The sequence below is a fragment of the Momordica charantia genome (genome assembly GCF_013281855.1).
Source record: "Momordica charantia cultivar OHB3-1 chromosome 7 unlocalized genomic scaffold, Mcharantia_2.0 BLBB01000007.1, whole genome shotgun sequence".
In the NCBI taxonomy this organism is placed as follows: Eukaryota; Viridiplantae; Streptophyta; class Magnoliopsida; order Cucurbitales; family Cucurbitaceae; genus Momordica; species Momordica charantia.
In genome coordinates this window covers 3056576-3200754 of record NW_028275165.1, presented here as the reverse complement: position 1 = coordinate 3200754, position 144179 = coordinate 3056576, and the positions used below count along the sequence as shown (strand labels likewise).

General features: G+C 36.1%; 7 protein-coding genes and 3 pseudogenes across 7 annotated transcripts; 8 read left to right on the top strand and 2 right to left on the bottom strand.

The window, feature by feature from the left end:
* Positions 1–4630: 4630 nt before the first annotated feature.
* Positions 4631–5509, top strand: LOC148210007 (uncharacterized). Its single transcript, XM_088126606.1, has one exon. The coding sequence runs from the start codon at positions 4631–4633 to the stop codon at positions 5507–5509; it is 879 nt and encodes a 292-aa protein (XP_087982732.1).
* Positions 5510–31119: 25610 nt separating this feature from the next.
* Positions 31120–32093, top strand: LOC111023553 (ribosome-inactivating protein beta-momorcharin). The gene has a single exon (NM_001419610.1). The coding sequence runs from the start codon at positions 31134–31136 to the stop codon at positions 31992–31994; it is 861 nt and encodes a 286-aa protein (NP_001406539.1). The 5' UTR covers positions 31120–31133; the 3' UTR covers positions 31995–32093.
* A 3829-nt stretch (positions 32094–35922) lies between these two features.
* On the top strand, positions 35923–36636 carry LOC148210006 (uncharacterized). The gene is made up of 2 exons (XM_088126605.1): positions 35923–36201; positions 36322–36636. The coding sequence occupies exons 1-2, from the start codon at positions 35923–35925 to the stop codon at positions 36634–36636; spliced, it is 594 nt and encodes a 197-aa protein (XP_087982731.1).
* Positions 36637–57268: 20632 nt separating this feature from the next.
* Positions 57269–64861, bottom strand: LOC148210005 (replication protein A 70 kDa DNA-binding subunit B-like). Its single transcript, XM_088126604.1, has 7 exons — positions 64727–64861; positions 64480–64638; positions 58328–58589; positions 58125–58227; positions 57905–58029; positions 57740–57821; positions 57269–57659 (listed from the first exon to the last, which is right to left on the bottom strand). Exons 1-7 carry the CDS (start codon positions 64859–64861, stop codon positions 57269–57271), a joined length of 1257 nt encoding a protein of 418 aa, XP_087982730.1.
* A 2544-nt stretch (positions 64862–67405) lies between these two features.
* Positions 67406–68470, top strand: LOC111023563 (ribosome-inactivating protein alpha-trichosanthin pseudogene; annotated as a pseudogene).
* A 17470-nt stretch (positions 68471–85940) lies between these two features.
* LOC111023557 (type I ribosome-inactivating protein trichoanguina-like) lies at positions 85941–91189 on the top strand (annotated as a pseudogene).
* Positions 91190–92218: 1029 nt separating this feature from the next.
* LOC148210004 (uncharacterized) lies at positions 92219–92560 on the bottom strand. Its single transcript, XM_088126603.1, has one exon. It carries the CDS (start codon positions 92558–92560, stop codon positions 92219–92221), a length of 342 nt encoding a protein of 113 aa, XP_087982729.1.
* A 9763-nt stretch (positions 92561–102323) lies between these two features.
* Positions 102324–103442, top strand: LOC148210003 (uncharacterized). The gene is made up of 2 exons (XM_088126602.1): positions 102324–102404; positions 103077–103442. The coding sequence occupies exons 1-2, from the start codon at positions 102324–102326 to the stop codon at positions 103440–103442; spliced, it is 447 nt and encodes a 148-aa protein (XP_087982728.1).
* A 1624-nt stretch (positions 103443–105066) lies between these two features.
* On the top strand, positions 105067–106134 carry LOC148210002 (uncharacterized). The gene has a single exon (XM_088126601.1). The coding sequence runs from the start codon at positions 105067–105069 to the stop codon at positions 106132–106134; it is 1068 nt and encodes a 355-aa protein (XP_087982727.1).
* A 6773-nt stretch (positions 106135–112907) lies between these two features.
* Positions 112908–114631, top strand: LOC111023552 (seed lectin-like; annotated as a pseudogene).
* The last annotated feature ends 29548 nt before the right edge of the window (positions 114632–144179 follow it).

The following is a 144179-nucleotide window of genomic DNA, read 5'->3' as shown; positions in this document are numbered from 1 at the left end:
AACCATAACCCTTCTATCTCATCCTCAATCTTGATTTTCATTCCAGCAAGCTGATTAATAATACCTTGAATGTATTCAAGGGATCTGACATAAGTGTTCTATCTTGATACTTCAAAGCCATCATTTGCTTTATCATAAACATTTTATTATTACTAGTTTCCGAGACATATAACAACTCAAACTTGTTCCGCATAGTTAGTGCATGTGTTTCTTCTCCAATATGATTTAAATCTACCCAATGTCTAATAAAGCCACAAGCTTTTCTATGACATATTTCGCATTCTAAATCAGTTTTATCTTCAGGCTTCTCAAGTGAAAAAACACGATGATAAAAATCATTCACATATAAAACATCTTCCATCTTCCTTTTCTAAACTTGATAATTTAAGCCATTCAAGGTCACCATTCTACTTGTATTAGTTTCATTGTTCAACACAAGGCCTAATTAATTTTTAACTTGGCTCTGATACCACTTTGTTAAGATAAACACTTAATTTTATAGACCAATTATCCCCTATTGTGTGAACCTAATAGGAAATAGCAAGTTACAATAATAATTCAAACAAGCATGGGACAGAAGCAATTTTAACGTGGTAAAACACCCTCAATGTGAGGAGTAAAAAACCATGGACCAAAGTCAAAATCTCCATTATAATCAATAATGGGCTACACCAAGTTCTGCCTAGCAACATCTATAGGCATACAATAATAATATCTCGAGATATTAAATCTCGGCAAACAAGGGAATAAACTAGAGAAGAAAATTAGAAAGATCTCACTCGAAAATGGCACCAACTACCCACTGTAGCTGACTGTAGGCAGCTCCAAAAGAAATCTCCACCGATCAGATTGAAGACCCACGTGTTGTGAACACGCTGTCAAAATTTCACCTCGATCGGACCACCGATCGACCTCTGATCGTGCAAAAAATCGTTTTGTACGGAAGCTGCTTTTCTCTGATTTTCCTTCTCGCTCTGCATGCAGCTTTTCCCATCTCTCTCCTTATGTTGACATAGGTGGCTGCAATATAAAACAAACAAAAAAAAAATTATTAAAAAAATCCTCAAAGTAATGGCGCATTTGGACCTAAAATTGTTGGGCTTTCACAGATGTGAAAATACCCAACAGAATCATCTAACCACAACACCGTCGACACGACAAATCAGTCGACAAGCCCGCTTTGACTCCCCCAGGATCGCAGAATACTAGGGGAGCACGGGAAATTGTTAACCCCCTTCATCCGGTCGTCCACCACGGTAAACGAAAGGTGGGACACCCTCATCATAGGTCGTTGTTGCACACATGACCTCCTACATGGAAAAATTAATCGAAGTCGTCCTGGGCGACCGAACTCCTGGGACCCTTCCTTCTCACGATGGGAGGGTGATCGATGGGGAAGTGACCGAAGGGGAGTTCTAGGCCCCGTCGAGGGGGGACTCACCAATGTGGACCCCCTGGCAACACTAGGACTCTCTGAAGGATCAAAAGACCTTCGCGATAAGCTCAACAACAGTTGCTCTAGGCGTAAACCGACCAGCTCCAACGTGGAATCTCAAACTAGCACCGAGACGTCTAGTAGGCCGAGTGGGTCCCAAGTTGGGATTGGTTCGGAGGAGCTAGATCAGATAAAAGAGAAGATCTTCAATCGGGTAAGGATCGAACTCGTAACCAGAGGCAATGGGCCCACCCCCAATAAGAACCCTAAAAAATCGCTCAAAAACCGTTCACAGCCAATATCCTAGCTATGGAACTCCCAAAGGGATTCAAGGGCCTTTGCATCGATAAACATGACGGGTCGCTGACGTCGTGGACCATACACGTCATACCATATGCTATGCGACTTGCCGGGTACAATGACGCGAACAGTGTCGAGGCTTCCAAAACCTTCCTCTGTATTCGGTTATAAGCTACCAAGATCTGGCTTGAAAGTTCGTTGACCAGTTCCACTACTCCTGTATCAACCGACGAACAGAGGCCCACCACCCGTCCGTCAAGCAGAAGCCCGACGAACACCTAAAGGCATACGTGGCTTGCTTCACCACTAAGCGACTGATGTACCTAACTGTAACAAAAGCATAGCCCTTTGGATGCTTTCATAGGGGATCAAAGAAAGGAAGCTTGTCCGCTCACTCTAGGGATACCCGACCAAGTCTATGGTCGAACTCACAGCTCGAATCAACCGGCATATAGTGGGAGAAGATGCAAAGTTTACAGGAAAGGGGGAAAGGAGAGAGAATAGCTCATTCACCCCCAAAATATTGTTAAAATAATATATTTTATCCACTCAATAAAGTCCAGTAAGCAACTTAACTTCTGCGTCATCTTACCTATAGTCAATTAACAGTCAAATGAGTTAAGAGACCATTTAGAATATTTTCTCAAACCTCAAGGACTAAGAGTGTTTCTTTTGAAACTTTATGGACCAAATAGGCACCGACCTCAAACCTCAGGACCAAAAGTATAAGCGCACACTGTCACACGTAATAAATTGAAACATTTCCATGAGTGCTTCTTTTCTTTCCGAAATAACTTGTGAAGTGTTTGAATCAGGAATCGATTTTATTGAACTAAAAGCAATAATGTTGGGGTTGAAATAAGTTTTACTTGAAATTTAAAGAATCCAACCTTTCTACTTCTACCTAGCATAAAATAATGAACATATTACGAACGGACTCACTGTGCAACTTGTCCAACTTCTATCCCAACTTTAATTCTAAGTGGTTTGGAGATTAGGCTAGTTGTTTTATATTTCTATTAATAACAAGAATTTACTTTACTAACCTGAAGTTAATGGGTAAAGATCCCATGTCTAGGTTTTTAGTTTTATGTTCTTTATTTTGAAAGTAACTCTCCTATTTTAAATTGATTAAAAAATGTTTAACCTAACCTTTTCAAAATGTTATGCAATGGAAACCGAAAGTCGAGGTACAGGTGAAGATCAGAAGGAAGCCGCTGGGCCGCGATGGGCTTGGTCCCGACCCGGGGTTCGGTCCCGACCCTCCAGCGGCCCTTTGTCTTCGATCCACGGTTTCGCCCAGGCTCGCCAACGAAATTAGGGTTAGCTACCTATGGAATGTTCTGGAACAACCTGACGACTATAAGTAGCGATCTAGCCTTAGAGGTAAGGGCATCTAAAATTAGCTACATTTCACATTATTCTCCTGCTAACTTAAGCATCGGAGCCCGTGTGACTAGAGTCGCACTGGTTTAGCTCAATCTGGTTTTGCAGGTACTAGTCCCGGATCAACAAGTTTGGTAGGTGCGAGGAGGTGAACCGGAGGACCGAAATCCACGCATCAACAATTGGCGCCGTCTGTGGGAACGACTTAAAGCATCCAGTTGAGCAACATGACACCAGAAAGGAGTCGACGACGCTCTGATGATAACTGCTCTGCCAAGAGGAGGCTGAACTTAGGCGACCCCAGGTTGGAGACCCGAGGATGGGACCAGCCAGCCAAACCAAGAGCGTCAAGAGGGGTTGCCTAAGGCGCAGGCATTAACGACCCCTGAGCCATTCCAAAAGCAGTTCGCGGTCTTGGAAGACAAGGTAGAGGGCATGCTTCAACGCATGACTCAAGTCCTTCGACAATTCGAGCGACAGGAATCCGATGAAGTGCCTCTTGTCAGAGACCCGAAAAAGGGGAAGGGCCCAGCGGAAAGCGATACCGAGGAGTCAACGAACAGTGCAGGGAGCAAGTTGCGGATAGGTGGAAATACCAGGCGACGAACCCGAATTTTGGACCCCCGACAGACGAAAAAGCAACATAAATCCTCGACACCAAATGGGGGCAAGAGCGACCATGATGACAGAAACTCTGAACCGATAAGTCTCGACAAAGGCAAACTGGTAGATCGGCCAGAGTCCTCGGAGAAGCGACATAGCCACAAGGAGAATGGATTTGACCTCGAAGAACTAATGGATCAAGCCGACTCACCATTCACGGAGGAAATCATGAGAGAAAAGGTCCCTCCAAAATTCAAGCTACCCACGGTGAAGCAATTCGACGGGACGACCGACCCAGTGGACCATCTAGATGCTTATCGGGAATGAATAGATATCTACGGAGTGTCGGAAGCGGTCAGGTGCCGGGTATTCTCGACTACTTTAAACGGGTCGGCCAGAATATGGTTCCGACAATTAAAATGAGGGTTGATCTCGAGTTTCAAGAGCTTGGCCAGAGCATTCGTGACCCAATTTGTAGGGGGGCGATGTCGGAGCCGACCCGTGGCTTATCTCTTAACCATTAAACAGAGGACGACAGAGAGTCTACGCGACTATGTAGCCCGGTTCAACGAGGAGAAGCTGTAGGTAGAAGGCCTTACAGACGCTGTATCTCTGCTGGCCTTCATGTCCGGCGTCGGGGATGAACATTTGTCATTCTAGTTCGGAAAGAGAACACCAAACACCTTCTCGGAGGCGCTGAGCCGAGCTCAGAGGTACATGAGCGCTGGTGAGTTCTTTTACTAAAAAAGGGAACCTGACGGAAAGCGAACCGACCCAAAGAGGGAGAGGTCGGGAGATAAACCGCAGGGGTCGAGATGGGAGAAGAGGGATCGGAGTAGCCAGAAAGATCCACCCCGAAAATTTGAAAAGTATACCCCGACCATCGTTCCAATCAAGCAAGTGCTGATGGAGATCAAAGACCGGAGGTTGCTTAAATGGCCGGAGAGGATGAAGGCCCCGTCAGCTAAGCGCAGCAAAGGCAAGTATTGTCTTTTCCACAGGTATCACGGCCATGCAACTCAGGATTGTTTTGATCTCAAGGAAGAGGTGGAAGGACTAATCCGAAGGGGCTACCTTAAGGAGTATGTAGAGGAACCTAAAGCGACCCAGAACGGCGAAAGCGACAAGTCTCCCGCAAGAGAGATTCGAACTATAATGGGGGGCCCCATAGAAAGAGAATCCGGGAGAAAAAGGAAAGCAGATGTGCGTGAAGCTAGGACGAGTCGCGAGCAAAATGAGGTCTACCACGCGTATACTACAAACCGGCCGGTGACAATTGAATTTTCGGAGGACGAAGCAACTCACCTCCTTCACCCTCATAACGATGCAGTTGTTATCACGTTGAAGATAGCAAATGTTAAAGTACATCGAGTCTTGGTGGATGGGGGCAGCTCGGCGGATATCATCTCCTGGACAGCCTATAAAGCTATGGATCTAGGAGAAAAGGTGCTCAAGAGTAGTTCAGCACCACTGATAGGATTTGGGGGACAACGGGTCATCCCCGAAGGGAGGATAGAGTTGCCAGTAACATTCGGAAGTGGGCCGAAGAGTGTCACCAAGATGGTGGACTTTTTGGTCGTTAACTACACATCCTCCTACAACGCAATACTGGGAAGACCGACGATGCATATGCTCAGAGCAATAGCATCCACATATCACCAATCCATGAAGTTCCCAACACCGGGTGGGGTAGGAGAGATTAAAGGAGAACAACGAGTGTCACGAGAATGCTACTATACCTCAATGAGGGACAACGACAGAACTTCTACTAAGGGGGGCTGTTGACTTTTTATTTCTTCCTTCAAATATGGTTGTTTTCTACTTTTAACAAGATTTCTAATTATAATTTCTTTTGTTCAATAAAGTGCCCATTTATTTGATTCTCTGTCAATTGTATCTCTTAAATCCAAAACGAGATACCAAGAGACTTCTTGATAAAATACTTTGCCTCGTCTACAAGCGTACTCTCAAAAGATATCGACAATACAATTGAGAGTAGGGGGCAACAGGTACAAACTACGGCTACTCAACGACGTAAGCTTGGTAAATCCAATCTTACACGATGACGGTAAAACCAGCTATACGGAGCAGGCCGAGCAGGGCTCGAGGCCGACCACTGCTCGAGTCCGACCACTGTTGGCGTCGACCAAGTGCGAACGGGCACAGATCTACATTAGTCGGCGGTTTTACGAGATAGCCTATGTTTGGGTGACGGTAAAACCAGCTATACGGAGCAGGCCGAGCAGGGCTCGGGGTCGACCACCGCTCGGGTCCGACCACTGTTGGCGTCGACCAAGTGCGAACGGGCACAGATCTACATTAGTCGGCGGTTTTACGAGATAGCCTATGTTTGTTAATAGGTCTTATTTTCGACTAAACACGGCTCGTGGACCGACCACTGCTCGGGTCCGACCATCACTCGACGCCGATCATGTGCGACGAAGCATGAATCTACTTTAATCAACACGTTTGGAAAGAACAATTAAACAATCTCAACACGACCAAACCAGAAGCGGGTCAATTGGCCTAGCACGGTTAAAACATGAGATGGAGTAAAAATACAAAAACAACAGCGGGTGTAAAACCATTGGCTATGACCAACGAGTTAAAAACCTACGAAAAAGAAAGCAACAAAACTCCATCAGGGTTAGAGCCGTAAGCCAGTAAGTGACTGGTAAGAGGGTTAATTGATGATTCCAAAGAAAAGAATACAAGCAACATAGTGACAAAGCACATAAAAGTCAACCGTAAGAACTACTCGCTCAAGCTACCCTATTACTCGTCGTCGTCGTCATCCATGTCGTCAGGAGCATCACGCTCGGCCCTAAAACGCTCCGGGAGAAAGGAAAAGTCAATGTCAGGGTGTTGAGTAGAAACCTGACGGAGAGACCAGGAAACACCGCACTCCATGGCAGAGTTTTGCAAGTCAATATACTCCTGAGTTTTCTTGAATTCCCTGGCCAAGAACTCAAAATTAGAGAGTCGAGCGTTGGACTCGTCAAGTCTCCTCTGCAGGTTAGCTAGCTCGGCTCGAGATTTTCTCTTCTCTGCTTCCAACTTACGTTGGGTACCCTCCAGAAGGCTGGTGGCCTGGTTGAAGGAAGAAATGGCCTGTTCCAGCTCCTCCTGAGTGGCATAGTGGCAGCGGAGGTAGTTAATTTTGTCAGCAACATGACCCGAGAATACCACCAGACGGTTGAAAGTCTGCCAAGGATAAGATTTGACGTTAGGGGAGAATGCTATGACAAATACTGGAGGTTACCAAGCACTCACCTGGTGGAGATCGCTAAGGCAGGTGCTGATGCTGTGCTGAGGATTTGACAGACCAAAGTCTGACCTACTTGATGAGTCGCTGAGGCCTTGCCAGAGACTAAATGCTCTTTCCAGGTAAGCTGTCCCGTCAGCATCAGAATTATATGGGCCAGAGAAAGGGAAAATTGGGACTTGAGAGGAGCTTCCTGGGTGACCTTGAGGGGGAGGACGGGGTAGCTGTCCCATGAAGTCGGGCAAAGCGCCTCGGGGCTGTCGGAGGCATGGAAGATCGAACGTGTTGTGAAGGGAGTCCCTCCTCGGTCAAATCAGTTACCTCGATATCCATAGCCCGACTAGAACCGGCCCTCAAACCCCGGGTATTCCGGCGACGCTCTCTTTCATACAAGGAAGCACTCTGTCTCGACATGTCTACAAACAAAGATAAAGGTAAAAAGCGACGTTCATGCAAAGTGAAGAGAGGATTTCGACGAGGACCTGGAGGGTTACGCGGAAGGGCCAAGCCAAAATCCACTAGGTTTTGCTCCGTAACCAAATCTGGGCCCCAACGCTCGATATCCGGTAGCTGGATAACGGTGTGATAGAAAGTGGTTGCCTCGGCGGTGAGCTCACAGTTGCGGGAAACTACCAACAAAAAGGAATATCAGAATTGACGTTTGCGAAAGTCCCGGCGGAGTTCGGAAGCTACTTACCCAACTCCCTACACTCGGTCGGGACAGGAAAATACAACCCTCTCTCATCACGGGCCAGCCAGTCACCGCCAACAAAGAACCATTCATTCTTCCAATGCTTCACTGAGAAGGGACCCATAACCAGAATTTGGTTCCGGGAACTAACATAAAAATGAAAGTTATCCTCGGGGTTGTGTTTGAGATAATAAAGCGACATAAAATCCGCGGCGGTTAGAGGCTGCTCGCCCCCGAGGTGCGACCACAAAATAAAGCAGCTAATCAAAGTAGACCACCCGTTCGGGACGATTTGGGAAGGAGCTATTTGATTAAAAGCTAAAAAGTTTTGAAGAAAAAGAGGCAATGGTAGGCGAACTCCAAATTGGAACATTGCAACATAAAATACTACTTCACCAGGTTAAGAACCATCAATACTCTCTCTCGAATTCGGAAGACGAAGGCTAACCGAATCCGGGATACGGTATTTCGAACGCAAGCGACGCAGGTCCTTTGCCGTAAGAGTGAAGTTATCCATCCACAATGGACGATAAGACTGGGACTCTGACGAAGGATGCGATGATGACCCATCATCCGAGGAAGTCCACTCGAAATCAAGGCCGGCCATATAAAAACAAAATACGACAAAGAACAGGGCAGAGAAATGAATACCTTGTTGGGAGGTTGGAAAGAATTGATGAGGATGGAGGGGTTTAAATAGCCCTCAACTCATAGCACAGTTCTCGGTCCAGAGGTCTTTACCCAGCGGGCCAAAGGGTGCTCGGCACAAGGCCCAACACTCTTGTGACTACTCGGCTCGGTACCCAACACCCTTGTGACTACTTGGCACGGTACCCAACACACTTGTGACTACTCGACTCGGTACCCAACACTCTTGTGACATCTCGGCTCGGCACCCAACACCTCGAGATCTCAAAGCATGGGTCTACTGTAGATGTGACAGTTGCATGACAGTCTGCATCGAGTCTTGCAAGGAAAAGGAAAATTGACATACACTTTCACTTTCTTGTGTCCCGTGAAGATAAGATCACTCACTGCAACAAGGGTGCCATGACCCCCGCAATGATTCGACAATTCATTCGACTCGGGCCCATATGACAAGATAGATCACTACAAAAGCTATACTCCCAATGAGATCGAAAGCATCACATTGGGAGCAGGGGGCAACTGTTATGCAATGGAAACCGAAAGTCGAGGTACAGGTGAAGATCGGAAGGAAGCCGCTGGGCCGCGATGGCCCATATGACAAGATGGAAACCGCTCGGCCCACGGCCCTCCAGCGGCCCTTCGTCTTCGATCCACGGTTTCGCCCAGGCCCGCCAACGAAATTAGGGTTAGCTACCTATTGAATGTTCTGGAACAACCTGACGACTATAAGTAGCGATCCAACCTTAGAGGTAAGGGCAGCTAAAATTAGCTACATTTCACATTATTCTCCTGCTAACTTAAGCATCGGAGCCCATGTGACTAGAGTCGCACCGGTTTAGCTCAATCTGGTTTTGCAGGTACTAGTCCCGGATCAACAAGTTTGGTAGGTGCGAGGAGGTGAACCGGAGGACCGAAATCCACACATCAACACAGAACAAGGTTAAGACTGAATTAATTTCATAAATGGCCAAATCAAGAATTGAATTTAAAGCATAAATCAAGTTAAGCAACTCTATGTTTTGTGCTTTGCTTCATTGATAATTATGTTTTTTTATATAAAAGCTAAGTGTCCAATGAACGGTTACATTTGAAAAATTAATTTGTTTAATTGATATAGAATGAGACAAATATGAAAAGAAGAAGAAGAAATATTATGGAAACTGAATTAATGAAAGAATAAGAGTTATAGACTTAAATTTAAGACTGAATTTATGGTACTAAAAAGAAAAGAGAGAGAGAAAAAAGACTGAAGTTACGAGAGACTACAATAAAAGTAATGCGAGAAACATAATCTGGGAGTTTTTTTTTTTAGTACAACATGTGGGGTGGGGAATGAAATTCACAACTTCTTGATTGGAGATATATGTCAATTACCGCTGAACTATGTTCACTTTGACGGGAATTTTTGAATTATAGCATTCTAAAGAATAAAAATGATGCTCTTAATGCTTGATCTTTTGTTGAATCCATTGAGTGGTTGAAGCTCGAAGAAATTTCAGCTCATTTTTTAGCCTCTTTGACTGGGGAGACTAGACTAAATGAACCATCTTGGCCAAATACCGAGTCAAACAAAATGAGAGGAATCAGTCAAAATGCGCTTAGAGCTCGCATTCACTTAACTCAAAATTTTGACCTAGCACATTACTAGCCCAAATGTGTTAGAAAACAAAACTTTGTTATACGATCTAAGTTTGAATGTAGACCAAAGAACTATCAAGTTATTTCAAATTACTTGGATCCATGAGACGAGATTCCAAACTTTTTGCAGTAGAATCTACGTGGTTTGAATCCTCCTCAACTATGCAGCTCAGACCAAATAGGTGCAATACTCTCAATGAGATGGGAATAAGAGAGTCTAAAAAAAGCATAGCATGTTGGGTACCATAATCTTGTATTTATAAGTTTATCTTATGGTTTCCATAGGATGAATGTGTTATTATTTGCTCAGCAAGCCACACCACTAATTGGAAGTTTATGAACCCTAATTAAACCATTTATTTTACCCATGAATAAGTACATACAATTTACCAAAAATTGTTACCTATTTAAGGAATTAATTAAATTAATTCCAACAATCTCCCACTTGGATAACAAGATTCCATAAGAAATCCTATTGATTTTAACTTTTAGTGCACAACCAAATACTATTCAAAAAAACAAACTTCCTTTTGATATAATCGGATCCATCTTGTATACCAATGTGGAACCAAGGCGTCTCTTGTCACATGTGGAAGCACAACTCAACCTTCAATGATCATCACACCAATTATACTTGATGACATAGATCAAGTATGGAAGAGCAGCCCGAGAATTACATTTATAGTGATTTATTCATGTCTATTCTCAACTGGTCATAAACATACTTTAAAAAATTCAACACATTAAGTGTGTGTGTGTGTGTATATATATAACATATAAAAGTATGGATGTGGAATAAACTTTTTTTGGATAATTTTATCCTTAGTTTTAAAATTAATATCTAAATTATCCTTATTAAATTATTATTTTGATTTAAAACCCTCCACTTCCCTCCAACTCTTAGGTTGCTTCTTCTCTCTTTCATGCAAGGTATTTTTTTTGTCTTTTTTTTGTCTTTTTAACTACATTCATTGTCCAATATGGAAAGCTTACGAGGGAGTATATTAGATTGAATTGAGAGCAGCTCAAGAAGCAATGTGAGATGATACATAATCAAAGGCCGAAGAAGTGTACTCTATTTCTCTTTCGGAACATGCATTGCTTCATGGAAAAGATGAAGAAAAAAAGCAATGCAAAGATTTAAGAGAATTTTTTCCTTTCTTTTTATTTTTTGTTTTTAATCAATGATTTGAATGAAGAAGAAATAAAAACCTATTGTGAACGTTTTTTTAGAAATTATTGCTCATTCAAACGAACAAAAACAAAAATCTTTTCTTGCATTTTAATAAGCTATGTATGATTCCTCCATAAATAGAAAAAATGTTTCCATTTTCTAGATATGAAATAGAAATGTATTTTGTGTTTATTTCGTATTTTTTCCTTAGACCTATTGACTTAAAGAAATAAGGTTTCATATTTTTTAATGTCATTTGGTCCATCTCAAGTTAGTGTTGTTGGGGGATGTATGCAAACTTTATCTACTCTTTTTCTAACACACTATTTGTAGTGAAAATTTGAAATATATCTTCTATATACTGAAATAAAACTAAAAAGACTACATGCATAGCATATGTTATGCACTAGTATATACATATACATATACATTGTGAGTTCAAATAAATCATCTATCTTTATTTTGCATAAAAAATATAGAACAATAACATAACTGTATGTAAAATTACTCCTACTAATCCAAGGCGTTATTTACTAAAATGGTACCCATGCGGGCTACATGATCATGAAAGACCTTAGATTCTTAGCCTTTGGTAAAATGATCTGCTCCCATGTTATATGTTCTTATGTGTTCTATACCTTTCAAATTATTTTGAACTCTCTCCTAGACAACAAGATACTTTATTATGTCAATATGTTTTGACTTTGTCGCTCCTATTGTGATTAGAATATAGCACTCCTGAATTATTGCAAAGTAAATTCTTAATGGTATTTCAATATTGTCATTATCTTAAGTGTTGTGACAAAATTCCTAAACCATATTCCGTGATTCGGCGTCTCATAGCATGCCACAAACTCTGTTGCCATTGTCGAAGGGGCTACAAGTGATTGCTTGGCACTTTTTCCAAAAAATATCTTCTCTTGTCAACATGTAGATATACCCATACGTGGACCGTTTGTGTTATCTTCATCCAGCAAAATCATAGTTATAGAAAGCAATGATTTCTATATTATCTAACCTCCGATATGTGAACATGTGATATTTAGATCTTCGAAAATATCTCATAACCCTCTTAACTGCTTTCTAGTGTTGCATACCTTGATAACTCAGATATCTGCTCAACGTTCCTACTATAAAAGATATATCAACCTGGGTGCAAACTTGAGCGTACATTAGACTCCCTACAACTGATGAATATAGAATCTTTTGCATCACACTCCTTTCATGATCACTTTTAGGGCTTTAATTTAAATTGAATTTGTCTCCTTTAGCTACGGGTGTGTCCTCTGGTTGACATCCATCATGTCGTACCTACTCAATACTTTATTAATGTAACTCTTTTGTGATAGCCCTAAGAGAAGAAAAAGTGGGCTCGACCTTGCTCGGTCTTTTCCCTTCGTCGTTCTTGGATAGGCTTCACTCGTCTCTAGTTTCTTTGATCGATTTCCATCTCATAACAGTTGCCCCATACTCTCAAGATGGATGGTGAATGACAGTGTCGAGACCTCCATTTTGAGAGTTCTTGTTACCTGGTTGTATCATCTAAGGTTTCCAACACATTGAGCTTCTACTAGAGGGTTTTATTCAATTTTGGATTTTTACCTACCCGACTTTTGCTACTGGTTTTTACATTGAGTTTACCAACTTTATTTTGCCACCGTTGGCTGTTGCCTTATGAACCAGAGGTCTTTTCAGCTTCCACGTTCTTAAGGTATCTGATTATGGTCAAGTCTCTTAAACCTTTCTATAAGTTAGATTTTGGTCTTGGGATCTAACTTTTAGCTAAGCCAGCAATGATATTCTGGGTTTCTAACCTGTTCGGCTTTGACAAATGATTTTATACCCTAGGCTCTTGCTTTATGTTTTGACCATGCTATGCCTTTATTGACTAGATCTTTGCCTGAGGAAGTCGTATTCTACGCTCCCGTTCTCTTGCTGTAGTTGGCTGTCGTCAAGTCTCTTGAGATCTGCTATACGGTTAGTTTTAACCGTTAGATTTTAGCCTTGGGATCTAACTTTTAGCTAGGCCAAAGGTATCATCCTTTGCTTTCTAACCTGTTTGGCTTTCGCCTATGGTTTTTTACCCTGAGTTTAATCAACACCATTGGGTTTCTAACTTATTTTTGCTTTTGCCAAATGGTTTTATACCCTGGGTTTCCTTGATTGGTTTGACTTGCCTACTTTTTGTTTCAACTTTGTTGGGCCTGTACGCATCCCTTTTTCAGCACGTTTGGGATTCTCTTCCCTAGTTTCACTAACTGGCTTCTAGCTTATCGACCTGCTTCTAGGTCTGTCCCAGTTCGAGCTCCTTGACCATTATTACTCACTTGCCTCCCACTTTCACATGATTTGTGAATCAATGGTGGTAGGTTATGCTCCACTTGTGGTTCGCTCGGACTCCGTCGAAAGAGGCAATATCTTCCTTTAGTTTCTTTTAAGATGACATCTCCATCTTTTCAGGCCATCTGGGTAGCTCTTTGTCTTTTATCAAGATCTACTCAAGTGGAATTGTTGTTAGGGTATACCTCTCCAGAGGTTCTCGTTGAAGTAAGCCACATATTTTTTTTAGGTTCTCCGTCAATTTATGCTTTATAATAAGCAAGTTGGCCATAGGTCGACTCTTATTTCTTCCTCCAAACGCTCTAGCCAATTCTTTGAAGAAGAAAATTGATTTCCTCATCAATTGTTGAAACCAGACGCGGGTAGTGCTGGTTATCGTGAATGAACTCATTCTCTGTACGGGTTCAGGTAGCTGGTAGGATCTGTTGAGTCGTCGTACTCTCTGATAGAAGGAAATTTTGAACTTCATAGGGATTATCTCTTCTCCAAGTGGTGTATCTGCCTAGTCTATTATCTTCTCAAGATCACATCTTTTCGTTTTTCGCGAGGCTCTTGTGTTTTCTCTATCTGCTCGTGTCGACTAAATGGCTTTTCATTATCGAGCAAGATTTCTTGAGACCTAGTCAGCTTTCCAGGTAGCTTCTACAGTTGTGTTCTGTTGACTTCAAATGTCATACAGTTATCAAATCTGATTGGCATAAAAGGCCTGGTCGGCAGAGGAGACCTGATTGCAAGAACAGATTTCTGTTATTTTCTTCCAACTTTGATTGCATTTATCTCATATTTTTCTTAAAGTACCATAGTTTGACTTTTATGCAGAAATGTTCTATGTGTGTTCTACTTTAAGAATATGTTGTTCTTTTTGGTAATTAATAATGGGAAAGGGGTAAAAAACGTGGTCAAACAGTACTACTGACACATGTTTCTGCAGTAAAAAGCCAACCCTAACACACCACAAAACTTAGCCATTTGCTTGTCCTCAAGCAAAAACAACAACAAAAAATCTAAAAATATGAATGAGCAACAATCCAAAGGTTCTAAGTAAATGAGTCATATATGTCTCAGGAAAGGCTCCAGAAGCTAAACGTCCTAACTTTAATTTCAAGCCAACTAACCATAAACCATCCGTTGTTTTGAAAATAAAAATGATTATAAATCTCCTTCTTTTCTAAAACACAAAACTCTTTACAAAACCAATGAATATGCACATCTCCATTTTGATTCAAAATTTCTAACATCAAGTGGACTGGCTACTAGCCCCTGAGGTTTTCAACACACTAACATCAGTTTCAAACCACAGCCACTCATAGAAACTTGTTAGGTAGCAACTCGTCATAAAATGATGTCAACAATGGTTTTCACGAAGTCATCTTAATATGTAGGCTAGTACACTCCAAGATGCTATCGCCACCCATTTAAATAAAATTAATATCTACAGTGGGGACTCGCAAAAAAAGTAAGTGCGTTTTCTTGCCGCTCGTGTTTTTTACCATTCTTGTCTTTCTCTCACTTTTATTTTTCCTTTCTTTCCCCCACTCTTATTTTCTCTCAAGACTCTTTTTTGACTTGTTTTTCTTCTTTTGTACTTGTTTTCATACTCTTTCTTTTGAAAATATTTCTTGCATATGACTCTTTTTACCTAAGACTCCTTTTATTGCTTGCATTTTCTTTCTTAACTCTCTTTACAAAACATAAAATGCATTTTCTTTTTAAACAAATAACACAAACTGTCCCCACCAAACTTAAGGGAAACAATGTCCTCACTGGGAAAGAAATTTTGAGAGATGAAAAATTTTGGTACAAAAAGGACAAGGACTTCCAAAGCAAAGAAAAGTTTAAGTTTCAAAATAAAAAGAAGTAGAAAACATTTTTATAACCAAAACAAAAAGACATGGAAAATGACTCATGGCTTGATCATAAAACTAGGAAATCTAACCTATTCATGCGTTTAATAATCCTCATCGACATGATACAAAAACAAAGAACAAAGGAAAGCATTTCATTAAAAGATGAACATGTTGAGAGTTTAGAAAAGATGCATTGAAAACATAAAGACAAGCTAGTAGCTAGAACAAGGTAGCATGCAAGCGTGAACTTTAAACATATGCAAGAACACAACTTATATACCTTCCTAGCAGCACAACATCCCAACAACTAACCTCAAACTAAAACTAAACTAAACAACTTATCATGCAAACTAAAAGAACAAAAACATCCTACACAACCTATACAACCTAACATGTCAACTAATCTAAACAACCTAACATACAAAATCAAGATCCAAATATCAAAGCAAAGAGAGGGAGGTACTCCCCTATTCATCATCGGAAGACTCATCGTCGATGGAATCGGTAGGAAGACAGGAAGAAGATGGTAAGTCGACCACAAGCTCATTGAGGAAATAAGGTGCTTCATCACCGTATATCTTCTTGAGGAACTCACAAGTGGCACATTGAGTAACCAAGAGAAGCTCGTACTTGTGCCTAAGGTCATCATATTACTCCCTAGTCACCACTCCTTGGGTCTCAGGATCCGTGGCTGTAATGGGAGAATCTCCCTCTTGAACAAGCGAATATCCCCGAACTCTCTTTAGGGATGTGACCGACTTCTTGGACGTCACTACTTTTACATCATCGGCCTCTACTCCCACCTGCAAGCATAACTCATTTATTAGTCCAAGAAAAACAGAGTGGCCTACCATTTTCTCCGAGCAACTCCGTATCTCATTCCTTGTGAGTTGCTCAAAATTGAACTCAATTTCATGAGGATGTACACCATCATCGCCCTGTTGCGCTTAATAGAGGAATCATGAGAAGTGGGGATCAACCGGTTCTTCACCACATACGTCCAAACCATCGCTTGCTCATTGATGTCAAGGGGCTTTAAGGAAAGCCTCCACGTAGTTGATACGGTCTAAGTCTTGTGTGGTCGACAAATAAGTGTACGCGTCTCCTCTACTTACTCGTCTCATTACCTATGGCATTAAATATATCCAACAAACCATAGTGTGTGTTAATAATGGAAGGCAAGAATTTTACCACTTTACCACATACACTCACTACATCTCCTCAATTGGGATTAATGGCAGCATAAAACTTTTTTACCAATGCCTCGAATACACGCGTAGTTCAGGCAAACAACGACTCCCAATCATTCTCCACAAGCCTCCTCTTAACATATTCCAGCACGGGCTCTTGTGCTTCATCAAAGTCCCCCTCAAGTAGGATATCATGTGCTGTGAATTTGGGCCTTTGCACCTCAAATCTCACCCTTTTGACTCTTGATGGTGTTTGTTCGGTAAAATCGGGCTCCTCTTCATTGGCCTCCTCAAGTGGTTCTTTTGCTCCTCTAGGCACCCTATCCCTCTTGGCTTTTTTAGATGGACCAGCCTTGGTTTCTTTATGGGCAAATAAACGTGCTACAGCGGCTCGGGTCCTATGCCTAGAAATTGCGCCTGGTGCAATTTCTGCCAATTTATTCTTCTTTTGTGTTTTCTTCACCACTTTAGTCAAGCTCAACTCCTCATCTGAGGTCTTTGTAGTAGCAACAAAAATTGGGTCAGAAACATTCAAACTCGACATAGAAGGGGTCTTACCTTTTGAATAAGAGGAAGATGACTCCTTCATGGTCTCACTAAAGACATCCACAAGACCAAATGTTCCTTCTTGCTCCTGTGCAGGGGCTCCTCATCATCTTGCTGAGATTCGTGCACCGGAGTTCGTACTCTCACTTCATATTGAGAGATATCGTCATTGTCTTCTTCCTCTTCAAACTCATCTCCATCCACTTCTTAGGGTCATTCTCCAAGTTCTTCATTTTCTTCCTCAACCTCTAATCTTTCTTGAGCTGCCCCACTGATTCCATCATCCTCAAGTGGATCATCTCCCGTTGCTTCATTCAATGCCACCAAAATTTCGGCAATTTTCAATGTTGTTCTTTCCTTTTCTAAATCATCAAAAACTAAGGGCTTTTATTAAAGATACGATCTAGAAAAGATGGAGACAAAATATCTCGTAGAGTGGCCGGTGGAGTCTCATCCAAAATTGCGCCAGGCACAATTTGGCACTGAATTTCGACTTTGGCCGAATCTGAATGCTCTAAGGCCTCCTTGTCATGTTCTGAGTCCCCACAAATCGGTTCTTGACCTTCAACATGCACAACAATAGTAGTGAAAAGAGGGGGAGGGATAGACAGTTCTAAAGATTTGGAAACGCGGTTATCATGAGAAGAATTCAACCTACCACATATACTCATACTATTTAACTCAAGTTCAATCTTTTCACTCACTTTCTTCTAGTTTTCCATGAATTCTTGCCATTTTATGTTGTTCCTCAATTTTAGCATAAACTCTCTCATTATCTTTATCCCTCATTTCTTTATTTTTATTGACCATCTCCGCTCTCTCATGAAGTCTAGCAATTTCCTCATCTAAAGCAGCACCTTTTTCCTCTAAAGATTGATTTTTTCGAAGATAGACTTTACGAACTCCCCCTAATTTCTTCTGACTATGACCCTCTTTATTAACCCTAGCATCATGAGATTCCATATTGATCTTTTCATAATTCGTACCACCTATGGATAGATTTCTCCTAGGGTTCATTCTTATAGCTTCCTTATATTTTCTTCTCTGTTCCCTAGCATCAAAAACTAGCTTTTCATGAGAAATCCTAGGAGGTTCAAGAGGAATCATACCCGGTTTAGTCGGTGGAGGCAATAACACTTTCTTCTTCTACTTCTCTTTGTCGTATGGCTTGGAGGAAGATGAACCTTCCATGGTTCTTGATCTTGCTTCACGATCAACAAAGAAAAACCCCTCAATAAACCTTAAGTGTGCCGGAAAAGAGAGAGATGAGAGAGACTTTGAGATTCTTTGAGATTTCTTTAGAGAAGATTTGAAAACAAATGAAGAAATTCTGGTGAAAATCGTGAATAGGGGGAATTTGAAATCCTAGGCCTTTTTGTTTTATGTTTTAAAACATATTAAAAACATAATTGGGTTTAAAATTGGGCCTCTTTTTGATTTAAAAACAAACCAAAGCCCATTTATACATAACCCACGTAATTCCCACGAAAGCCCTAATCCATAACTCAAAAATTGATTTTGTTTTTCCCTCTTAAATTGCGTCTGGCGCAATTTTGACGTGGGTCAAATCTTGATCCTACAAAATTCAAATGCAAAAAAACAAAAAAAAAATGATTAGATTTGGAATCTACACAAAAAAGCCTTAAAGAAAATGTAAAAATTTCGCCAAAAGAATGAAAAAAAATATTTTACATAAAAACGCCCCCAAACTGTTTGAGGGACTGTTTCTATTGTTTTTTCACGGGTCTTTCAGTAATACAGAGGTCAATATACTCACCATAATATGTTCAACTACGAATGGGCCTGACCATCTAGACTTAAGCTTACCTAGAAACAACCTTAATCTATAAATTAAATAGCAAAACTAAGTTTCCAGGTTCTAAATTCTTGTCAATTATCTTTTCATCATGCCACTTTTTGGTTTGTTCGTTATACATCTTGGCATTCTTATAAGAAAAATGACGAAACTCATCCAACTCATGTAACTGGAGCAATCTTGCTTCACCTACAGCAACATAATCAAAATTTTGTTTCTGCATAGCCCAAAATACTCTATGTTCTAGCTCTAGTGGAAGATGATATGCTTTACCAAAAATAATGTGATATGGAGACATGCCTACGAAGTTTTATAAGTAGTTCTATATGCCCACAAAACATCATCAAGTTTAATAGCCCAGTCCTTCCTATTCACATTCACAGACTTCTCTAAAATTGACTTTATTGCCCTATTTGATATCTCCACTAGTCCATTGATTTAAGGGTGATATGCAATAGCAATCTTAAGATGAATGTTATACTTTTTCAATAAATTACTTACTGCTCTATTTAAAAAGTGTGTGCTCTCATCACTAATTAAGCATCTAGGTATACCATATCTAGTGAAAATAACCTTTTGCAAGAAGAGAGAAACTACCTTGGCATCATTAGTAATGGTGGCCAGAGCCTCAACCCATTTCAAGACATAATCAACAGCCAAGATAATATAATTCTTACCGAATGAAGGTGGGAACGGACCCATGAATTCGATGCCCCAAACATCGAAAAGTTCTACTTCCAATATTAGGTTTAAGGGCATCTCATGTTTCCATAACAAGTTACTTGACCTTTGACAGCGGTCACAACCTTGAGCAAATATGTGAGCATCTCGAAATAGGGACGGCCAAAAGAAACCACTTTGGAAAACCTTCGCCGCAGTTTTATGTCCAGCAAAATGTCCACCATATGGTGATTTGTGGCACGCCTCTAGAATCGTCTTTTGTTCTTGCTCAGTGACACACCTACGAAAAATATTGTCAGGTCCAAGTTTAAACAAGAAAGGTTCATCCCATCCATAAAACCTAACATCATAAAAAGAACTTATTTATCTGGTGCTTACTCAAATCGTTAGGAATTATTTTGCTAACCAAATAGTTCGCATAATCAGCATACCAAGGGACTTTAGAAATAGCTAAAAGATACTCATCCACAAAGTGCTCCTTAATATCACAACTATCATGCTGCAAAGAAGATTCTAGCCTAGACAAATGATCTGCTACTTGGTTTTCTGTTCCTTTTCTATCTTTTATCTCTAAGTCAAACTGTTGTAGCAACAAGATCCATCTAATCAACCTAGGCTTAGCTTTAGTCAAGTCAAGTATTTAAGTGCAGAATGATCAGTAAAAACTATCACTTTAGTCCCCATCAAATATGAACGAAACTTATCAAATGCAAAAACGACAACCAAAAGTTCTTTCTCAGTCACAGTATAGTTTAACTTACTACTATTCAAAGTTTTACTTGCATAATAAACAAGATGAAGAACGTTACCTTTTCGTTGAGCCAAAATTGCATCTACAGCAAAATCACTTGCATCACACATTAGTTCAAATGGCAAGTTCCAATATGGTTCAATTATGATAGCTGCTGAGCTAAGTGCATTCTTAAGTGTCTCAAAAGCTTTCAAACAATGTTCATAAAAAACAAAGGGTCGTTCCACTTCCAACAACTGACACAAGGGTTTAGAAATTTTCGCAAAATCTTTTATAAAACAGCGGTAGAAACTCGCATGTTCTAAGAAACTTATAACACATTTTACAGTTGTAGGAGAGGGCAGTTTAGCAATCAAGTCTATCTTAGCCCTATCAACCTCAATTCCTTTTCCTAAAATCTTAAGACCTAGGACTATACCTTCACGTACCATGAAATGACATTTCTCCCAATTAAGAACAAGATTAGTCTCTTCACATCTTTTTAAAACATCGTCTAGATTTTGCAATCAGATTTCAAAAGATTCACCAAACACAGAAAAGTCATTCATAAATATTTTACCATTCTTTTTAGCATGTCAGAAAAAATCGATGTCATGCATCTTTGGAAGGTGTCTGGAGCGTTACAAAGACCGAACGACATCCTCCTTAAATCAAATGTCCCGTAGGGACACGTGAAAGTGGTCTTTTCTCAATCCTCTGAGGCTATAGTAATTTGGTTCGAACCAGAATACCCGTCTAGGAAACAATACCATTCTTTCCCTACAAGACGATCAAACATTTGGTCAATAAAAGGAAGTGGAAAATGGTCTTTTCTAGTCACCTTGTTTAACCGACGGTAGTCCATACACACTCTCCAACCAGTCACCGTTCTCATTGGGATCAACTCTCGTTGTCATCATTTGTAATCACCATCATACCACCCTTCTTGGGAACACATTGGATCGGGCTAACCCAGCTACTATCCGAGATGGCCGGGTAGATCACTCCAGCATCTAACCATTTTTATGATCTCCTTCTTGACCACCTCTTTCATTTTGAGGTTAAGCCTCTTTTGGCACTCGATAGAATTGGTGGCTCCTTATTCTAGGATGATTTTATGCATGTAAAAAGTAGGGGTAATTCATTTTATGTCCGTTATGGTCCATCCAATAGCGCTCTTGTACCTAGACAAAACCTGCAAAAGCAAATATTCATGTTCATTAGACAAATATGAAGAAATGATAACTGGCAAAGTATCGTTTAAAACCAAATAAGCATATTTCAAATGAGAAGGTAGGGGTTTCTTCTCCAGTTTTGGAGGTTCAATGATGGAAGGTTGCATGGCTTTCAAATCCGCTATAGTTGGCTGCAAAAACTCAAAACGCTCAAATTGTGGGAAACTTGAGCCAGGCACAATTTTTGCTTCTTTTTTTGCGGCCTCCAAATATGCTTCTAAGTCTTCCACTATCATTTGCTGGAGTTCCTCCATGATTGCCCCTATTGTAGAGCACTCCTCAACTTCATCCGGTAGACGCATCGCATCAAGGACATTGATGATTACCTGTTCATCATTGACCTTCATCGTGATCTCTCCTTTCCTAACATTGAATACTGTATCTCCAGTTGCTAAAAATGGCCTCCCAAGAATGATCGGCACCTCAAGATCTGCTTCACAATCCAAAATTATGAAAAAGGTGGGAAAATAAACTTATCGACTTTAACAAGCACATCTTTTATTTTCCCTTCCGATTTCTTGATGGACCTATCAGCTTGTTGCAAGTGACAGTAGTGGGACAAGCTTCTCCTATATTTAACTCTTTAAAGACAGAAAGAGGCATAAGATTAATGCTCGCTCCTAAGTCACACAATGTTCTTCCTAGATTCGTACCACTTATCGAGCAAGGGATATGACTAATACACTTAACAGGCAATGGATTCCCTAGAGCATCACTAATACACTTTGTTAAGGCTACCATCTCATGCTCACCTAATTTCTTACGCCTAGATATGATGTCTTTTAAAAACTTGGTGTAGTTAGGCATTTGTTCTAAAGCATCTATGAGAGGTATATTGATATGCAACTATTTTAGAATCTTAAAGAACTTAAAATGACTATCCTGATTCTTTTTAACTAGCCTTTCGGGGAAAGATACATTTGCCTACCTTCTTACCTTTTTCTTCTGAACTTACAGCTTCTACTTTCTCTTCTTGTTGTGGATTGGAGGTGGATGCAGGAACAGGTGAAACTACATCAATTCCTTCGTCTGGGAGTGAGGGTCCATCATAACTTAGTTTGCTTGTCCTGATAACCGCCTTACAGTACTTCTTTCCCTCACGGTCTCGCTTCGGGTTCTCTGTGTCCAGGCAACGTACATTGGGGTCTAGATTTTTGGTCATTTGCTATCTGGCCCACTTATATCTCCAAGTTTCTTATTGCAACATCAGTTCTTATCATGAACTCTTTTGTTGTAGCTTCACTTGTTGTCATGAATTCTTTCATCATGGCCTCAATACTTGTGTTGCTACCACCTTGCTAAGTAGTATTTTGAGCTCTTTGTTAATTGTATTGTTGAGGATGCGACACCGGTTGAGTTGGAAAACCATGAGGAGTGTAATTTTGCTTGGATTGTTGAGTGAGTGCTTGCGCACTGCTACTAGCTACTTCTTGGTTACTCCAAGAAAAGTTTGGATGGTGCCTCCATCTAGAGTTGTAAGTGTTTGAATATGGATTGAAATTCTACTGGACACCTTGACCTACATATAAAATAGACGCTGGATTAGCTGGACAATTCTCATACAAGTGGTTATCACCCAATAAACACAAAGATATATCTGAAATTTGTCAAACAGGAGAGGGTTCAAGCATCGCCGAAGTGGCGGTTTTAGTTTCCTTCTCCATTGTCAGCTGCTTTAACATCTAGTTCATAGTCGCCATTTGGGCTTGCATTGAAGCTACTGTGTCCAACTCAAAGACTCCGGCTGATACTTGCTTCTTTGGCAGCGACCTTCCTACTTCACCTCGGTCATTAATGTCTATCATCTTATTCGAAATGTCAACGATCTCATTTACCGACTTTTCTAACAATGAGCCATTGTCTACGGTGTTCAACATCATCCTTGATGAACGATCCAATCCTCTATAGAATTGTTCAATCTGTACACATGCAGGCAATCCATGGCTCGAGCATCTTCTCAGTAACTTCTTAAAATGCTCCCAAGCTTCTTGAACTACTTCATTCTCCTTTTGTCGAAAAGACACAATGTCTTCTCGAAGGTTTGTGTTCCTAGACAAAGTATGGTACTTCGCCCAAGTGTTGATAGAATTTGGTTCTAATGCATTTAGCCAAGTCCTTGCACCATCCCTGAGAGAAAAAGGAAACATTTTTAATCTTAGTGCATCCTTAAAGACACCAAGAAGTTGAAATGCATTAGCAGTTTCAATAAAAGATTTGAAATGGGAGTAAGGATCTTCGTTAGTCAATCCTCCGAACTGGCCAGTCTGCAACATCTGGAACATGACTGTCTTAAGCTTGAACTGTGTGGCTTGGGGTAAAGGATTATTTATCCTTGAATTTAGGTTGTGGAACACATGAGTTTCATAGTTCCGCATGGCTACATCTCGGTTATCTGCTAGAAGGATCGGATTAGGAATTTCTCCTGCTCGGTCTGTTGCTCCTTTACCTACCATAACTCCGTTCACAGGTGGATTCTATAGAGGTGGAGGATCTTATCGATTTCTGTTCATCTCGATGGTCTCTTCTTCAACTTCAACTTCTTCAACTTCTTTCTCTTTCTTTTCTCAACCTCTGCTCACACCTTATCCTCTTAAGAGTTCTTTTAATCTCTGGATCAAAGGTCAACCAACCAGACCATGTGCTCATACACAACTCTCTCAAAGGTTAGATATAACAATTAAGTCCAATGACAGAGGTATGCAACAATCACACATGAAACAATTCACTTGAAAAGAATATGATTTTCAAAAAAAATAAGTCCCCGGCAACAGCGCCAAAAACTTGTTGAGACTTTCTCTACCTTCAAAAAGATTAGAGACTCGTGCAAGCGCACACAGTTGCAAGTAATACCTGGTAGTAATCTAAGGTCGAATCCTCAACGACTTGTTGCTTTTCAAAACAATTTTAAAGAAGTAAATAGTTGAAATATGCAATTGTGGTTTATGAAGAAAATAATTGTGAAATTTTGTTGTTTGGGGTTTTAACTAACAAGCAATTTAATAAAACTCAACATCTTTGCTTCCTACCTTGGTCTTGATGCAAATCATGGAAAACACACTATGTTAGGGAAATTGTGCCATTGCGCAATTCCTGACTTTTCTTGTGATTGCGCAATTCCTGACTTTTCTTGTGATTTGAGTTCTACTCTTTCACTACCGCTTTTAGTTGCTGCAGAGGCTATGGTAACCTATAATCATATGCCTATGGGTGATTACAATCCTAAAGAATATCTACCAAGTCACTTGCATTATAGGTAAGAGGGCCTATGTCTAGGACCATGTTTTATGCGCTTATGTCTAAGTCACATCCCATATTGGTTTCCTATTATTTTACCTAACTCACATTTCCCAAGGCTGTGCTTTGGTGTATAAATCAAGTTTCCACTGGCCGAATAGAAAAAAGATGTAAAGAGAGTTTTTAGAAACCAACCCAAAAAAGTGTCAGGTGCAATTTAGCCAAAATCTCAAGCATGTTGAAAATCAAATCATTTTGACTAAGACATTCCACAAAGAGGTTGATAAATAATTTAGAACATCATTAAAGGTAATTAAATGCACGAAAACATAAATAAATTATTTTTCATTGAATTTAAATGAATAAGTCGTAAAATGAGTTCTAGTTTGACTCTCTTCTCTCTCGAGCGTGAGGGGAGTTGAAACTCGCTAAAGAACTTTAAAAGAACAGAATGAACAAAGAACGGAAGTAAGAACTTGAATTAAAAGCAATACAAAAGGTAAAAACGTGAAAAACAAAGAAATGAACAACTAGAACGTAAACATAAACCCTAAAAACGTGTTTTACAACTAGAGAGCATCTAAAAGAAAATTAAATGGAGCTTGGAAGGGATGGATTTCTGCTGAAGGGATGACTTCCTTGTAACAACCCGTATTTTCTAATACGGTCATTCTGACAAAATGCGGAAACGTAACTTTCAAGAAACCTTAAGAACTAAAATTATTCAGCGAAAGCGATTTTTTTACAGAATTTTTCTAAACTAACTTAACTAAATAGGAAGATGACTTTCAAACTCATGCCAGTACGTTAAACTTCACCTTCTACCAGAACGATCATTCAATCCTTCATCTGAAAAAAATTTAAGAAAACAAAGATGAGTACAAAAATACTCAATAAGCAATTTCAATATCGAATTTCGAAATTCATTTTTTTTTCAAAACATTCTTAAACAAAAATACGAACAGATGAAAACTTTTAAAGTCCTTTAAAATATTTAATACAATTTTCGAAACTTTCAAAACAAACTAAATTTTCAGAAGCAATGTCTTCAAATAAAGTAAAATTTTCAGTCAATCAAAACAAACTTTCATTCTTTCAAAACAAACTTTCATTTATTCAAAACGAACTTTCATTCGATCAAACTCAAAATCCTTCAAAACAAACTTTCTTCCAATCAAAACTTTCAAAATTCCTTCTAAAACATTTGGTACAACTTTCAAACTTACGAATAACTAAATCATTCAAACATTCAAAACAATCTCACATTCATTCATACTTTCGAAATCAGAGTGGAAGGTTGCATTATTTGGGTAGCCTACAGAACATATGTGGTTACCGTCGGTAACACCAATCAATCAGAAGCTTCTATCAGAGTTGTAAAATTAATATCGACCTGAACAGAGTTGTCGAAATAATATCGACCGGAACAAACAAAACGGTTACTTAAGTGTGAGGTCATATGAGTGAATAACACACACATGAATCTTCATTCCCAAGGAATGCCAAACCACAAAAGTGTTTTCCCACAAATAAGCCAGAATAGAAATTCATCAATTTCAAATTAGGTTACTACCCCAAATAAGCAAAACCTTCCTCAAAACAAAATTATGGCATATCCGGATAGCCCTATCAAATCAATCAAAATATCTTTCAAAAAAAATGCAAAACAAATACTTACTTTCAATATTAAATTAATTCAAAACATTGAACTAATTTAAAACAAACTTTATCAATCCTTTAAAACATGATTTCAAATATTTCACAAATAAACAAAATATCAATTTCAAACCTTTAAATAAATCTAAACAAAACTTTATCAAATCATTTAAGAATACTTCAAATACTTTGCAAATAAACATAATTTCAATTGCCAAATTAGTTTTCAAATCCATAATAAAACTTCAATTTCATATGCAGTAAATCACTTACAATACTTTTCGAAGGGATATGGTAAATCACTTACAACACTTTTCGAAGAGATAGTGTAAATCACTTACAACACTTTTCGAAGGGATAAGATAAATAACTTACCTCTTTCAGAAATCCTACAAATCTTTTTAACTTCCTCTTTGGTAGTTGTCAACTTAGAGGCCTATAAACAACCAATATTCAAAATCAATCCTTAAATCCTATCCAATGATTTAAAATTCAACCAATTACTAACCAAATCTAATATGCCCAATTTTTCTATTCAAAACACTTTTTTTATGAAAATAATTAGGAAAGTATAAATTTGGGGCTACAAACCAGATCTGAAAACTGGGTTAAAAAGCCTCTAAAATCATCAATAACAACCTTTATAATTACAAGAATCAGTATAAATTAATACGGACTAAATTTACAAAAAGTTTCTCAACAAAACAAGTTTAAAAGCCTTATAATCAATTGAAAATTTGGGGATTATAAATCTAGAAAATTTTCTGTTTTATAAAATAAAACTTCCAATTTCCATAAAATAATTAACAATTTACTGATTTTTATAGAAAAATCTGAACAATAAACTATAGTTTATGAGATACAAATAGGTAAACTTTTTATTCAAAAAGAGCCTTCAAATAGGCCAAAACAGTCTCATAAAAAACATTGAAACCAAAAATTATGGAAAATTTTTAGGGTAAAAAGTCGTTAAAATCTTTTATTCTAAAAAACAAAGACCTTAAAACTTTTCCCAATAAACTGAATTAAAGAACTACAAATCAAGAAAACTAAAACTAAAACAATCAGGAAGAAAAAAGCTTATCGATCTTTGAAAGAAAATACCAAAATTATTCTTCTTTTCTTTTCTTTTTCTCTTGGAGAGAAAACTGGGTCTAACAGTTTAAGAAAAATAAAACGTAGGGTTTAAGGGCTTTTATAAGAAACTCTAGTTAATAAAGAAGGATTAACATAAAAAGATGAAGATTTAATAAAACTCTTACTTTTTATTTTTTTTAAATCTAAGAACAAATTATCTTTTAAAAATAATTTCTAAAACAAAAAAGTTTATCTTTGAGAAAATAAAAGAAAACAACTAAAAATAATAATAATTTAAATATATATATTTATATATTTTTTCGGTTGATACATTTATAGCACCATAGGTTGGTTGAAACTCCCCTCCATTCTAGGTGGAATCGGTTAAGATTCATTTAACCACCTCACTTGAACTTGGACTCATGGTTTTAAATATGTAGGAAATATTCTCTTTGCTCTTCATTAAATCAAAACGTGCATTTTGTCATTTTGTTCTCCAAAAATGCGCCGAATGCAATTCTACAAAAACAGATTTCTGTTATTTTCTTCCAACTTTGACCGCATTTATCTCATATTTTTCTTAAAGTATCATAGTTTGACTTTTATGCAGAAATGTTCTATGCGTGTTTTACTTTAAGAAAATGTGATCCTTTTTGGCAAATATAATGGGAAAGGGGTCAAAAACGTGGTCAAACAGGACTACCCACACATGTTTCTGGAGTAAAAAGTCAACCCTAACATCTGTAGATTTACTTAGCTGGATCCAATCCCATAACAACAACTAACTAATTTTGAAACACATGAACAAAAATTAGATACTTCGAGGAAATTTTACATGAAGTTTGATTATTTGATACCGGTAGATATATTAGAATGTAAATGTTGCATTCATTAATTTCTAAATTAATATAGATCACGTAGGTCTAATTTTTTTTTTTTTTTTTTAGAAATCGTAGAAGGTCTAATTTTTTTTCAATCAATTGTTAATCTTTTAGGAATTAAGTAACAATAGTAAATCAGTCTGCATCTCTTTTCAAATTTGAAAAAATAAACATATTGAATTGGAGAAAATAAATCTTTATTTTTTGAGATTTAATAAATGTTTTCTTTTAAGGTGTTTTTTTTTTTTTTTGTTAATGTTCCATAAATTCATGAAATCTATCACCAAATTAATTTCACAAAATTTATATTTCTATTAACTATATTTATTTTTTTTAAATTAAGAAAAACAATATTCTAAAATTCATAGTTTTCATTTTATATATATATATATATATATATATATATATATATATTTCGAGAATTCATAAATACAAAAAAAAAAAACTTCTCCCTAAAAAAAAAAATCATAATTTCGATGAAAAGTAGTTTTGTTTTCCTGGTTTTTTATTTTCTAAGTTTTGTACATACACATAAATTTTCATTAACAGTAATCTCATTAATTCAGGAAAATTTTCATACACTAGTTAAAAATAAATTTCAATAAATCTTAATAGTTTTTTGAAATAGAGATTGAGTAGTTTTCTAATTTTTTCTTTCTTTTTTTTTTTTTAATTCAGTTTCTCAAAAAGATCTAACTAGAGAATTATGTATTCAATATTGTAATATTGAATTCACTTTTTTAATATTACGTTGAGGGGAGAAAATTAAATTTTAAATCAAAAATAAATTTTAATATTTTTAATTACATTTATGCCCCATAATTAGTAAGGCATATTTTACTCTTTAAAATGTAGATGAATAAACATAAAATAAAATTAACTTTTGGTGACCTTTAATTAATTTAATAAATAGGATAATAAAAAAATAAAGTATTATTAAACTGTAATTTTCATAGGATTCATAGCTTATTTAATTGGATGACCACGTTGTGATAGCTTAACAGCTAGTAAAGAACAACTAAGAACCGTCGATCCATTGTACTTCTTAAATTTAATTCATTGGTCCCCAATGCTTTTTATTTATTGTTTATATTTAATTTGTTGTAAATATTCTTGGAATTAAGTTTACTATTCTAGATTTATTTTACATGTTCATGCATTTCACACTCACTTATAAGCCCTCTGCTCGAGCTACTACCATATATGATTAGAATTGAGGCGGTAGTAGTGTAGACATGAGAGAGTTTCAGTCCTCATCCATAAACATGAAAAATTCTCATTCAAATGAATTATTTTGTTATTTCCGCCACATTAGAATTATTTTGAATGCATTATCAATTTAAGAGTTTGAACTACCAACACCATGCTGACTATTGATGCAGTACTTATCAATATTCATAAGGTTCAAGAGGAATAATTCATGTCTAATATAAATATTTATAAAGTCCTTTTATTTTTAAGGTTGGATCTATAGTCCGATCAACTTGGGTCTGTCTGAGTACAGTTATACACAATTCACGTTGACAGAGCTGCCATCAACAAAAAAAGGTTATGATGAAGCTGGTAGGGCTTGCTGGAAGCCATCATTTGATTCCGTTACTACATAATTTAGTAAATCCTATGGAAAGGAATGAAAATTTTTTATTACCATCCCTTCATTCATGTTTTGAAATTATTTTTTATGAACTCAGATTGGAACTATTATGTGTTGAATGCGATTTGGACGGATTTTTCTATAAAGTTTGTTTGGATCCTTTAGAACTCAGAAGATGCATTGCTTCGTAGGTGGAGTACGTGTCCCACGTGGCCAAAATTAGCCGTGAGATTCTTGATACGTGTGCTGCCATCTGCCAACTTGGAAATTACGTGGCTCACCGCTTCAAATTACGACCAAAATTAGCTGCTCTGTTCCTGAACACTGCCTAAGGACCCACGGGGCCCACAAATGACAAACTCTATAGTTTTTTAGATGGGTACAAATTTGAGATATGGTTTTGTAGGTCATCTATATGTACGATCCTAATTCAATGTGTTATTAATCAAGAGGAGTAAGAATAAGGTTAAACATGTCGATGGAAATAGAGATGAAAAGATCTCGATTTACGAAAATATCGATGAAAATGTTGATGTCTTAAATTGTGAAAATTGATGGAACTTGTTTAAATTAATAAATAAAATTTTAATTGTAACTTAATTAAGCTATGATTGATCACTTTTAACGATCATAGGTAAAAAGATTAATAACTTACTCATGGAAATGTCAATGTCAATAAAAATGTTTGAACACAAAGATTGATGAAAATAACTTGAATTAGTATATTGAAATTCAATGTTACATAATTATATTTTATTCACAATTTTTAATCCATTCTAGTCTTTAATTATAATTATATATATGTGTGATAAAATAGTAGTAGAGAATTTGAAATATAAAATTTTATTACAAGTAGGGGTGTTACTGAACACTCTAGATTTTTTTTATAAAAAAAATAAATAAAACAAAGAGTTACCAAAAAAACATGTAAATTTCTTTCTCAAATTTTGAAAATAATGAAGCCGAAGGTGGAATAAGGGGAAAAAAATGAAAAGTATAATTTTAAAAATGGTCATATTTGAAAAACCACTGAATTGTTGCTATATTTCCAACTATGACAAATATTTTTACTATCTATAATTAAAAATATGCAAAGAAACTACGGTGCTATCACCTATAAATACCATGATTGAGATACTCATATTCGAACTCATCAAATTAGAAAAATGATGAAATGCTTACTACTTTCTTTTTTAATTATCGCCATCTTCATTGGTGTTCCTACTGCCAAAGGCGATGTTAACTTCGATTTGTCGACTGCCACTGCAAAAACCTACACAAAATTTATCGAAGATTTCAGGGCGACTCTTCCATTTAGCCATAAAGTGTATGATATACCTCTACTGTATTCCACTATTTCCGACTCCAGACGTTTCATACTCCTCAATCTCACAAGTTATGCATATGAAACCATCTCGGTGGCCATAGATGTGACGAACGTTTATGTTGTGGCCTATCGCACCCGCGATGTATCCTACTTTTTTAAAGAATCTCCTCCTGAAGCTTATAACATCCTATTCAAAGGTACGCGGAAAATTACACTGCCATATACCGGTAATTATGAAAATCTTCAAACTGCTGCACACAAAATAAGAGAGAATATTGATCTTGGACTCCCTGCCTTGAGTAGTGCCATTACCACATTGTTTTATTACAATGCCCAATCTGCTCCTTCTGCATTGCTTGTACTAATCCAGACGACTGCAGAAGCTGCAAGATTTAAGTATATCGAGCGACACGTTGCTAAGTATGTTGCCACTAACTTTAAGCCAAATCTAGCCATCATAAGCTTGGAAAATCAATGGTCTGCTCTCTCCAAACAAATATTTTTGGCGCAGAATCAAGGAGGAAAATTTAGAAATCCTGTCGACCTTATAAAACCTACCGGGGAACGGTTTCAAGTAACCAATGTTGATTCAGATGTTGTAAAAGGTAATATCAAACTCCTGCTGAACTCCAGAGCTAGCACTGCTGATGAAAACTTTATCACAACCATGACTCTACTTGGGGAATCTGTTGTGAATTGAAAGTTTAATAATCCACCCATATCGAAATAAGGCATGTTCATGTCTTTTTTTTTATTTATGAAATAATAAATAAGTGGTGAATCTTGTTATTTGTTCCAATATTTTTTCCTAGGCTTATTTATTTATTATTATTCTTAAATATTTATTTATCGGACGTAATTATAAAAAGAGCGTAAAAATGTTAAAAAGATAAAAGAACCTAACAAGGATTTATAACTGAACAATTGGGTCTGAGATAGAACCTAGAAATATTAATATGGTTTCATATAACTACTGAACAATTGGGTTTGAGATAAAACCTAGGAATATTAATATGGTTTCATATAACTGATTACGATGAAACTCCATGAATATGAAAACCTAATATTATTTAATTTAAATTAAAAAATTTTAAAGTTTTAAGAAAATGACTTGAATTTAGGATTCAACTCTAAAATGTTAAGACAGGTTAGCGTCTTGACCAATTGAACTATATATATTTTATCCACGGTACAGATTATCTCACAATAGCAGCTAGATGTTCCTAATATATTTTTTAATTAAATTATGCAACAGTATAAATTCTCAAATGAAATTAATACCCAATATTATTGTAATTAACCATATTAGTAATCAAGACATTTATACCTTCTAAAGGATTTTAGTTCCATTTTTGTGCAAACAATTGCAAAGTTGAAGCACATGTTATTTTTTCCGGAAATAGAAGATCGTGATGCCACACATTTATAAAAAGTGTCTAGTATAAGTTCATAAACTTTTAATCCATGTGTCCAATAGATCTTTTAACGAATTAGAAGTGTCCATATGGTCCATAAATGCAAGATAGAGGTGAACTCAAATAAGATACCCGCGGTCCTGGAAATGGAATCACTTAATAACTTAAAGTAGAATGACTTACCCTATTAGTTGTTCTCTAGGAGAGAGTCGTTAAACTGTCACAATGTATTCGTGGCACAAAGCTTCAAATTATGTCCAGGAATCATTTGTGTGTAAGAAACGTATTAACACCCTACCAAACTTGAAAAAATTCTAATTTAATAATAATTATTATCCAATTTATTAAATTAGTTAAGGCCCAAAAAATTAATTTTATTTTATATTTAAATGTCTCATATGTTTATTATTCGTGGTTTAAAAAATAAAATATTATGGATGTTACAAATATGATTAAAACAATAATGGAGATTTATTTTTTGTTTCACAAATAATTTTTAAATAATATTGGAAAAATGAATTCAATATTAGAAAATTGAATACTTAATTAAATAGTAAGATCTGAGAGAAATTGAATTTAATAAATAAAAAAATAAAAAAAACACTACTGAATCTCAGTTTTAAAAAAATAGTTAAGATTTGCTTAAATTTATTTTTAACTAGTGTATGTAAATTTTTTTGAATAAATGGAATTGATGTGATAAGAAATTTCGTGTATTTGCGCAGTTTAGAGAACAAAAACAAATGCAAAGAACGCTAGTTTTCATCAAAATTATAAATTTTTATTTTCTTCAACGGGAAGTTTCTTTGTATTTATGAATTCGTCAGGAAGAAAAATTATAAAAAGACTGCTACTCATTTTCATTTTTGTCAAAATAAATACAGTTAATAGAAATAGGAATTTTGGGAAATTAATTTTGGTGATTGGTTTCATGATGGAATACAAACCAACAAAAACTATAAAGAAAACATTTATTAAATTTCGAAAAGTTAAAATTTATTTTCTCAGATTTATGCTTTATTTTATTGTTTGTTTTTCAAATCTCAAGAGAGATCAAATTTATTCAATATTTTTGCTTAATTCATAAAAATAATAATTGATTGAAAAATAAATTAGATATTTCATGTCATCCAATAATTAAATATTAAATGGAACAAACATTTACATTCAAATATTTTAGTATCAAATATCTAAATTTCATGTAAATTTTCTTAAACGTATCTTGTTATAGAGAACAAAAACGACCTGAAACGAGACAAGAGAGCGAAAGTCCGAGATCATCGATGCAGGGGGACCGGCCCATACCGTAAAGGGCCGACCCACTCCAAGAGACGACCCGGTGCAGAGACCATCACAGCGCCTCGGTGCCGACCCCACCTCGGCGCCGAGGCACTGGCCTCTTACCTTGGCCCAAGGCCAAGGTGCAATGCGGTTTCCTCCGCTCAAATCCAATGGCCAGAGGTTAAACACCCATGTTCGGGGTCGAGCCCAACATCGACCCTCTCCTATCGATTGACAATCGTTGGGCCTCGACAATACAAAGTTAGGGCTCGATTAAAAGGTATCGATAGGATCCTTCCAGCAATTATAAATAGTTGTGTTGCCTAACCCTAAGGTAAGGCAGTCTCCATACTAGACTATCTCCCTACCCTTCTTGTTAAGCATCGGAGCCCGTGTGACAAAGGTCACACCAGTTTAGATCGGGTTTGTTTTGCAGGTGTTCGCTCCCTCAATCATCGAGTTGGGTGTGTGAAGGAACGAGAACCGAAAGGTCGCAATCCACGCATCAACAATTGGCGCCGTCTGTGGGGAACGATACATCAAAGCAAGCTTAGTCAAAGCGACATCCCGATCCGAGGTGAGGCTTCGATCCAAGGCGTGTAGAATGGAGCAAGACAACATAAATCCTGGAGATAGCCAGCAGAGTTTCGAAAAGAAGAGACCGAATAGAGCGACCGACCACTCGAGTGGGGCAAGACCAAGCCCTGATCATTGACCTAATCCGACCACTCTTGACAGGGGAGAACCAGCTGAGGAGGTAAAGTCTGGCCCTCTGACAGCCGAAGATCGGCGAGTCAATATTAGAACCAGATTGTGGAATAAGGAAAGAGAAAGCCTTATAAAATTCCTCAGAAGCAACGCCGACGTGTTCGCATGGACACATGAGGACAGGCCAAGAATCGATCGAGGAGTCATGGTACATCGACTGAACGTCGACGAGAGCTGTAAGCCAGTGAAACAGAAGCGTCGCGCGTTCAACCAAGAAAGGAATGAGATTGTAGCCGAGCAGCTGAAAGAGCTACTGAAAGCAGGATTCATTCGGGAAGTACATTATCCCCAGTGGATATCCAACGTGGTGCTGGTAAAAAAGCCAAATGGCAAATGGAGAATGTGCATCAACTTCACAGACCTAAATAAGGCTTGTTCAAAGGATTCTTTTCCCTTGCCTCGAATAGATCAACTAGTTGATGCTACTGCAAGACATGAAAGGTTGAGTTTCATAGACACCTACTCTTGATATAATCAAATCAAGATGAATTTGCTGGATCAGGAGAAGACTTCTTTTGTCACAAGCTGAGGTTTATATCCATACACGGTGATGTCGTTTGGATTGAAAAATACAGGAGCGACCTACCAGCGAATGGTTAATCGAATATTTACAGCCTTAGTCGGTAAAAATATGGAAGTCTACGTAGACGATATGCTGGTAAAGAGTCAAGCAACACAAGGAAGATTTGGCAGAAGCATTCGACCTTTTGTGAAAGTACAAGATGAAGTTGAATCCTACTAAATGCATGTTTGGAGTGACCTCGGGCAAGTTCCTGGGATTTTTAGTACACCAAAGGGGAATCGAGGCCAATCTAGATAAAATCAAAGCTGTTCTGGAGATGAATCCACCTAGAAATCTAAAGCAACTACAAGGACTTAATGGAAGGATAGTAGCACTCAACAGATTCCTTAGCCGATCAACTGACAAGTGCCTCTCCATTCTTCAAAGTCCTAAGGAAGAAAAGGCAATTTGAATGGACAGAAGAGTGTGAGGTTGCCTTTAAGAAGCTAAAGCAATACTTGGTGGCAGCCCCACTCCTCTCAAAGCCGATCGTGGGTGATGAACTCTACTTATACTTAGTTGTATCTGACACTGCAGTGAGTTCCGCGTTGATAAAAGAAGAAGATAGACGACAGACTCCAATCTACTACACAAGTAAAGCAATGGTAGATGCAAAGCTTAGATACCCTCAAATGGAGAAATTGGCGTTAGCGCTGGTCACTTCGGCTCGGAGACTACGTCCATACTTCCAAGCTCATAGAATAACTGTCCTCACCAACTTTCCCTTACGACAGATTTTGCAAAGGCCAAACACTTTTGGGCGACCGGTGAAATGGGCAGTGGAGCTCAGCGAGTACGACATTCATAATAAGCCAAGAACTGCCATAAAAGGGCATGCTGTGGCAGACTTCATAGCAGGATTAACACCAACAGAGCCCCAGGTATATAGTATCGACTCATAATTAGTTGAGGAAGAGCAACCCTGGACACTCTACGTAGATGGGTCCTCAAATTTTCGAGGATGTGGGGCAAGACTTCTACTGATCTCTCCCAATAGATAGAGATTCGAATATGCACTGCGGTTCAGTTTTCATGCATCCAACAATGAAGCGGAGTATGAAGCTCTGTTAGCGGGATTAAAAGTGGCCATGTACATTGGAGTCAGGAATATACTGCTACTCAGTGATTCACAGCTGATTGTAGGTCAGGTGAAAGAGGAATTCCAGGCTAGAGAACCGCGAATGGCGAAATACCTTTCTCTGGTAAAAAACCATATCGGCCAGTTCTCAAAATATGAAATTCGACTGATTTCACGTACTCAAAACGTCAATGCAGATGCGTTAGCTCGATTAGCTGCAGCTTATGAAACCGACTAAGGAAGAATTGTACCGATCGAGATTCTACCCGAGTCAAGTATAAAAGCTCAAGAAGCGATGGACATCGACGAACAAGGGCAACCAGAAGAAAGCTAGATGAGCCCTTTGATCAAGTATTTGAGAGACGGGATTCTGCCTACTGAAAAGATAGAGGCCCAACAACTACAACGACAAGCAGCCAGATATGTGCTTAAAGACGACAATTTGTACAAAATAGGCTACTCATTGCCACTTTTAAAATATCTAATGCCCGATGAAGCACAATCCCTAAGTCACAAAATAGTTCGACAAGGGTACTACTGGCCGACCATGCTAAATGACACGAAGCAATTCACAAAAGAATGCGACAAATGCCAACGGTTTGCAATAGTATCTAGACAATCGTCAGAGCCTCTGATAAGCATAATTAGTCATTGGCCTTTTGATTAGTGGGGAATAGACCTTATAGGACCCTTCCCAGTAGGAAAGGGTCAGACCAAATTTGCAGTAGTGGCAGTCGACTATTTTACTAAATGGGCCAAAGCCAAAGCCCTAGCTACAATCACTGAGAGAAAGGTCACCGACTTTATCTGGAATAGCATAATTTGCCACTTTGGAATACCCTACACCATTATCAGTGATAATGGGAAACAGTTCGATAATGCTGTCTTCCGAGAGTTTTGCAGGGAGTTGGGCATTAAGCACATTTGTTCCTGACCATCGCATCTACAAGCCAATGGGCAGGTTGAAGCAGTCAACGAAATCATCAAAAGAACTATGAAGACGAGATTAGAAAAGCTTAAAGGATTGTGGGCAAAAGAACTTCCCAACGCATTATGGGCCTACAGAACAACACCTTGTACTTCGACAGGAGAAACGCCGTTTTCACTGTCATTTTGCTCTGAAGCGGTAGTGCCAGTAGAGATTGGTCTCCCCTCCCCAAGGGTAGAGCAGTTCAGCCTACTTGACAACAATGAGTCCGTGCAGCTCAACCTCGACCTGTTAGAAGAACATCGAGAAACAGCACAACTATGAACGACTGAATACAAAAATCGAATAGCTCGATACTATAACTCGAAGGTTAAAAAACATGACTTTAAATAAGGTGATCTAGTGTTAAGAAAGATCATGCCTAATACCAAAGATTCAACTAGCGGGGCGTTCTGACCTACATGGGAAAGCCCATACAAAGTCACGAAGGTGGTTCGAACAGACACTTATGCTTTGGAAGACCAGCGGGGGAAGGCCTTACTACACTCATGGCACGCTCAGCACCTCAAAAGATACTACCACTAGTTCGACACATTGGTTCTAGACATTATTTCAGCCAACTGAAGTTATTGTAACTAAATCTTCGACAGAACGATCTTCCTACTAATAAAGTCTCCAATATTTGACATGATACTTGAGTTTTTATGTCCATTCTGAAATAAATTTCTCAAGGAGGGGGCATCATATGTAAATATCTACATATCTACGATATCCACATGTTTACGTCTACATATCTACGACCAATCAAGAAACTCAAAATTGGGACAGACCTAGAAGCAGGCCGATAAGCTAAGGCAGGCGTACGGGCCAAACAGAGTTAAAACAAAAAGCAGGCCAGCCTAATCAATCAATGAAACCCAGGAATGTTGATTAACTTAGGGTAAAAACCGATAAAAGTTAGGGTTCAATAAAAGGTACTGATAGGATCCTTCCAGTAATTATAAATAGTTGTGTTGCCTAACCCTAAGGTAAGGCAGTCTCCATACTAGAAACTGACTATCTCTCTACCCTCATTGCTGACTTAAGCATCGGAGCCCGTGTAATAAAGGTCACACCTGTTTAGATCGGACTTGTTTTGCAGGTGTTTGCTCCCTTAATCATCGAGCTGCATGTGTGAAGGAAAGAGAACCGGAAGGTCGCAATCCACGCATCAACATATCTAATTTGTGAAGTTAAATAACTAAGCATGCAAATTAAATGTAGAGTGAGATTAAAATAATAAGAAAAAGTTTGAACAAAATACTGCAACAAGACATTTCACGAATCTACAAAATTAGTTACATGTAGAAACAAAATCACATACAAATTCCTTCTCCAATATAATAAATGTGCAAGTATAACTTTGCACTAACTGTGGAGAAAATAATGTTTTCTTTAAAAGGAAATTTAGAAAGTACCAAAAAAAATTTGTATCTCTAGACTTTTTCTCCATGTTTTATTGTGTGTGTTCTCCTGTATTCTCTAAACAACACCTTTTCAAAAGATTAGTGGGAGTGAGGGAGAACACGGAAGCTAAAAGAACAAAATGAAAAAGTTTAATTAATAAATTACATAGGTCCACAATTAATCTTCTTAGAGATATGTTGATGAGAATTAAGAAGAAAGCTTGAAAGAAAACTCGAGAAAGAATTTGGAGGAAGATTGAAAGTTGAAGAGAGAATAACTCTGAGAAGTTCCTCCCATAATGGGAAGGGCGGGGAGAGAAAATGAGAGAAAATAGGGAACAGGGATGCATTTAAGCGAGGAAATTTTTTTTTAATTTTGAATTTATTATTTCATTTTTCCAATTATCATTAATCAACCTTTAGTTTTCTATTCTTTTGTTATTTTTATGCAACTTGATTTTTTGTCATGTATAATACATGAAAAATTAAAAAAAAAAATCAGACTAATGGACCCGACCAAATACTATTTTTACAATAGAAAAAAAAAGGAAGGAAAACTAAAAATTATTAAATTAATGGCAAAATATTTATTAGGATGGTGAAGACATACTTAAATAAAAATAAAAAAAAATAAAAAAAATTGGTCAGACATACGAAAGACAAAATTGAAAATCCTAAAAATGGAATAACTCTTTAGTTATCAACAAATAAAATAACTCATGAAATAGTGAACGATATATCTTGTTCAAACGTTTTTTTAATGGATGTTCAAACAAATTATTGATGGGACAAAATTGTTGATTGTTATGGGAAGATAAAAGGAGAATGAACCAAAGCGACAGAAGGGGAGATCAAATCGGAAGATCAGATGCACGAACAAGGTAAGCCCAGACCTAGTGTTGGGAAAAAAAATATAAATCAATCGATCGTCTTATAAGTTCTTCAAACAGGAACTATTTGATTTTCCCCTTCCACGAGCTAAAAGCAGATAAGTAAATAACAATTGTTGTAAAACAAAATATCAGAAATCACTGGTCTCATCTGTCTTTGCCCTGAGGTCGGGCAATCACGTGGTCTTGTCTCCAAGACGCAAGAGACACAGCCACGTGCTCCCACTCAAACTAAGTGGCGATATCTAAAGCTTCATTCTTTGTTCTCAAACACGGATTCTTGAAGAAAGAACTTCATTCTCAAATTCTATTCAAGCCTGCTGCCAGAATTGAAATTTCATTCTTTACCTAACCACCTACTGGGTTCATCTTCTCTGATGCAACTATTCGCTGACGCGATTTCATTAATTCACTCATCCGTCTGACAACTGGGGATAATCACTGACAACCTAAAGAATATATTTGCGTTCTTTGACTTCCCAATTGTTGTTCCTGAATTGATGGCAGATCCTCCTGATCTGTTCTAGTTGTCTTTGTTGCTGGCTTAGTCCTACCTTTTTGGACACCAACTGCAACTTGCATCCATTGTTTCAATGATCCTCTAGCAACACTCAACTGCGACGTGTAAACTGTAGATCTTCTATGGCCAACTGCCACAAACTTGGATCCTTTGGTAAGCTTCCACTTGTTTCCACCGAACTCACTCTGATAACCATCATCGTCTAACTTACCTGTAGATATAAGGTTCATTCTGAAACTGGGTACATACCTGACATCTCGCAGTAATAACTTAGTCCCACTATCGGTCCTCAATCGTATATTTCCAATTCATTTAGTCTTGGAAAGTCTTTCATTCTCCATCCTCACGTGGTCATGATTGCCTCTTCTGAAAGATGTGAATAATCTTCTATTTGAAGATATGTGTACTGAAGCTGCGCTGTCTATTACCCACTCCGATGAATTGTTTCCTGTTTCTGTGTTGCTTTCAACATAGATGAGGGCATCGTCTACAACTGCATTTGACTCTGCCATATACCTTTTCAGATTCTCTTTTAATATTCTACAGTTTTTCTTGATGTGGCATTTTCTGTGGCAATGAAAACATTCAACATCTCTCTTCCAATCCCTCCTACTATGCTTCTACTACCTGTCATCGAACGCAGCCTTTTCTTTACCTTTTTCGACAGCCAATGCTGAGCCTTGTACGGAAGTAGATTCTTTTCCACTCCCCTTTCTGCGAATTTCTTCAGCAATTGCCGCATCACAAATTTCTGAAAATTCAAAAATGTGTCTCCTAACGAATTGGACACTGTTGTCTTCATCGTTTCCCAACTTTCAGGTAAAAATGTTAGCAACTGAATAGCATTCACTTCATCACTAAAAGTAATTTTATCTGATGCCAATTGATTGATTAATTTTGTGACCTCGTTTATGTGGGAATTGATAGAAGTATTCTCTTCCATTTGAATGTTAAAGAATCTCCTTACGAGATATACCTTATTATTAGTTGAGGGTTTCTGGTACGTATTCTCGAGTGCTTTCATCAGATCTATTGTTGTCATTTCGTTTGCTACGAGACTTGTCACATTCATCGAGAAACACAATCTGATAAAGGCAACTGTCTATTCATTCGTCTCCACCCAATCTTCATCTTTCATATCTATTGGTCGTTCCTTTAAAGTTTTATTCAACTTCTTACAAGTCAAGTAATCCTTAATCTGCATCTTCCAATATTCGAAATTGGCCCCATCGAATTTCATGATTCATTCAAAACCTGACTTCTTTGTTGATCCCATGACCCTCTGAACCAAACTCTCTGATACCAATTTTTGGGGAAAAAAAATATAAATCAATTGATCCTCCTGTAAGTTCTTCAAATAGGAACTATTTGATTTTCCTCTTCCACTGGCTAAAAGCAGATAAGTAAGTAACAAATAACAAAGGAATAAAAGATAGGGATATAAAAGCTTAACACCACAGGGATTATACTAGTTCCCCCCTATCAACGTTCAGTCTTCTGCAAAAAAGCAGGTTCAACTATAGTTGGGAATATTGCTTCTAAGTAGCCTAACAACGGTTACCTAGGATTACACAATTGAAAATACCCTCACTAAAACCCACGAGATACAAACTCATTTTTTCACACACTACCTACAACCACTCAAGTCTCTCTTATTTGGATTATGTACAAACGAAACCTTAACAAAAGGGTTCTATTTATAAGAGATCAAATATCTCAATCCTTATAGGAAAACAATATTGTAATCCTTATAAGACAATAATATCCTACTCCTTGTAGGAATTCGTAGTAGTGTTGAAAATCTTTTTCTTCGTAGGACAAGGGTCATCTATTTTGGCTCCATTATCCCAACACCCAGCAACCCGAGTCAATCACAATCAACCCAGTCGACCCAGCTAGGGTTGGCACCGAGACCTTCTCAGTGTTGAGGAGTTCTTGACCACTGGCTTTTGGTTGTCCTTGAGTGTAGAGTTAGTCACAGTTTTATCAAAAGGGAAAGATTCTTCATCAAATATTATATGCCTAGATATGTATACTTTATTTGATATAAGGTCTAAGTATCTATAGCCTTTATGGGCTGGACTATATCCTATAAACACACATGGATAGGTTCTTTTTGAGAACTTATCTTTTGTTCTGCTTTTAAGATAGGGAAAGCATTTACAACCAAAAACTTTGATATTGTTGTAGTTAGTGTGCTTGCCATATAGTTTCATAAAAGGAGAGCACATATTTATAGAAGAAGAAGGCATTCTATTAATCAAGAATACAGCCGTAAGAAAGCTATCGACCCAATATTTTGAAGGTACTTTAGCTTGATAAAGAATAGCTAAACCTGTTTCTACCACATGACGATGTTTTCTCTCCACTACACCATTTTGTTGTGGTGTGTGGACAAGATATTTGATGATGTATCCCAATTTGCTCAAGAAGAAGTTTGAGCTCCTTAGATTGAAACTCTCCTCCTCCGTCGCTTTGGAATACTTTTATTTTTTTGTCAAATTGATTTTCTACAAGGTTCTGAAATTTCACAAAGCAAGCATAAAAGTCCGATTTTTTCTTTAGAGGATATAGTCATGTTTATCTCGAATAATCATCCATGAAGCTAGCATAGTACTTGAACTTTTGACATGACAAAATGGGAGTTGGACCCCACAAATCACAATGTAATTTGTCAAAGGGATTTAAACTAAGCTTTTCATTAGGTAGCTTACAACGTTTGCTCAATTGACAATTTTCACATACACTTTGCTCTTTCTTCCAACTAGACACTTCAATAAGCTCTTTGTTAGCTAGAAGTTTCAAAATTTTATCATTTATGTGACCCATCCTCTTATGCCAAATGTTGTAAGAAGTTTTATTTGAAAAAATAGACGCAGTAAAAGCTTGGAAAGCATGTTCTGGTTATTGATCTTCCAAAGCATAAAGACCTCTTTTATGCCCTTCAGCCAAGAGTCTTCCCTGTTTGGCCTTAACCAAAAAACCCTTAGTATCAAAATCTATAATGCAATTGTTATCTTCTGTTAATTTGCTAACTGAGAATAATTTTTTTTTAATTTTGGGAATATGTTTTTCAACTTTAGATCTCTCATGTGTGTGTGGTGTAGATTGACCCTGTTAGCTTTATGGCTTCAATCAAACCAAATATTTTGATGATCACAAACCAAGTATAAACTAACAATTTGAGTGTTTCAAAGTGTCCATAGCGTAGAGCTCGAAAAGACAAAACCAATGCATATCAAATCACTCAAATCGAAGTTTAAACGAAGAAGTTATGGTCAAAATAAGTTAGGAGAAAAATTATACGTGACACGGACAAGTGAACCGCTTAGAAGTTAACATGTGGCATCAAGAGGACATACTTATGCTGATGTGGCATACAACAATCGAACAAATGAGAAGATGACATGTGGCGCTTTTAATCTCTACAAATCCATTTCCACCAATTTCTCTCAATCACTCTCAATCTCCTCAATCACTCACAATCTCAATGATTTCTCAATCTCCACCAATTTCTTTTAATGACCATAATTATGTTTTCATTTCATTTCCTTACCTCACATCTTAATCTATATCATTCATCCTTTGTTGCCCTAAATCCAATGGCCAAAATTCATCATAGAAACTCTATCTAAAGCCACCAAATTCCATCATTCTATACCCCAACTATCAAAGCAAAATCATTTGTTTTCAAATTCTCCTCTCAACTTTTGCAAAATCTTCATTCTCTCCTACACATAACTTGCTCATTTTTTTGTGAGAGATTCATTAGAGTGTGGTTTTTTAGCCATTACTTTGGTGCAAAATTTGTGTAATCCACTTTTTTTTTTTTTAATTCTTTATTTTTAAATTGGGTTGTGTATTAAGGTGTGGGTACACCTTAGGTTGTGAGAAAAGTAAATTGGTTGGATCCTGAACCAGTAAAAAGGATTTTAGGTTTCTCTTTAGTCTAGGACAAAAAGAGGGTCGATTGGTTTGGTTCTCACCCGTTAAGAGGGTCACTGCAGTAAAATACCCAAGAAGGAGTCTTGGGGAGTGGAGTAGGAATTTCCGAACCACTATAAAAATTCTCAGTGTCACCACTCTCTTCTCTTATCTCTTTTAATTTTAGTATTTATCTACTTTGAATCTTGGTAGATTGCATATAGGTTTACTTAAATATTTTGATCATTATTTCATTTTCTTGTTAATCTTCTTTTATTGATTGCATAATTGTTCGTTACCTTGAATTTATTTTTAATTTTTTAAAAAGTGGTAAGCAACCCTATTCACCCCCCTCTAGTATTATCATTCGATCCTACAGACCCGTGTGTATTATTTTCAAACGATTTCCATCTCCAAAATAAAGTTTCTCATGTCTAGCATATGGTTTGACAGAATAAACATTACCTGGATCGTTTAGTATGTGTGAGGTGGCTCTAGAATCGGCATAAAGATTGTTCACTCTCCTCATTCAAATGCAACGCAGCCAATGCAGTTGGGATTTCTTCGGATTGAAACGAATTGTGAAATCTCTTTCTACATTCTAGTGTTTTGTGATTGAACTGCCCACAGATTTGACAACATACTCTTTGATCTGTACTGAGAGGAACATTGCCATTATTGTTTTTTTGAAGAAAAAATTTGTTACCTTAATGGCTATTATGAGTGTATTGTGATATGTTATGCTGAAAACCTCTTCCCCTAGGATAGAAATTTCTTCCTCTGCCTCTTCCATGTTGAGTAAAGATAGCCAATTTGGGAATCAATTGGCTGCTTTTCTCCTCTTCTTCTTCTATAATAAGTTGTTGATCATTATTTTTGAGGGCTAATACAAATTGATTATATGAGGGGTATGGCGGTTTTGAGAGCATAGCAATTCTTAAATCTTTATATCTAGTGCCTGGTCCTCTTGCCAAGTGCAGTACTTTTGTGAGATCATCAAGACGCTTCTTCGTTACTGCCAATTTGTCACACACAGCTTTGAATTTTTTGATATTATCTTCAAGAGATTGGTTTCCTTTCTTAAGATTAAGAAGAGTTTCCTTGAGATGCAACTCGTTTTCCTTGGTCACTATTAGTGATAACTCTTCAAGAGAGGTCCAAACTTGATATTAGCATTTTATCAATAGATTCAAGCACAGCTAATATATCCTCAGAAATGATGCCTAAAAGCCAAGAAGTTAAAAGACCGTCATTACCGAACCATATTGCTTGCTGATTTTTTGTGGTCGCACCTTTTCCACTATCTTCTGGATCTTCCTCTTCTTCTACAGTAGGCCCGTCATGAGTTAAATGTTGTTCAAGTCCAAGGTTTTTTATGAGAGTCAACACATGTGACTTCCACAACAAATAGTTTGTGAAGTTCAACTTAATTGAAATGAGGCTTGCACATCGATGGAAGAGTTGAATGGTAAGCTGAGTTTTTGACTTTCCCATGGTTGTAGACGAGGAGCCTTCATCTTTGAGCGTTCCTTCCATTGTAATCGTTGATCTCATGGTTTAAGGATGAATAAATCACTATTCAACCCAAAAGCTTAAGCTGACGGATTGGGTAAATTTGAGAATATTACTTGAGAACTGATATATTCATTGATTTTTTACATTATTTAATATACGATTAAGGATAATAATTAATCAATAGAAAATATAAATGAATTATTATTAATATTATTTTAAATAAGAAGGGATGAGGATTCAAGTATACACTATATTTAGAACAGTTTATAATATCTAACTACGCTCGATTAACAAAATTGAAATACGTTATTATTTGTTAAAATTATTGTCATTCATATAAATGTGAAATTCTTCTAAATATCCTAAAAAAAACTATATTTTATTTTTTCCTAATAGTTCGAGTGGTTAGTTATGCCATGTGTACCTGTTTGTATGAGTTGATGGTTTTGAATTCTCATATACTTATTTCCAATGTAATATTATAAACAAATATAATAATGTGACTTTTAATAAACTGCTTGGGAAGCTTCCATATTAATGTAAAAAAGCAAGAAATTGTAGAATGATAATAATAATAATAATAATATAATAAAAGAAAAGTAAAAAAACGTACTTCATATTTTATCAATATATTTTATTGAAAAAAAAATTATAAGTCTAGGATTTTGCGTGCCTAGACTTACTCTTCGCGACAATGCCACAGTTAATTAGGATCTACGTAGATGGATCCACCAAATGAGATGTAAAATTTTTATCCATCCAATTTAAAATCCGTATTATTTTCAAATTTTATCAACTATAGTTTGTCATCTTTAGGCCGTATTTTATACATTTGCATCAAAAGTTCTATTGTCCTCTTGAATTGAGAAGGTAAAAAAAAAATTGTGAAGAGAAGTAAACATAAATTTTAAAAACATAAAAAACTAAAAACTAAAAATTAAATTGTAATATTTTGTTTAATTGTTTCAATAAAATAAAGGTAAAAATGTTAGGATGGTTCCCTAATAATTAATATGTTGATGTTGGTGACTCTAGAAGAATATTAATAGTTCTTCAGTATTTGTGCGGAAGGGAGTCTCACATTTGGCCAACTAAAACTTCAGAAGAAGTTAATGTTAAACTTATTTTTTTGATTAGCATATGTTTTAGAGCTGGCTCTTTGTTTTTTTTTCTTTTTTTATATTACATTATATAATTAATATCTCAATTTATTTTTAATATTGTGAAGGAATTATATTGATTAATAATATTTATTATCTTAGAAATTATAATTTTAAAGGAACGTCCTCTTTATTCCAACGTACCTGTGATATTTGTCCTCTTAAAAAATATAACTTAATTTAAGATAAATAAATTTCATCCAAAATAATGACCGTCCTTTTAAAAAATACTAGTAAAATACACGTGCGTTGCACGTATAATTATGTAGTTTTAATTTATAGTAAATAAACGCACGTATAATTGTGTAGTTTTAATTTATAGTAAATATTGCACATATATATGTCTGTATTGTTTATTTTGAGAGTACTGATTTGGAAAATCGTACAAATAACTCATGTGTGTATTAAGAAAAGTAAAAATAAATAATACAAAAAGAATAAAAACGTAAGATTTTGCATATATCAAAAAAGAATTTCTTTATAAACAATATTCTTCGTACAATTCGAAAGTAAATTATTATCATGACCTATCGATTTGATCCAGATTATTGTTGTCTTCATGGAAATTCCTCTTGATAGTGCAACATAAAGTTGTCCGTGAGAAAACACATGTTGAGAAAGATATATTCCAACATTTGGAATTGTTTGTCCTTGTGCTTTGTTAATTGTCATTGCAAAGCATAGACGGATGGGGAACTGTTTTCTCTTGAACTTAAATGGATATCCCGCATCATTTGGTGGGCTTAATGGTATTCGTGGAAGAAAAACTTGTTTCCCTGCATGAGCTCCCATTGCTATTTCAGCATGTATAATATTTTTGCCAAATGATCGACACACCAATCTTGTCCCATTGCATAATCCATGGGAGGGATCCAAATTGCTCAACAACATAATGAGACAATTTACCTTTAACATAAGTTTATGTGGTGGTATTCCATTTGGTAGTAGGGAATTCAAGAATTCTTCCTGATAGTAAGCATTGGTGTCATCAATTGCCTGGTCAAAGCTCATGAAAGTTGTACTTTCTCCTGGAAAAAGCTTTATGAGTTCTTCATTTAAATTATCTACATGGTCATTTGTTGTTGCCAAAATAGCTCTATGTGGCATGTAATTTGCTGATCCAGCATGAAGTTCTAGATCCGGATATACTTTGCTTATGAATTCCCCTTTCGGATCATTTCCCGAATTTGTAACTACAATTTCTTCAGGCAAGTTAATTATATCATCTTTAATGGTAGGTTCTTTTCCATCCCCAACTCGCAAAATAAAATCTGCAAATATTGTATCATCATATGCTCTCATATTTTTCTTGAGTTGAATTTTGTGCATTTTATCCCAGAGATATGATTTTCTCAAACTAACTGCAACTGTTTGTTGTCTCGTTCCTTTAGGAAGCACCGGGAGCACTTGACGGAAGTCTCCTCCGAAGACGATTACTTTTCCTCCAAACGGGTGAGGAGAATCCATTATATCTCTTAGTGTTCTATCAACTGATTCAATTGTATATTTTTTTGCCATTGGAGCTTCATCCCAAATTATTAGTTTCGCCCTTCAAATTAATTCAGCTCTTGCACTCTGTTTTGATATATTGCACATTGTTGTTTCATTTGCTTCCAAAGGAATGTTGAACCGTGAATGTGTCGTTCTTCCTCGTGGCAATATTGACGCTGCGACTCCAGATGTTGCAGTTGCCAAAACTATCATTCCCTTTGACCTTACTGTAGCTAAAAGTGCTCGGTACAAAAAAGTTTTTCCAGTTCCTCCAGGATCGTCTATAAAGAAGGATGCACATGTATTTGTATCAATTGTTTCAAGGATTAGATTATAAGCAATTCTCTGCTCATTGTTCAACCTTAATGACGCTTGGATATCCTTTTCATCTATTGTAATAGATTCTTCATCTATGATTTCCTTGTTGGAAATGTTTCCATTATCATGAATTTCCTCATCCATCTGAGGTAGGTCAAATTGTCCAACATGTTTTCCCATTGACTCCAAAAAGGAATTCAAGTCTTTAAGGACTAATTGAATTTGTTTGGCCGGCATGTAATTGTCGTTTGCCTTAAAATCTTCAGCCATATGTTTCCAATAAAGATCTCATAATGTTCGAACTTCTATTGGCTCACAATAAACTAATAAAGTAGCAAAAAGCCTTCGAAGTGCATATGGCATTTGAATAATTACAGCTTCATCTAAGCAGGCTTTCAAACTTTGATCATATTCAAGCAAACCTTTTTTTTGTGCTGACTCTTTGAATGTAAGACATTGTTTTCCTTCGACTGTTAGCAAATGTTGAAAAGACATAGGTCCTACAACATGATTTAGTAAAAATCTGAGGTAATATCTTTCTCCTTCAATTGGATTTGCTCCATTAATTCTAGATATAACATATCCTTTTTTTCGAGGCATCCATTCTTTTGCACTTTTATCCCATACATAGTACTCTGGAAAATCTTTGTAAAGCAATTTTCTAACATCTTCATCTGTTCCACACATTTGAAAATATTGTGTCAACATTGTTTTTGAAGCATATTCAAATCCAATGAGCCGTTGTAAATTCTGGTTCTCCCAATATGAAACCAATTGTTGATTTGGAAGATGCAGTTGTAGATTTATAACTGAAGGATACATTTCATTCATCCTAAAGTAAAAAATTCTCCACAACGCTTCTGGTGCTGAAACCCATCTTGCATCTTGGAAGTCTTGTATCTCTTGACAAATTTGTCATCATCATCCTTTGTTATTGCAACTGCTGCTCTGTCATGACCTTTATATATATATATATTTGTAGAGATATTTGACCGCCTTAATTGCTGAACAAATTTCAACATTAAGATGACAATTATATCTTCCAAGAAGATACGGATTATAAGGAGCAACCCAAGCATTATCTAAGATTGCATTCCTAATATTTATCTGTAAATGAAAAAAAATTAAGTATAACTTTATAATATTGTTTTAAAAATTGAATAGATGTTATTAAAAAAAAAATTAATACATTTTGTTAAAAACTTACTTGTGTTCCATCATTTCTTCTTCGATATAATGGATATGTATCTTTTCCTTGCATAGTTTTTGAACTATAAGGTCTGGGATAGTGGAACCTGCATTTCCCATTAACCATACATGGACTACTTTTTTTCAATTCTCCGCACGGTCCATGAAGCATGTGTCTGACTACGTACTCATGCAGAAGAGGTTTTTCATCCTTGTTTGGAATTTCAGCCGAGACGTAGTTATCATACTGATCTGCATTTGTTATTTTGTAGCCACTTTGAAAAATAATTAAAATATGAGCATGTGGCAATCCTCTCTTTTGGAATTCAATGACATAAACATAAGCTGCAACCTTTCCAAAAATTTGTTTTTTGAAAAGCTGATCTTTAAGATCCTGGAGTTTTGCTCTGAAAACTCGAGAAGTGAGATCTGGTCTATCTTGTGGATGTTGTCCCGATAGAAGCTCTTGACGAATTTCTTTTCAATCTGAGTTGCATGTCATTGTAATAAAGAGATCAGGTTTTCCAAATCTTTGAACTAAGGTCATTGCATCTAAGTATCTGCGTCGCATATCTCTTGGACCACCAACAAAAAAACTCGGTAATACTATCCTCTTTCCTATCTTGTCACCTCTTGTTTCTCCCGCATTAACAACATCTACCAACCCTTGGTACAACTCAGATCTTATATGAGATTGTTATGTTCTAAAGAAATTCAGTCTTGTTGTTTCAAGTTTGATGTACATATCAACTGCATATTGTTGGAACAATCTTCCAGCCAAAAGAAGAATTGGTGGGTCGTGTCTTATCTGAAACTTGAAACAATAACTCTCTACAAGAAATTTTTTTCTGTCGTTTCTTCGATATACCTATCAATAAGTTATGTTATAAAATTAAAATATGTAAAGACTTTTGTTTCTTGAAAAAGAAAAAAATGAAAATTTAGTATGTTACCAAAAATATAGAAATCTAGTAATATACCTTGACATTCTCTTTGAATGATTTCTTCTGGTGTTCCAAGAGTTGGGGTATCTTGATTATCAATCATCGCATTTGATCGGAGATTTTCATTTTTGCGAGTGCATCTATCTATTTCTTGGTGCCATCCAGGTTCTCCTCTTGGAAATAACAATGGATATTGTAATGAGTCATAACAACTAAAATAATGTTTTATTCTGTGTCTATTTCCAGAATGTTCATGGACTACAATGTCTCTCTCGAAGGGTACATTGTCTATGTTTCCTTCAATCCATATTGCAGCAACTTGATCTGCTGAGGGTGTGTTATAGACTCGTTGATCAATCTTCACATTACTTGCAATATGTATTTGGATGTCTTCGAATGACCCAATATCCTTCAAGGATCTAAAGATTTGAGTATACGGGTTATTCTGTAAGACAACCATTAACTTTTCTGTAATAGATTCATCGAGAACTCCATTTTGTAGTACCTTGATTCTATTTTAAACTTCGTTTTCAGTATCATAAAAATACAATTGGAAGTATCTCGGACGATCCTCTGGTAGAAGTGATGGAAGATCATGATATATCTGTCCTTGAGCTCTAAAGGTATAAACCATTTCTTGACGACGCCAAGTTTTTGTCCAAATTAACTCCAAAAGAAGTAAAAGAGAAAATACTATTGTATGCTCTTATATTTTTTCTAAACTTGATTCCTTCTTCAAGTTGAGATGTAAACAAATGAAGCAATTCACCAGGATATTTGCTCTGAGAAAGTTTAATTTCTCCATTATAGCAACAAAATGTTGGTGTCTCATATTCAAATCGTTTTGCGTTGCAAAATGCACATAGAGGCATCGACTTGAGTTCATGAATGACAATATCTTCATCATTTGAAATGTCATCTGTTATAAAATATGTATAATTGTTTTTCAATTTTAATAGGCTGTATTTAAAATGATCAATAATGAGTAAATAGATTATGAAAGCATACCGCTCGAAATTTTATGTAGTTCTTGTCAGACGAAGATATTGGAAACCTTATTTTGAACTTGTTTTCTCTCTTGTGCTAGCTTCTTTGCATGAGAAGATTTTTGAATTTTAATTCTTCCATCGATAATTCTGCATACTTTTTTCTCTTCCTCCCATTTTCAGTCATTTTTTCTTTTCCTATAAATACAAATGGTTTGGATAAGCTACTAAATAGATGAGGAATTATTTCACCTATTGATTATTATGACCGTAGTCTAATAAGATCACCGTAGAGCTTATATGCAAATACTTAAATCATTTGGATTAAACAATACTATTTAATTATTTTTTTTAATTTTTTTGTCCGATATTATTTTTTTCAATTAAATGAAATGAAAGTATGTAAATATAATATTTTTATAATATTGTAAATATAAACTCCTTTTAACTTATCTTGTAATTGAAAATATGAATTGTTTTAATTGAAATAATAATATCATTGTATACTCATGAAAATCACATGTATAAGTACTTAGTAGTATACAAATATAGTCGTCTTTTCTTAAAAAAAAAAAAAAACCATGAGAGCTATATAAATATATGATATATATTCTTCATCCACACATACATAAAATAATTGAACAATTAATTATTTTTTAATTTTTAAAATATTGTAATACAGTAATATAAAAATAAAGCAATTTTGAAAATTGTCATATATCGTAATATATGTGTGAGCTTGAAAAATGACATGCAATTTTTTCCATGATCATATAAAACTACAAAAGAAAATAAATTAGAAAATAAATATTGGGAAGAAATTGTAAGCGTTTCATAATATAATTAATAATTAGAAAGAAAATTGTAAAATTTTAATTATCTACCTTTTGCCGTAGAAGTTTCCCCTTGCATGGTGTTCATCAAACCTTTTAGTTGGCATCAAAGTTGTACTACAATAATAAACAATCGAAGTCAAATATCACACTATATTCATTTGGGTTGAATTTTGTTATGCTAAAAATAGTAAATATTATTTTTGTTAAAAAGATAACTTTTTTTTAATCTGTATATATATATATATAGAGCTAATCCACATAAAAATATTAAACAAATTGAATTGTTACCCCGAGTTAGAACACAATGTCACGCCGTCTGGAATATCCAAAACCGCCACATTTTTTGTAGAATATCAATCCTGCAAAGAAATTATAACTCAAATTAGATAAAATTACTTAATTATTCCAAAAAAAATTGAATACTCAAAAGAATTAATATTATAAAAGTTGAAAGTTTAATAATGTGTTCAATTTACCTACACTCTCAAGAACTTCAACTTGTTGCTGGAAAGTAGTTACAAATGTGAGGTTCAAATGAAATCGACATCCACGTTAACCTTAATAAAATGTTATGGTGTAAATATGAGAACCCAACATAAAAATAATATAAAAAAAGCAGCTATAATATAATCGAGATGGTTAATAAAAAAACAATATAAATTCCAAATAATTATTGTTGTTTGATAATTTAGCAACTTTGAAAATTTATACTAAATTCCAAATAATTTTTATTCCAAATATTTTTTTTACTAAATGTGTTTTTTTCTTTTTACTAAATGTTGTTGACATATCTAAAAAAGTCATATTTCAAACCTAAAATTTATGTTTCCACATAAAAAAAATCAAAATCCAAATTACTAAAAAATATTGTGTCCCCGTCACAAGAATTTCGAAATATATATTCTTTTTTAAAAAGTGAAATCCACATTTTACGCATTATATTAATTAAGCTTAACTGAAAGAATATTTATTATTTTAGTTTATTTATTTTAAATTAAAATAGGTAATTTTTTTATCGAAAATTTGAGATAATTAAGAAATACCAATTTTGCAAACCCTAATTACCACATTCTCAATGGTTTAAACAATTTTATAAAATCTATACTTTATTTTGTTTTCAATATATAAGAAGTCAAATCTAAAAAAATATTAATAATAATATAAATTCCAAATAATTATTGTTGTATTGCCATATAAAAGGGACCACAATAAATTGTAACTATTTTTAAATATTTACCATAAAGCGAATTAATTTATTGCTTTAAATAGTTACCCTAGGAATGACTAATTGATTGTTTTTCAAAAATGAAATATTTAAACCTATCATTAATATTGTTACCATTTCTAAAAGGTGAAATTTTCAAAACATTAATGATTGCCATTATTAAAAATGAAGTTTTTTTTTTCTTTTTTACGAAAATATGGTATACTTAAAAAAGACCAATTTTGTAAACTCTAATCGCCACATTGTTAGTGGTTTAAAAAAAATTTGGAATATATTTTCCATATCTAAGAAGTCAAATCTCAAAATAATAATAATAATAATAATAATAATAATAATAACCAATTTCAATTAAATTTAATTCAGTGATTCACATTCATAAAATATGCGATAAATAAGGAATAATATTTTTGTTCATTTCCGTATCACACCCATTTCAGATTTTTTTAAAGTACTTAAAAAAATTTTGTGTCCCCATCCCAAACTCCCATCTTACGCATCAAAGTTAAAAAAAAAAAGTTTTAACATAACATAAAAAATATTTATTATTTTAAGTTTATTTATTTTAAATTAAATTACATCTATAAAAGGGATCACAATAAATTGTAATCATTTTTAAATATTTACCTTTTAAGAGAACTAATTTATTAGTTTAAATAATTACCTTAGGATGACCAATTTATTATATTCTAAAAGATGAATTTTTAAACCTATAATTAATATTGTTACCATATCTAATAGCTGAAATTGTCAAAACATTAATGACTAACCATATTAAAATACGAAGTAATTTTTTTAAAACGAAAATATGGGATAACATTATTAAAATTTGAGATTATTTTTTTTAAAATCTATACTTAATTTTTTTCCATATCTAAGAATCAAATCTCAAATGACAATAATAGTAATAAATTTAAATTAAAATAAAACTAATAACTCACATTATTAAAATTTGCGATAATTAAGGAAAACATGTTTTTGTTAATTTCCATAATACATGCATTCCACCTCTAAACTCTAACCTATAACATTTCAATTTTTTTTATGAGGTTGCACCATATGAATATAAAGAACCACAATGATTTAGAGTTGTAGTTATTCACCATTAGAGAGTCCGTGATATTCGTAGATCATCATTTTTAAAGTTGTGGTATTGTTTCGATACCAGATCTGAGGCTAAAATGAGGTAAAGTTTATTTACATGTCTTTTTTTTGTTTATCAATCTTTTCATTTTATATCTATTTATGTTTTGGTATTTGCTATCATATTATTTCTCATTGCATAAATCTACAACGACTTTGTAAAATTTCAAACCTTTTCTTTTGGGTAAAATAACAAAACAAAAAAAAAACCAAAAGTTAAATATAATATGGATTTACCTTTAATCAGCTTGATCTCGAACTTGTGTCAGATTTGAAACCGGTACTAAAGGAGATGTTGAGGAATAATATGTATTTCCAGAGGTAACGCTTGTGGAAAGAAGTTTTGGTGCAAACAAAGGATCGATGAAAGAACTGTTTGGGCAAAGAAAGGTAATATATAATAATTTTGTTAATATTATACTCACAATATAGATGTTTTAGATAGTTTTAAAAAAATATATAAATATGTAGACGTTTTAGATGAGGAAAGATAAAAAGATAAAATATCAATTTATTATGGCAGTATTAATATTGTTTCATTGAAACCTTTTGTAGTGTAACGAAGTTTTATTAATAGTTTTATGAGTAATTCATTAAATGAGCATGATTTTAAATTTATGTTTTCTTTTGTTTTAATTATAAATTTTGAATGTGCATATCTTTTTTTTTTTTTGAAATAGAATGTGCATATCAATTTCATTATGTCATACTCATAATTTTGTATTGTAACGGTTTTATGAGCGTTATTCCTTGAATGAGCATCATTATTTTTTTATTTTATCAACCTCATATGTTGTATTAAAAAAAATATATATTCTATCTTGTTTTTATTATACATTTTGAATATACATTTTGAATACGCACGAAATAATATTCAATTTCTTTATAAGTTTTTGTATTTTTTGTATTTTATATTTGTTGGGATAAAAAGCATCATTTAGTTTTATTTTTAATTTTTTTTCATTTTGCAAATATCCTCATTTTAATCTATTACGAAAGTATCATTTGTTTTTTTTTTTTTAGAAAAAGTATCATTTGATTTTTACCGTTTAACTTAAACAAATTTTTTTAATTTTATTTTAGGTCTATTTTTAAGAACCTTTAACTCTTCTAATCTTTATTCTTTATTTCCAATAGCTTGAATATGCATTTGATTGTTTTTACAAAAGTATACGATAGTTGAAACTTTCAATTTAAAATTCCTTTAGTAATGAGATTATTTTTACATTTTTCAAAAATGAAGAAAAATCTATATATAAAGATGCAAGCGCCAAATTCAAATCTATAAAGGATCCAATTCGAATAAGTTTCAAATTCAAACATTAAATTTGATCAAAAGTGTATCACGCGAGTTTCTGCTGAGAATATATATTATTTGCAAATCATTATTCATATCCAATTTTTTATTTATACTTCTAGGTGATATATATTATTTTATTTGAAAGAGGTTTCTGTTGACATTTTTTCTGTGGGAAATTGGTTTTTTCATTTTCAAGGATGGAACAAAAAGAAGAAAATGTATAATTGAAAAGTAAATAAAACGATCAAATTAGTTTTGGAAAGAAGATGAATAATATGAGAAAGTTGGACATGGAATGTTCCAAAGGTTATAAGTATTATTAGTTTCTAAATATATAATTTCTTTTATCATCTTTTAGTTTCACGTGAAATTTTGTGCTTATCTAAACATTTTAATATAAATTAATTTTATTTAAATTTAAGAGGTTTATTTCAAATTTAATTTAAAGTAAAATATTAAAATAATACAAATTTAAAATAATTAATTTTTTTTTAAAACAAAAATGATGAATGAGTTGATTTAAACCTATTCGCTAATAATCATGGTTTCAAATAATATTTTTTAAGTTATTTTTTCATATAATGTCTCATTTTATTTTTTAAGTGATTTTTTAACATAATGTATCATTTTCAATTAAATTATTGTCATAAAAGGTAAAAGAAATTGAGAGGATAAAATAAAATGTATAACTGAAAAACAACATTATCATGATAATGGATCGACCACAGTGAACAATAATTTAAAAACAATTGTATCTCTTCTAAAAAGCTTATTTCTCTACTATGTATAACATTTTCATGTTGTACATTGCAAGCTTCATCTTCAACTTTCTTGATCTCATGGGCAATAAAATATCCTCTTTTTCGATCTGCTTCATTTCTTTGATCTAATCTTATGAGGAATTTGTATTTTTTATCTTCAGCGAGTGTCAACCTCGATAAATCTTTGAATGCTTCTTCTTCATCCGCAAATCCAAGTAACAAATGAATATATTTATTTTCATATATAAACAGTATCATAATATAATAAACAAATATATAATTGTAGTTAGAATGTATATTTACCTGTATAATTTCTGTAGCATATCAGAAACGTCACATCCTATTAACATTTTGGTTGCCTCAAAAGCAGTTATGTGTGCATCCATTTCTCCATCAGAAACTAAAAGTTTCAGCATATATTTTCTAATGAATGTTACATTTTTGTTGCAATTGCTACAATAAGCTGTCACATCACTATCATTTGGATACACTCTCTGACAGCATATTTTGCATTTTTCATACCATGGATTTTCTTTATTAGATACATTGATAATACATGCTATGAGCGAACAGTATGTAACATTATCAATTCCTTCAATTAAATTTTGTATACTAACTACTTTAGCTTCTTGCATTCTTCTTGAAGGGTTGATGTTGGCCATCTTTGTATAATCAAGAAGCTTTTCTCTCCTGCATGGTACGTTGCATGTGATTGCTTAATTAAATATGATAAAAAAACATAATTTGATATAAATTATAAATTAACATACCTAGCATCTAGGTCCTCTGCATCCGAAAAGTTTGGATCAATGAGAATAATACTGGTCAAAGTTGTTGACAAACTAACTTCTCCTAAAAATATTAACACAAAAAATGTAACTTTATATTTTTCCTTTCATGATTCACATTTTTCTAAATTTAAAAATAGTGCATACCTTCGTAAATCTCAATTTTAACATTGGTTGCAATGATGGTAGGATTATTTTTAACATTTTCTTCCACTTCTAGACCTTCATTTTCTGCTAAATCACCCCATAATGTCAACTTCATGGTCGCACAACTGTAAAATGAGCAATTGTATAAATATATATTAGGAAAAAATAATGTAAATAATACAAAATGAAATAAAAACTAATTTAACAATATTTATATTACCTCTTATCTATGAGTAAAATATCTCTCTTTGTCATGATTTTATTTGAATTTTTCATCTTGATTTCTACTTTGGATCTTGCTGAAAAAACCATTCCTGTAAAATCTATTCATGGAATAGAATTAAGGTAAACAAATTATAAAGTTGAACAAAAATAAACAAATTTACCCACAAATTTTTATTTCAAAAAAAAAAAATTACGTACCTATTAAATTTCCCACAAGTGATGGAATAGTTGAAAATTCAATAAAATTGAATTTCAACATATGTAAACCAATAAACTCTTCAATTTCTTCGACCTCTAATGATGGAGATAGACTTAGTTCTATCTCACGATTAACATTCGCGTATTTGTTATTCACTGGTTTTACATTTCCATTTTGAATGAAGTATGATTTATTTTTTTCCATACTCTTTCCTATTTTTTCGATGACATCATTAAACATGACCGCTTGTATCTTTGTTCCCTGCAATTATAGAATATGATTAGGAAATAACAAATGACTTTGAAATTTAAAATTAACATATGAAAGTGTCGTAAAATGACTTTGAAAAAAAAAATACCTCTTCATCGACAAAAATAAACTTCAGAATGTTGAGATTCTTATCTTCACAAGATTGAATGTTTCCTTTACGAAGAACATTTACTTTTATTCTCCATGTTTTGTTGAATGGTTTCAACTCTTTGATAAAACAGTATGATGATGATGTGATACACACATTTTTGGAAATTCGTAGATTTCTGAACTTGAAATGACGTTGCTAAATTTTCCCTCTTGTTCTTCTTTAAATATGGAAAGTTCACAAACTTCCATGGGAAGTTGAATCAACTATTACTAATTTTTCCATAGTCAATTTAAGTTCCAAAATCTCTTGAATTTCTTCCAACGGTCTTAAATCTAAATTGTATTAACTTCTATTAAACCGTTCAATATGGAGCCATTCGTGGGCAAAATGGTGGAATATAAAGCAAGCCTTAATCTAAACATTTATTTCCATTTAATCTCACCTGAATTAATAACGAAATAATTATAGCTGCATTTAGATCAATCAAATCTTTTGATAAATAATTATAATTATAATGAATTGAATAATCTATATGTAAAAGGACCAATTTGCCTCAAACTTCATATTCAAAAGTATTAAAAGTGAAGGGTAAAAACGGTAAAAAAGGTTTCTCCGGATCCTGTCTTTTATATATACTATAGATTAAAGTTGTAATGAATTTTATATTACATTAATATGAATTAATTTGTTCTACAAAATAACATATAAAAAATAAAATATTAAATTAAGAAAATAAATCTATTAGATTAAATGGATGTATATATTATAGGTAGCATTTTTTGAACATTATATAAATTTAACACATTCCAAAGAATAAATCTGCAAAACAGATGTGACTATCAAAATATTCTCGGACATCCTTGTAATAACAACATTTGAACAATAATTCTCAATATTTTAGTACAAAAAATTAATAAAAATGTAGGAATCGATTTATTCTTTGCAATTTTATACCACATTTAATTAGGATGGTGTATTATTTGACAATTTATTGAGTTTTTTAAATCTCAGTTAGTTAGGTATATATCCGATTAAAAGATCGTGGTCGATTTGAATCTCTACTTCGCATTATTATTAAAAAAAATATGGAGATGTAGATTTGAACTTTCGACCTCTAGAAAAGAAGTAAAATGTTGATATTAGCAAGGTATTATTAATTATGGTACATTTATATGGTGTTGTGTATTTGTCAATATAGCTAAAGAATGGAGACATTTGACAATGTGACTTGGCCCACAATTTTTTTATTATCTTTTGCATGTTTTGGATTATAAATAAATAGGACCATTTATTTTCTCAAAAAAAGAAAAAAGGACAAATTTATAGAATCTCTCAAAATTAGAATCTTGAAATTTATGAAATCAGGAAAAAAAAAATGAAATTTGTTTAGATTTTGGATTTATTTGAATTTGGTCATAATTTTAGATTGGATTCTTGCAAATTTCAGGCTTGTTGCGCTGGTTTGTTTTCCCACGAAATAAAGTTAATTTAAAATGATATTTTCATGTAAAAATATTATGCGGTTAAAATGATCAAACTTTTCAAGATTTCATTGAATTTTTCAAAGGAAATTAATGATTTAATCATGTCATATTTTAATTTTTAATTAATAATTTTTATTAAAAGGTTGAATCAGTAAATTATTTCTTTCTTCCATGCGAACATCTAAGTAAAGAAATTCAACTATATTCATTTTAAACGTTTAGATAAAATCTTTTAAATAATTTTTCAAATTTCAAATCACAATATTGAATTATTTTGATATAGAATTTTCATGACTTATGGCTCTTATTTAACTATTTTTCCTTCACAATTTCAAGAACACAACTCACAACCTTTTGGATCAGACATATAGACCTTGAAGGTTTGATAACTAATATGTTGAGGTGCCAGAGAAATTGGTATAAACTAACTTTTAACAATTATCAATATTTATAATAAAAACAAGTAATAATTGTGGGATTCATGCCTAACTCTGACTTATTTTAGAATATTCTCAAATTCGTACCGCATTTAATTAGGGACTGTAAGGGCTGTGTTGGAAAACATCATCCCATCTCGACACAATAGTCAATAGAAAATAATTGAAAAATAAAAGAAAATAACAACCATACTGAAATGCGAATTTAATTACCTAACTCCACATCGGAGTATTAATATTCATGGTTCCATCTCAAAACCAATTGGTAATGAGAGGAGTAGTCTATATCTATTTTAAACCTATATTAGGTCCCGTCTGAGAAAAACCACAACCCACATATATATTTTTTTTTAATTATGTAAGGGTGTATTTGGAAGTGATGGTAGAATAGATGATTTTGAAAAAAAAGATTTAAGTACAAATGATATCTTAAAAATTAATACATTTAAAGTGATTTTAGACTTTCGTAGTAATTTAATTTTCATTCCATGCAAATATATTTTTTAAAGATTAAAATTTCAAATTATGAATATTTATTAAAAAATGAATTCATATGAATTAATCAATCAAACAATTTTCCATTCGATAATTGTATATTAACCTATACTGATATTATTTTTCGGTTAAAAATTTGTTGGCTTTATATCCCATATATTTTACGGTGTATTCCATTATTATGAAATAATTTGTATATGTCTGTAAGACCATTATGATGCACATGACATAACTTGTATATACTGGTGATAGAAATATGATGCACATGATTTAATTTATATATACATTTGAGATTAATATAATACACATAGTATAATTTACATATATCCATGAGATTAATATAATTTGCATATGGTATACTTTGTATATACTCTTAGATCAATATGATGTATGTAGTACAATTTGTATTATTTCATGCATGTGGTACAATAGTAATATATCCCACGGTGATATATTACAAATATACTAAAATTAGTGTACATATTATATTATTACATGGGTTGTATGGAAATGATTTTAGAAGGAGTGATTTTAACCAAAGATATTTAATGATAGTTAGATTTTGTATTAGAGCAAAATATGAAAATAAGAATAAACTAACTAATGAGATGTTGCGAATATCCATGTATCTCTTCTATTTATAAAGATTCATTTAAACGATTGTGTCTTGGGAAATAATTCTAACTAATTGAGAATTTTTTATTTCAAATAAATTGCCTATTACCTTCTTACTTTTTACACGGTTTCTCCCAACTGATCATAAGAAGACCCTTCAACCATTTTTTTTTTTTTGTTAAAGTATTTGATGCAAAACTTCAAATAATGGTAATGTAATATTCAGATATGGAGTTATTTGATCTAAGGGAGAGTATATTTGTAATATACTCCATGTCTGAATATTAAGGACATGAGATTAATCGAGACTATTTAGTGTAATCACGAAACCTAACATAGTTACATTATTATTTATTATTTATTTTTAGAGTATTACATTGAAAATAGGTGTTTGTGAATTAAAAAACCAACCACTCACATACAAAGAGATATATTTCAATTGGATGGAGGTATATGCCAATTTTTTCATTTTTCTTTTGTATCTTCCAATTTTTTTTATGGGTATTATATTAAGAGGGTAAAAATAACACAAGAATACCAAATTTAGCAATGTTGATAATGATAATTGAAAAATTGAAATAATAAATTCATAATTCAAAAAAGTTTCCTCACTTAAATATCTCTCCCTCCTCTTTTTTCTCTCATTTTCTCTCCCCACTCTTCTCCTTCTTGAGGAATTTCTCTGTCTCTGTGAACGATGATATTCTTTGAATTCTTTCAATTTTCTCTCTTCAACTCTCAAAATTCTTCAAAATTCTTTCTCAGGTCTCTTCTGCATGAGAATATGTCCAGCAAATAGATGGCGGACCGAGGCAATTAATTAATTTTTTTTCCATTTTGTTTCTTTCTTTCTTACTGATCTCTCGCATTCTCCCTTACCACTAATATTTTGAAATGGGAGTACTCTTCCATGAATACATGGGAGCACACAATAAAACATAGAGAAAAAATTCTAAGACTCACCAATTTTTGTATACTCTTTTAAATTTCTTTTTCAAGAAAAATATTCTCTTCATCAAAATTGAAACAGTTGGTGAACGGTTATTATTCCTCATTTAATCTTTAATCTACCAATCTAGTTGAATTTTATTATCATCTAAAGATTTTAAATTTTCCATATTTTCATTCTCCTTTCAAACTGCTAAAATACTTGTTCTCTTTCAATATTGAATAGGGGATTAATTTTCCACTTTTATTATATAGAGAAATTTTTTTATGTGATTTTGTTGTAAAAAATATTTCTTGCAAAGTTCCAAAATTTCTTATTATTTTATTTAGTTACTACATTTCATCCATGTTTAATTATTCAACTTCATAAATTAGATACATTTAATATTTGATACCAGGTATATTTGAATGTAAATGTTGGTTTGATTTTTAACTTTTAATTACTAGATCACATGGAAGATGTAATTTTTTTTCAATCAATTATTATGTTTTTATGAATTAAGTAAAAATAGTAAATCAACTTCAATGTCTTCTAACATTTTAAAATTAAAAAAAATCATAAATCTGAAAAAAAATATTTATTTTTTCGAGATTTAGTAAATGTTTTCTTTATATTTATATTTTTATTTTTTTGGGTTAAAATTCCATTCAACAAAATTAATTTCACAAAGTTAATATTTCTATTAACTATATTTAATTTAAAAAGTTTTAAAACATTACATTATTTTTTTCAAGAAATCATAAATGCAAAGAAACTTATCGTTTGTTCTCGGGATGATTTTTATTTTCCAATTTTGTAAATACACAAAATTTCTAATGAATTCCTTTCATTCAAGAAAATTCTCATACCAAATCTTAACCGTTGTTAAACAGAGATTGAGTATTTCTTTTTTTATTAAAATTCAATTTCTCCCAAAAATCTGACATAGAGAATTAATTATTTAATTTTGTAATATTGAATTCACTTTTCCAATATTATTTTGAGATGAGGAAAATTATTTTTAAAATCATAAATAAATTTTTATATTTTTAATAATTAGTAATGCATATTTTATTTTTTAAAACGTGGATTAAAAACATATGAGAAATTTAAAAATAAAATAAAATTATTTTTTATGGAACTTAATTAATTTAATAAATTTGATAGTAAAAAATTACTTTGTTAGAATTTTTGTGTCTAGATAACCACGACCATGGTAAACCACGAACTTTTGAGTTTGGCTGTCTTTCAATTAGTAGTTAGAAAATTCTAACTCTTTTTAGAAATTTTTCCATAATTATTATGTTTCTCTTGTTGCTACAAAATAAAATCAACAACACATATGCATAAGATGAAAATATTGGAAGACTTAACACTTTTTATTACTTGATAGAATAACATCCACACACAGAGCATTCACGTAGTTAGGTCACATGAACATGCCTTATTTCCACACAAGGATTAAACTCTCAAACACACAACATATTCTTCAAAAGCATGGAGTTGTAGTAGTTGCTGCTTTAATGTTACATAATAACATAATTATTTCCATGTCCAAGGCTCAGTTGATCTGAATAAATGATATCTTGGTTAAAAGCTAGAACTTGCTATTGGTAATTTAGCAAAAACTGGATGTTGGCAGTTACATCATTTGTTGTTTATTTGAACCCTTTTAGGTTGATTGTCAGTAAGCAAAACTGGATCTTTAAACTGTCCATCATTATTCTCTATTATCTGAATTTGTTTCGAGACAGCACCCTAATTATTTTCTAAACTTAAAAGTGCTTCACTTGATGGGGAGTCTTGCTTAAAACCATTAATTGTTTATTACTTTCTCGATATATTGAAATCTTGCAGCCTCTGCTGCAGCAGCAATACGAGGGCTAGAGTCATAGTAAACCAAGTTGGTAACAACATTGATCATGGTCGGGAGTCCAAGGGGAATACGTTCTCGAATTTTGCTTGCAGTAGTTTCAAGACTGCGTAGTTGCTATAAATAGAAGTGTGACTCTCCACGGAGCATATTTGAATACAAATTTGGAAGCTTCGGCAGCATATTCATTGAAAAAGTAGGATACATGACCGTTGCGATACCCCATAACATAAACGTTTACTACATCTACTGCCAACGTGATGGTTTGATCATCATCATTGTGAAGATGGACTAATGTGTAACCACTTGGACCTCGAATGGTGAGAGGCAATAACCTCATATTGTACACTTTCTTCCGAGATGTAAGATCATTTCTGAAAGTTGTAAGCTCCTATCAAACGGAAGCTAACATCGAATATGGAATACTTAGCAAAGAAAACACTAATAATTTGAGATGTTGGGATAGCATCCAAGTGATCCAAGTTGAAAAGATGAGCAAATTCTCGTGTTTTCTTCGCTAAGTATTTTGGTCATGTTCTTCCTTGTCGTTGTGAGTGATGTTAGCTTTCGTTTTTTGGGTGCTACTACCAAATTCTATAAGAGAATTCATCGCAACTTTCAGAAATGATCTTGGATCTAAGAAGAAAGTGTATAAATATAAGGCTATTGGCCCTCACTATTCGAGGTCCAAGTCCCTTTTGTTCTTTTTTCCTTGATTCTCGTCGATATATCTCTTAGCAGATTGATCTTGCACCAAGGTAATTAAACTTTTTTTGTTTTGTTTCTTTCTCGATCTTTTACTCTCCGACATTCTCGCGCACTCCCACTAATATTTTGAAAAGGGAGTGCTCTTCCAAGAACACTGGAAGCACACAATTAAAACATCGAGAAAAAGCCTTTACTAACCTTCTTTTTTTTTTTTTTTGCTCCTTTAGATTTCCTTTTAAAGAGAATATTTTTTTTGTCCAAAATTACAATCTTCCAGTTGATGCACGGGTAATTCCTCTTGATTTCTTATCTTTAATTTACAAATATATTTGAATTCATCATCTAAAGATTTGAAATTTCCATATTTTCGGATTATCTTCAGCTTTTAGCTTATTGAAGAATCTTTGAAGTCTTTGTTGTGCTTGTGAAGTTCTTCGGCTTTGCAGCTTGTTGAAGTTCTTTGGATTTGCAGTTCTTCGGCCAATTTGATGAAGAATTGGCAGTTTGATGCAGTCTCCAAGTATTGTTGCTTGGGGAGAGAAGACTAAATTCGTGTTCTGAATCTCCAATTCTTCTGGATCTCTCCCATTCCTTCTTTTTCGACCCCTCTATTTATAGAGTCTTGGTGGGTCTTTTATGGGTCATGGGTTTAATGGGCCATGGGCTTGGACCCAGTTTCTTCATGGATTTTGATCTAATTAGTTCATCGGACGACATAAGAGAGATACGTGTCACAATTTGATTTATTGATTTAAAAATTAATGTAGGACACGTGTTTGCTTGTGATTGGTTCTAAATATAATTTTAAATTTGTGGCATGACATTTAATAATTGGCCGAAATTTCTCGGTCAATAAGAGTTTTAACTACCAACACACGATGCCATACTTATCAATATTCGTAGGGTTCAAGAGGAGTAATCTATGTCTATTAATCAGTTTGGATTTCTCTCGGAACAGTTACAAGCAACTCATATTGACACTGATGACATCAACGAAAAAGATTCTGATGAAACCAGTAGGACTAGCTAGAAGCCATCATTTGATTCCGTTCCTACATAATTTAGTAAATACTACGGAAAGAAATGAAAATTTTTTATTACCATCCCTTCATTCATGTTTTGAAATTATTTGTTATGAACGCAGATTGGAACTATTATGTGTTGGATGCGATTTTGGCGGATTTTTCTATAAAGTTTGTTTGGATCCTTTAGAACTCAGAAGATGCTTCGTGGGTGGAGTGCGTGTCCCACGTGGCAAAAATTAGCTGTGAGATTCTTGATACGTGTGCTGCCATCTGCCAACTTGGAAATTACGTGGCTCACCGCTTCAAATTACGACCAAAATTAGCTGCTCTGTTCCTTAACACTGCCTAAGGACTCACTTGGCCCACAAATGACAAACTATATAGTTTTTTAGATGGGTACAAATTTGAGTGATCGCTCGGTTAAACACTTTTTCTGGTGATTTTGAATGGTTAATATTTAAAGTTGAAAGAAAGAATTTGACAAAACTTGAACTCCGGTTTGGATTGAGATATTATAATTCCAGTTTGATATTTGTTTATTTATTATTTTTTTAGTACACAAATTGATAATTTGAAGATTCGAACTCATGACCTCTTACTTAGAGATAAATGTCAATTATTGTTGAACTATGCTTATGTTATCATACTTTGACGTAGATATAACTTTTATGCTAACCAATGGTGTTTATTTTCGAATAATGAGGTGAGACAAATCCCCTCTCAAAGAAGGTATATATATCTTAGACTTTTTTTCTTTATGTACTAATGTTTTCCATTGTTTTTCTTTTATAGCTAATCCTATTGTTTCCATTGTTTTTCTTTTATAACTAATATTATTTTTATTTTTATTTATTTAAAATGTTTTGAGTTAGTTACCTAAGTCTTCTATAGGTTCAAATTTTATGAGAAATTTAGCATGTTTTTTAATTAATTTAAAATGTTTTTAAAATTGTCTTGAGAAAACCCCTCCACATAAGGACTAAAACATAAACAAATATCTTTTCAAATAGCGTTAACACAATAGAAATGGACCACCTTGTCCTTTTGTAACTGTTACGTAATATATTTTATATTTTAAAAAATATATTGGTAAATGGTCCATGGCATAGCTGTCTATAAAAAGCATAACTTTTAGATGTTGGGATATATTGGAATCCAAATGGAAAATATGAGCAAATTCTTAGTGTTTTCTTTGCTAAGCATTCTCGCCACATTCTTCCTTGCTGTTGAAGGCGATGTCAGCTTCCGTTTGTTGGGTGCTACAACCAAATCCTATAAAGATTTCATTGCGAATTTCAGAAATGATCTTGCATCTCATAAGAGAGTGTACAATATAAGACTATTATCTCTTACGGTTCCAGGTCCAAGTCGCTACACACTAGTCCATCTTTACAATTATGACGATCAAACCATCACGTTGGCTGTAGATGTGATAAACGTTTACATTATGGGGTATCGCAACGGTCACGTATCGTACTTTTTTAATGAGCCTGCTGCTGCTGAAGCTTCCAAATTTGTATTCAAAGATGCTCAGCGGAGAGTTACACTTCCATTTACTAGCAACTATGCAGGTCTTGAAACTGCTGCAGGCAAAATTCGAGAACGTATTCCCCTTGGACTTCCGGCCATGAACAATGCCATTACCAACTTGGTTTACTACGACACTAGCCCTCGTAATGCTATTGCAGCAGCATTTCTTGTACTCATTCAGAGTACTGCTGAAGCTGCAAGATTTCAATATATTGAGAAAGTAATTGGCAAGGATGTTGAGAAAGACTTCCTACCAAGTGAAGCACTTTTAAGTTTAGAAAACAATTGGGGTGCTCTCTCCAAACAAATTCAAATAGCGGAGAAGAATAATGGGAAGTTTAAAGATCCTGTTTTGCTTACCGACAATCAAGGTAAAAAGGTTCAAATAAACAACGTTAGTTCAAACGTTGTAACTGCCAACATCCAGTTGCTGCTGAATTACCAACAACAAGTTCTAGCTTTTGACCAAGATATCATGTCTTCCGAGCTGAGGCTTGGACATGGAAGTTATGTTACAATGTAACTTTGAAGTAGCAGCTACTACAACTTCATGCTTGAAGAATATGTTGTCTGTTGAGAGTTTGATCCTCGTGTGAAAATAAGGCATGTTCATATTACCTAACTACGTGAATATTGTGTGTGCCTTTTACTTTATCAAGTAATAAAAAGTTTGGAGTGTTTCAATATTTTCATCTTATGCCTATGTGTGTTGTTGATTTTATTGTTTGGCAACAAGAAAAACATAATAATTATTTAATTAAGTTAAATTACAAAGAAATGTCTTCTTAAGATGCAGATTGGAAGAACAGAAAAAAATCCATGAAAAAGAGTTGGGATTTTCTAACTACTGATTGAAAGACAACAAAATTTAAAAGTTTACGAGACTTATCATGGCTGTTTGATAGTTTCATTAAACAGGTAGCACAAACTTAAATTGACCCATCATATAGAAATAGTAGGATAGTTTTTGGTTGGAAGCATGCTTTGATGAGTATCATTTTCTCTGCCATTTTCTCTTTGTTTTTTTGTTACAAAGTTCATGGTTATCTAGTACCAAATGATGCATACGATGTATTTGATTTAAGTTTTAACTTTAATATATCTACTCGAATCAGTTTGGAATTAAACTATAACCAACCAAAATATAGCTCGATCCTTGATGGTGGAGGATCCTATTCCTTTTTAAAAGTTAAATCTGGTTTAACTATAATATTTGTCTAAGTCAATAAATAAGTAAATAAATATATATTAAGAAATGGAAATATTTAGCAAACATAATTCAAATGTGTTGAAATTTCCGTCAAAATAACTATATTTGAATTATGTTCAAATATTAAAATTATATTAGAAAACTGTACCCTTTTAAATTTGTGCATGTTTATGTCTTATTTCATATACAAATCCATAGTTTGATTTTCAAGGGATGCTTTTTTATTGTCCTGTCATCTCTATTTTTTATTCAACAAATATACATATCGTATCAAATTTTCAACCTTAAAAAAAAATAATAGTGTATTGATTTTTTTTTTCGAAAAATGATAAAAGTGTATTAATGATTTATTTATATGTGAACTTTCTAATGCCAATGTTGGCTTTTCATTGTAAATATGAAAGATTGTAAATAATCCAGCATATTAATTAGAAAAATTGTAAGTAATCATTAATTATGACAGAAGAACACATTTCATTTATTAGAATGTATATGTACTTTAATTTTCAGATAAGACTAAATTTCTTTTGTAAATAATTTCTTGCTCACACTCCCTCCTATTAACTCTTTACCTTCTTTCTCATTAACTGTCTCTTTAGAGACATAATATATACATATACATATATATATAATAGTCATACTCTTTCTGTTAATCCTATGATTTTACATTTATAAATAATTTTTGTAACGTTGGTAGGTCCTACACATTATTTTTAATACAATATTGTTGCGCCTCTGCTTAATAGCAGGAGGGACGAGTGCAAGTGCACACTGTCATAAGTAATAATCTGGAAATATTCCAAGTTCGTCTCCACACGGACTAGTTTTCTTTTAAAATTAATTTCGTAAATTGTTGGAATGAACAATCAGGTTTGTGATAAAAATTGGTGAGATTGGTGAACATGAAAAACACACGAAAATAATAGAATTTTGAAACCAACCCTCATGCTACTGACTAGTTCGAAGAGAAATGAATTACACCTATCAGAATCTCAGACTAAATTTACTCTCTAATTGCAAACTGGTTCAACTCCTATTCCATATCGCTTTTGGTTTGTTTAGAAGATTAGGTCAGTAATTAAAACATGTCTGTAAAATACTAGAAGAATCTAAGTAATTAAAACTCCAACTTACGTTTAATGGGTAAGAGAGCCTATGTCTAGGATCTTGTTTAAGTTCTTATGTCTAAGTAACTTCCCATTTTATCTTGATGAACTCCGTTGACTCTAACCTTTTCAGAATTAAACTCAACTGTTGTAATTTAAACAAGTGGCCAGCAAGTAAAATCAACTAGATTAATTAACTCAATCAAGATAAGCAATTTGAGCGTAAACGCCGTGCTATCTGATAGATGTAATTAAAATGATGGGAACTAAGTCATTCGTAAGAGGGTTGGAAAAGCAAATTAGCTACTCATAAAAACATGAAAAATAGAAATAATAAGAAGTGGATTGAAATAAAATATCATATTAAGTTTAAGAAGTAATTACAATAGCTAAATTAAAATCGAGAACAAAAATCTAAAGAAAATGATAACAACAAAAAGGAATTGCAATAAAAATAATTCAAGGAATGTTGAGCAAAATTAAAGACAAAACAAATTCTAGAAACGTAAATTCTAGAGAGGAAACAAGCTGAAATTTTAAATGTCAAGTGAGCTCCCCCTTTGAAGCTTGATGGAACTTGGTATTTATAAGCTAAACCTTGCAAGTTGGTGGAGAAAATCTTGGGTATTTGAGTGGAGGAGTTACAATGGGGCTTAACAGCACTTGGTTGCACGGATCAAGGGATGGGTTGAGATTTCCTCCAACTGCCCGGTCAACAAACACCCTTATTTGTAGGTGGAGAATAGGCCAGGCGCATTGCTGAAGTTCTGGAGTGTTGGCGATGCGCCAGACGCATCGCTGCTAGCATAGCCTCCGTGTCATCTGCAGTAGGTGCATTGCTGCTTTTTCCTTCCTTTTTCCCTATAAAACATATATATTTCCTCATAATTCCATCTATTTATCCGTAACCAAGTGTACAATTCTTTATTAAGAAATAGTCTCATTTATACCGGATTCAATGCATGAAACATACGTATTTAATTTCAGAAGACACTAAACATGCACAATTTGTAAACACTTTTTCCTAAAATTCAAGACTTATCACACCCCCAAACTTGAAACTTTGCTTGTCCCCAAGCAAGAAAACAACATTTAGCAATCAACAATTTGCATGCAAATTATGTAAATGAACCAGCATTAAGCACGAACCATGTATTTTGCACATATGACGTCTCAGGAGGAACGTCAAAGCTTGACTACCTACTATCTTGCTCAAGCCAAATCATCATAAAACCAACTTCTGTTTTAAAAGATAAAAACAGTTCTCACTTCTCCTTGGTTTTCAACTCAAAACATTTTTCTATCTAGTAGAGACTATGCACACTTCCATTAATGTCAAAATACTTGTTTAGCACAAAAAGACTTGAAGACATAAACATCACTCATGAGATTCTCTAGGTTGGCAACCAATCCGAGCCTGTCGATTAATGAGTTACACAAAGTCAGGCTAGATCAAAGTCACTACCATCATACTACGAGCATCCCATGGATATATATATATTTGTTTTTAGTAACAATAATAATCTGATTAGGTACTCAACTAAATACAAAATCCAGGACCCACGCCCCCAAACTTGAAGGGAACAGTGTCCGCACGGTTAAAAGTGTGAAAATTTTTTATGCTAAAAAGTTTGAACACTAAGGACAAGGATTCTCTTAAAAGATGAAAACGTTCAAAGTTTATGACAAAAAGAGGCAGAACGTGATTTATCAAACAAACAAAGTGGCAAATGAATCATGGCTTGATCAAGGCAGTAGAAAGGAAAGCGAAAACGTGGTCCTATTGGTCATCATAGACATGTGAAAAACACAAGGAAGCATGAAAAATAGTGATTCATTCAAAAATTCACAAACGACAGGTGGATAAAAAAAACACTGTTGGCTTGACATGAGAACACACAAAAAGGACAAGATAGACAGCACGCAGTTCTATTGTTCATGCATGGCCATGCTAACAAAAATACAATCAACCACAACTTGGCAGCATGCTTTCCAAACTAACAAGCTCCTAATGCGTCAAAAAGAAACGACTACTATCGACATCTACTTGCCAGTACGGCGAAGAGAACGAAAACAACAGAAAACAACAAAAGGTTAGAAACTCCCTGATGTACTATCATCCTCCGCAGTAGAATCATCACCATGCGGAGGTGGCTGAGAAGTCGAGGCACCACCCACGTTGATCGGAAACGCCGGGACAGTTGGGTCGTATTGTGCCAAATGAGCAGTTAAGCGCTTTACATGAGTAGTTAAAAGTTCTACTTGAGCGAAAAGGAGTACAACTTCAGATGACGGTGAAGAATTCGGTGAAGAAGTTGGTCCATGTGGAGTCCAGTGAATACTATGCGATGGAGACAATTTCGTTCGGACGTAGGAAAAAGCTCGGATCTTATTGATCGAAGGAATAGGCATGACCCCGACCGGTTTCTCGAACTCTTCAGGAGCGATAGGGACACCTTGCTTGAGGCATAGTTCTGTTATTAAACTTTGGAAAGAACAACTTGCCGGCCGATAGGGTAGCCCGATCAAGTATGCAATCTCGAATTAGCTGACCATAGTTAACTCTTATACCTTGCATCATGCATTATAATAACATGACACGCTTGCTTTGAACGGTAGTATCATGTGTGGTAGGAAGGAGTCGATTCTTTATCACTTGAAGCCAAATCGTTGCTTCCTCTAAAAGATATTTAGGTGCCAACCAATAGGCTCCTTCGTCAGTAACTTCCCAAATGGCACCCGGTTTTGCTACCACCTTCAGGGCATCCTCCAGTTGACTCAATGAAGGCCGGGCAATCAACTGATTTCCTACTTCTCCTCAACTTCTTGTGGTCCCATACACATTATTAATATCTTTCTGGTTAAAGCAAACGAGTTTACCTCGAACTGAAACTCGATAGTTACACTCCGGATGTAGTGCCGCATAAAATTCTTTCACCACTGATGTTGCCAAAACGGTAGGGATAACCAATAACTGTTGCCAAGAACGTCGATTGATCAACTCCTTAATGAATGGAGGTAATGCAGGGTCATTGGTTTGAAAACCACGTTCTTGCCATATTTTACGATGCTCAAACTTAGCCAGATTCCTCTCGTAATCAGCTTTGCTAAGGTTGATAACTCGACGTGGGTGGTCTTGATATAGATGGTGAGCTGGAATGTTCGATCATGGGATTGTCCTCCGTTCCGGGTGATGATTGAACCGCCGACAATCGCGCTAAAGCAGCGCGTGTCCTAGGCCGAACGGGTAATTCTAAATTGATAGCCTTTGCCGACCTTGTCCTTACAGATGTTATTGTTCCCTCCGATTCCTCCACTAATTGCACATCACTATCCTTTATCAACGCTGTCAGTGTCTATGCCTTGGCTTGGAGATTCAACCGAAATACTCCCCCCAACTTCATATTCGTCTCTACTCACAAACTCATTAGAATTAAAAAGTGCATCATTCAAGGAACTAGGACTCAATGGCGCTGTAGGACAATCTTTCTCTAATGTGCGAAACTGACCATCTGATGTGCCAGCTGCATCCTCTGGACCAACAGAGGCATTTGTTGTGGCCAACACATTGTCTTGCTTCGTCCCAATCACATTACCAACAACAACATTGTCGCCCTAAAACATACCTTCAACGAAATCAGTAGGTAAATGCGTAAATTTTACCTTCTTGGCGTGTCCCGCTGCTAATTTAGTTCGAGCAAGTGTTCGGGTCCACTGTGGTAGTTGCATAGGAGAATCATGAGTCGAATCATTCTCATCCTCTTCGTCGGAACTTAAAATCAGTATCTTCCGGTTTGAATCCCTCCTTAATTTTTTTTGTTTGGACTCAGGACACCATGGATTTCGAAGCGCCCCCACACTTGGAGAAATAGTACAGAGGGGTTTTTTTAGGGCTCGACGTCGGTCTTCAGAAATTGGAACAACCTCTTCAAAGGGTTCGGGTTTGGGCGTAATAAAACTTACCCTTGGACTAGAAGTGAGTCGCCGACGCCCACGGTGGTCAGTAGAGGTACGCTTGCGGCGAGGGATTTCGACAGGTGGCCACGGGCTGTCTTCATCGAACAATTGAAAACGCCGACGACCTACTAGAGAAGACGATGACAATAAAATGGAGCTTCGGGAGTGCAACGACGAAGTTCCCATGGTAGCTTCTAGGTCTGCGAAAAAGATGATGAGAAAAACAGGGGGGTCTGTGAAGAAGAAGATGAGAAAAACCCAAAACAACCTTTTCATTCTTATTTTTCCAAAACTGATATATATACATATATATATATATATATTATTTATTTATTTTGTTTTAAAATAAATGTAATTTAAACAAAGTCTTTAGAAATTACAAAACTCAAAATTTTCTTTGTTTTTTTTTTGTTTTTTTTAAATAAAAGGAAACTTCAAAACTAAAAATATAAAATAATTCACATGGAGTTCCCCTCCCATCAAGTTCAAAAAATGAAATGAGAGACCGATTAAATCATTCATGTATTTAAAAAGAAAATAGAGGTTTTACCTCTATCATATTGATTTCCAAAATAAGGCTTAACTCTTTGACCGTTAACTTTAAAAATATTACCCGAATTGTCTTCTAAGTCGATAGCCCCATGAGGATATACCTTCGTGATTTTGAATGGGCCGGACCATCGGGACTTTAACTTACCGGGAAACAGTCGGAGTCGAGAGTTAAATAATAGAACCTTCTCACCTACTTGGAGGTGCTTGCGTCTTATTCGCCGATCATGCCACTATTTTGTTTTTTCCTTATACATTTTGGCATTTTCGTACGAGAACTGCCTAAATTTTTCAAGTTCATTTAGCTGCAATTTTCTTTCTTCACCTGCAGTAATAAGATCAAAATTTAGTCTTTTAGTAGCCCAATACACTACAACAATTGTCATCTTCAATGTCAGTTAGTCATTTATAAACAATATCGGTTGACTAAATGATGTCGGTTTTATAGTGAGGCGCCTTATTTTCCGGAAATGTCATATTTGATGTCAGTTAAGAACCGACATGAAAACGTACCAATTAATGTCGGTTAGAAAACGTCATGGTAATATAAGAGAAATAGGCGCGCACGTTTCGTTTTAAAATAACGTAATTTGGGAATTAAAAAACAACGTCGTTTGCATTTTAAATTAAAACTGACATTAAATACATTATACAATGTCGGTGAAAACTGACATTAAAAGCCCAAAATTAATGTCGGTTAGAAAACGTCATGGTAATAAAAGAAAATATGCGCCCACGTTTCGTTTTAAAATAAATAAATTTGGGAATTGAAAAACGACGTCGTTTGAAATTTAAATTAAAACTGACATTAAATACATTATACAATGTCGGTTTAAAACCGACATTGAAAGCAAAATATTTGAACATTCACAAAACGACGTCGTTTTGAACCCTTGTTTTAAAACATTAGGGTTTTTAACCCTCCAGCCGTAACCTTCTCCTCCAGCTGTAAGTCTTCTCCGTTCGTCCAACCCTCATCTGTTGATTTTCGTTTTCGTCGACGTCTAGTGCTCTCAGCCGTAAGTTCTCTGCTTTCGTCCACCTTTTTGTTTGTCGATAATTTTTAATTTTGTTTAATCGAAAATACTTTCTTTAATCGAGACCCAACATAGTTGTCCCCTTCACCGACCCCAATGAGTTTTTTGTCGTTATACGAATTTGTCCTTCCACGTGCTTTTGCAGCATTTGAGCCGTAAGTTAAAGTCTACGAAGGCGCCCCACATTACGCAAAGGTTGTTGCCGAGGTTAGTACTGTTTGTCAACCTTATTTTATACGTTTACCATCTATTTTAGTTCTATTTTACTGATTTTTTGGTTGTACTTGTGACTGTAGATGTGGATTGAGTTATATATTGTTGAGAAATTTTTGTTATTTTTAATTTTACGGTTATTTTAACATTAATGTTAGGTACTTTGAATGTTATTTTAGTTATTTTAATTCTTGTTTATTGCTGCGTGTATCTTCAAATTTTGTCCCCTAATCTTTTAATAATTTATAAGTTCATAATTTTAGACAGTGAGTATGTTGGAATGCAAGGAATTCAGAAAAGAAAGAGAATGAACATTGAACACAGTAGAGGCAATAAGAACAAGGGCATTACAATTGCACTGTTGAGAAATCTTAGGATTTGGGAGTTTGAATTAATGAATTAGGTACGGCTACGGGTAGAGGCAATGAAAGCTCAATGGGTGGGAATGGCTGGTAAATTGGTAGATTCTTCCCCATTGGTCTCATTCCGGTGAATTAAGCTTATAATTTTTTTTTGGGTATTTTTGTGTGAGCCACTCTTTCTGCTTCTTCCTTTGCATCTGTCCAAAACTGATCAATTCCACGTCTCTAGCTATAATGGCCTTTTGAATAAAATAGAATAAAAGATTTGGCACAATGTAGTGAGTTCAAATATGGATGACGAAAAATATATGGATGATTACACTTTTAGTTTTAAATTGTATCCTTATATTATTTGACTGCGAATGTAATCTTGTGCATCTTGGCTAATGTCTCTGAATTAACTGGAAGTATATTTTTGTATCTTCTACAGGTTTTTATATTGAAATGTTACAAGTTTCACGATTCTTGTATATTTTACAATATGCTTTAAATGACCCTTTGTTCCTTTAACGCAAAGGAAATTCTCATTAAAAAAAGAAAAGTAGAGACCAAAAGTTAAAAAAAAATAGAGAGAAAGAGAGATGCTCAGTTTGATTAAGAGGTGTTTAAAATAACGCTTTATTTATTCTATTAACAACACCATGTTATTAAGTTCTGAAATTCAATATAGTGAGTACTGGGTGGTGCTATTCCATAATCTTTTGATCTCATTTAGGTTGTTATTATTCTTCAATTTCCAATGTCACAAATATAATTTAGCCATATGTCTTAATATTTACCCATATGTTGGCATGTAGTTAATTTTAAATGATGTTGATGATCTTTTACTTCCTTATGATAGCTAGGTTTATTATAGGCTTATGTACTATAAACTGTTGCTTATGTTGGGTTTATTATTGTTTGATATAGTGTTTTTTCGTTTGTTCTTTATAGATAATTTTTAGCTAAGTTTATTATAGGCTTATGTACTATAAACTGTTGCTTATGTTTATGTTTATTTTTGTTTGATATAGTTTTTTTTTTCCTTTCTTCTTTGTAGATAATTCTTTTAGTTAAGTTATTATATATGGATAAGTCATGGATGAAAAGAGATAGAATGTCAATGGAATATAACTTAGGTGTTGAGAAGTTCATTGAAAATGGACTACGACATTCAAAAGGGTCAAACTGCATATAGTGTCCTTGTTTGAACTTTGCAAATGCAGTTCTACAAGAGTTGAACATAGTTAGAGAACACTTATTTATTTATGGTATTGATTAAGAGTTATAAGATATGGATTTGGCATGGTGAGCAACTACTTAAGGATGAAAGTGGTACTAGTAAGGGAAAAGAAGATTATGATGATGATGACATAAAGAATACAACTAATATGTTTGAAGCTGTACAAAACTATTTTTCAAATAAGTTTGAAAACTTTGAACAACTATTAAGTGCGACATGTTTAAGATAGTGGACCCATCTGAAGTTGTGAAAGAAAGTTATTCCTCACCAGACGAACGTGCAAAAAAGTTGGCTAACATTTCCGCTTTAGGACAAACAAACCAAAAAATAATGATACCTTACAATAGCGGGTAAGAAACAATGTTTTTTAAAACATGTGGTTATCATAATTTAGTTATTTTATATTTGTTTCGCTGATGTTAACTTTTTTTCTTATAAGAATCATTGGGCATTATGTGTTGTTGATGTGCATAATAATATGATTTATGCTTTAGACTCTTTGCAACCCTGCTATTAAGGAAGACATTAAATATGTTGTGAATAGGTAAGTATTATCTATATTTTTAGTTTGATACATTAATGTGTAGGATTGATGACTTTTTTTTTTTTTTTAAATATATTTAGGGCTTGAGAAAAAATCCTACTTAGCTTCTTCTACGGGTAAGTATAACTATATTACTTTATGTTATTATTTTTTAATAAGTTCTAAAACTTAGCATTTTTATATATGTATAGTGCCCACGTCAATTAGGATCGGTTGAGTGTGGATGTTATGTCATGAGGAAAATTTGACAGATAATGCGTAATCGAGACACTCCAATACCTAATCTTGTATGTCTTTCATGCACACTCAAAACACAACTCTACTTTTCATATTCGAATTATATACTTATATTATTTATACTTTGTTACATGTAGTTCAATTCAAAAAAGCCGTATACTCAAGCCGAACTTGATGAGGTACAGGATGAACGGATCAGACGCTTAGTTTGGGTTAGATAGTAAATATAGTTTTATCGTTTTAGCCTTTTAATATGTAAAACTTTGAACCATTGGTTGTATTTGTGAGCTACTCAACATTTTGCTTAGTTTGTTCATTTAACACTTCTAAATATTGCTTACTTAATGAATTAGATATTATAGAAGGATTACCGTGTGTTGTAGTTGCTGAATTTCTGAATTCTATTGAAGATGTGTATTAGAATTTCAATTGATTGTATTGGTGGTATGCTGATGATTGTGTTTGTGATGTGCTGATATAGATCTTTTAATTATTAATTTATTTTGTACGATTGTTTGGCTAGAAATATTTTGATACAGGTCTTTTAGGTATTATGGTATGTGGAATATTTTATTCATATTTTTGTTTCAGGTTTTGTAAAAAACAATGTCAGCTTAGAACTGACATTGTAGCCAACTGACATTGTAATTATGAACGAAAACAATGTCAGTTATAGAGGAACGATGTCGGATCTATCAATGTCGGTAATTAACTGACATTATATGGACAATCAATGTCGATCTGGAACTGACATTACAGACCAACCGACATCGTAGGCTATAATGACACCACGGTTAATGTCGGTTGGGAACCGACATTGAAATAACGGACATCGAACATATACAATGTCGGTTTTATTGATGTTAGTTGGCAACCGACATTGTTTGAGAAATGACATTGTACGATACGATAACACCCGGGTTAATGTCGGTTTGAAAACCGACATCTAATATGTATGATGTCAGTTGACAACTGACATTACAGACCAATTTTGTAGTAGTGATATGCTCTATATTCTAATTCTAAAGGGAGATGACATCCCTTACCAAATACCATTCGAAAAGGAGACATACCGAGAGGAGTCTTGAACGCAGTTCTATATGCCCATAATGAATCATCTAATTTAATTGCCCAATCTTTTCTATTTGTATTGACCGTTTTTTCTAAAATAGTTCTTATTTCCCTATTAAATACTTCGGCCATACCATTGGTTTGTGGGTGATAAGCCGTAGCAGTTTTATGTTGAACATTATATTTTGCTAATACTTTACTCACTGCTCTATTAACAAAATGTGTTCCTTCATCACTAATTAAGCATCGTGGAGTGCCATAATGAGTAAAAATATTTTTTTGCAAAAATTGAATAACAATTCTAGCATCATTTACTGATGTTGCTATGGCTTCTATCCATTTAGACACATAATCAACTGCCAACAGGATATACATTTTACCAAATGATCGTGGGAAAGGTCCCATAAAGTCAATGCCGCAAACACAAAAAATTTCTACTTCTAAAATTGGATTAAGAGGCATTTCATTTTTTTGAGATATGTTACCTACCCTTTGACACTTATCACATACCTGGGCGAATTGTTGGGCATCTCAAAATAATGTGGGCCAAAAAAAACCACTTTGTAATACCTTAGCGGTCGTTTTTCGTCTAGCATAATGCCCACCGTACGGGGACGTGTGACATGCATTCAAAATTTCTGTTTGTTCCTCCTCAGCTATACATTTGCGCAAAATATTATCAGGACCCAATTTATATAAATAAGGCTCATCCCACCTATAGTGTTTAGCATCATGCAAAATTTTTTTTACCTTCTGTGAGTTGAACTCATAAGGCAAGATACCACTTACCACGAAGTTTGCGTAGTCTACATACCATGGAACATTATTAATTTGAAGGACTTGTTCATCAGCAGAATGTTCCTTGATTTCTGAGGGTTCGTTCTGATTAGTGGACTCTAATCGAGACAAGTGGTCTGCCACCTGGTTTTCTGTTCCTTTCCTGTCTCGAATCTCCAAGTCAAATTCTTGAAGGAGTAGAATCCATCTAATTAGCCTTGGCTTCGCATCTCTTTTTGCAAACAAATATTTCAGGTCAGAATGATCAGTAAACACAATAACTTTCGAGCCTATTAAATATGATCTGAACTTATCAAAAGCAAAAACAACAGCTAATAGTTCTTTTTCAGTGGTGGTGTAATTAAGCTGAGTTGCAGTCAAGGTTTTACTGGCATAGTAAACTGGATGTAAAATTTTATTTCTCCGTTGTCCTAGCATGACTCCTACACCATAATCGCTTGCATCACACATTACCTCAAATGGCAAACTCCAGTCAGGTTCTATTATGATAGGTGCTGAACTTAATGCTTTTCTAAGAGTATTAAATGAGTTCATGCATTCTTCATCAAATTTAAATGGCCTATCAATTTCTAACAATCGACATAAGGGTTTTGAAATCTTTGCAAAATCTTTGATGAAACGTTGATAAAAGCCAGCATGTCCAAGAAAACTACGAATACCTTTAACAGATGAAGGTGGGGGCAGTTTTGAAATTATCTCGATCTTTGCCCGATCTACTTCCATACCTTTGTTGGAAATCTTATGTCCCAAAACAATACCTTCTCTTACCATAAAATAACATTTTTCCCAATTTAAGACAAGGTTTGTTTTCTCACATCTGTCTAAAACTTTTTCAAGATTTTCTAAACAATTTTCAAATGAATCCCCAAAAACTGAAAAATCATCTATAAAAATTTCAATCACATTTTCAATCATGTCAGAAAAAATTGCCATCATACACCGTTGAAAAGTAGCTGGTGCATTACACAAACCAAATGGCATTCTTCGAAATGCAAATGTTCCGTATGGGCATGTGAATGTTGTTTTATCCTGGTTTTCTGGTGATATTGTGATCTGGTTATATCCGGAGTACCCATCGAGAAAGCAGTAGAATTCTTTGCCTGCAAGACGATCAAGTATTTGGTCAATAAATTGTAAGGGGAAATGATCTTTTTTCGTTACCTTGTTAAGTTTGCGGTAGTCCATGCAAACTCTCCATCCAGTTACAGTACGCGATGGGATTAATTCATTTGCTTCATTTGAGATGACCGTCATGCCACCCTTTTTTGGCACACATTGAACTGGGCTAACCCAGCTACTATCTGCTATTGGGTAGATTACTCCTGCATCAAGCCATTTGAGAATTTCTTTCTTCACAACCTCCTTCATCTTGGGGTTCAATCTCCTTTGATGTTCAATTGAGTTGCTTACTCCTTCCTCTAAATGTATTTTATGCATACAAAACGATGAGCTGATTCCCTTGATGTCTGCTATGGTCCATCCAATAGCTTTCTTGTAACTTGATAACACCTGTAATAACAAAGTTTCATGCTCGTTAGATAATGATGAAGATATAATAACCGGTAAAGTTTCATTTTCTCCTAAATATGCATATTTTAAGTGATCAGGTAGAGGTTTTTGCTCCAGTTGTGGAGGCTCAATGATCGAAGGTTGCATGGTCCTGGTTCCTTCATTAGTCAATGTTCCCGTCTCAGGTTTCTCTATTGGCCATGTTGAGGTAGCTATGTTTCCTACCTCCTATGCTTCTTGTAACTCTTTCTCCAAACCTGCAATCATCAGATCATAATATTCTTCTATAGAAACAGGGTTAGCTGTATTGATGGCCGAGCATTCTTCTACTTCATCTGGTAGCCGCATGGCATCCAGAACATTGAATGTTACTTGCTCGTCATTGACTTTCATTGTAATCTCGCCTTTCCTTACGTTGAATATTGTATCTCCTGTTGCGAAAAAGGGTCACCCAAGTATTATTGGCACTTCCAAGTCTGCTTCACAATCTAAAATAATGAAATCTGCAGGAAAGATGAACTTGTCAACTTTTACTAGGACATTCTCTATTTTTCCCTCTGGTTTTCTAATGGACATATCCGCAAATTTGAGGGTTACAGTTGTTGGGCGAGCTTCTCCTATGTTAAGTTTCCTAAAAACGGATAAGGGCATTAAATTTATACTCGCTCCGAGGTCGCATAGTGCTCTCCCTAAGTCTTTCCCTCCTATTGAACATGGGATAGTGAAATTTCCAGGATCTTTATATTTAACCGGTAGTGGATTCCCTAAGGCATCACTACTACATTTAGTTAACGCCACTGTTTCGTGTTCTTCTAGTTTCTTTCTCCTAGAGATAATATCTTTCAGAAATTTTGCATAATTAGGCATTTGTTCAAGAGCATCGACTAGAGGGATATTAATATGTAGTTGTTTCAAGATATCGAAAAATTTCTGAAAATTACTATCCTGAGTTTTCTTTATTAAACGCTGGGGAAAAGGAGGAGGTGGTCTAGCAGTACTTACCTGTGGAGCAACCGGTAAACTTACCTCTGGTTTTACCATTTTGTCAGGTACGACCTATGTGTCTTTCTCTCTTGAAGGGCTAGGGGAAGATTCATCTAGCATTCGAGGTCCTTCGTATGTTAGTCCACTCCTTGTTGCAATGGAGTTGCAATGCTCTTTTCCTATTCTTCTTGGCTCTTATGTATTACTCGGTAATCAACCCTGGGGTGTTGTCCTTACCTCATTCGCAAGTTGTCCCAATTGCATCTCTAAATTTCTTACCGTAACGTCATTTCTGCCCATGTAATCCTTCACATCCTTCATGTCCTTCATGGTAGCATCAGTCCTAGTCATTAATTCCTTCATTGTGGCATCGTTCTTGGTTATGAATTCCTTCATTAAAAATCTCCATGTTACTCAAGTTTTGTTGTGCCGGCTGCACATAATTTTTCTGTTGGTTGTATTGATGTGGATTTGGTGGAAAAGCCAGTGAATTTGGAAATCCAGGTGGGGTATAAGCTTGCTTGTACTGTTGATTTTGTCCCGTACCACTGGAACTTCCTTGTCCACTCCATGAGAAATTAGGATGCTGCTTCCATCCCGGATTGTATGTGTTCGAATAAGGATTGAATTTTTGTTGATTCATTTGACCTACATAATACATAGAAGAAGGGTTAGAAGGGCAATTTTCAGATGGATGTAGATCTCCATAATAATAACAAGTAGATTCAGCTATTTGGTAAACAGGAGAAGAATTGATTGTTGCTGGGGCTGATGCGGTAGCCGCATTGTTTTTTTCCATGTTCTTCAACATTTGAGTGATGGTGTCAATTTGTTTTTGCATAGACGTCATATTATCTAAGGCTAGCACGCCTGCTGGATCTGCTCGTTTTGATTGGGTCCTTGATTTCTCCGAGCACCATTGATCATTGTGTCCAGATAGCTGGTCCAGAATCTCCACTATCTCGTTGAAAGATTTTTATGTAATTTCCCATTTGCGGCCCCATTAAGCATCATCTTAGTCGGTATATCGCAACCTCTAAAGCTGGTTCAATTTGTACGCACGATGGGATTCCAAGATTTGGACAATTCCTTATTAGATCTTTGAAACGTTCTCAAGCAACGTTTACCGCCTCATTCTCCTTTTTTCTGAATGAGATAATCTCTTCCCGAACATCTGCATTCCTTGTCGGTGGGAAGTACTTAACAAGAAATTTATCCACCATATCACTCCATGTGGTAATGGTGTTTGACGGGAAGGCGTTCAGCCATGTTGTTGCTTGGCCTGAAAGAGAAAAAGGGAATAATGTGAGTCTTAATGCATCATCAGAGATTCCAGGTAATCTAAAAGTGTTAGCAACTTTAATAAAAGATTTAAGGTGAGAGCGTGGATCTTCATGTTCAAGCCCCCCAAACTGGCCAATAGTGTTTAACATTTGAAGCATCATTGGCTTAAATTCAAATTGGGCATCTGCTGGAAGTGGATTCATAACGCTAGAGTTCAGGTCCTCTAATATTGTGGCTGCATAATCTCGCATTGCACGGTCTCTTTGGTCAACCACATGAATTGGGTTCGGCACTACATTTTCTGCCATTTTGTTGAAGTGCTCACGTTCTTTCTCTTTTTGGAATTTTGCTCGCTGTTTTTTTCAGTCTCTATTCACGTCTTAACCTCTTGCAGGTTTTCTCGATCTCTGGATCGTAAGGTAACAAATATGAATTTGTGCTCATACACTGATACTCACTTTTGAGGTTGGATAAGGGAATATTTTCAGAACAGAAACAGTGGAGTGATTGCACACAAAAAAAACAATTCACAAAGAATAAATTAAAATGAAAATAAAGTCCCCGGCAACGGCGCCAAAAACTTGTTGCTCCTCTGCTTAATAGCAAGAGGGGCGAGTGCAAGTGCACACTGTCACAAGTAATAATCTGGAAATATTCCAAGTTTGTCTCCACAGAGACTAGTTTTCTTTTAAAATTAATTTCGCAAATTGTTGGAATGAGCAATCAGGTTTGTGATAAAAATTGGTGAGATTGGTGAACACAAAAAACACACGAAAATAATAGAATTTTGAAACCAACCCTCATGCTACTGACTAGTTCGAAGAGAAGTGAATTACACCTATCAGAATCTCAGACTAAATTTACTTTCTAATTGCAAACTGGTTCAACTCCTATTCCATATCGCTTTTGGTTTGTTTAGAAGATTAGGTCAGTAATTAAAACATGTCTGTAAAATACTAGAAGAATTTAAGTAATTAAAACTCCAACTTACGTTTAATGGGTAAGAGAGCCTATGTCTAGGATCTTGTTTAAGTTCTTATGTCTGAGTAACTTCCCATTTTATCTTGATGAACTCCGTTGACTCTAACCTTTTCAGAATTAAACTCAACTGTTGTAATTTAAACAAGTGGCCAGCAAGTAAAATCAACTAGATTAATTAACTCAATCAAAATAAGCAATTTGAGCGTAAACGTCGTGCTATCTGATAGATGTAATTAAAATGATGGGAACTAAGTCATTCGTAAGAGGGCTAGAAAAGCAAATTAGCTACTCATAAAAACATGAAAAATAGAAATAATAAGAAGTGGATTGAAATAAAATATCATATTAAGTTTAAGAAGTAATTACAATAGCTAAATTAAAATCGACAACCAAAATCTAAAGAAAATGATAGCAACAAAAAGGAATTGCAATAAAAATAATTCAAGGAAAGTTGAGCAAAATTAAAGACAAAACAAATTCTAGAAACGTAAATTCTAGAGAGGAAACAAGCTGGAATTTTAAATGTCAAGTGAGCTCCCCCTTTGAAGCTTGATGGAACTTGGTATTTATAAGCTAAACCTTGCAAGTTGGTGGAGAAATCTTGGGTATTTGAGTGCAGGAGCTACAATGGGGCTTAACAGGTGGAGAATGCGCCAGGCGCATTGCTGAAGTTCTGGAGTGTTGGCGATGCGCCAGACGCATCGCTGCTAGCATAGCCTCTGTGTCATCTGCAGTAGGTGCATTGCTGCTTTTTACTTCCTTTTTCCCTATAAAACATATATATTTCCTCATAATTCCATCTATTTATCCGCAACCAAGTGTACAAATCTTTATTAAGAAATAGTCCCATTTATACCAGATTCAATGCATGAAACATACGTATTTAATTTCAGAAGACACTAAACATGCACAATTTGTAAACACTTTTTCCTAAAATTCAAGATTTATCAAATATTGACATGACAAACAATAAAGGGAAATAGTATCCATACTATCGTAGTATCAAAAAATTTTCCGTGTTGTGTATCATCTCCTCTATATAAAGGAGAAGATAGGATGCTAAAGTAGCACACAATAACCAAAAGGGAAGAGATGATGAAATCCATAGCACTTTCTCTTTTCATTCTCGCAATCTTTCTTGGCCCTCTTACTGCCAAGGGTGATGTTAGCTTTGATTTGTCCACAACTACCAAAAACTCGTATACATCTTTTATCAGAGACTTGAGGAATGCTCTTCCAACCAGATGGACGGTGTGCAATATATGTGTACCACCTTCTACCGTGTCGAGGTTAGAATGGTTCAGACTCTTCAATATCACCAATTATAACTACGAAACCATCACGGTGGCGGTAAATGTAACAAATGTTTATATCGCGGCGTATAGCACTGGTGCTATATCCTACTTTTTTTTAAGACACTTCTGCTGAAGCTCTCAGGCTCCTATTCAAAGATACTAAAAAGGTAACACTTCCATATTCGTGTAATTATGATAGGCTTCAGAATGTTGTAGGCAAAAATCGAGATTTTATCGAGCTTGGAGTCCCTAATTTAAGCAATGCCATTACAAACTTGTTGTACAACACCAACTACAAACTTACTGCAGCCGCACTACTCGTACTCATTCAGTCGACTGCGGAAGCTGCAAGATTTAAATATATTGAGCAAGAAGTTTCTCGACATGTTAACAACAATTTTTAAGTTTGGAAAACAATTTGAGTGCTCTGTCCAAACAAATCCAGATAGCAATTAGTAAAGGAAATGGACAATTTGACAAAGTTGTTGAGCTTGTAAACATGGATGGCAAACGAGTTAGTGTAACCAATACTTCTGCTGCAGTTGTAAAAAGCAATATTAGAAAACTGAATACTAATTCTCCCGGTCGTATCTTTTGGGAGAAATTGCATTTCATTAAAAAAAACAACACTACTCTGTCGTTTAAAAATTTTTTGCTGATATTTATTTTTAACCAATGTATGGAAATTTTCTTGAATTAATGGAGCTTTGTTATTGAGAAATTTCGCGTCTTAATAAAATTTAGAAAATAAAAACCAAGAAAACACTACTTTTCATTAAAATTATGAATTTCTTTTCTTGAATAAGAAGTTTATTTATATTTACGAATTCTTAAATAAAATAATAAGTAAACAAATAATAACACTACTCATTTTCGAATTTGATTTTTTTTTAATTTTTTAAAATTAAATATATTTAATAGAAATATGAATTTTGTGAAATTAATTTTGGTGATGGGATTTTGTGAATTTATGAAATGTTAAAAAAAAAACCATAAAGAAAACATTTACTCAATCTTGAAAAATAAATAAGTTGATTTACTAATTTTAATTAATTACAACAAACATATTTCATTGAAAAAAAAAATAGTAATTCAAAATTAAATGAAACCAACTTTTAAATTGAAATATATATCTACTGGTATCAAATATCCAAATTTCATGTGAAATTTCCTAGATGTTTGTAGGTTTATAATTAAGCATGCAAATTAAATACAGAATGAGATCAAATATAATAATTATAAAATAATAAGAGAAAGTTGAAACAAAACACTGCAATAAGATATTTCAAATATTTGTGAAATTAGTTTCATCTAAATATACAACAAAATGATCACATTGTATATAATAAATAAGGAAAATTGATATTTTCTATACGATATTAATTCAAAGCAAGCATTTATACCATTTGAAATGAGAATGAAAATATGGAAAATTTCAGATCTTTGGAGTTGAACTAGATTTTTAGATTAAAGATGAGGGAGAAAGAGACGGGAAAATTGTAACTTTTTAGAAAATAATATTTTCTTTAAAAGAAATCTAAAAGAGTAAAGAAAAAAAATTGTGAATCTAAGGATTTTTTTCTCCATGTTTTTTTTGTGTGCTCTCCTGGAAGAAGACTAGTGGGGTGAGGGAGAGTCCGGGAGAGAATTCACCATCAACGACTGAGAAACCGACCGAGAGATATGTGGATGAGAATCAAGAAGAATTTGGAGGAAAGTTGAGAGTTAGAGAGAGGATAACAAATCCTTACCAGAGGACGGAGAAATTCCTCCCCCACTCCGAAGAGTTGGGAGAGAAAATGAGAAGAAAGGGGAACTGAGAGAGATTTAAGCGGGGATATTTTTTTGAATTTTGAATTTATTATTTCAATTTTTAAATTATCATTCACCAACAAATAAGTTTTGTATTATTTTGTTATTTGATTCTTTGATTGTTGTCAGTATAATACCTGTAAAAAGAAAAGCAAGAGATACAAAAGAAAAATTAAAAAAATAAGAATAATAGACAACACCAAATATGATATTTACCGTAGGAGAAACAAAGAAAACTAAAACATTATTTAATTAATGGTCATAAATATTTTTTAGGATCGCCAAAACGTACTTGAATAAAAAAAACTATAAATCTTAGACATGAGATGATACTTATAATTATAGAATAAAATAGTCTCTACTGTCAACAAATAAAACTAACCCGTAAAAATAGTGAACCATATATCTTGTTTAAACAAGTTTTTTGTTTTTCTCTAAATGGATGTTTAAACAATTTCTTGATTGGAAAAAAATTGTTAACTAGTACATATATCAATTTAATTAATCAATTGTCTTCCATTAACTTAATATAACAATTGATTTATTAAGGATAAAAGTTAATTAATAAAAAGATAAACAAATAATTATTATTTATTTTGTTTTGTTTGAACAACTTCGAGGATTCAAGTGTATAATATCTAACTGTGACAAAAAATGGAAATAAAAATTATAGCCATCCATATAAATGTGAAATTCTTCCAAATATCCAATAAAAAAAATCGTATTATTTTTTCCTCAAAGTTAGAGGAGTGGTTATGCCATGCGTATCTCTTTATATGAGGGGTTGGTTTTCAATTCTCAATAACTTATTTCAAATGTAAAACTATAAAAATAAATAATAATCTTTGATCAAGAATTGACCAAGTCTCCAAGCTTCGGATCGGCAAAGACGAACTAGACAACGAGCTCCGAATGCCATGAAGATGACTTACAAAACAGAGTAGAATCTCCAATACTAAAATCAGCAAGCGTTCAAGTCAACCCGAGAGAGAGAATTGGTTTGATCGCGTACCTTAGAATGGAGCGAAATGGTTCTATTTATAGGCAAATAACCCGAAAAGGGCTCAACGACACTTTAAGGTTGTCGTAAAGTGCGGCGTGCTGTCGTGGAAGTTGTTTGGGAATGGGCTCAGCCAAAATAGTCCAAGTCGTATATTTGGTCAGCTTGGGATAAAGATTCATGACCGAGGTGAATGTCCTTGCGCTAATGACATGTGTATGGCCGAAGATCCAACCATAGCAGGCCACGTGTTGGTCGAGAATTCGCCACTAACATTGGCCCCCACTGTGCTGAGGCGGCACGTCGGTTTATCTCAGTGTTACCCTAGCGATAGATAACCCACGAACCATCCGAGCAGATCAGACGGAATACGAAGGGTTGAGCTAACGCGTGGTGACGTCACGTACAACTGTCTTTCGGCGGGAGAGAATTTAAGCCCTTGATTTCAAAATGAATGGATGGTTGAAATGAAGTCCCTATTTTCTATAAATAGAGAATTCATTTCTTTATTTGTCTTCACTCGAATTCTTCAAATTCTCTCAGATTCTCTGATTTTAGAATTACTTCAGCTCAGTCAACTTCATATGTCAGTTCTCTTGTTTAGTTTTCATGAGTGAGTCTTTGGAATCGAGTAGAATCATCTTTAGGGCATGTAGAGGTCAGGTCGAAGATAGCGTAGGACCTTCGATAGAACAACTGCTTAGGGTAGGGCCGAACCAAAGTATGGGTGAAAACTTAGGTGCTTCCACATCAGGCCGAGCTGAACTAGGCTTTGAACTTCCTCCCACTATTTGCTCTGTGGCTGACCTGTCCAAACTTAGGATAGCCTACAGAATTCTTGACAGAATTCAAATGAGACTACCTCAGGTGGATGAGAGACTGGCTAACCCTCCTCCCGGATGGGTCGGCTTATATCCTCAGATGTTTGACCGGAGGGTTAGGCTACCTTTACACCCTTTCGTACAGAGGTTTCTTTCAGCCACCAACTTGGCCCCAGCTCAGCTAGCACCGAACGGGTGGGCCACTCTGCTCGGCTTGTGGTTCACTTGGTGAAGCTTTAGCGTTGGGAACGAGAGCTTATTCCTAGATGTAGGACAATTCTTCGACACCCACATCATCAAACCCTACAACGAGCATTCGGGTCGGTATTATATATCGGTTCGAAATAACTTCTGCAAGATTGTGGACTCGCCTTCAGCCAATAAGCACTGGGTGATAAATGGTTCCTAGTTTCAGGCGAATGGCTCGTCACGAGGAACGAACAACCATTTTGCCAAGTACTTAGTTAGTTTGGAGAGTTAGGTACGTATGTCGGGTTAGTCCGTGTAAGGAGCTCGGTTTATGCATCATTCATTTTGATTTGTCTTTTATCTGTTTTGACTTAACGCTTGTCTTATGCAGTTGTACCTCAACCTGCACCTCAGATTAAGGAACACTCAGAAGAGATCTGAAGCTGAATCATCTGCGACAAGATCTGGTATGAGGGTCTTCTCGACGATGTGAATCTTCATCAGCACAAATTGTCTCAACTTGAACCGAACAAAGCCCATCGCCTTGAAATCATGGTGTCCAAGCTATACAATTCAATGAATCGGAAGCGGTCCACAAATTGACCTGCAGTTGGCGACGCTCCTTAGAAACGAGGGAGGTCGGATGGGGCTGTAAGAGCTTCTGAAGGATCTTCTCGAGCTGTCCGGGCCGATCCTATACAGACTATCTTGCCTTTTAAATCGTTTGGGTGGAAAAGCCAATCCTCCGATCCGAAGGGGAAGCATTCCTTCGAGGCTTTATCTTGTTCTCCTCTAAAACCCATCAGCATTCATTCTGAGAAGGAGATCAGAACTCAGAGCTTCCCGATGATGGATTTTCCCTACCCTTTCAAGGGTAGTTTTGTTGGGGAGAGTGTGCGTAAGGCTGTCCTGACGGCCTACAAGGCTAGCTCGGCTCGGATGCTGGAGGCGAGCCAGTCTTCTTACTTGGAGAAGCCGAGCGATTATGTGTAGGGTTTGGTTGACAACCTTGCTCGGCTCCATTTCACAGTCTGCCATACTACGGCCATTGTCAGCCAAGAGCTGACTGCTAGGAAAGGCAGCTTCACCCAGGAGCGCGAGGCTGCCAAAGAGGCCGAGGACCTTAAAGCTAAGTTGGTTAAGGTCTACAAGGAGATGGACGAGTTGAACAAGATTGTCACTTCACAGGAGAACCATCTGAGTCAAGCTCCGGTCGATATCTGAACTATGGAGGCTCGGGCCAAGACCACTGAGGAGTTCCTGAACAGGGAGAGGGCCGAGCGCGCGTCTGAGAAAGTTGACTTCGAGGCGAAGTTGAAGAACTTCGACTTCCTAGAGTCAGCCATGAAGAAGCTCCCTAACTTCGACGACTTGGTTCACGACATAGCTGACAAGGGCTTCGACATTGCGATAGCTGAAGTGAAGAAGATTGCCCTCACACTTGACTTCGCCCCTACCTACGCAGCCTTCAAGGCAGCTATGGAAGAGGATGAAGAAAGGGAGGCTGAGGCTGTGGACTCTGCCGCCCAATTAAACGAAGGAGACGCCAATGTCTGAGCCGATGCGCCTTTCATTATTCCTGCTGTTTGTCCTTTCTCCAGTTTTTTACATTTTTCAATTCCTGCTTTATAATAGGTCAGAACGTATGTGCTTCGACTCGACTTGTAAAGAGCACTTAATGAAGAAGACTTGACTAATTCTTGGCTATTTTTGTCTGCTCATTATTCATGCTGACCTATTAAATAATTAGTGCGTGTAAGAAGTCCTTGATAACGCGAATAAGTTATGAGGTGGGCCGGATCCAAGCTGAGCAATGAATCTAACTCACTTTGAGCTCTGATATCATGCTTCGGGCCTATTTAAGTTTAGCTCGGCTATTCGAGGTAGACTTGGATTTAACGAATGTGTTTATTATCAATGCGTACAACCTAGTCAACTTTAGATTGCTTTACATTTATTGATAATAAACGTGTAAATGGTCAGCATTCCAAGGATGAGGTAGTTTGTTGCCGTTCAGGTCGGCAATGGTGTATGTTTCAGACCGAACTATCTCGCAAATTCTATACGGGCCTTCCCAGTTCGACTCGAGCGCTCCGACATAAGTCAGCACTTTCTTCAGGACGCTTCCGGTTTGAACACTCGAGGCTTCACCCTTGCGTTATAATACCGTGCCATCCGGTTCTGGTACTCATCTCGACGAAGTTGTGACTGGGCACACTTTTCCTCAAGGAGGTCGAGGTTGAGCAAAAACGCCTAATCATTAGCTTGCTGATCGAAGTGTTCAACTCTGAAGGTTGGTAAACCCACCTCCACTGTTACAACCGCTGCCGAGCCGAACGCAAGGCTGAAGAGGGTTTCACCTGTTGTTCCGTGTGCCGTGGTTCGGTAGGACCAGAACACTTCTAGAAGGTCTTCGGCCCAGCAGCTATTTAGAGCCTCCAGTTTTGTCTTCAGGCCGCGTTTGACAATCTTGTTGATAGCTTCAACTTGTCCGTTGGCTTGAGGATGACTTGGAGACGAGCTGAAATGCTTGATGCCAAGCTTTTCGCAGAATTTGTTGAACTGGGCGTTGTCGAACTGCTTCCCATTCTCCATTATTAGGGCATAGGGGATGCCGAATCGACAAACTATATTCTTCCAGACAAAGCTTGTGACATTCTACTCGGTAATTTTTGTTAATGGTAAGACCTTGATCCATTTGGTGAAATAATCTGTCGCGACTATCGCGTGGGTGACCTGACTTTTCCCAGTAAGAAGTGTACCGATTAGGTTAAGGCCCAACTAAGCGAAGGGCCACGGGCTGGAAATGGGCGTGAGGAGCTCCGGTTGTCGATACGGGATGGTGGTGAAGCGCTGACACTTGTCACATTTCTTCACGAACTGCTTAGCGTCATGGTTCAGGCTCAGCCAGTAGTAGATCTGCCTGATTATTTTGAAAGTCATGGCCGAGCACTGGAATGGTTGTCGTAGACATCTTTATGAACCTCTCTCATGACATAGTTGGCTTCGTCCCGGTCGAGGCATCTCAAGAGTGGTAAAGAGAAGCCTCTCTTATACAGCTTGCCTTGTTGGATGACATAGTGCGCAGCTCGGCGCGCCAGCTTCCGGGCTTCGGCACGGTCATCAGGAACCTTCCCACTCAGGTGGTCCTTGATGAGGTCCATCCATGTTGAGGAAGTTGGCTGAACATCCATCACTTCGGCTCGGTCGATGGATGGCTCGTTCAATACCTGGACTAGTACTGCGCGAGGTAGCTCAGTCTCGTAAGCCAAAGCAAGCCTAGCAAGGGCGGCATTTTAATTTTCTGACCTTGGTACTTGGCGAATCACATACTCCTTGAACTGGCTCAGAAGTTCTCTCGTGTTACTGAGGTAGCGCTCCATGCGACTATCCTTTTGCCTTATATTCCTCATTGATCTGGTTCATGATGAGCTGCGAGTCGCTAAGGATGAGCAGATGGTTCACTCCTATCCCTCTCGCAACTTTGAGCCCTACAATGTGTCCTTTATACGCAGCTTTGTTATTTGAGGCTCTGAAGTTCAACCTCAGTGCATATTTGAATCTGAGGTCGTTTGGGCCTAGGAGAAGCATGTCGGCCCCACAACCTTGGTCGTTGGAGGATCCATCAACATACAGCGTCCACTGCGCTCGGTCGTCGGTCCGAGGCTGAAATGGGGTCAGCTCGGCAATGCAATCAGCTGCTGCCTGGCTCTTCATTGCTGTTCGCAGTTCGAACCTAATGTCGTACTCGCTGAGCTCCAAGGCCCACTTCATGAGCCTTCCTGAGGTCTTAGGCTTATGAAAGATCTGCCTCAGGAGGAAATTGCTGAGCACTGTAACGTTGTGCGCCTGGAAATAACGGCGCAGCTACCGAGCCGATGTCACCAAAGCTAAGGCTGGCTGTTCGATGCACGGATACTTCGTCTCGGCGTCGGTAAGGGATTTGCTGGTGTAATATACCGGATGCTGCTGGCCCCCTTCCTCCTTAATGAGTACCAAGCTGACGAACTTCTCAAACACTGCTAGGTACATGAACAATCTGTCGCCTGGCAGTGGCTTAGCAAGTAGGGGAGCTGAGCTGAGATACCGTTTGAGCTGATCAAATGCTTCTTGACACTTTTGGTCCACTCAAACTTCTCATTTTTCCTCAAAACTTTGAAGAACGGGAGACACTTGTTCGTTGATCTAGAGACGAAGCGGTTCAATGCAGCCACCTTCCCGTTGAGGCACTGAAGCTGCTTCAAGTTCTTGAGAGGTTCCATCTCGAGCACGACTCAAATCTTGTTTGGATTTGCTTCAATCCCCTGCTGATTCACCATAAAGCCGAGGAATTTACCCGAGACCACGCCAAAGGTGCATTTTTTGGAGTTCAACTTCATGTTATAGCGACGGAGGACTTCAAATTTTTCAGTCAGGTCGGCTATGTGTGAGCTGACCTGCTTGCTCTTCACCAGCATATCATCGACATACACCTTCCTGCTTCTGCATATCTGCTTGGCGAACATCATGTCACCATCCGCTGATACGTGGCCTCGACGTTCTTCAGGCCAAACGACTTGACCTTGAAGCAGTAGAGCCTTTGGTCGGTCACGAATGAGGTGTGCTCTTAGTCAGGTACATGCATCTTGATTTGGTTGCAGTGCGTATGCGTCCATGAATGTTAATAGTTCATGTCTGGCGGTGGCATCGACGAACTAATCTATTTGAGGTAGAGGAAAGCTATCATTCGGACAGGCTTTGTTCAGGCTAGTGAAGTTGATGCAGGCGCGCCATTTACCGTTAGCTTTTTTAACTAGTCAACATTAGAGAGCCACGTGGGGTAGTGAACTTCTTTTATAAAATCAGCTCATAAGAGCTTATCAACTTCCCTACTTATTATAAGGCTGCGCCCAGCGTCGACATGCCGACGCTTTTGCTTTACAGGTCTAAAAGAGGGATCTACATTTAACCTATGCACCATGATGCTCGGGTCGATCCCTGACATGTCTTCATACGACCATACAAAGACGTCGGTGTTTGCTCGCAGGAAGTTGATCAACTAAGTTCTGGTCTCTGCCCCCAGCTTGGTGCGGATGCTGACATGGCTATCAGAGCTGAGTAACGGCAGAAACTCTAACTCCTCGACTGGCGTTCCGCGGGTCGGCTCATCCAGAGGCAGGGCCTCAGTTGTGATAACTGCGCAAGTAGCAGAACTCTTTAAGGTTGCAGCATAACACTCCCTTGACATTTTCTGCTTGCCTACGAATGGTTGCTCCCTTGATATTTTCTACCCCCTTGATACTTGTCGAACCGAGGTCCTTTCTCGAACTCGGTTCGGCTGTCTTCGCGGCGGTCGATCTTGTCCTCGCCTTGCCGACTTGAACCTCGGTCATCATCCCTCTGCTTCTAGGACTTGTCGTCTCGGTTGTGATAACGTTTCCCACCATTGGCCTTCCACAATTCCAGGCCATCAATATACCTCCGAGCTCGAATGAGGAGCTCATTCAGGGAAGTAGCTAGATTAATCCCGACCTCGACCACCAAGTTCCTATCATTCAGCCCGGTGGTGAAATAGATGATCACCATCTAGTCAGTGCAGTTGACGACCTTAACGTGCTCGTCCATGAACCGAGTAATGTAATCAGTCAAGGACTCTCGGTCCTGCTGTTTGACTGTGTCGAGGTGGGAAGCAGGTAGCTTCATCAACTGACGAGCTGAGAATTGATTAATAAACATCTCGCGCAGCTGCTGATCGACTTTGGCTTCAACTGCCCGTACCAAAGCCAAGCTGATCCCTTTAGAGCAATCTGAAAGGCGCGACACTTGATCGCATCGCTGACCGCTAAGAAATCCATCTTTCCTTCGTATATCTAAATGTACGAGACAGGGTCGCCCGACCCATTGTACGAAGTCATCGTTGAGGCCTTGAACTTGTGTGGGATAAGCTCGTTGAGGATCTCCTGAGAGAATGGTGGCTCCTCCCGCTCGACGAAATCCACCTGGTTTGGTGACTTGTACTGCTTTTTGAGATCCTCGATCTCCTTATGTATCTCTTCCTTCAACTGGTCCATCTCGGACCTGATGCTGAAGAATGCCCGAGCCGAGGCGCGGTGGTCATCCACCTCTTCGATCCTCGTCCTGATACTGTTTATGAGATCAGTCGGGGCATTTCGCCTCTGCTGGAGGGTTTCTCTATCAGACTGACGCACACGAAGCACACCACGAAGATCGTGAGTACCCGTAGAAGCCTCCAGCACGCTTGGCAGTCTGACCAGAGATCCTCTCCTCTCGGGGTGGTGCCGGTAAGTTCAGTTGTCATGGCGGATATGCTCGCAGTGAGTAGGTGCCTGCCACACAGGGGAGAAAGTATCTCCACACTCCGCTGCAGGCCCAAAGGTGGGGTCCTGATACGGATGCCTTCGGCAGGTCAGAGTAGTGGATCAACTTGGGCCTGAAGAGTCTGGATGACTGGTGCCTTCCCTTTCTTCGGGACCCAACGAATCGTAGGGGTAGAGTCCCCCTCGCCCTTTTCCATTAGTTATCGCCAATCGGGCTTTCCCCTCAGCAATATCGGCGATGGCATTGGTGACGTGGTCGGATCGAGCAGTGGGTCGATATTATTGCCCGAGTGGGTCCGAGTATGTCCCTAGTCCCGGACCAGGTCTGCCTGTCGTCGGATGGAGTTGGAGCGGTGGGAACTGATCTTCGCCTAGGGCTTGAACCTATGGGTTTAGGTTCGGCTGGAGGTCCACCTGGGAGGCCTCAGCTCGGCCACCACCTCCCTGGGCCCCAGCTGGGACCTATTCACTGGAGTACGATTTCCCCCCTCTTGGAGCGCTGGAAGCCAGTCTTGGGAAGTCCCGATGACCTGAGAGTAGGTGCACCGGGTATAGGTCCGACGAGGGAGCTCACGATTACCGCCAGGTGCGGGAATGTGAGAGAGCTGAGAGTGAGTTGGGCCTGCCATTGCTTAATTCGCTTGTTGGTAGGTAATGACTTGAAAAATCAGTCGTTCCCACAGACGGCGCCAAATGTTTGATCAAGAATTGACCAAGTCTCCAAACATCAGATCGGCAAGGACGAGCTAGACAACGAGCTCCGGATGCCATGTAGAGTACTTGAAAAATATAGTAGAAACTCTGATGCTAAAGTTAGCAAGCGTTCAAGTCAACCAGAGAGAGAGAATTGGTTTGATCGAGTACCTTAGAATGGAGTGGAATGGTTTTATTTATAGGCAAAGAACCCGACAAGATCCCCGACAAGGCCTCAACGGCTCTTTAAGGTTGCCGTGAAGTGCGGCATGCTGTGGTGGAAGTTGTCTGGTAATGGGCTGAGCCGAAGTAGTCCAAGGCATACATTTGGTCGGCTCGGATGCAGCATGCTAGGCTCAGCATAAAGGTTCATGACCGAGGTGAATGTTATTTGCGCTAATGACACGTGTATGGCTGAAGATCCAACCATAGCAAGCCACGTGTTGGTTGAGAATTCGCCACTAACAAATAATGTGACTTTTAATGAATTGGTTAGAAGCGATGGGAAGCTTGGGTATAAAAGTTAAACATTAAAAAGAAAAAAAAATACCAATTCCTTGTAATTTGATCGATATATTTTGTTTGGGAGAGGAAATTGTTGTACCACGTGAAGGACTTGATTTACCCGAAGAAGAATTATTCGGATTGGCAGCTCCACCTTGAACCTGCCGAGGTGGAAGACTTAGCCGCTTTCCTAATTTCTACACTTGTGGGATGGCTCGATCTACTCGGGTTCGATCTGAGCAACCGTTGAAGGTTTGACCTGCGACTCGACAAGAATAATCGCCGGTCGTGAAGTCTATAGGATCCCGTGCCTATAAATAGAGGGTCACATTTTTATCTCAGGTATCGAATTTCTTTTCGAACTTGTTATTAAGCTCAAACTACTTACTGACTTGAACGTTGGAGATTTTGCCCTCTTGTGCAGGTTAGTCCAAAGTAGTCTGAGTCTACTAGCATCCGAGTTCGACCTTGACTAGGTCAAACCTTGTGCAAATTCTTGCATAAATATATTTTATTAAAAAAAAATAGTTGATAAGTGTAGGATTGTACCTAATTGGACTTACTCTTCTCTCCACTCTCCCATAACTCTATGAGATCCACTTCTAACAAAGCTTGAATAAACCCTAAAGAAATGCAACATTTAATTAGGATATAAATAGATAGACCTATGAAATCAGATATCAAAATTTAGCCGTGTTAGAGGTAGATTTCAGCATACACGTGGTAGATAACGAGTGGATGCAAATATGACACGAGGCTCATACATGCCATAAAAAATCGCCTAAGTGTATACATCTCGGCTCATCTGTTTAACTGAGCCGAATCCTTTCGGTGGCCGAACCGAACAAGCTTGTTCGCGACTGCGTTCCCATGGTCGAGCCAATTGACTTACCTCAGCTCGATCACACCTCCGACAAACTCCACTACAACACGCCACATTTTATGGTAACCTTAACGAGCCGTTGAGGCCTTGTCAGGAATACTGTCGGGGTCTTCGCCTATAAATAGAACCATTTCGTTCATTTTGACGTACGCGAACTTTTCGATTCTTTCTCGATTTAGTTCGGACTTTCATTGACTTTGGCATCAGAGTGCTTACTCTATTTTGCAAGTCCGACTATCATAGCTCACGGTTCAGCTCATCCGGTTTGAGCCGACGTTCGCGGAGTTGAACAATTTCTTGATTCAACAAGCCCATCCAATTTGGAATCCAGAAAGACTTTCTGGATTCTATCTCGGGCCTCGTCCTGGTCCATTTCGAACCGGGATGAGTCCCGAGATGGATTCCAGAAAGTCCATCCTTCTGGAATGGACTTTCAGGGTTTCATCCCGGTCCTAAATCCACCGGCTTAAAGCCGAGATGGAACCCTGAAAGTCAAAAATTAAAACAAAACAATGGAGGCAACAATAAATCAAACTTCATAATAACCTTGGCTACTTCAGATAGAGTCGAAGGTTGAAATCATTCACACCCACGCAAAGAACGAAGAAAAAAAAGGTAGAAAATCATTCACAATAAGATCGCGAGTTCGAAAGAAAAATTACCTCAATTAGGGAAGGGGGAAAGCTCTGATAGAGACGAAGTGAGGGAGACGAAGAAGAAACGACGGAGATGAACTTTCTGGTTGTGAGGGAGAGACCGGGATGAAGACTGGGATGGACAACGAGATAGTGAATGAGATAGGGGAAGGACCGAGATAGGGAGGGAAAGGAGGGGAGGGCTGGGTTTGATTTCTTTTTTTAAATTGAGGGTAACTTGATAATTTTACAAAGCAAAATAAGGGGAGGGGTCAGAAATCTGAGGTGGAGGGGTCATAAATAGGTAAAAATCAAAAGGGGGTCAAAAGTCCAAAATGATTATTGAAAGAGGTCAAAAATCCCAATTTCCCTTGGCACAACTTATTAATTAGTGTATATTTATGTTTTTTTGTTGTGCATGTGTCAAAAGAGTGGTGACACTTGACAAGGTGATTTGGCCCACCATTCTTTTGCTTTCTTTTGCATGTTTCTTTTTTTAAACATTTTTTGTTTGCATGCTTGAGATTATAAAAAAAATTGGACAAATTTGTAGAAGGTTACAAAATTGGGAACTTGAAAACTAATTTCAAAATTTTGGATTTAGTTGAAGTTGCTCATAATTTTGAATTGGATTAATTTTAATGCAATGCATTGCACATGTCAAATTTCACTCACGTGACTCCACAAACCAACGCCACTTCTTACGCGTTCATTTTTATGGATCTGGTACTTCAATATTTTGAGTGGTTACAAAATTTGAGGATTTTAAAATCAATGTGTTTCAAATCGTGTTTTCATGCCATAAAAAAAATTATTTTTTTGGCTAAAATTATTGAATTGGGTAAAATTTCATAGAAGGTAAAAATAAATAAATTACTTATTTAACCTTCTCATATTTTAATTTTAATTAATAAATTTTGATTAAAAATATAATTCAATAAACTGTTAATTTTATCTTCTTTCGGACACAACTCTAAATAATGAAATTTAATTATAATCATCTCAATCTAATCCTCATTTCAATCAAGATTTTCATATTCAAAATCATAATATTTAAAACCATTTATTCAACTTTCTTGATACAAATGGTTCATGTTCTCATCTCTACATCATCCAAACTCATATTTAATTAATTTCCCTTCGCAATCTCAAGAACAATATGTATGTTGAAGATTTGAACTAACGATGTCAGTATACTCACATAACTAATAGTTGAGCTGTTAGAAATTGGTAGAAACTACATTTGAATGATGATAAAAATAAGTAATAAGGGTTGGATTCATACCTAATCACATCCTTAATGTTGGATATCACTAAGAATAGTAGAGTTACAGAAATATTTCAATGAAAATGGTAAGCTTTAGCACATTGCCTGGCCGCACTGTGTACGAGTCAATATAGCTTAAAAAGGATGACTCTTGGCAAGCATTCGACCGTAATTTTGTTTCCATGTTTGAGTTTATCGATAGGACAATCTATGTCTGGAATCTTACAAAATTTGGTTGGATTATTTGAATTTGTCTGTTTATTTGCGTCCTCCAATGTAACGCTGCTAATCTTATGTGTATCATACAGTGGACTGAAGAAGCCAACAATCTCCTGACTTGGTTCATTTCATCTTTTTCTTTCCACTCAATTTACATAAGAGTCAAATCCATAGAATTCAACCAAAATATAGTTACGGTAATGAATTTTTTAGAATATTTACATAATTACGAATCTAAAATTCTAATAGAGAAAACATAACCTTACTAATTGAATATCAATAAATAAATAAAGTAATGGTGTGTTCAACCATCACCTTGTTTCCTTCAAATTCAAGGATAATCTGTTTGGGGTAAACGTACCCTGGATACGTGGAGGACGCTCATTGGTGTTCAGGAAATAAAAGAAGTATCCTAGGTCCACCTCGAACCTGCCGAGGAGACTGGGTATGCCCACCGACAAGGCTAAGTGTAAAAAGCCTTGGTTCGACCTGGATGTATCCAACTTCACCTCGAACTTAATATTGAATCCGACTAGAACTGACTTGAGCGTTAGAGAGTTTTCCCTCTTGTACAGGTTCACTCTTGAGTTCAGGTCAAGCCGGAAGTCGGGTTCGAGCTTGGTTCGTAAAATAGCGTTGTGCAATTCCTTGCATAAACATTTGGCGTCGCCTGTGGGAAAGGACAATCTAAGTCATCCCGATCTAAAAAGCGTGAACAAAGATGGTTCAACTAGCAAACTCAACCAACACAGCAGACCGAAGAGCTCTGACTGCCAACGATGGTCACCAGAGAGAAGTTGGGGCAGAAGTGGCAGAGGGCCAGATTCATGAAGGCCTTGGGACCGAGCCGCTCAGTAGGTCGGCACGCATCACCACGCCCGTTCTGCCACCGGTACATCAAAAACCGTCTAAGGCCAATCGCGGTGGAGGTGGTGCCTCAAGAAGAACCACTCGAGGAGCAGCCCCAGCACCTACTAGGAAGAACTTTGATGCACTCCAGAAAGAAATGGAGGCAATGCGCACCCAGATGCGCACCATGGAAGAGATGTACAACGAAATGGTGCAAGCTGCGGGTGCCGGGTCTCGATCTGAAGACCGAGCGGCGTGCAACGAGGTGCGGGAACAAGGAGGTCTTCACCTCGACCCAGTCAATGAAGAGCACCCTGGAGGAGATGAAGATGAGGAGTACACTCGTCAGAGAGGCCATCTCAACAGAAAGAGAAGCTCGTCCCTCCGAAAAGGACGATCTCCAGCCTGCTCGCACAAGAACTCCAACCAGCAGGCCGAATCTTCGTATAACCCAGTAGTTCCTGAGGGAGTGATTACAAGGGAAGAGTTCGACCAGCTTAAAAGCAAATTTGACGCTCAGGTTGAAGCCTTAAAGGCAAGATGCGAGGTCAAAGGGAGTGCATTTGATGATGGCGACTTGGGAGAGTCACCATTCACCTCGGATATCTTGGAGGCTCCCATCCCTCCAAAGTTCAAAACTCCCACTATGAAACCGTATGATGGGTTTAAGGACCCAAAAGACTATGTTGAGGTTTTCGAAGGCCTCATGGATTTTCAAGCGGCAACGGACGCCATTAAATGCCGTGCTTTCCAGATCGCGCTTACTGGCAGCATGCATTTGTGGTACAGAAGATTGCCGGCTAGGTCGATCTCGAACTACTCACAATTGAGGAAGGAGTTTATTAGTCAATTCTCTTCTCGGCACTATAACAGAAAAACAGCGACTCACCTCGCCACCATCAGATAGAAGGAGGGTGAGACGCTAAGGGAGTACGTCACAAGGTTCCAGGAGGAGCAGCTGAAGGTCGCGCACTGCTCTGATGACTCGGCCATGTGTTACTTTCTCACTGGCTTGGCCGATGAGACTCTTACGGTAGAACTTGGAGAGGAGGCTCCAGCCACTTTTGCCGAGGTCCTGCAAAAGGCGAAGAAAGTTTATTGATGGGCAAGAGCTCCTCCAGACCAAGACCGACCGACCAGAAAAGAAGATCGACCAGAGGAGGTCCGGCCAGGACAAGAGTAAGACTGATTCCAAGTCCAAAGACAAGGGACCATCCTCCTCCAACAGCCGAACTGATTATCGCAGGTCGGATAGCGGTCTCAACCGAAGCCAACCTTACGAGCGATATACTCCTGCCATCATCCCCATCTCTGAAATACTTACAAAAATTGAAGAGACAGGGATGGAGAAGCTCCTCAAGTGACCGGAGAAGCTCCGAGGAGACCCGGAAAAGCGCAACAAAGATAAGTATTGCCGTTTTCATCTTGATCACGGCCATAACACATCGAGTTGCTGGGAACTCAAGCGCCAGATTGAAGACCTCATCAAGATGGCTACTTCAAAAAATTTGTTGGTAAATCGAGGTCTAACTCTATAGAAAAGAAAAAAGGGAGGAAGCGTTCGAGGACGCCACCTCGCCGAGATGACCGACCTGCGGTCATCAACACCATTTTCGGAGGCCCAAGTGGGGGCCAGTCTAGAAATAAAAGGAAGGAATTAGCTCGCGAAGCCAGACGCTAGGTGTGCATCATTTGGGAGCAGCAACCGACTTGCTCTGTTAACTTTGATGACTCCGATCTGAAGGGGGTTCATTTGCCCCATAATGATGCACTTGTGATCGCACCTCTCATCGATCACGTCTTGGTTCGGAGAGTATTGGTAGATGGTGGTGTATCTGCCAATATTCTGTCTCTCACAACGTATCTTGCCTTGGGATGGACCATGGCACAATTGAAGAAGAGTCCAACACCTTTGGTTGGATTTCCGGGGGAATCAGTCTCCCCAGAAGGGTATTTTGACTTGGCGGTTACGATTGGGCAGGACAGTACACAAGTCACGCAGATGGCCGAGTTCGTCGTGATCGACGGAAGGTCGGCCTACAATGCCATCTTTGGAAGACCTGTCATCCACTCATTTCGGGCTATTCCCTCAACACTTCACAAGCTTTGAAGTACTCAACTCCCAATGGGGTAGGCATAGTCCGAGGAGAACAAAGGATGTCAAGGGAGTGCTATGCCTCGACACTTAAAAGGGTCATCGGTATGCGCCCTCAAGAAACAAGCCGAACGAGTTGGAGAGCAAAGCTTAGAAGCTGACCTACCCAAGGGAGGAAGAAGGGAGTTCTCTGCACCAACGGAGGAGCTCAAGTTTGTTCCTTTACTTAGTCCTGAGAAGCAAGTAAGCATAGGAACAAAGATGGGGGCCACTGAGAAGGAAGAACTGATCAACTTCCTCAGGTTCAACTCGGATGTTTTTGTATGGTCCCACGAGGACATGTCTGGCATAGACCCAAGGATTATGGTGCATCACCTGAACATAGATCCATTATTCTGACATGTAAAGCAAAAGAGAAGACCTGTAAATAAGGAGAGGAGTGATGTAATTGTTGAGGAAGTAAACAAACTTTTAAAAGCTGAATATATAAGATAAATTTTGTATCCCGAGTGGCTTTCTAATGTGGTATTCGTCAAAAAAAGCTAACGGGAAGTGGAGAATGTGCGTAGATTTTACAAACTTAAATAGGGCATGCCCAAAAGATTGTTTTCCACTGCCAAGGATGGACCAGCTCGTAGACACAACAACCGGGCACGAGCTGCTTACCTTCATAGATGCTTACTCCGGATACAACCAAATTAAAATGCATGTGCCAGATTAAGATCATACCGCGTTCATAACAGACCAAGGTCTGTACTGCTATAAGGTTATGCCTTTCGGCCTAAAAAATGCGGTGCGACCTATCAAAGAATGGTGAACAAGATGTTCGCCAAGCAGATCGGTCGGAACATGGAAGTGTATGTGGACGACATGCTTGTCAAGAGCAAGCAATCAAAGTCGCATCTTTCCGATCTGACCGAAGCCTTCGAAGTACTGCGAAAGTATCAAATGAAGCTTAATCCAGCCAAGTGTGCCTTTGGAGTCTCCTCGGGTAAGTTTTTAGGCTTCATGGCAAATAATCGTGGGATCGAAGCTAAGCCAGAGAAGATAAAGGTCGTGCTCGAGATGGAAGCACCCAAAACACTTAAGCAGCTCTAATGCCTCAATAAAAAGATTGCAGCTCTGAATAGATTCGTCTCGAGGTCAACAGATAAGTGCCTTCCTTTCTTCAAAGTCCTAAGAAAGAAGAGACCATTTGAATGGACGACTGAGTGCGAGCAAGCCTTGGGTCAATTGAAGACTTACCTCTGCTCGACACCACTGCTCGGCACCACTGCTCGCCAAGCCTCTACCAGGAGACAAGCTTCACTTGTATTTGGCGGTATCAGATAGTGCCGTCAGCTCGGCCCTATTTAAGCAGGAGGGAGTACGCCAAAGTCTAGTTTACTACACGAGTAAGGCCATGACCGAGGCCGAGACCAGGTATCCACAAATGGAAAAGCTGGCCCTTGCTTTGGTCACCTCAGCCCGAAGACTTAGGCCGTATTTCCAAGCACACACCATTGTGGTGCTTACCAACTTGCCCCTGAACAACATCTTCCACAAGCCAGAAACATCAGGACGCCTGATGAAATGGGCATTAGAGCTGAGCGAGTATGAAATCTAGTTCGAGGCCAGAATTGCACTAAAGGGGCAAGCAATGGCAGACTTCATCGCGGAGCTCAGTCCACCGGCTCTTTCCGCCGAGTCCGATCTCCCTTGGACGATCTACATTGACGGATCTTCCAGCGAGCGGGGATGTGGAGCGAGAATCCTCTTGCTCGCACCAGGTGGCATGCGGTTCGAATATGCCCTACGATTCAACTTTCGCACTTCGAATAATGAGGCCGAGTATGAAGCGCTTCTGGCAGGGCTCCGCATTGCTAAAGGACTGGGGGCCACCCACATTAAGGTCTTCAGCGACTCCCAGTTAGTGGTAAATCAAATCAAGGAGAAGTATCAAACAAAAGACCCCCGGATGGAAAAATATTTAAGTAAAGTCAGATTGCACCTTGCCCAGTTCGAGACTTACGAGGTGAATCAAATTCCAAGATCGGAGAATTCAAACGCAGATGCCTTAGCCAAATTGGCATCGGCATACGAGACCGATCTAGCAAGATCGGTCCCGGTCGAAATCTTGGATAATCCTTCAATTTTGGGGCCGGACATGATGGACATAGACACACCAGCCCACTCATGGATGGATCCAATTGTGGAGTTTATTAAAGGAAACCCACTGCAAGACTCAAAAGAACACAAGAGGATGGCACGAAGAGCAGCCCGGTTTATACTTCGTGGTGGAGCATTGTACCAACGAGGATTCTCCCTGCCTCTCCTTAAGTGTGTAACTCCTGAAGATGTGAATTACATCCTCAGAGAAATTCACGAAGGAGTATGCGGCAACCATTCAGGAGCTAGGTCGTTATCGGCCAAGGTGGTCCGACAAAGGTATTATTGGCCCACTGTGGATCAGGATGCCAAGCAGTTTGTGAAAACTTGCGACAACTGCCAGCGCTTTGCGAACATCATCCATCAACCTCCTGAATTGCTCACCCCCATCTCGGCCCCATGGCCATCCGCGCAATGGGGAGTGGACATAATAGGTCTGTTTCCCCTGGGCAAAGGGCAAACCAAGTTCGCAGTTGTCGTTGTGGACTACTTCACCAAGTGGGCCGAGGTCGAGGCGCTCACCCATATCATAGAGTCCAGGGTCACGTCGTTCATATGAACGAGCATCGTATGTCGCTTTGGAATACCAAACTCCATCGTGACGAACAATAGGAAGCAGTTTGATAACGCAAAGTTCAAGGACTTTTGCAGGAAACTGAACATAAGCCATCTCAGTTCGTCCCCTGACCATCCAAAGGCTAATGGGCAAGTCGAGACAATAAACAAGATCATCAAACGTGAACTTAAACTGAGGTTGGATTCAAGGAAAGGAAGATGGACCGAGGAGCTACCCGAAGTGCTGTGGTCATATCAGACTACCCAAAAAGAATCAACCGGTGAAACTCCGTTTTCACTGGCCTTTGGTTCTGAAGCTGTTGTTCCAGTTGAGATCGGCATGCCAACGAACAGGGTGGAACAGTACAAACCAGTAAAGAATGAGGAAGAGCTGCTCCTCAATCTCGATTTATTAGAAGAAAAGAGGGAAATGGCTCAGCTGCGCTTGGCAGAGTACCAAAACAGAATGGCCAGACATTACAACGCCCGAGTTCGACCTCGAAGTTTTCAAGTCGGACATTTGGTCTTAAGGAAGATTCAGAGACACGTGGACACCCTCGACCCAAGTTGGGAGGGACCGTTCGAAGTTAAAGGAATAGTCCGACCTGGGACGTACATGCTGGCCGATCTGGAAGGAAATGTGCTTGCGTATCCATGGAACGCAGAGCACTTAAAACGCTATTACCCTTGAAATGTCAAAATGGTCCTCAAATGGACTTGTAAAAATTTTCAAGGGGATGGAATTTTAATAAACAGATGATTTATTTAATTTCATGACTCCAAGTTCGACGAGAAAGTAAATGAGGGCCAAGGACTCCCATAGGACTTAAACCTGGCAAAGTAATTACTCGGCAAATTTTATGAAATTCAATCCCCTAAGCCTACGAGTTCGAGGTGCGATGTCAAAATTATTTATGAACTTAAAAATTCAAATCCTTTGAACATTTTAAGTTAAAGGTGCGATGTGGAAAGTTCAGTTGTTCTATATTACCCTGTGAACTTCCGAGTTCGAGGAGAAATGCTGAATTTAAGAAAGGAAACTCCCAAATTCAAACCTTAAGGAAGAGGTGCGATGTGACAAAGATTCTTCCAAATTCAATCCTTTAAACTTATGAGTTAGAGGTGCGAGATGAAATTGTTTATATGTGATCAATTCTAACAAAGTTTAGAAGCTTAAGGAAAAAGTAAGAAAAAAGCATAACACAATGTACAGAGCTGGAGAAGTGAAGATTTCATTAAAGGACAGAGCCAAGGCTTGTGTACCTTGTAGCTCTGCCCAAAAACTTGTACAAATGGTAAAATAAAAAGTAAAGGCTCAGAAGCTCAGCCACTCCCGAGGTGAGAAGACAATTCACGTTGGGAGCCTAGAAGGTTGACCTCCTGGGATCCGCCCTGTTGAGAAGAGACTTCTTCCTGGGTAGTGCCGACCTCATTGGGCTTCTGACTAGGGGCATCCTCTTCTTCAAGGTCGGAGTAGTCAGAGTCTAGTTCTCTGACGTACTTTTCCACCAGGGATGCAGGGCCTAGAGTGCTGTTAGGCCCAGAAGCCCACTTCTCAGCATACCTCTTTTTCAGATCGCCGAGGTCGATCTAGAGGTGGGGCATGTCAGCAGCAATGACTTTCATCAAAAATTTGAAGCCTGCATCGCTGAAGTCCTTGGAAAACCCATCAAATTCAGGATGCTGCCTGAATGCCGCTTCCAAGAGAGTACCATTGGTAAGGCGTTCCTTCTCCTTCTTGAGCTCGGTGGTAAAGCGCCCTATCAAAGCATCCTTCCCCTCAAGGACTTGAGCCAGGTCGTCCTTTTCCTTCAAGAGCTGGACCTTTTCCTTCTCCAACCCCTTGGTGATGGCGTGAGCAGCTCGGAGGTGGGCCTTGTGCTTTTCTTCTTTTTCTTTAGCAACAGAGCCTTGGCCTCCACCTCAGCCTTCAAAATCTCCACTTCAGAACGAGCCTTCAGTAGCTCGCCCTTCATTGTGGTGGCAGCTTCCAGGGCAGCAGAGGAATTCTCCTTCTCTCTCGCAGCCAAGATTTCTCTTCCGTTCAGCTCGACCTTCATAACAACGGCTGAGTGAATGGAAGCAATGAACGCCTGCAAAAAAAATGCAAGAGTTAGACCGAGCTACAAGTTGGGAAAATAAAAGTAGTGAAGGAAGCAGGCCTTACCTTAGCAGTGTGGTCAATGGTCCTTTGCAGCACGGACCCAGGATCGCTCACAAACTTGGATGCCCTACGAAGGCAGCAATCCAAGCATGATGTCGAGATGCGGGACACCTGGTCTTTCACCCCGGAGCTCGACGGTTCAACCCGGAACCGCATTGGCACGTCGGACGTCCCCCCCATCCTAGCTTTGGGGTCGTCCACCAAATCAGCATGGCTAGTGGGCAGGGCCCCACGAGATCCGACCTCCGAGGAGGTGGTGGTCTTCTTCTTCATCCTTCTCGTCTTCAAAGGAGACTCTCCCCTCACCTCGTTCTGGGGAGATACGTCCAGCGTCTCGGACTCATTCCTTGGGCGCTTTCCCTGGAATGCTCCCCAACTAAGTCCAGCTCGATCACTGGAGTGGGATCTTCAGAAGACGGCCCAGCGTTGTCTCGAGCCGTAGGTCGAGCCACAACAGGAGTTGTTGGCTCCGCACTTTGAACGGTCTTAAGGGCGTGAGCACGACCCTTGGACTTACGCTTCACACTACCTGCGAAACCGCACACCATTGCTGCAAAGTAAATAAGCAAAAGGTCAGAGATTGAAGTTAAAAGAATGAAATGGAAATCAAGGTCGAGCACGATTTACCGAGTTCAGAGTTTGGCCTTGAAGCTTCGACCGGACGCACCAAGGGGTTGTAGTCTAACAACCCGGTGTCAAGAAGCAGCTTGTCGGTCACCAGGGCTCCGATCTTTCTGCCCTTTGGAAAGTGATCCTTGTAATACTTCAGAGTATCAAAAGATGCTTGAGTAAGCTCGGGAATTGGTCTGATCGATACTGCACGAGACAAAGAAGAGTTCGAGTTAGATATGAGAGGCAAGAGAGTTGAAGGACTTAAAGCTATAAAGAGAAAACACAAACGACTTCATACCTAAATTCTCAAACCTAACGGGAATTTCAAATAATGGACGACCAGACTCATCCTTTGCCAGCCATTCTCCAGAGGCAAAGAACCACTTCCCCACCCATCCTTTGATGGAGGTCGACCCCTTAACTATTCCACCTGCACCTTTCCTTGTGCACATATAATACCGACCTGGCTTCTTAGCTATTCTCTTGGCTTCGAAGCACCCAAGAAGCTGCTCAACGTTCAGCAGCTCGGCCTCGTCCTCGTCCAGAGCACGTAACCAGAAGAGGATGGCCAAGGCAAAACTGACACCCCATCCATTGGGGGCCACTTGAGCATGACCCAGTCCAGTTCGGTTTACGAACTCCTGGGTAAAAGGGTGAAGGGGAAGCTTGAGGCCGTACTCAAACATTTTTAAATAGAGAGTGACCCATCCCTTTGGAGGACTGTCAGCTCTTTCCCCTTCCTCCAGAATTCTAAGGAGGATGTGGTCTGGAATTTTAAACCCCCTACGGAGGGGTCCGAGATAGTGCTCGGGCATTTTTAAAGGGTATTCCAAACCCTGGCCCGAGGTGGAAGTGTCGCTATCCTCCCCATCATCAGAAAACCTAAAATTTTCTATCTCTTCTAGCTCAGACTCTAACCTAAGGCTAAGTCCTCCCCAGAGTCACTTGGTTTGGGAAGCGAACTGCTTATAGTCCAACTTGCGCTACCTAAACTATCACTACTAGAGGGGGAAAACATGAAGACCACCATATTCAAAATAAAGATTAAAACAAGGAGACTGACGGACCTACGGAGGATTTGAGCTAGTTTCAGATCGAACTCCAAAAATTCAGGGAACGTAAGGTTTGACCTGAAGTGTCGGAACTATTTATAGCTAATCGGAAAAACCTCTACGCCGTACACATGTAATGAACGAACGGCTAGGATTATCTCGAAATTCGTAACGATGGAATACTTAAATGCTCCGACAGCCTGGCAGATCGAAACATCTTCCACAACGGTTATATTTTCTCTATGAACTAGAAGTCACCACGTGTCCTAAATTGAATCGGGTAACTTCTCTGCCAGATTGAGATCGAACCTGATCGAGAGGGGGCCAATGTTTGGGAGTAAACATACCCTGGATAGGTGGAGGACGCTCATTGGTGTTCAGGAAATAAAAGAAGTATCCTAAGTCCACCTCAAACCTGCCGAGGAGACTGGGTATGCCGACCGACAAGGCTAAGTGTAAAAAGCCTCGGTTCGACCTGGATGGGTTCAATCTGTTCAAACCCGACAGGTTCGACATAAAAAAAACAAAAGTAACCGTCGGTCGTGAGTACTGTCGCACCCACCACCTATAAATAGAGGGCATCATTTCACACTCAGGTATCGAACTTCACCTCGAACTTAATATTGAATCCGACTAGAACTGACTTGAGCATTAGAGAGTTTGCCCTCTTGTGCAGGTTCACTCTTGAGTTCAGGTCAAGCCGGAAGCCGGGTTCGAGCTTGGTTCGTAAAACAGCGTTGTGCAATTCCTTGCATAAACACAGTACTACAACCTATAGAACATATCATGTTCAAGTAAGGTGGTAAGATAATGGTATGTTAATCAAATAAAATATGAAAATAAGAAAAAAAAACAAAGAATGAGATGTTTCAAATATCCCGATAGAACTCGTCTATTTATAAAGATTAATTTATCCGCTGAACAATTGTCCCTACTAAAGAAGTTCCTAACTAATTGAGAAATTCTCTTGGAAAGAAAATTATATATAAAAGAAATTCTAATCCATTAGGAAACTTTTACCATGGTTTTTAGAGCTTGATTATATATTTTTATTTTAAAAATAGCCTAAAAAAATCTATAATTATGGATCTGGAGCCAAAGTATAATATCAGATGTCCAGTTTTCTTTAATTTTGTGAGCTGTGAACTTTCTCTAAAATTATGATTTTAAAGTGCTCTTTTCCATATCTTCAACTAATCACAAAATATTAAATTATAATCAAATTCAAATCTTTAAACATAATTTAATAATAAAATGCAATGAAATATTCGAATTAGAGGTGTATTTTGAATCTTATTCATGTCTCTCCCTTGTTGGGTTTGTAAGGAGAATGCAAACAATATCCGACATTGACTAGTAAAGGAAATAATCATGGGTATATAAGAGATGACAATTATCTCTATTGCTATGAGATTTTTTGGGTGCAATCAAAAGTAAAGCCGTAGAAGTGAATAGAGTATTGTCTCCAACGGAATGAATTATTGCTAATTACCGAATTCTCAACTTAAATTTCATTTGAATGTCAAGATCAAATAGAGTAAATAGAGAAGTAATTCGAATCCTAATTCAATGAAAACAAGAAAACACACTACTATCAAGATATAAGATTGAAAATGGGGCGGGGGGGGGGGGGGGGGGGGGGGGGGAGTAAATTCTAGAGCATGAGTTTATCGATATCGCCCTTTAATTCTCCTACAAGTTTAATTGAAGCTAATCTAAACTAAGGTTGTTGACAGGTTCTATCCTATTGACTCGATATTCTTTCTCAAGCAATAACAAATTCTTTGAATAGTAGAGTACCTATATTTCTATGGATACTCACAGATCAAATACTCAAGCATGTAAAATCCAAAGATGCCACCAATTATTGCAAGAATATCTCTATCTCTTGCTCTAATAAAAAGGAGAACTATTCAAGCCTAGCCACTAATCTTGTTTTTTAGACTCGATTTATGACAAAGAGTCAATGTAAAGATTGGTCAAATCCAAACAATGCATTAAGAAAAGAAAAGTTGTCACAGCCAATAAGTTTAGACTAGAAATTAAGTAAATAACGAGGAAAAATAAAGTTTGATAAAAGTGATAGCACATTTTGTGAGCTACTTTTCATGAGATTTATATTGAAATTATTTGTTAGTTTTCGTTTCTCCATCACAAATTTAAGCACATGAGATATTTTGCAGGAATAAAGTATCGGGAGGAAACTAGACATATTTGGATCAAAATGAGAGAAAAATCGGAATCAAAGTGATAAAGATGGAATAAACAACAAGATTTGAAGTAAAAAATCCGAGGAGACATTGCCACGACACTGCCCCAGAGCGCCACAGCGCTCAAAAGTCTAAATTTCGCATTTTTTTTAACAGTGTAGTGTCATGGCCTTGTGTGTAGTGCCATGGCGCTGCCGCGACAACTTTTTATGTAAATAAGGTTGTGCAGCTGCCGAGATGGATGAGTTTGGGAGAAGTTTTTTGGCAGTTTGGCTTTTTAGCCAATTTTGAGAGCAATGAGAACATTGGAGAGCTTAGAAAAGATATTTTCAACGCTCGGGATCGTGGAGGTTGCTTCGGGGACGAACGATTGACACGCCATTTTTGATTTCTTCTTCTCTCCCTTAATTCTTCTAGTTTTGTTATGAACTTCCCATTGTGATTTTATTGTTTTACATTGAATATGAGTAGCTAAACCTCTTATCTTATAGATTGATGTAGTCATGGACTTTATGAATTGATTGTTTAGTTCTCTTGATTGAATGTTTTTTAATGTTTTATTTATGCTTCTCTATGCTCAATGCTTTTAATCTACTGACCATAGATTGATTGATTTTAGAATTGAAATCTTAGCTCAGGAGAGGTGATTTAGAGTTAGAACTGGGATACAATAAAATAAAGAAATACAAGAATTAACGTGAAAAAATCCAAACCGAATAAAAAACAACGGCCCACAATGAAAAATTCACTATGTGAAAAATTATTACAACCACACAGATTTATCTCTCCAACCCCAATTACACAAAACACTCCCAAAAAGCAAATACATGTCATGAGCTAGTTGGAACACACCTCTCTTTTACCTTTTCGTTGTGGGACAACTTCTAGCTCATGGAGCACACTCCATCAATGTACTTTTTCAATATGGGACAAATTCAATTCCACAAGTTTGAATGGTGTGAAATCTCTATAAAAGACCAAGCTTTGATGTCATCCTTGTCCAACACAACTTAAACAAACATGAGACTGTTTGTGGTTTACATTGTAGTGGCTCTTTCTCTTGCCATTAATGGCATTGAGTGCAATCTGAGTCTATCACAGTCTAATTTCTCCATTGACACTTACAAAAGCTTCATTAATAATTTATGCGAACAACTCACCATTGGCGCCTCTTATGGATCAGCAGGAATTCCCATTTTGAAACACTCAGGGCAAATTTGTGAACGCTTCCTTATTGTAATCTCATCAATAGAGACAATGAAACCATAAATCTGACGTAAACATGGAGGATGCTAGATTCACATCATATTGTGCAGCTGACTGATCCTATTTTTTCCAAAACGCTCCGCCGATAGCTTCATATGTTCTCTTCACTAACACCAAACCTTTAAATCCATCGAAAACGCCGGCGGCACAACCAGATCCGAAACTCCCCTTGCAAGCATGCATTTCGGAGCAAGAATCTCCCACTTGTTATTGCATGCTGAAAACTACGTCTCTTCCTCATTTCTTGTGCTGATTCAAATGGTGTTGGAAGTTGCCAAGTTCAAGTTCATCGAGCAGAAGATTATCCATAGCATAATGGATATGGAAGACTTCACTCGTGGCTTTTGAACTCTATCAATGCCCATATGGTGCCATAAGCATGATGCCTATAATAACTATGCCAAACCTAAACAATGAACAATGCTCATTAGCGGTCGAGATGGATTGTATTGATGTATATGGTGTATTTACAGCTGATGGTTTTCATGTGATTTTGTACCTTTGTGGACAACAACGAAATCAACAATGGATGTTTAAGCTTGGAGAATTGGGAACTCTATGGAACCAATTGTAATAATCAACATAGGGCTTCGACACATGTGTTTGGAAGCAACGGATAACGATACTAATGTGTTGTTGAGTATAGTGATGACATTATTATCAATATTCATGAGGTTCCATTTCAAAACTAATTGACAATGAGGGGAGTAGCTCATGTTTATTATAAACCATTGTAAGGTCCCTTTTCTTTTCAATATGGGATCTTTAACAACTATTCGAGTGAACCAGAATCATAACTCGTGTGTGAGCTCTTCTACTGATAGCTCTTCAACACTCATCGACATTCGTAGGTTTGATGGGTCATCAAACAACGTTGGGTTTTCTATACCACAAGGCATGATCTTGAACCCTGGCTATGAAGGGGTGATGGATGTCTATCTCGAAAAGATTGTTTTATCTTCTGCAATTGATAAAGCTAAGGATCAACAATAGGTGGTGTTCTATTGAGTTTGTTTATCCACACATGAACTCAATGCATGTACTACTAATGTATTTGGGTGTATGTATTGTAATATTACTTAATAAATAAGTGTTATGTTTCCACTAGTGTTGTCGGAAATGTTTTTTTTTAAGTTGGGAATGATGGGAGAAAAATATAGATCAATCCATCTCCTTATAAGTTTTTTCTCATTTCCCATGTATTTGAAAATAGATAAGTAGTAAGTTTTTTCTCATTTCCCATGTATTTGAAAATAGATAAGTAGTAACAATATAAAAGGAATAAAATTAGATAGATAGAAAGGCTTAACAGTATAGATTATAGTGGTTCGCAATCTTCTAAAAAACAGGTTCTACTATAGATAGGAGTATTACCATGGATATCTTATCGTATATTCAAACTCAATGACTCAAATAATTTTGAAAACATCATTTAATTGTTTTTAGTATTTTTAGATTCTAAATCTTCTATCAAATACATATTAAAAAACAAATGGAAAATAACATATTACTCAATGTTTTTGGCTTTACCCAAATTAAAAATTCCTATGAACAAGACAAACCTAGCTACGTCATCACTGCGTAATCGCAAAAAACTATTTGAATGCTCGTTTCACAATGTTTTTGTTTCTTGTTCATTCTTTCTCTTTTTCAATAAAAAAAATAGAATTGTGTTTGCTGCTTTTTATTTTTTTTTTATTGTTTCATTTTATTGAAAAACAAACAGAATCATGTTTGGTACTTTTTTAATTTATTTGTCCGTAACATTTTAATAACAAAAGTAAAAGTTTTATATGAAAATTCAATTTTCAAATTAAATATTCAAAATTTTTGTGTTATATTTATTTTTTGATATCTATTATTTATAAGTTGAAAATTATAAAATAATATTTTTTTTATCTATGTTTTGGAAAAAACTAAAAAAAAAACAAGAAACAATAAATAAGTTTTTTTTTCACAGTTTCTAGTAATTTTAGAAATGTTTCTAAAAGTAAGAAATGAAAAACAGGCGGAACACAATTACCAAACATTTATGTTTCTCGAAAATTTGTAATGAGAAATAAAAAAAGGAACAAAACATCAAACGAGCTTAAAATTACAAAATTTTTACAGAGAAAACATGCAAACCTCTGGGGTACACGAAAAAATACCTTATATATAGCACAAAGTGGAAAGAATTATACGTAGCATTATTTTCCCTATTCTCTTGTGAAATAAAAACTAGACTAAAATAGATAAGTGTAAATGAATTAATAAACATAAGTAACTTCATTTAAATATAAAATTAATTTAATGCAAAATTAATTTTGGTGATGGGATTACATAAATTTATGAAATTTTAACAAAAAATAAAAAGAAACCATAAAGAAAACATTTACTAAATATTGAAAAATAAATATTTATTTTCCTTGATTTATGATTTTTTTTTTTCAAATTTTATAAGAGAAGTTCATTTACTATTTTTACTTAATTACTACAAAAAATAATAATTTATTGAAAAATCAATTAGATCTTTCATGTGATCTATTAATTAAAAATTAAAGGACAAATTGCAAAAACCTCCCCTGAAGTATGGTAGGTGTTACCATTTAACCCTTAAACTTTCAATTGTAAAATCTAACCCTCAAACTTTCATAAATGAAAAAATTAGACCCCTAAACTTTCAATAGTAAAAATTAAACTCCTGAACTTCCACTAGATATAAAATTAAACCCTAAAATTATTAAAAAAATAATAAAAAGAAAAATAAAAAAGGGAAAGAAAAACCTAAGTCGAAATTTCCGATACACGTAAAAAAATGGTCAAAATCAAACAAAACTTTCTTCCTCTCCAACGCTCGGGAACGAAATGTATGACACCAGAAACGATTTCTAGGGAGTCGGATAGTCCAAGATCAGAAAATTCAGTTCCCACGGTAAAATGCCAACAAACCCAGGACTTGAAACGCCTAAAAAAAAGGCTAGAATCCAAAATCAATTGAAAGACTCAAAAGTTTTAGATTTTAAAATAAGTAACTAATTGATAAAATATAGGAAATAGAGAAAATAAAAGAATTTTAGTCCTAAAAAATGGGTCAATATAATGGATTGATTGAGGGTGCCCAAGAACTTGAATCTGATTGAAAAATCGAATTCCAAGTGTAACTCTGACCCATTTAAACAAACAGACAAAGATAAAAAATTTTCAACATTGAATTTTCCAAAAATGATACCCAAAATCGTGTGAGGTGTTGAAATAAGAAAAGAAAAGCCGGCGACGAAATGGGAGTTATGGGAGAGGAGAATGATGTTTTCTTTTGGATGGATTCAGAGATAAAGAAGGTGAAGAAAGTTCCTGGGTTTGGTGGTGACAGTCAGATGTGGAGAAGAAGATGTGAATAAGAGAATGATTTATCTTTTTTTTTTTTTTTGTCTTAGGTTTAATTTTTACCCTTGAAAAAGTTAGGTGTCTAATTTTTTCATTTATAAAAGTTTGAGGGTTTAATTGCTACAATTGAAAGTTTAAGGGCTCAATTGTAACAGCCACCATACTTTATCGGTGATTTTTTTGCAATTTACCCAAAATTAAATGAAACCAACATTTACATTCATATATATATATATACCTACCTACCCACCCACCCGTATCAACAATTTTCTAAACGTATCTAATTGGTAGGTTGAACAATTAAGCATGCAAATTGAATATAGGATTGATCGAATGTAATAATTAAATAAAAGAATAAGAAAAAGTTGAAACAAAATATTGCAATAAGATATTTCACACATATATGTGAAATTAGTGGCGTCTAGAAATACAACTAAATGATCACATGAAATTCCTTCTTGTTTCTGCTATATAATAAATGTGGAAAATTAATCTCTCCTATATAATATTAATTAAGAACAAGCATTTTTGAAATTTGAAAGGAGAATGAAAATATGGAAAATTTCAAATCTTTGGAGGATGAGTTCAACTAGATTTATCATGAGGAACAAAGAGAAATGATGACACTTTGCACCAACTAGAAGATTGTAATTTTTTAGAAAAAATATATTCTTTAAAAATAAATAAAAAATAGTAAAAAAAAATGGTGAATCTCAGGATTTTTTCTCAATGTTTTATTGTGTGCTCCCTCGAAGGATTAGTGGGGTTGAGGGGAGGAAGAGTAAGAGAAAAGAAAAAAAAAAAAAAAGAGTAAGAGAGGAAAATGAACAAATTTAATTACCTTGATCGACCTTCAATCACCCTCTCAATCTGATGTGAGATATGTTGATGAGAATCAGGAAGAAAGCAAAAGAAGAATTTGGAGGAAGACTGAGAGTTGAGGAGAGAATAACAAATAGTTAGTAGAGACGGAGAATGACGGAGAATTCCTCCCATAATAGGAATGGTGGGGAGACAAAATGAGGGAAAAGAAGGTAATTGAGAGAGATTTAAGCGACGAAATTTTTAAAATTTAATTTCTTATTTCAAATTTCTAATTATCTTCCTCAACAAATTAGTCTTGTATTATTTTGTTATTTTTACCCACCTTGATTTTTGTCATGATAGTACCTATTAAACGAAAAGAAAATTTTAAAAAATAAGAATAATAGGCCAATATTTATAAGAGAAAAAACAAGAAAAACTAAAACATTATTTTATTAATAGTCCAAGTATTTATTAGAATGGTGAGGACGTACTTAAATGAAAAATTTTTAAATCTTAAATACTCGACCTATCAACAAATAAAATAACTTATGAAATAGTGAACAATATATCTTGTTCAAACAAGTATTTATTTTTTTTTAAATGGATGTTCAAACAAATTATTGATAGGATAAAATTGTTGACTAATGCATATATATTCAAATTTAATTAATCAATTGTATTACATATCTAGTACATAAATTAAATTTACCCAAATCATAAACTTAAGTTTTTGGGTTGGATGATCGTTTATTAATTTTTTAACATGGTATCAGAGCGGAAAGTCCTGTGTTCGAACCCCTATGTGGTCGTTTCCTCCCAATTTTATATTGAATATTGATTTCCATTTTTTGGGTCTTGATGTTAATTTCGTGGGGGTGGGATCCTTAAAAAATTATCTTCCATTGTTATTACTTGACCTTATCTAATATACCATTAAGGAAAAAAAATTAATTAAATAAAAAAGATAAATAATAATAATAATTATTATTATTATTATTATCATTATCATTATCATCTTTAACCACTTGGGATGAAGATTATTCAGGTATACACTATATTTATCATTTCTTTTAATAAGTGATGTATAATATCTAGTTATATTAGATTAACAAAATTTAGATAATTTTTTTTTTCTGGAAAGGTAAATAAAAATTATTATTTTCAAAATTATCGCATCCACGACTTTTTGAAAATATATTGTGATTTTTATTTAATTACTTGAATGAAATGAAACTGCAAAATGTTAGGATGCTTTCATAATAATTAATATGTTGATGAGGACGATTCGCGTTGTCGAAAGACGAATTCTAATGGTTCTTCAACTACTCATACAAAAAGGAGTCTCACATTTGCCCAATTAACATGTCTTAAAGAAATAATGTTAAACTTATTCTTCTATTATTTATTAAGGCGGATGGGGGCGAATATTAGGATCTACCCTTCTTTTTTTTCTGATTCAAGTTGGTGTCCAAACTCTGTCGTAGGTTCAAGTCCAATAAAGTACATGTACTTTCAGAGCTTCCCACTTATACAATTACTTGCTTGTGTTTGCAACCCGTACGTTTTGGGGATGTCTCAAATTAATAGGTTCAATAGATAATTTGATAAGCCAATCAATTTTTTTTTTAGCTGTTAAACAATATATCTAGTTCACTATAGACATCCGAAATTTTTGACATGAGTGACACATATATTTTCTTTTAGTTCAAGTGTTGTATGGGCCTATTTAAGTCAGAAAATGCAATTTCTATTGAGAAACGGAAATGGAAGTTTGAATTTCCTAACTTCTAAAATATGGACAAGATGATGAGATTGGCCAATTTATAATTTATAATTATGTGTTTGTTGTGTACGTGTCAATATAGCTCAAGAATAGGATTATAAGGTGATATGATCTTGATAAGGTGATATGATCCACGATTTTTTATTTTAATTTGTATGTTTGGGATTATATAAATGAATAGGACAAATTTATAGAATGTTACAAAATCTAAATCTGGAAAGTTGTTTCAAAATTTCGAATTTATTCGAATTTGATCATAATTTCAAATTGGATTCATTTTAACACACTGCATGTGTCAAAAATTTCAGCACTATTGTGCTAGGTTTCACTCACGTGACTGAACAAACCAACACCTCTCCTCACTACTTCATTTTTATGGATTCTGTACTGGTTTTGAGTGATTACAAAATTTGAAGATTTCAAAATAATTCGTATTTGTCATCCCATGAAATAGAATGTGTTTGGGGGTAAATATACCCGAGACACGTGGAGGACCCTTATTAGTGTTTGAAGAAACTAAATAAAAAGGATTCCTTAGGTCCACCTCGGCCCCACCGAGGAGATCGGGTTCGCCCGTTATAAAAGACTAAGTATGGGCATCAAGGTTCGACCTGACTGGGGTCCGACCTGCTCGGAACCCGACAAGTCCGATATGAGAAAAGACACATAATCGCCGGTCGTGTGTACTGTCGAATCCATCACCTATAAATAGAGGACTTCATTTCACGCTCAGGTATCGAATCTTGGTGCCCATACTTAGTCTTTTATAACGGGCGAACCCGGTCTCCTCGGTGGGGCCGAGGTGGACCAAAGCAATCCTTGGGGATTTGCACAACGGTTCCTATACTGACTTGAGCGTCGGAGTGCTTACCTTCTTGTGCAGGTCCACTCTAGTGTTCAGGTCGGAGCCGGAGACCGGGTTTGAGCTCGATCCGTGAAGAACCGTTGTGCAAATCCCTGCATAAACAGAATGAATTTTAAATCCTCTTTTTCATTTAATTTTTTTTGCCAAAATAATTGATTTAATATTTTTTTTATAGAATTTCAAAATAAATTACTTATTTAGCATGGTCATATTTTAATTTTTAATGAATAAATTTTGATTAAATGCTTAAATCAGTAGATTATTTATTGTATTTTCAACTCCAAACAAAAAGAAGTTTAATATTTTCGTTTTAAATAATTCCAAGTCCAAACAAGATAAAAAAAAAAAAGCTTTAAATAATTTATCAGATTTCAAACCACAACATTTCAAAAAATTATTCAACTTTCTTCGTACAAAGGATTTTTATTTTTTATCTTTTCCTCTTCTGATTTACGACTCATATTTAATTACATTCCCTTCTCAATCTCAACAGTAATATATATGATGAAGATTGGAACTCACACTTGTTTAATCGGATATATATGCTTTAACAACGATGTGAAAATCATAATATGCTTTTGTAACTAACATGTTGAGGTGCTTGGTAGGAGTACATTTGAACAATTATCAATATTTTACGATAAAAATAAGTATTAAGGGTTGGGTTCATGCCTTGTTGGACATATTCCATCCTTCCCAATTAGTACCATATTATATTTAATTAGGATTGTATGTATAGATGTGTTGGAAAAGACCTCCCATTTTGACATAGGAATTAATAAAAAATCAAAGAAAATAACAATAAGAAATAAACACAAGAATTTAATTACATAAAAAACTCCATCTATCACAAAAAAAAAAAATCACTATGTATAAAATATTACTATCACATAAAACTCTACTCGAGCTCATTACAAAAATCATACCCTCAAAGTTCGATACCACTAAGATTACTAGAATTAGTATATCAAGTTAAAATATTTCAATTGAAACGGTAAAAACTAGAACCACAAAATCCTCTAATAACACTTTAGCACATTGCCTCATCGTGGATCGGCTTCTTGACCACTTGTTGATAAATCTTTTATCAATTAATTTAATTTATATTATATTGTACAGCAAAAGCCTTATGTTTATAAGAATTTTATTTCTACTATTTTCACAACTAAGTTTCTTTTGATTAATCTTTTATCAATTAATTTCACATAGAGATGTTCAATATTCATATTTTCTACCATAGAAATATCTTGTCAAAAATTGGTTTGTATCAATAATTCCAATACAAAAGACAAGCTGTAGAGTGATTGATATGCACCAGACAAATGGTATTAATAAAAGAAAAACTACTCTTTTTTAAATATAATATTATTTAAAAATGAATATTGGCCTTTTAAATGTGGGAGAAAAACAAACCTTTGTATTTGATGTAGAGAGAAAAAACTGTGATTGAAAAAAAGAAACAAGAAAAAAAAAATCATAAGACACGTGGCTACCCTTTTTACAAATGTGCTGCAACCAAGTATATCACCTTGTAAATTTTGTTGTGTATGTAAGTTCATAGATACTAACGAATAAAAAAAAACAAATGTAATTAATTATTGTGTTCGTCTAGAACCTAAATGAAATTGAACTCAAGCCGACCAAAATATAGCTCTCAATGGTTAAGGATCCTATTATTTTTTGAAAGATTAAAGGTTTAACCCCGACATTTTGTCGAGATCAATAAATAATTAAATTGTCCCTTGGAGATGACTTAGTGACAAAGACATGAAGTCTCATAGTATCACCTATTGGTCTAGACATATGTTGGTCACTTTGTTGCTCAGCTCAAACAACAAACCCCAATTATAGGAATCCACTAGTATAAACCACGTGACATCGATTTTGAGAAATTAGAAAATTTTCAAATATTTAAATATTTAAATTATCGTAAAAAACTGTACACATTTTTAAATTCGTGCATGTTTATATGTCATATATCATATACAAACCCATGGGTTATTTATAAGGGATGATTTTCATGATTGTGTTTTGCTCAATAAATATGGGTATACAGGATGAAATTTTCAACCTTAGAAAAGATAAAAGTATATTAATAATTGAGTTATACTGGAATTTTCTAACCTCAACTCAATTTGAGAAAATAAAATTAAATGTTAGATTTTTGATGGTAGATAGGAAAGAAAATGTTAATGAAAAAAGAGCACACTTGATTTGTTAGAATGGATGTTTAGATTTTAAATATAGTTAGGTTATCATAGAGAGTATTCTTGACAAAACTACTTTTTACTAAAACCTTCATATCTTTCATTTCAGATAACACTAAATTTCTTTATATAAATAATTTTTTACTCACGCTCTCTCCTATTAACTCCATAAAAAAAACAATCTAAGTGATATTTGTTGGAAAAAATACAGTATAATTAAAATATCTATAATTCTCAAGCTAAGAGCAATCATCTAACTAGTTTTTCCTCTTCCATAGCACTAACTAGATTTCAGTTTAATCAATAATAAATGAAATACGAGATAGGAATAGAAAAACAAATGCTATAAAATATAGTTGTAGAATCATAAATTTTGGGCCAATCATAAACGGTCATGTCACTATCCATTTTATTTCGGGATCAATTATACATTGATCCTAAATTAAAATTAAAGACAAATTGATAATTTGAAATGTGTCATTGGGCCCCTAGATTGAATATAATTGGTTTAATTGAGTGATATGAGAATTGAGTCTGGAATCAATTTGGTTTACAAATTCATTAGATTGTATTTTGGCCCAAAACTCAAATTACCATAAGACGAGGTGGATTGCTATTTAAATAAGTTTAAATATATTTAAAGAATTGAGCTAAGTCCAAGTCACCCGAGCCAAAATATTTTGAAATTAAATTGGGCTCATAACCCAAATAGAGCCCAATCCCATCGGTTGAGTCCAAAATCACTCAAGCTCAAAAGTCCACCAAGCCTGTGAAAACCCCTATAAATAGAGGGAGTCTCCTTTATTTTGAGGGGTTCAGAATTTCAAAATTCAGACAATTCACACCAAATTGAAGACTCTCTGAAGACTTGAAGATTCGAAGATCAACTTGAAGACTTTGAGAACTTGAATACTTTCGAAGAACATAAAACTTCGATCTAATTTCAAGAATAAATATCTCAATCTTCACATCAAGTTCAAGAGAAAGAATCAGAGGATAAAAACTAGAGATTGAATCCACAATACAATACATACAACATAGAAGTTCAACTCCACGAAATATAATTTCTCCATAAATCTCGTGTCAACAATACTGGCACACCCAGTAGGACAATCTCTACCTCTCATCTCTTTCTCAAGACTTAAAGTTTTCCAAGAAAATCAATCAAATTTAAAAGGGCTTCTACAACAGCTGCTATCGTGATTAACCTTCATGCGGGTCATATCACTCATGGTTACTTCGATGAATTCCAACTACGGGAAATTCAAACTCCTCCTATTGTGGAGAACAAAGTAATGATGCTGCTAGAAACATCTATTGAAGATGAGTTTCTTATTAATCATAACTTCTTATTTGATCCTAATCTCTGTTATGATGACTGATGCAAGCACTTGGATAAAAAAAATGGCACAAATAGAGAGAGAAAAAAAAATTTGATGAAGATAATCGAAGAAAAAGATTCTCAAATCACATCTCTGAAGAATAAGATTGAGAGCCAAGATATTGATGCTGCTGAGTCAAGTCAGACCCCAGTTTTCAAAGATAACAAAGGAAAGACCATCACTCAAGTAAATCACTCGCAACATTCACTTTGATCATTTCACTCTCTGTTCAACAACTCCTGGACATGATAACTCAATTAGAACTCAATACAGTGGATCTTCTCAAAATACTCTATTGTATTCAAAACTATTTTCCAAGAGAACTGACAACTTGAGAATGACCATTGGATATCAGCTACCTAAGTTCCAAATTTTTTTACGAGAAGGGCAATCCCAAACAACGTATTGCTCACTTCGTTGAAACTTGTGAGAATGCTGGTATGGGCGACGATCAACTGGTCAAGCAGTTCGTCCGGACATTGAAGGGAAAACTCTTTGACTGGTATACAGATCTAGAGCGTGTAACGAATGAAAGTTGGGAACAACTTGAAAGATAATTCCTAAATCGCTTCTACAGTACGAGGCGAATTGTCAACATGATAGAACTCACCAATACTAGACAACGAAAAATGTGAACCCGTTGTTGGCTACATAAATCGATGGAGAGCTTTAAGTTTTGGTGTAAACACAATCTCTCCGAAGTTGTCTTAAAAAATAACAGAAAAGAGAATTGAGAAGGAACAAGAAAATGAGAAAAGGTGGCTAAGCTTAAAGGAAAGGGAAGAAAAAGTCTATCATTTTCCTGATTCCAACATCTCTTATATGTTGGAATAACTACTGGAAACACGATTGATTGTACTTTCATAGTGTATACAACCGGAAGAAATGGGTAAAGTCGATGATCCCAAATATTGCAAGTATCACCGAGTTATTAGTCATCTAGGGGAGAAGTGTTTTGTTCTAAAAGATCGTATCCTAAATTTAGCTCGAGAAGGAAAGATTGAGCTGGATTTCAATGAAATAGCTCAAGCAAATCATGTTGCAATAATAATAAATACAATCAGCCAAACACCTCAAAGTTTATTTTACAATAAAGAGATAAGCTTGATCGAATTCGGAACTTTTAAGCCTATGTTTATTCACTCTCCACAGAAGACTCCCAGATATGTCTTTAAAGATGTCAATTATGTAGAGGAAGATTGAGCTATTGTGACTCGTCGAAAGAAACAAAAACAAAGTTTTGCTCAGAAGAAGTCACGTCTGCTCAGCAAAGAGCATGAACATCAAGGAAAGAAAAATTCAAGGAAGCCTAAACCAGTTTTGCTCAGAAGAAGTCACGTCTGCTCAGCAAAGAGCATGAACATCAAGGAAAGAAAAATTCAAGGAAGCCTAAACCAGAGGAGAAAGAAAATAAATACTACTTTCGACCTCAGATATCGGTGACCTTAAAAGAGTTTTTCCCGATAAAACTTTTCCATGTTAAAAAGGAGAAAGAAGATCTTGCAAGTTCTCAATGATCCAATTGTTTATCGTTATTTAGAGCATGAGATGAGTAGTAGGCATAGAGATTTCCAGTACAGGTTGCATAAGCATTACATGTAATATTCCTCAGAAGAAGCACGACATCACAAACACAAAGATGTTGAACGAGATGAAGATTGGCATCGCTTATGCGATCGTTGGGAAACGGAGAAGTTTAAGGTATGTATTGTAGATATGAATTAGTTTTATTCTAAGTATTTTGCTACTAACTATTATATATATGTCAGAAAATTTCTGAAACAAACACTAGAGCTCGAGCGTCTGTACCGTACGGTCGTACAGCAGCAATGATCGCATTTTTACGTCACAGAGAAAACATTGTATGTATCTCTTTTCTTGTTATAACTTCAAAAATATTTCACTACTCATAACCTTGTTTGAATTATGTAGAAAAACAAAGAGGAACGAGAGGTAGATGACATTGAACTGTTCAAAGTAACACACAAAAGAATGAACGACGAGTGGGTGAGCCCGGTGGCGGGTAAAAAATATGTAGGTAAAACTACTTTTTTATTTTTGTATTATTTGACATGTACTAATATTATTTATGAACATTGTAGGAACAAATGGTTGAACTGAAAAATGCACCAGTAGAAGAAGGTGCAGAACCTCCTTCAGCTCGACAAATCAGTGTTCAAGTACTAGGCCGGCGAGGTGCATTTGGATAGGGACCACCGACGGCGACGACTCAGAATGAACGAAGTTCTCAAAGAAATAGAGAGTCAAGAAATCAAATCGCTCAATTGCTATCCGTTGTACAGACGCAACAAAGCCTGCTTGAATCAGCAATGGCTCAATTGAGTCAGTTGCAAGAAACTGTATACAGGCTAAGCAATGCTGGAGAAAGATCGTCACAAGGAGCCAATTCTCAACCGTCGAATGATGCTTAAAAAGGTACTCATACATATTGTCCATAGTAGATGAGTATTTAAGTAGATGATACTTTATAATAGATATTGGACTTGATGTGCTTTGAAGTGTTGTGACTATCCTACAGTAATGATAGTCAAGACTTATGTTATATCGATATGAATTTGTTAGTATATTCATGTTAGGAGCATTTGAGTTGTTCATGATGTTAAAAGAAGTGTAGTTACTTATTTGATGCATGTACTTATGAAATATTGGTTTTGACGTAGCTAAGTGTTGTGGCTATCTTGCAGTTATGGTAGTCATAGCTTATATTATGTCTAATATAGGTTTATCGGTAGTCATAGCTTATATTATGTCGAATATAGGTTTGTTAGTAAATTCAAGTGTTATGAGCATTTGAGTTGTTTATGATGTTAATAGAACCATAACAACGATCGTTTGATGCATATACTTATAAATATTAGTTTTGATGTAGTTGAAATGTCGTGATCTTGCAGTCATGGTAGTCATCACTTGTGTTGTATATATATATACAAATGAGTTTATTAGTATTTTATGAATTTATAAGCATTTTGGGTTGTTTATAGTGTTATAACATGATTAGATCTATATTGATTTTGATGTCGTGACTATTTCTCTTGTAGTATTGCAATTTTGTTTGTTTTAGAAATGATTTAATAGTTGTTTAAATTATAAGCTATGATTTTGGAGTTCTAATAGATTACTTTTTGTTGATTGGTTTAGTGTTGTTCACTACGTTTTTCATTATTTAGTAAGTTGGTGTGGATATATATATATAATATGTTGGTTTAGTAGGTCAAAAAACTCTTTTGATTATATTTTCATGTTAAATAAGTTGTGTTGTTAATTTTTTACAAGATATACTATGTCATCAAAAGCGGCTGTGCTGGATCATTCAGAAGAAGAATTTCGTACACAAAACAACATGTTTTATTTTGTTATATGTAATTGAATCAAATATATAAGACAAATTCTTATTTGTAGCTAGAAAGTACTTTTTTGTTATAATAGGATGTTAGACATTTGGAGAATCTACCTTACGTATTTTTTAATATTAAAAATACTTTTCAGCGACATTTTATATATGTGTCGTTTTAAAGCACAGAAATTGAGCAAAATCGAAGGTGAAATTGGAACAAAAACAGGATATTGCCTATTCTGGAACTCGTTTTTAGCGACGTAAACAGTTGTCGCTATATAAAATTTCAGTGACAAGGCAATTTTGTCACTGAAAATTATATCTAGCGACATATATGTATGTCACTGAAACATAATTTCTGCAACAGTGTAAGATGTCGCTGAAAACTATTTTCAGCGACACGGTATAATCGATGTCGCTGAAAATCGTTTTCAGCGACACCGGTTCTCGTCACTGACTATCAGTTTTAGCGACAGGCAGGCTATGTTGCTGAAACTTTAAACGACGAGTTTTCTATGACGTCCTTAGTGACGAACAGAGTCTCGTCGCTGAAACTTTTAGCGACAAAATTAGGTTTTCAGCGACATTTTTATGTGTCTCTGAAACTCATTTTACTTGTAGTGGGGTGAACGACTGAAAAAAAAATTTTAATTGAACTACGTTATGACTTCATCCCTTTTTTTGAAGGGTACGTAGGTAGCTTAAAGAAAATTTTAAGTTAAGTCCAAGGTAAAAAAAATCTTTAAAAAATATGATGACACGACAAAGACGATGTCTTTTCAAGACTATGTACAACTTTACCAAGAGTGACGATATAATGCTCAACCCTATTGAAAGCTAGCTCTGCAGTAGAATGGAAGATGACCATTGGAGGCATAAACCATCAAATTAGGTTTTACTCCTCATGATAGGTATTGTCCCCCAAACTAGATCTTTACTTGATGGTTGATGAAAATGTTGCAATCATTGATCATTGACGAAGATGTTGCAGACACTTGATCATTGGCTAAAAATTTTTTTGCAGCCGATTAATCGCTAACGAAGATGTTGTAAACATTTGATCGTTGGTGAAGATGTTGCAGTCGCCTGATTGTTGACGAAGATATTGAAACCGCTTGATTGTTGGCAAAGAAGTTGCAGTCACATAATCGTTCGCAAAGAATTTGCAGCTGCTTGATCATTGGCGAATATATTGCAAGCTTGACAGTTGGTGAAGAAGTTGTATTCGCTCGATGATTGGCGAAGATGTGGAAAGGTGGCCATAAGAAAGGCAGATAAAGGTTGTAGCATAGGAAAACCTCAACCAATCGAGAAGGTGTTAACCTAGTCAGCAAAGTAGTCACTGTCGAGCAGATAAAGGTAAACCACTATTGGTGCAGGAAAACTTTAACCGATCGAAAAGATGTTAATCCACTCAACAATAATTTCACTGCAAGGTAGATAAAGTTGACTACTGCTGGCATATGGACACCTTAACCGATCGAAAAGGTTTTTACCTGCTCAGCAATGATGTCACTGTAAGGCAGATAAAGGTGACCATTGCTGGCACAGGAACACCTTAACGAATCGAAAAAGTGTTAACCTACTTAGCCAAGATGTCGCTGCGAGGCAAGTGGAGGTGATCACTGCTGGTATAGGAACACCTTATCCGATTGGAAAGGTGTTAACCTACTCAACCATAATGTCACTGCAAGGTAGATAAAGATGACCACGGCTAGTATAGGAGCACCTTAACCAATCGAAAAAAGTGTTAACCTACTCAGCAAAGATGTCACAGATGGAGGTGAGCACTGTTGACATAGAAACACCTTAACCGATCGAAAAGACGTTAAACTAGCTATTAAGCAATGACATAACTGAAAGACAAATGAAGGTGACCACCGCCACTGAGATACCAAGATCACAAATAAATAAGTAATCGGCCAGAGCAGGAGTGATGCCACTGTAAAGGGAAGAAAGGTTTATGGGGGCATCATATTTGTAACTCAAATAATATAGGCATGTTCATAAAGTCGAAAAAAGAAAGGCCCATGCTCAATCATAATTTTTTTTAATAAACACCGGTATTTTAAATAGAAAGGTCGATACCAACTCCTAAAAAAAAGGTTTATTTAGTAAGTTTAAAGTAAAAATTTAAAAAAATTAAAGAAATAAAAGTTTTGTTTTTCTTCTCAAAGTGGAAAAAATAATAAGTTGAAAAAATTAAAAAAAAAACTTTGATTAAAAAAGGGGTTTTGATTGTCTTTTTAAAGGTAAAAATAATAATAAAACTAAAAATAGAAAAGAAAAGAAAAGGGTTGGAAATCCACTCGAAATTGAAATTTCAATACAGGAATTAAGGCTTTTAATTTTTTTCTTTTTTTTTAAGAATTGAAATCCACCCCGCCGGGAGGTGTTAAAATAGATAATAATGAAATAGAAAAAAAAAATAATCTCTCTATATTTGAAAACCTTCCTTGCCATGCGAGTAGGTGTTATTTATTTTAAAAAAAAAAGTTTAGAAAACTCTCCTTGCTATGCGGCAGGGAGGTGTTAGTTAAAAAAAAAAAAAATTCATGAGTTTCTTACTTTCCAATGATGCAAATGAGACGGACAAGGAAGATTATAACCTCGATAATGATACAAGGCTGCATAAAGAAAGGAAGATTGTGAATACTAGAAGTCAAGAATTTAAGAAAAATAGGGGAATAAATATTTGAAGCCAAAGGATACTTAACGTATTGGTTGGACTTCTGTTGTGCTTGTACTAACACCTCAAGACTCAATTTATAGACATGGAGTTGAGGTTAAAACAAGAAGAATAATCCAAATCTCAATTCGAATAGGATTTCTTATTCAAATTCGAGTTGAAATTTGATTGGATTCCTAATCTAAATTTGACCCAAATCGAATTCCAATTCGAATAGGATTCTTATTCAAATTAGAAATTGAAATTCGATTGGATTTCAACTCAAATCAATTCAAATCCAAATAAGATAAAGATTGTAGTTTAAATTAAAATAAAATAAGGATTGAAGTTCGAATTTTATTATCTTTGTAAAATTTTCGATTTGGGCATATTTCAAATTTTAAAGTTTTACCAAATTGGAATCTCACCGTATTCCAAATCGAGATTGAGATAAAAATTCGAATTCAAACTTTATTCCTATTCAAGTCAAAATTTGAATAAAGAAATCATTTTTAAATTAGAAATCTCGGTAGAATTTTAAATTTGGGCATATTCCAAATTTTATAATTTTACCAAATTGGAAACTCAATTTGACCATATTCCAAATCGAGATTGGTATAAAAATTCAAATTCAAACTTTATCCCATTCAAGTTAAAATTGGTAAAATTTTCGATTTGGGCATATTCCAAATTTGAAAGTTTTACCAAATTCGAATCTCAAATTTGGTCATATTCCAAATTGAGATTGGGATAAAAATTCAAATTCAAGTTTTATCTCATTCAAGTTAAAATTGGTAGAATTTTAGATTTTGGCATATTTCAAATTTGGCCATAATCCAAATCGAGATTGGGACTAAAATTAAAATGAAGTTTTATCTCATTCAAGTTAAAATTTGTAGAATTTCAAATTTGGACATATTCCAAATTTTACAACTTTACCAAATTTGAATCTCAATTTGGTCATATTCCAAATCAAGATTGGGATAAAATTCAAATTCAAGCTTTATTTCATTCAAGTTAAAATTTGTAGAATTTTTTATTTGAGCGTATTCCAAATTTTAAAATTTTAATCTCAATTTGACCATATTCCAAATCGAGATTTGGGTCAAAATTAAATATTAAAATATTTTCGAAATTCATCCACAACTATGTTTGGCATAAATTTTGAAAAGGGACCGTTTGTAAAACCATAAATTTTGGGCAATCATAAACGGCCATGTCACTATATATTTTATTTAGGGATCGATAATATATTAACCATAAATTAAAATTAAAGACAAATTGACAATTTGAAATATGTTAACATATCTTTCATTGGGTCCCTCGATTGAATTTAATTGGTTTAATTGGGTCATATGAGAATTGGGCTTGGAATCAATTTGGTTCACAAATTCATTAGATTGTATTTTTGCCAAAAATTCACACAAAATTGAAGACTCTATGAAGACTTGAAGATCTGAAGACCAACTTGAAGACTTTGAGAATTTCTCAACCGTTCTACCAACTTGGAGTTTCCTATAAATTCCAGCTTTCATTTTCTTCATTTGCATAAAGCTTCATTCCATTCTTGATCACTTTACAAGTTTCTTTAGAGTTATTTTCTAGCACAATTTAGGATTCCATAGTTCTTTAATCTAGCTTTGCCTTAACTTCATTTGTTTGCCGTTTTACGTATTTGTAAGTGAATTTCTAATTTAGTTCTTATTACTTCTTCTTTTGAACGTTTAATTTATGAAATTCAAGCTTCGTTCTTCTTTTTATTTTTGTTCTTTTGTTTAGAGAGACTTGTGATCACACATTATTATGGAATAGAATGAGTTTTACTCCCCTAAGCTCGAGAGAGGAAGGGTAATGCTCATTCAGATTACACTTCAAGTTTATATCTTGTTTTTCAATTTCCCTTTCTTAAATCATGTTTTCATTTTTCAAAACCATTACATTTTGTTTCAACTTTATAATTATTTGTTAAATTCGTTTTTCCTAGCGCGGTTACGAATGATTTGCTAATTATTTAAAGTGGGACAACAATGGTAAATTGGTAATTTCTCACTTCTTCATCACTTAAGGTCGTTGCTTTCATAAAGTTTAAGTTTTAATTTGGCCAATTAAGATTTGAACAAAGTAAATATTGAGAAGGTTGACATGCTTTCACAAAAAAATTTAGCTAATTATTTAAAGTGGGACATCAAGGTAAATTGGTGTAGCAGTATAAACAAGATCGAAATCCACATAGACTAAGGATATTACTCTAGCGTGCACTCAAGAATACCAAAAAAAAAAATGCAGATAAAAGATGATCGGTGTTTGTTTAACTAAACTAAGTAAAATGCTGTAGAAATGGGGAAAGAAAATTCAAGAGAGAAACACTGTAATAACATATGTTGTGCAAAGAAATGCTTTAGCAAAAGGAACAAAAAAGGGAAAAAGATAATGAGATGAAAATGGGGGGAGATCACTATATGCTTTCGCTCGCTGACATAAGACGCTCTACCATGAAATTGCATGTCAATGCTCAAACCAATGTGGTTCCCTTCCGAGATACCCAGAAATGAATATCTACAAGTTCCGTTGCTAAATACCCAAGCATAAAGAATAGTTTATAAGCATGGTTAGGCGGACCTTATCCCTAGGCATCCACAAATCTACTAGAAAAAAATCATCTAACCACAAATAGAGCCAAACATGCTACCAATACACCGTTATGAGTCATACAAGAGCAAACAAACTGATTATACGGCCTACAAAGATGAGTAGGATAAAAATATTATAACAAATCTATTTAATAGCAGCAAAAACATGTTAGAAAACCTTTGTTCAGAAATTACAGCAAGGGGTCCCCCAAAAATGGGGTTTTGTTCATGGGGAATGGGAAAATACAATGGGTAAAGAAAAGAAACAACCCATTTCGTGAAAGAGTGTTTTTAAACCCATCGAAACCTCAAACTCAATGAAGAAACCGATAGCTCCAGCTTCCCTATCGTCACCTCTTCCTCAAAATGGGTGCAGAATATTGTGGTTTTTTTTTTCTCCTTTTTGGCTTCGCCACTGAATTTGGAGTAATTTTTTCTCTATTGGAGATAACCCTCATTTTGTTGCTTTTATATCTCTCTCAAAAATTAGGGCAAAACCTGATAAAATACGCGTATTACAAACATCATTAAAAATCCAGCGTAAAACTTGTTACTGGATTGCCCAAGAATTTTTGTAGCAAGTGGTGCTCCAACATCAGGGGCTCTAGGATCTGAAGCCCTGACAATTCCTTATGCTTTTACAGCTATGCTTCCAATACTTCCAAATTGAGCAGAGATAAGCTAGAATTTCTCCAAAATTAATAAAGCAAGGAATTCGTATTCGACTTTACTACTTATCACTTAATTTCTCATTTTGGTGAGCTTTTATTGTTAGAATTCTATCATTTCCGCTCAATGTAGCCCAATATAATACCACAATAACTCTCTTTTTGAGAGTTATCAGTTCTCCACAAATCGTTACAATGGTCCGCGTGCGCTCATCTTTCTTAGGGGACTTGGGCTTTAGGTTGCCACGACCGGCATACCTCTTAGTCCTCTAGCTAGGTGCTGCGCTTTCTCCCACAAACTTTTTTAGGTACCTTCGCTGGACTAGCGATTCGACTTGATCTTTAAAGCCACAAAAGTCTTCTGTGTCCTTACTATGGTCATGGTGGATCTTGTAGTACTTACTTCAATCTCGCTTGTCGGGGTCATGCTTCGGTCGCTGGGCCATTGAAGTAGGCAGACGGTCGGGGTCCTGTCGATCCGTGCTAGTATTTGATGCATAGGGATGCAGGTTGGCGTACACCTTCCGAACTTAATCAGTTGGTCCGCCTTGACTTAAGTTCGTCTTTTGTTTGACTCTTTGCGTGATGGAGCTTGATTAGATGCCTTCCACTTGTCCCTTTGGGAGAACTTAGTGCGTTTCTTACCTAAAGACTAGACTTCGAGCAGTTCTTCACCTACTATCTGCAGCTGTATCCGGGGCATGTGAGTTCTGCCATGGGGTGTACCAGAAACTCTCCCAAAGATCGGACGAGTCTCTTATTTTTATTCTGGTTGTGAGTGCCCACCGGGCCACACTTTCGTCACAGTTTCGCACACATAGTTGTTCCATGGTGAACCATGCCACATAGGCTTTTAAATGCTCGTGTGGCTTATGTTTCATGGACATGAGGTGAGTCTCTGTCCGCCAGTTGTCGCACGAGTAGTGGAACTGGGTGAACAAACTTTCATGTGAGGTCCTGGTACGTCGCAATATAATATTGGGGCAAGTTCTGAAACGAGGTAGGACGAATGAGTGTTAGCTTTGGTCTCTTGAAGCCTTTGGGGAGTTCCACGGCCAGGACGTTGGCAGTGAATGGCTCCTGGGCTATTTTAAGAGGCTCATAGTGGATCGTGGACCCTTTGCCCCCCACCTCGAGTTTAGTTTGCACTCGGGTGTAGTTCTCTTCCTTAATGTGGTCCAGTTTCTCCACGCCAAGTCTGGTATAGGACCCACTCGAGTGGCTAGAGGTTCCGGTGCTTGTCTGAAATTCCACGATCGAATCGGTCAGGTCGCGCCTAAACCTTTTGGCATTAATCTTCTCCTGATGTCCCTTGTCCCTCAGGGAGTCTGAGTGTAGTGAGGAGATCCTCGTCGATGGGGTCTTTCTTCAAGTCGACCGGGGGTTCCTGTTGTGCCTCTACTTAATAGCTCGAGGGTAAGTGCAAGTGCACACTGTCACAAGTAATACTATAGAAATATTCCAAGTTAGTCTCCACAGGGACTAGTTTTCTTTTAAAATCAAATTTGTAAATCGCTTGAATGAGCAACTGGGTTTTAGATAAAAATTGGTGAAATTGCTGGGAACACAAATTAAAAACACAAGGATTAAAAAGTCAACCCCCTACTAAGATTTAGTTCTAAAAATATGAATTATACCTACTAAATGTGCCCGTAATTATGTTCAACTTATGCAAACTAGTTAAACTCCTATTTCATACCGCTTTTGGTTTGTTTAGAAGCTTAGGCTAGCATTTACATATGTATATGAAACTCTAGAATCTTAAATAAATCAAATTTCAACTTACGTTTAACGGGTAAGAGAGCCTATGTCTAAGATCTTGTTTTAGTTCTTATGTCTATGTAACTTCTTTTTTTACTTGATGAAATTCATTTGACTTCAACCTTTTCAAAATTCAAATCAAACTAACGTGATTCAACAAATGGCCAACAAGAAAATCAACTGGATATATTGATCAATCAAGATAAGCAAAGAGAACATAATATGTCGTGCTCACTGATAGATGTAATTATTAATGATAAGAACTAAAGTATTCGTAGAAGGGTTGAAGAAAATAATTTAGCTACTCATGAAAGTAAAAAGAAATGAAATAACAAGAGGAGATAACAAAATAATGCATTTTCATTTAAATTGGAAAGAAGGTACAAAAACGGAACAAATTGAATTGCAATAAAATAAACAAAGAATAATTGTAGTAAAAAAATAATAAAAAACAAAACTTAAATGCTAGAAAAAAAACTCAAAAACTAAAGTTCGATAACAAAGTAGAAAGGAAGAATGGAAGCATGGAAAATGAGTGTGTTGATATGATCCTTGGGTGCTTCAATTTATTCAATTTATAGGCTTGGGTGGAGTAACAAGTCGAGGAATTCGTGGGAAGTTGGAATTAATTGTGGTTGTAAAGATTTGAGGAGGTGAGACCAAATCTTGGACCAATTACTTGGTCAAAAGTGGTTATTCACGTTTTTATAATCTAGGCATCGAATGTGGCTGAAGCAACACAAAGCTGGATCTTTCAAAGTAATGTGGATGACGCATTACTCTAGTAAGCTATAAATTTTGGGAGTGTGATGCGTCTGACGCATTCTGATCACCAATCTTCACTTTTCCCTAAAAAACAAACACATTTACACCAATTAATGTTCATTTACCAATAACTTAATGTTTGCATCTTTAATCACAAAATATTCACATTTTTTATAACATAGATGCATAATCATACCCTTTTTATCCTAAATAACCTTCAACTAAGCACGCAAATCTATTCTCTTAGCCTTTAATCAAGGCTTATCAGTTCCCCCTCGACGGCCTCGTCGGTGCCTCCATCCTTGTTAGAGAGATTGGGAATCCTTCTAGTACGGTTGACTACGATGACATCGATTAGCTTCCTATCTGAGAGGAAATTTTGGTGTTCTTCGCCTGTACCTCGGCTCGAAGGCCTGAGCTTCTCCTGGGGGTTACCAACTTTTCGTTTTCACAGGTGACCCATCGGTCGGAGTGGGTGACTTGCGTCCTTGACTCTACAAACCTTGTAGGGAGTAGGGGAATTGGTGGTTGCCCTAAGGGCAAGCTTGTCGCGCCGACGCTCCTCATCAATGGATTGTTCGAACGATGACTCCTTGTCCGAAGACATCCCCTCAGTGTTTTAGTGAGGGGAACGAGCTTTCGTTTGACTTGGAAACGTTGTTCCCACAGACGACGTCAACTGTTTACGGTGAATTTAGAGAGGTCCACGTGTCCTTCGGATGAGTGTGGTCGTCAAAGAGCAAATGAGTCTGCAACCAGAAAAATTGATGCTGGTGCGGTGTCCCACCTAATGTATTCCGACACTCAAGCCAGTAATCAGAGTAAAAGGAAATAAGAGTAGACACCTTGAGAATTCAGTGACAAAATTTTCACTTACTTGGTAATGATGGGGTCCTTTCCTTTTATGGCCAGATGACCGATTAGGAAGGACGATAATTTTGGGAGTAGGGGCGTGTCCAGCTGTACGACACCCAGACGCAAGGGTGCACGCTCCCGACAGTCAGCAGATGATGTCTCCGCCTGCAGGTCTGCCCCTCTATAGCTTGCAATCCTCGATGCCTCTCTCGTACAACTATTATGGCGACGTACCCATAGGCATGCACAGAGTACAGTAATAACCATCAATGGTCCCGTGCTTTGTTATCTCTCCTGGAGCCTGACATGTGTCTTGCTCGGATTTCTCCCTCAACAATATTTAAATTACGTATTACATTCTTGCTTTTTACACGGTGTAACTTTTATACTAAATTCATTATTTTTTCTTTTTGTTTTGGAAATATTATTATCATCCTTATCGTACACATTTATATTATTCATGTGTTACGATTCTGCCATGTTTTGGTTTATATAATTTTGCAATTTATGACACATTTTTTGTATGTCTAACTTTAGTCGTCCTGATTTACTACCTTTAGTTACCAATTTTATTTTCAAACATTCCATTTGTAATTACTCAACCAATTTTCAATATCTTAAAATTTTAACAACAAAATATATCTTGATTATATGGAAGCCTCTTTCCCAAATAGATATTATTCTCAATAAATAAATGTATAAAAAAATAATCGAGTATTGACTTGAGAGATTTTCCTCTTAAAAATAAAAAAACCTAAAAATAGAAAAAATATTAATGGAACTTGGATCTAATTTTCTATTGTCAAATTGGCTAATGAACTCTCTCTCATTGATTTGTATTATATTTGACAAAAGTAACCTTATTTTTTAAGAATTTTATTTCTACTAGTTCTTTTGATTAGTCTTTTATCAATTAATTTCACACAGAAATATTCAAAATTCATATTTTCTACCAGTAGAAATATCTTATCATAACTGATTTGTATCAACAATTCCAATACAAAAGACAAGTTGTAGAGTTATTGATATACACCATACAAATGGTATTAATAAAAGAAAAACTACTCTATTTTTTAAAATTATAATATTAGTTTTAAAAAAAGATTGGTCTTTAATTTGGGATAAAAATAAACCTCTGTATTTTATAAAGTGGAAAAAAACGAAAAATAAGTCCTAGCACAGGTGGCCACCTTCTTTACAAATGTGTGACAACTAAGAACATCACCTTGTAAATTTTGTCAAGGCGTTCATGTTTCTGAGATACTAACGAGTTAAAAAAAACAAAAAAACAAATGTAATTAATTATTGTTCTTCTACAACCTAAATGAAATTGAACAAAACCAACCAGAATATAGTTCGATGGTACATCCTATTCTTTTTTAAAAGATTAAAGATTTAACTCCGACATTTTGTCGAGGTCAATAAATAATAAAGTAATGGTCTCCTCAAGATGGCTTAACGATAAAAATATGGAACCTCATGGTATCACCCATCGGTCTTGTGTTCAACCTAGACAACAATCCCAAGTTATAGGGATCCACTAGTTAGGTAGGCATCCATTTCGGGAAATTTTCAAATTTTCAAATATTAAAATATTATAATTATCTTAGAAAATTGTACAAACAGGTTTATATGCATATTTCATATACAATCCATGATTGCTTTCTAGAGATTGTTTTGGACCGTAATTTCATCTCTCTTGTTTATTCAACAAATATAAGTATATGGGATCAAATTTTAAATCTTAAAATAATATAAAATTGCATTAATTATGGAGTTATTCTCGAATTTTCTAATGTCAACTCATTTTGCGAAAAGAAAATTAAATGTTGATTTTATATGGTAAGGATGAGAGAAAATGTTAATAATCCAGCATACTAGCTAATTAGAAAAATTGTAAGTAATAAATAATTATGACAAAGAGCACATTTGATTTATTAGAATATATGTAAAATATAGTTTGATTATCCTACTAGTATTCTCGACAAAAGTACTTTTCACTAGAAACTTTATATCTTTAACCTTCACATAACATGAAATTCTTTTGTAAATAATTTTTTTACTGACACTCTCTCCTATTAACTCCTGTTTACATTCTTTCTCATTGACTATCTCTTTAGCCAAAGATATACAAAAGAAATAATATATAAATAAAGATGCTAAAGAAAAAATAAATATAAGTGATGTATAGAGAAAAATATATTCCACTGTTACAATAGTGCATACTCTCTCTGTTCATACTATAATTTTGTTTTTAAATATAATGCTTTAATGTTGGTAGATCTCACACATTAGTTTTAATACAATACTGACATGGTAGATAATGAACGGAAAAAGTATCCATACTCCCGTAGTAACCATAAATTCTCTTGTGTTGTGTATAATTACGACAAAGGAGAAGCTATGATGGTGAAGTAGCACTTGTACTAACCAAAAGGGAGAGATGTTGAAATCCAAAATTTTTTTCCAAATCAAGCAAACATATGTTTGGAAAAACGTTGGAGTGCTCTCTGGAAACAAATCCAAATAGCAAATAGCACAGGAAATGGACAATTTTACAAAGTTATTGAGCTTGTAACCATTGATGGCAAAGGAAAAGAGCAAGATGCTTTAACCGCTGACTTATGTTGTACTCAAAATATATGTATATATAGTGGTTATAAGTTCACATTTCAACACGTCCTAAGTTAGGCAGTTATAAACTATTTTACATAGTTTATATTATGTACTTATGGTAGATAAGGGTCGTTTAGGTTACTTGGGACAAAGGGATCGGAGAATTTATATTTGCTGAATGATTATATAAGGTGGAGGGAAAAATGAATAATAGAATGCCAAAGACTAGAATCGAATTAATGCATTAACAATCAGCATGGACACTTCGACTGTTGACACTACCCGACCTTAAACTCTAATCATACAAGATAGCAGTTCGGGCAGGGAGCTTGTAAATGAGTGTAAAATGCATGAACATGTAAAATAAGACTAAAACAGTAAACTGAAGTTTCAAGAATATTTAAAACTAATTAAATATAAATAAAAAATAAAAAACATAATGGACCAACAAAAATGATAAGATAGCAAACATAAAGTACAATGACTCGACCCTCTTAGTTGTTGTTCTTCTCTAGTAGTCATTAAGTTGTTACAATGTGATTCGTGGTACAAAGTATAAATCATATAAATTTTAAAGTCATTTGTGTGTAAGGGAGGTGTTAACACCCCACGAAGCATGTGAAAAATTACAATTTAATAGTAATTTATTTTTTATTATCTAATTTATTAAATCAGTCATGGTCAATAAAAATTAATTTTATTTTATGTTTAAATGTCTCGTATGCTTATTAATCTACGTTTAAAAAAATTAAAATATGCTTAGTAACCACGGGTGGCATAAATATGATTAAAAAAATATTAAATTTTATTTTTTATTTAAAAATTATTTTCATCATCTCAAAATAATATTAGAAAAGTAAATTCAATATTAGAAAATTGAATACTTAATTCTCTAAAGAATTTAATAAATAAACAAAAAAAACATACAACTCTACCTCTATTTTAAAAAAACGGTTAAGATTTGCTAAAATTTATTTTAAAAAGTACATGATAATTTTCTTGAATTAATTAAATTCATATTAATAAAAAATTTCTTATATTGAAAGTAAAAACCATGAAGAGAACACTACTTTTTTTTATTAAAATTATGAATTTTTTTCTTTGAAAAATAAGCTATTTTTATATTTATGACTTCTCAAAAAACAAATAGGAACACTACTCATTTTCCAATTTGATCATTTTAATTTTTTAAGAGTAAATATAGTTAATAGAAATAGTAATTTTGTGAAATAAATTTGGGTGATGAATTTCATGACTTTATGAAATTTATAAAAAAAAACATCAAGAAAACATTGAAAAATAAATATTTATTTTCTTCCATTTATGATTTTTTTTTTGTTATCAAATTTTAGAGGATATTGAAGTTTATTTACTATTTTTAATTAATTACTAAAAAATAATAATAGATTGAAAATTAAATTAAATATTACATGTGATCTAGTTATAAAAAAATTTAAATAGAACCAAAATTTACATTCACATATATATATACACACACCAGTATCAAATATCCAAATTATATATATATATATAGACACACACCACAGTATCAAATATCCAAATTTTATATGAAATTTCCTAAATTTATGGTTGAATATAAGCATCCAAATTAAATATAGAATGAGATAAAATGTAATTATTAAATTAAAAAAAAACAAAATATTGCAATAAGATATTTCACATATATGTGAAATTAGTTAAGTCTAGAAATATAATGGAATGATCACTTGAAATTCCTTCCCTGTATAATAAATATGGAAAATTAATCTCCCATGCTCAATAGATATTTTAGAAATTGGAAAGGAGAATAGACATATAGAAAATTTCTTCCAGAAAGCAAAAGAGACTCGGAAAAGAATTCCGAAAAGGTTGAGAGTTGAAGAGAGAATAACAAATCGTTCACAGGGACGAAGAAATTCTTCCCAAAATGGAAAGTGTGGGGAGGAAAATGAGAGGGAAAAAAAAACCGAGATATATATTTAAGCTTAGAAAATTTTTTAAATTTTGAATTTATTATTTCAAATTTTAGACTATCATTAATCAACAAATTAGTCTGGTATTCTGTTATTATTTTTATCCTCTTTGATTTTTGTGAAATATAATACCTATCATAAGAAAATTGAGAGTACAAAAGAAAAATTAAAAGATAAGAATAATAGGTTGGACAAAATACAATATTTAAAATAGAAGAAAAAAGAAAAACTAAAACATTATTTAATCAATACTTCTAAATAGGCGTCGAGTCGGGTTCGGCCCACGGTCAAGCCCGGAGGTCACCCGCCTTTGATCAACGATTCCTTTTGGGCTTTGCCACTACGAATTAGGGCTCCACTGTAGAAGGTTCTGGAACCATTCCCGCATCTATAAGTAATCAATGTAGCCTAACCCTAACAAGGAGGTAACAAACTGGAAATTCACCATTTCTCAACTCCCCTTTGCTTACTTAGGCATCGGAGCCCGTGTGACTAAGGTCACACTGGTTTAGGTTGATTCGGTTTTGCAGGTTCTAGTTTTCTGATCATCAAGTTGGGTGTGAGCGAGAAGGTGAACCGGAGGGTCGAAATCTTCACATCAACATTTGGCACCGTTTGTGGGAAACGAAAAACCAGCCGAACAGCATAACACCGGAGAGGAGTCCACGGGGTTATGATGATGACTGCCACGCAAGGAGGAGGTTAAACTTGGATGACCCCCTGATAGGAAGGCCCGAGGGCAAAATGGGATTGAGTCGACAAAACCCAGAGCATCAAGAAGGACTGCTCGAGGTGCCTACGACAACAGCCCCTGAACAGCTCCAAAGTCAATTCGCGGCCTTAGAGAGAAAGGTAGAGGGCATGCTTCAACGCATGACCCAACTACTTCGACAACTAGAGCCACGAGAGGCCAGCGAGGAACCCCTCTTCCGAGACCCCCGAAAGGGAAAAGGCTCAGTAGATAGTGAAATTGAAGAGTCAAAGAACAGTACAGGGTGCAAATTGAGGTTAGGAGGCAATAGCAAATGACGAACTCGGATTTTCGACTCCCGAGGTCAGCAGAAGGACAAAAAGCGATTGAGGTCTCCGGTTCCAGATGAGAGCAAAAGCAACAACGATAAGCAGAATGCGAGGCCCGTAGACCTCGACAAGGACAAACCGGTGGATCAACCTGAGTTGTCCAAGAAACAACAAAGTCGAAAGAAAAAGGGGTTCGATCTAGAAGAACTACTGGATCAAGCTGATTTGCCATTTACAGAAGAAATCATGGGGGAGAAGGTCCCTCCAAAATTCAAGCTACCAACTGTGAAACAGTTTGATGGGTCAACCGACCCAGTAGATCACCTTGACACCTACCGAGAATGGATGGACATCTATGGAGTATCAGAAGTGATCAGATACTGAGTATTCTCGACGACTTTGAGTGGGTCGGCCAGGGTATGGTTTCGACAGCTGAAACGAGGATCAATCTCGAGTTTCAAAAACCTGGCCAGGGCGTTTGTGACCCCATTCGTGGGAGGACAAAGTCGAAGTCGACTCGTAGCTTATCTACTGACCATCAAACAGAGGGCAACAGAGAGCCTTCACAACTACGTGGCTACATTTTATGAGAAGTTACAGGTTGAAGGTCTCACGAATGCAGTTTCTCTACTATCCTTCATGTCTGGCATCAAGGATGAGCACCTTTCATTCTCTTTTGGGAAGAAGACGCCGAGCACATTCTTGGAGGCAGTGAGCCGAGCTCAAAAGTACATGAGCGCAGGAGAATTCTTCTATTCAAAGAAAGAACACGAGGGAAAACAGTCCAATTAGAAGAAGGAGAGATCCGGGGATAAGACTCAATCATCGAGATGGGAGAAAAGAGATCAGATCAGCCAGAACGATCCGCCCTGGAAGTTCGAGAAGTATACCCCGACCACGATCCCGCTTGAGCAAGCGTTAATGAAAATCAAGGACCAAAGTTGCTCAAATGGCCAGACAGGATGAGAGCACCTCCTAGTAAAAGAAGTAAAAGGCGATATTGTCTTTTACATCGAGACCACGACCATACCACCCAGGATTGCTTTGATCTCAAATAAGATGTGGAAGGACTCATCCGGAGAGGATATCTCAAAGAGTATGTGGAGGACCCTAAAGCAACACAGAATAGTGAGAACGACTGTAAGTCACCTGCTCGAGAAACCCGAACAATAATGGAAGGCCCAGTAGAGAGAGAATCGGGCAGAAAGAGGAAGGCGAGCGTGCGGGAGACTCGGACGACCCTCGGGCGACATGAGGTTTACCATGCATTTGTAGTAGAACCACAAGCAAGAATTGAGTTCTCCGAGGATGAAGCGACTCATCTCCTTCACCAACACAACGATGCACTGGTCATCACTCTGAAAATAGCCAATGCGAAGCTGCACCAGATCTTGGTAGATGAGGGCAGCTCAACAGATATCATCTCCCTGGCGGCCTACAAAGTCATAGGTCTAGGAGACAAAGGTCTTAAGAGTAGTCTGGCACCGTTGGTAGGGTTTGGAGGAGAGCGAGTCATTCCTGAAGGAAGGATAGAATTGTCAGTGACATTCGGGAGTGGGTCAAAGAGCGTCACTAAAATGGTAGATTTTTTGGTCGTCGACTACGCATCCTCCTATAATGCGATATTAGGTAGGCCAACAATTCACATGCTCAGGGCGATACCATCTACATATCACCAGTCTATGAAATTCCCAACACCTGGTGGAATTGGTGAAATCAAAGGAGAGCAGCAAGTATCGCACGAGTGCTACTACATTTCAATAAGGGGCAACGACAAGGCTTTTACTGTGGGGGCCATTGATTTCTTTTTCTTTCTTTATTCTTTCTTTTGAACTAACGATCATGATGGATTTGAGATTGTTTGTTTTTCTGGTTTTCTGGAAATTTTAGATTATTGATTTTTTATATTCAATAAAGTGTCCATTATTTGGTTTCCCTGTCAACTCTATCTTCATAAAAGCACCCTGTCTCATCTACAAACATACTCTCAAGGAGCAAAAATCGACAATACGCTACCTTGAGAG

Bases quoted from the DNA above. Each gene is read 5' to 3' on its own strand.
- LOC148210007 (XM_088126606.1), top strand. From the start codon at position 4,631: ATGGAGATCAAAGACCGGAGGTTGCTTAAATGGCCGGAGAGGATGAAG.
- LOC111023553 (NM_001419610.1), top strand. From the start codon at position 31,134: ATGATGAAATGCTTACTACTTTCTTTTTTAATTATCGCCATCTTCATT.
- LOC148210006 (XM_088126605.1), top strand. From the start codon at position 35,923: ATGGTAGATGCAAAGCTTAGATACCCTCAAATGGAGAAATTGGCGTTA. The intron at 36,202-36,321 runs GTATATAGTATC...CCCAATAGATAG, and splicing joins TAACACCAACAGAGCCCCAG to AGATTCGAATATGCACTGCG.
- LOC148210005 (XM_088126604.1), bottom strand. From the start codon at position 64,861: ATGAGGTTATTGCCTCTCACCATTCGAGGTCCAAGTGGTTACACATTA. The intron at 57,822-57,904 runs GTATGCACTATT...TAATATTTTTAG, and splicing joins TAAAATTGAGATTTACGAAG to GAGAAGTTAGTTTGTCAACA. The intron at 57,660-57,739 runs GTATGTTAATTT...CGTACCATGCAG, and splicing joins GCAGAGGACCTAGATGCTAG to GAGAGAAAAGCTTCTTGATT.
- LOC148210004 (XM_088126603.1), bottom strand. From the start codon at position 92,560: ATGGAGAATGGGAAGCAGTTCGACAACGCCCAGTTCAACAAATTCTGC.
- LOC148210003 (XM_088126602.1), top strand. From the start codon at position 102,324: ATGTGTTACTTTCTCACTGGCTTGGCCGATGAGACTCTTACGGTAGAA. The intron at 102,405-103,076 runs GTCCTGCAAAAG...TCCGATCTGAAG, and splicing joins CTCCAGCCACTTTTGCCGAG to GGGGTTCATTTGCCCCATAA.
- LOC148210002 (XM_088126601.1), top strand. From the start codon at position 105,067: ATGGCAGACTTCATCGCGGAGCTCAGTCCACCGGCTCTTTCCGCCGAG.